The sequence below is a fragment of the Anomaloglossus baeobatrachus genome, chromosome 7 (genome assembly GCF_048569485.1).
Source record: "Anomaloglossus baeobatrachus isolate aAnoBae1 chromosome 7, aAnoBae1.hap1, whole genome shotgun sequence".
NCBI classification, from domain to species: domain Eukaryota; kingdom Metazoa; phylum Chordata; class Amphibia; order Anura; family Aromobatidae; genus Anomaloglossus; species Anomaloglossus baeobatrachus.
In genome coordinates, this window is record NC_134359.1 from 194,639,970 (window position 1) to 194,784,148 (window position 144,179).

Below are 144,179 nucleotides of genomic sequence, written 5' to 3' on the forward strand. Positions count from 1 at the left end.
CACCTTTTGGACACCTTTGAGGGTGTTTTCTAGGTGTTTTTATGTGTTTGTGATTGCCTCCTTCTTTAGAGGTGGGATGAGTCACCCACATCAATTCATGTGCCATGGCATCATGAGCGGTTTCCATGAGCTCCTCTCTCCTCTATCTGTGCACTGAAAATGACGATGGCTGGTGACTACTTCCTGCCCCCTTGACCTCGCCTCTTCCAGGGTTGGTCTGCTGAGGTGTCGCCATCTATTCTCTCTAGCTCCGCCTTCAGCCATGCCCCTTTGATTCATCAGTCCTCACTCACTCTACCGTACTTTATCTTAAACCACGCCCTCCTCTGGAGAGCACCTCCCACCTTGCGCCAGATCCTAGCTGCAGAGCACACCCAAATCCAGGCTGACACTACAGTGGGCTCTGCACATGTTCACTCTCTTGGGCACTGTTCAATCCCATGAAGCGCAGTCCTTCTTCGCATTAGTCCATGAGCCATTGCCTCTTAGTGTCCATGCTTCTATCTGCCATCTTCGGGTGCCCAACTTCAGGCACTGTTACATCTGCACCACTTTTCACTATCTTAGGTCACCCAACCTCAAGCATTTTTTCATCTGCACCACGGGAGTTCACCTACGCATTTCCTTTACTACACCAAATATAGAGTGGCCCAAAGTGGTAGACATGGGAGAGTGCTTCATCTTTCACGTCCGGGCACACTATAGAAAATTGTTATTTACGTGTGTATGTGATAGTACTTCAGAGTCTGAGATCTCCAATTTCCACTGTGTTGTAAGTTGTGCGGTACCATCGTGCTTGGATCTTACAATGAAGAAACCAAACTGGCTTTTACAAAGAGAGTCCTTTTTTAACAGCCATACTTTTAAGCAGTGTTTAGCTGATAACAAATTCACCATCTTGATGTTCAGAATACACTGTCTCCTTTCCCAGAGTTACAGATAACAGTTATATTAGTTAGAACAGTTGGTTTTCTGCCACACTGAGAGAAAAGGAAAAGGGATACAGTTGGATTCCCTGCATCTTCCCAGATATAGAGCCATACCGGTCATGTGTGTTGCCATGGCTGCTATACCCCAACACTAATTTTACTACTACCTTAGGGCCAGAGCTGATACCCCTTTCTCTAAGGTCACGTTACAGCTGGCCAACATGAATTCCTTACATGGAGGAGTCCCCAACTCGCCTTAAGTACTCTCATGCCTCTGTACCAGTTATATCTTCATGCTTTTACCTTTTTCCTTTCACTTTCTCTCACACTCGCTACATTGCTACCAGGAACTAGCCTTTTGTTGGTGACCTGATTCTCCACCCACTCCCTGGCTGGCTATTTCCCTGTTTTCCTTGAACACATGTTGCCACGACCCTCAAGGTGATCTGGGGGGGATACAACAGCTAACACGAGGCAATAACATTATGGAAAGTATAATAAGAATGCGGCAGTCTGTCTACCCTCTTACATATGCATAGTGAACGGCAACTGTAACCATGCCCTGGCACTGACTGACAGCCAGCTGTGTGCTAATGCAATGCTGAACCTACTATCAATCAGTGCCGGGGTTGTGGTTACAGCTATGGCTCAATATGCACAGATCAGTGACTGAAACCACACTGGCTTCACCCCTATGATTGAAAGCCCAACACTGCCAGGAGGAATAAAGTTTGGTTCCTCTTGGCAGCAGGATTGCGCTGCATCAGAATGCTATTTACCTGCAGATTTACCATATATCCGCAAGTAAATAGCATTTTTTACATGACAGGTTCCCTTTAACATGCTGCACTAAGTAATTGATTGTAAGAAGAAAATGCCAGGATACAATACTTGGGATATGCAGCTTCTTACCAGGAAACATCCCGCTCTGTGAATCATACATTGTAATTGAAATACTGCAGAATGTAGATATAGAAAACATCTTAAATTCAGCTTGCAAATCTTTTGTCAAATACATACATAGAGACAGATGTGACTATATATAGAGAAGACAATCAACAGACAAATAATGGAATAGCAGAAGTACAATAGAATGTAATAATAGATTAGCAATCTGTTCTATATTGAGTCTCGGGCAATATTTGCAAGGGTAAAAAATAACTGCACACAATGAACTGTCGATTTAATAATGTGCTTGCGCCTGGAGAAGTCATAAAATGTCCCAAAATGAATGTTGCGTCATTTATTATATATACTGCATCTAAGAAACAAATGCTTCAAACAGAATAATGCACTGAGCCCAGCTCGTCTCTTTACATTTTCACCACATTCTAGTGTAAGAAAAAGTAGAAAATTATGATGCACACCATAAGTACAGCATTATTTGCTACTTTTTAAACTTTCACTCTTGCTCAGGCTTTTTTTGTAAAGAAATATGGGTAGAGTTTTGAGAAAAGGTATGAGGCCATTTGCAGCCCGACATATTTTGTATAAAATTCCCCAGGCTGTAACATAAATTATAGTGCAAATATACTCTTTGAGCTAATCAGACACGTCCCTGATGGTATTGCATGATGGATAATTATCTGTTTGTATTTCTCAACATTGAGGATGCCATTAATCCTGACCAAATCCATAACTTCATTTGCTGAAATGTAGCCTCAAACCTGCAAGTACCCTTCACCTCCTTCATTGTTGTCTGCAGGCCTTCATTTTTTGCACGACTCGCCAACCATTCATCAAACTGACTTATTTTGTAGCCAAATATTTCACATTTTGACTCATCAGTCTACAGCATTTGCTGCCATTTTTCTGCACCACAGTTCTTATTTTTCATGCGTAGTTGAATCTTTTGGGTTTGTTTCCATGTTGAAAGTATGAATTTTGGCCTTAATTTCTCCATGAAGACTACTTTTTGACAGATTTCTGTGTCCCTCTGTTTGCTGCCTTTTCTGAGTTGGTGGTACCACTGGGCATCTTCCGATTTTGAAGTAAAATGATCATGATGTTACATTCATCATGTTTTCATGTTAACCATATTTTCATTTATTGCACTCTTTCCTTGGACGACCACTGCGTCTACGGTTCACAGCATTACCTATTTATTGGTGTCCTTCTTTATGCTTAAAACTACACTCAGATACTTATACATCATGTAGTAATGTCATACAGGCATCTGATAGGTTACAAATTTATTCTGCAGCAGGACATGACCCCAAACATACAATCAAACTGACAGCCGACTGGCCAGAGGCAATGATGAGCCGGCTGTCAGTCAGTGCCGGGAGTGTGGTTACAGCCCCTGCTCACTATGTACTGAACAGTCACATAAACCGGACTACCCACTCCCCTATAACTGAAAGCTCGACATTGCCAAAAGGAATAAAGTTAATTTTCTCCTGGCAGAGGGGCTCTCGGTGCACCGGCCACCCAGCATCTGAACGCTACTAGTATTTAGTATTTAGTTCATAGTGGTCTTCTTTACATGACAGTTTCCCTTTAAGAACTATCTTTTCCACATCAACATCATCAAGTCTGTCTGATATTACATGAAGAGGAGATCTGTGGTTAGCTGTCCAAGATGTTTGGAGCAACCTTCCTGCTGAGTTCCTTCAAAAACAATATATATATCTAGATATTATTAAAATATTGATTTAGATTTATTTTTGTCCATTCACTTTGCACTTTACTATATTCATTAATAAACGATTAAAACTTTTATTTTTATAACATTCTTATTAGCATTTTTTTTACACATGCCTAAACTTTTTGCTGTACTGTTAGATGATGGATATAGTACTTCATGTCTAATTTCATCATTTATACAACTTGAATAAGAATCTTTATTTTGCAAACCACAGCCCTTTATCTTAAAAACAAACTCTGAAATTAATCCACAGAAAAAATAGATATTCATTAAATATAATTGACACCTAGGTTATGAAAATATGTAAAGGTTACAATACTGAGGAGTATGTATGAGATTAGTGATCTCGTGATGAAATGCTAAATGCTCCTCACTATATGAATATTACACTCCCTTGTGTTGGAGTGTTTAAATGTTAATCAAAATGGGTACCAAGGCTAATTATCAGCGATTTCACCTATGCTAAACTGTTTAGAGGCTACTAATCCTAATCCTCAAAATGCTTTGCATAAATAAATAAGTAAACCACACACTACTAGGATTTGTAGATGCACTTTTTTATTTGTCATTGTCCATTGCTAGATGCCAAATATAACTAAAATGTCACTCCTTCATGTATCTAATAGCTCTCTTACTGTACACCGTGTGCAGAATTATTAGGCAAATTGTATTTCAGAGGATTTTTTTATTATTGATCAACAACTATGTTCTCAATCAACCCAAAAGACTCAAAAACATAAAAGCTTAATATTTTTGGAGGTTGGAGTGGGTTTTTTTAGATTTGGCTATCTTAGGAGGATATCTATTTGTGCAGGTAATTATTACTGTGCAGAATTATTAGGCAACTTAATAAAAACAAATATATTTCCATCTCACTTGTTTATTTTCACCAGGTAAACCAATATAACTGCACAAAATTTAGAAATAATTTCTGACATGCAAAAACAAAACCTCAAAAAATTAGTGACCAATATAGCCACCTTTCTTTATGATGACACTCAACAGCCTACCATCCATAGATTCTGTCAGTTGCTTGATCTGTTTACAATCAACATTGCGTGCAGCAGCCACCACAGCCTCCCAGACACTGTTCTGAGAGGTGTACTGTTTTCCCTCCCTGTAGATCTCACATTTTATGAGAGACCACAGGTTCTCTATGGGGTTCAGATCAGGTAAACAAGGGGGCCATGTCATTATTTTTTCATCTTTTAGACCTTTACTGGCCAGCCACTCTGTGGAGTAGTTAGATGTACAGTACAGACCAAAAGTTTGGACACACCTTCTCATCTCTAGAACAACTATTAAGAGGAGACTTTGTGCAGCAGGCCTTCATGGTAAAATAGCTGCTAGGAAACCACTGCTAAGGACAGGCAACAAGCAGAAGAGACTTGTTTGGGCTAAAGAACACAAGAAATGGACATTAGACCAGTGGAAATCTGTGCTTTGGTCTGATCAGTCCAAATTTGAGATCTTTGGATCCAACCACCATGTCTTTGTAGAAAAGGTGAACGGATGGACTCTACATGCCTGGTTCCCCCCGTGAAGCATGGAGGAGGAGGTGTGATGGTGTGGAGGTGCTTTGCTGGTGACACTGTTGGAGATTTATTCAAAATTGAAGTCATACAGAACCAGCATGGCTACCACAGCATCTTGCAGCGGCATGCTATTCCATCTGGTTTGCGTTTAGTTGGACTATCATTTATTTTTTAACAGGACAATGACCCCAAACACACCTTCATGCTGTGTAAGGGCTATTTGACTAAGAATGAGAGTGATACGATGCTACGCCAGATAACCTGGTCTCCACAGTCACCAGACCTGAACCCAATCAAGATGGTTTGGGGTGAGCTGGACCGCAGAGTGAAGGCAAAAGGGCTAATAAGTGCTAAGCATCTCTGGGAACTTCTTCAAGACTGCTGGAAGACCACTTCCGGTGACTACCTCTTGAAGCTCATCAAGAGAATGCCAAGAGTGTGCAAAGCAGTAATCAAAGCAAAAGAAGAACTTTGAAGAACCTAGAATATAAGACATATTTTCAGTTGTTTCACACTTTAAGTATTTCATTCCACATGTTTTCATTCATAGTTTTGATGTGTTCAATGTGAAGCTACAATTTTTAGAGTCATAAAAATAAAGAAAACGCTTTGAATGAGAAGGTGTGTCCAGACTTTTGGTCTGTACTGTATGTGATGGAGCATTGTCCTGCATGAAAATCATGTTTTTCTTGAATGATACTCACTTCTTCCTGTAGCAGGAACAATAGAAATGAACCCTGCACCACTCACATCATCTGCGTTACCTGGTAAGGTGAGTCCACGTGTCAGGGAAGCAGCTCCCAGCTCAGAGTCCGTCCGGTCAGAGTGTGCTGGTCGGAAAAGGAAAAAGATCCAGGTATATCCACAAGGTAAAGAAGAATGCCGACCGCAGCAGCTTCAAGTGCCGGAAAAAACTTTATTGAAGTTGCAGGTGCATTAAGAAAGCAGCATGACGGGACCGAGATGCAGGATCCCTGGGATCCTGCATCTCGGTCCCGTCATGCTGCTTTCTTAATGCACCTGCAACTTCAATAAAGTTTTTTCCGGCACTTGAAGCTGCTGCGGTCGGCATTCTTCTTTACCTTGTGGATATACCTGACTTCTTCCTGCACCACTGCTTGAAGAAGTTGTCTTCCAGAAACTGGCAGTAGGTTTAGGAGTTGAGCTTCACTCCATCCTCAACCCGAAAAGGTCCCACAAGTTCATCTTTGATTATACCAGCCCATACCAATACCCCACCTCCACCTTGCTGGCGTCTGAGTCAGAGTGGAGCTCTCTGCCCTTTACTGATCCAGACTCTTGCCCATCCATGTGGCCCATCAAGAGTCACTCTCATTTCATCAGTCCATAAAACCTTTGAAAAATCAGTCATAAGATATTTCTTGGCCCAGTTTTGACATTTTATCTTATGTTTCTTGTTCAAAGGTGGTCGTTTTTCAGCCTTCCTTACCTTGGCCATGTCCCTGAGTATGGCACACCTTGTGCTTTTTGATACTTGCAGTTCTGAAATATGGCCAAACGGGTGGCAAATGGCATCTTAGGAGCTTCACGCTTGATTTTCCTCAATTCATGGGCAGTTATTTTGCGCCTTTTTTGCCCAACACGCTTCTTGCGATCCTGTTGGCTATTTGCCATGAAACGCTTGATTGTTCGGTGATCACACTTCAAAGGTTTGGCAATTTCAAGACTGCTGCATCCCTCAGCAAGACATCTCACAATTTTGGACTTTCCAGAGCCCGTCAAATCTCTCTTCTGATGCATTTTGTCAAAGGAAAGGAAGTTGCCTAATAATTAAGCCCACCTTTTATAGGGTGTTGATGTCATTATACCACACTCCTCCTCATTACAGAGATGCACATCACCTGATTTACTTAATTGGTAGTTTGCTTTCAAGCCTATACAGCTTGGAGTAGGACAACATGTATAAAAATTATCATGTGATCAAAAAACTCATTTGCCTAATAATTCTGCACACAGTGTATATTCAAGACTACTGGAATTTGGATGAGAAATATTACCTTATATTTAACCGCAAATTTCACATGTCAGTATTTATCCTGAATATGCCGTGGATTTTACCCAATGCATTGCACATAGTGAATGCCAGGGTCAAAAACTCATAGAAAAAGTCACCTACAGAGGATATAAAATTATTATTATTTATTATTATAGTGACATTTATTCCATGGTGCTTTACATGTGAAAAGAGGTATACATAATAGGGACAAGTATAATTGTAAACAAAACAAAGCTCAGACTGGTACAGGAGGAGAGAGAACCCTGCCTGCGAGGGCTCATAGTCTACAAGGGATGGGTGGGGATACAGTAGGTGAGGGTAAATAGGCAGCGCACGTCAATTTCCACAATGAATTTTCTACAGAGTGTAGATGAGCTTTGGAAAGACCTCACTCACTTTGCTACCACTATAATACACTGCAGATTTCCTGCCTAGAAATCCAGATGGAAAAGCCATAGCCACATGTGAGGCTCAGGCTACATTCACACATCCATAAGACACATCGTAGTGCTGTCTGTTTTTATCTGGGGTAGCACACAGACCCATAAGGTTTCATTAATGCATACATCAGTTGAAAGCCACATTCACACGTTCAGTATTTGGTCAGTATTTCACCTCAGTATTTGTAATCCAAAAACAGGAGTGGGTGAGAAATGCAGCAGTGGTCATAGCGATAAGCAAGCACTAAAATGCTCTAGTGCTCAGTACTTGAATCGAGCAAATCGGAATGCTCAGGTGCTCGCCTCGAGTAACGAGTATAATGGAAGTCAATGGAAACAAGAGCATTTTTCCAGTAGACCACCCTAGAAAATTGCTGAAATGGGTGGAAACAGCATGGGGAAGATGCCTTGATTGATCTTTAACTCCCAAGTCACCGCTGGGAACAATGTTGTCAGAGTATTATGACACTTTTACGGACTGACAATAAAACATGCAAAACCAAAGATACAATGGCTTTTACAGGAACAAAAATCATAGGAAACAATATTTCCTGTATAATGACTTGTATATAATCAATTGCAAGAAAAAAGAACGTCCACCTCACCACCATATCCATCCATCCTCAGTATGGAGTCCTGGTTCCAGCCCCACCATGGCTTCCAAAAGAATAAAGATAATCTGAGAATCCAGTTCAAAACATACAAGATTTCTTTATTTCTTGTTTATATAACGTGCATAATAACAGCAAACGTCACGCCAATGCGTTTCAAGTGCAAGGCGCACTCTTAGTCAGGACCTAAAAGTGTGTCTTGCACTTGAAACAAGTTGATTAATATTTGCTGTTATTATGAGCTTTAGATGAACAAGAAATAAAAAAAACCTTGTATGTTTTGAGCTGAATTCTCAGATTATCTTTACTTGTGAATAATACAAATTAAAATAAGAGGAAAAATGTAAAAAAATATCTCCTTTACCGATTATGCTATGTTCACACATAGCGTTTTTGCTGCGTTTGGACTTTCTCATTGCTTTCAATGATGAAAAAAACATTAACTTGTCGATGTAATTTTAACATTTTACTAGCTTATAGCTTTTTTGGGGTCTGTAATATCAGTTTTTAATTGCATCAAACTCATTAAAAGAACGGTCAAAAACAGCAAAAATGCATCATGAGAACATAGGTTTAATGGCCGGGCAATCTCTCAGCATATTTCCCCATTGCCCATAGCTACAGTAGATGACCTAGTATAGAGGGAAATAAACAACACCACCAGCTGTAGTCAAGGGTAAATGTAATTTTAACAATTTACAACCTTATCTGGCCCTGTGGTGTGTGTGACATCATCAGACACATGTTGTTTTTTTTATGAAGGAGGGACTCTGAAACCCACAAGGTCTATGTGGACAATACAATAACTGGCAAAAATATAGCAGGAAGAGGGACTTTGAGACATACACCATGTGGCCTCATATATATTCTGTTAAAATTCTTAGATAGTGGGACTCCAATACTTATAAAGCCTATGCACTAAGTGCAAGGGCCGCCAAAAATTAGAAGGTGGGACTAAAATACCCCCTGAAAGACAAGTATAGGAGGGCCTCAGACAACATTTTTTTTACAATTTTTAAGGAATGGGACTCCTAGAATGGCAAAGCCTATGCACTCATTGCAATACATTTAGCAAGAGACGCACAGGAGGGCATCATCTAGATTTTGGGTCAATTTTTAAAAGATTCTGACTCCTACCCTGTTAAAGAATATGCACTCAGTGCATGGCCTAGCTTAAATCCCAAGGAGGGGTTGCAATACACGCAACAAGAGAAATAGAGTAGGGTCTCCGATTACATTTTTGAACAATTTTAAAAACGTTCAAACTCATACCCTGGTGGAGAATGAGAAGGAATGGGTTCATGAACTGTTGTAGCAGATAGAAGAGAACCTGATGGAATTAGGGCTTGCAATTCTAGTTGTCGGTAGCACAAATGACATCCCAAGGTCCGACACCATTCTGGCCTCCACAAGATTCTCCCAGTGTGCCATCAGGGAAATGTAGCATCCCTGGCCACAAGTACTTGTCCACTTTTCGGTGGTTAAGTGGACCTTCCCAGTAACTGCGTTGGTCAAGGCACGAGTGATGTTATGGAACACATGTAATGCGGGGATAGCACACTAGGAGAAATAGTGGTGGCATGGCACTGAGCACCAAGGAGGGACACCGCAATCAAGTTGCGGAAAGCCTCAGTGTTCACGAGACTAAAAGGCAACATTGTGAGGGCCAGCAGTCAGGAAATGTGCCCATTAGTGTTTGGGCATGTGGGTGAGTGGCTGGGTATTTCTGCATTTCAAGGTGGGAGACAGCTAAGACAAAAATATGGACGTGGTTGCTGATGGCGGATTCAAGTGTGTAACGATAGGTGCACGGCTGGAGGTATCCACGCCTGCGTCCTGCATAGGGGATTGCCCAGTACATAGCTCAGGGGAAAAGGCAGCATTGTTACCTGCAGATACTTCGGCCCACCTATTCGGGTGTTTGAAAAACATATGTGCCTGAGCATGCTGGTAGTGGTTTGGTTTGGTCCCTGCTGAGTATGGTATGACACAGGTTTCAAATGACTGTTTTCTTGTCTTATGTACTTTCTGTAAAATGCGCCAGGATGGAAAACACCTAACCCTTGCTGCATCACCAAAAATACTACAAAAATGCACATGTACGTTAAGTTATAAGGTCATTAGTATAGCAGAGCAGGTTGTGTATCCTGTCTTATTTGGCCATTATCTATTATGAGAAAGAGGAGGCTGAAGTGAACATGAGCACATATATTCTTTTAGCAAACAACATACCCATAACAGTCTGCCGCTCAAATATACCTGAGATAAGAGGAGTGAAGAGTAAAGAGAGACAAGGAGAAAATAGGCCCCGATTCATCAAAACCTTATGTATTTCTGCCTTGATGAGGAGGTCTGCTGTTGTCAGAAACGCCTGATTCATTAGGTCTGTCTGAAAATTGCCATGTGCTTCTCAATAAATCTTAAATGGAGTAACATTTGTAGTGTAAGGCACGCCACAGCTCGCAATGAATGTGATGAACCCCATCATGCTCCCATCCAGCCTATTTTGGTTGAGCTGGCTGAAACTGTTTGTGCAACTCTGCATTATGTAAAATTGTGTAACTTTAAATAAAATAATCACTGATCAATCGGGGCCAAATACTGCTTCCTTTCTATCAGTATCCTATTTTTACTCATAGATAACTAGCAGGCAGGGAAAACAGAAGACTACACTGTTCTGCTATGTTTAAAACTGATTTTGTGTACATTTATATGAGCACAGTCAAGCAACGTATAAATAATTAATAGTATTTATTAATTTGTCTATAGTAATGTATTTTTTCATTGATCAATTTTTCTAATTTTCTGGAGAACCCCCTTAAGCATGATCTAGCCTTATACACTCCTCAAAATTAAACTCAGGAAATGTTATAGAGTTTTGGAAATCGCAGGATGGATAGACATGTTAATGGTATGCAAAGGAGGAAAAATGGAAGAAAAATTTTCAAAACATTTCGATTTATTCAGCTTAAGTATGAGCGCCATGTTTAGAAATATGTGCATTTAAATGTCTCCGCTGCTATCAATGAGGTTATTAATAGTTGTCCGAAGAGGATTCTGTCTCGTTGAATGAACAAATCATCAAGATCCACTGCTTTTAGCTCCTTTTCCAATTGCCTATCAATATTTCATGGGTGTATCACGGTTGACAGACCACCCTGTGGTGTCTGTCTGCAGAAAATCGCTACTTTTGACTGCAGAAACTGGTCCTTGATATTCCTTACTTTCTTGGTATGAATGGAGTTTTATGTATCTTCCCTGTTAGGGTTAATTCTTTTCCTTTTGGACCATGCGAATATCTTGGCAGTTCAGCTGCAAATTCTTACGTCCACTCTCCTGTTAAAACACGTTGTATTTTGCTATAATTCTCCCTAAGTCATCTTGCAGATAAGTTGGCCACTTGCATTCTCCTGTTTGTTTTCCCTGTGTGTTTTTTAAGTCTTAGTAGGAATAACTAGTGTTCATCCTATACGGTCACTACCTAGGGCCTACTTCAGGGTCAGCGAGGACCTAGGTATTCTGATCAGTGTATAGGTGCTGAAGCTATCTAGGGAGGTCAGTGGTGCCAGGGACCAGTGGTAGGTTTTACCAGGGGTCGCCATCTTCCCCATTCCCAGGAGACAGGGTTTCAATCGCCACCCTCCTTTTCATCATTCGTTTGGTATTCCCCCATGCCAAGCATTACACAATGCTGTCCTAGATGTGCTAAATGGGAGACAAGTCCGGACACATTGTAGGCCACAGTAGAATGTGTAGGCCACGCAGGCTGCTCATTGTAGCATGAGCAACATGGCACTGTTGTGTTGGAAAATGGCTCCTGGGACATTTTAGAGTAATGGCCATATTGCCGCCTCCATGACCAAATCAATGTAGCTCTTAGTGTATCTTGAATGAAGATAAGAGGTGTATAGCTACCAAACATTATGCCACCCCACATCATAATCCGAACAGTAGGACTAATGTGATGCTTCCCTTTGAAAGGCCTCTTCATGATATTGCCTATATGATCTGCAGAACAATATCCAACTATCATTGCCTCCACATCAAAATCAGGACAAACCACTGAGGATAGACCTCCAGTCCAGCCTCCATTGCATTATTCTAGCCCCTAGCCTTTATCTGAAGTCATCATGGGAAATGTCATGAAATGTCTTTTTCAGGGAACAACACACCATTCCTACTATTGGATTTATGGTGTGCGGTGGCATAATGTATGGTAGCTGGATTCCTATTGTCTTCATTCCAGGTACACTAACAGCTAAGCATTGATTAGGTCATGGACCAAGTGGTATGGCTATTTCTCCAAAGCATACCAGATGCAATTGTTCAAAATACCAAAAAAAAACACAGCCCTCTCCACAATATGTGATGCAGGTTCTTTATTGTGATTAAGTTCAAAAAGTTCAAATATGTGACATAAGGTTTTAGTGACAACTTTTTTTGACGTTTCACCTCTATCAGGAACAGAAAGTAATGTAGAAGGGAAGATGTAGGAGGAACAAGCAGCAATAACTTTTTTAAATTCTATATTTGGACTCTGTTCACATCATGATTGCGGTATTTTTTGTGGGTCTTGTGGGAACAACAGCTGTTGCCCCTTAGGGGTTAATATATCGATCATTCCGATGTTATATTGTGTCTATATGTATGGACTATTGGTCACATGTGAGCTTTGGTTAAACTAGATGTCACCACTTATATATTAAGGGATAATGGTGCTTGATAAAATATTGCTGTATGTATAATAACACTGCTTGATCCTGGATTGGATGACAGCTATGCAAATGTTTCTAAGACAGCACCTGTGGAGTAGGGGGCTGCCGCACCTTTGCATTTTCACGATATTCCCTATACATGTGGTGAGGCAGGACTCTGGTGCAGGCCCAGTTGATGTGCTGTGTGAAAGGACCTTCTGGACATATGATCACACAGCCTCATGTGATAGGCTGATGGTTCCCCTGACAACATTGAAATCATGTCACACAATGAATATGGACTTACCCCTACTAATATATTTGAATGAGGGAAGGGATTGTAACACATACATTGGTAAGAATGCGATGGAAATAAGATTATATGGTATTTGAGATATACTATGCATTGGTCAATATGATTGGAGTTGTGCCTTTCTGGGGGTGGATACACTTTAAATTGGTCTTTTGATAATTGCTTATACTATTTAAACCTGGCCATTTATATGTTGTATTTGCTGATAAAGAATATATCAGGTTGAAATGTTCCTGCTATGACAGCAAAAAAAAAAAATGGACTGAACTTGTCACCGGTGGGGAGGCGGTCTGGACTTTCTGATTAGCGCATACGCAATTGTCTATGGTAAGGATAACACGTCACTGAGATCCTATCTGTTTATAGGCGTTAGTATGGAGACAAAAAGACATTCTCAATGCATGGGGGAAGCAGAGTAAGGAATAATAAAGAAAATATAGAAAGTTCACTGGGTTTAATACAACAGATGAAAAGCAGTGGACAGTACAGTGGAAACTTGGTTAACGAGAACAATCCATTCTGGGAGTGTGCTTGTTAACCAAGTTACTCATTCAGCAAGCAAGATTTCCCATAGGAAATCATTGCAATGCAGACAATTCGTTCCACAACTTGTTAAATGTCCCATCCTGGTCCCCTATTTTTCCATTCCACACATGCACAAACACACACAAACACGTACAAACACACACAAACTCACACAAACACACACAAGCACACTCAAGCACGCACACACACGCACATATTATGCTCACTTTACCTTCCGCTCCATCGCCGGCCTCCTGGGACTTGCTGTTCGCTAGTACGGGCTGTGTATCGAGTAACCATCACGATGAGGGAGGAACTTCTGCACCCAGAGCGCTGACGTCAAATGCAGGAGCCGCTTGCCTCTGATTGGTCAGCGAGGTGCCTTTGAGTAGTGGTTGACATGGGAAGTTCCTGCCTCGTCGCGATTCCTGCCGATACACATCCTGGAGCAGCGAACTACAAGACCCAGGAAGCCGGCGATGGAACGGAAGGCATACATATTATGCTCACCTTACCTTCCGTTCCATCGCCGGCCCCCTGGGTCTTGTAGTTCGCCGCGAGGATTCCTCCCTCGTCGTGATGTACCGGCAAACTACAAGAACCATGAGGCCGTCGATGGAACGCAGGGTAAGGTGAGCATAATATGTGTGTGCGTGCGTGTTTGTTTGTGTGTGTTTTGTGTGTGCTTGTGTGTGTTTGTGTGGACTGCAAGAGCGGGTTAGAGCGCGGTGGATGTACAGAATCGGAAGTGTGTGCAGTGAGTATTTTGCTCATACAGCAAAGCTTTCTCGTAAACCGAGTTACAAATTTACAGAAAGCTTTGCTTGTTAAGCAAAATTCTTGTAGCAGGGAAGTAAATTGTGAAATAATATATAATAATATAATTTCTCTTGTGCTGGATGGGGGAGGGTAACACACACAGAAGATCATGTCTTTTACCCTCAGCCAGGTTGGGAGGCGTTCTCCAACACCTGGCTATACACACGCCCCCATGACATCACAGGTTACAGCCAATCATAGGGCTAAATGAATCTTGGTCACAAGCCCTATATTAAGCTGCCCTCTCACCCCTCTCTCTCTTCTTCTCTCTTGCTTCCTGGATGGTCACACAAAAGGATGGCTGAGTACTCCTCATATAGGGATAGATAGTATCATATTGTTGGGTGGGCTGTAACTGTGTGAGTGCCATAGTGGGTGGTATCTAACTGTGGGTTTTATAGTAAAGTATTTACTGGTGTTTTATTGTATTGTATGTGTATATATTAGTACATGTGCTTGAATTATATACTGTATTCTTGTAGTCTTGTTAGTTAATAATAAACGTGTTATATTTTATTATTACAACAAAGTGACTCAGTATATGCTTGATTGGGATGCATCAGGTATTAAGGGCAAAGCAGAATAAGGCAATAGGAACAGAGAAATTATTACTCTTGGGAATATATACAGTATATTTGTGATATTGGGAATAGATCCTTTGTGATAGTAAAGAGACGAAGGTCTTTTACACTTTTTGCACAACAACAGTTGAGGTGTTGGTGCTTTTATTCCCCTTTTAACAATGTTCCCTTTTACAATGGCGAGCCAAGGCCCAGACTGTTTTTAATTTGCTTTTTTGTGTTTATGTGATTAATTGTGAACTAAGATAGGGAGAGAGGATTGCAGATAGATAACATTGAATACGGTGAAGTGTTGTTATTCTGTGCACCTAGGCCTTGAAGTTCAGGCAATTATACTTAACATAGAATTAAATTAAAATCAGAGAACTTAAGAATCAGTGTGTTTTGTGTCCTCAGGGTATCCACATTTTTTCTGTTTACTTTGCATACGGTGTTTGGGTAGATCTCTACACAGGCAGTTACTGTTCTCCAGGAACAAAGAGGACAAATCCAAGATTCATTGTTGATTTTTTTTTTTTTTCGTGTTTTGCTCTATTGAAATCGAGGGGGTCATCCTCTGTGTAGTGACCAGGCCGGAGGAACGTGCAACAGATAATATAGATGTGGTGTAGCGTTATATTGATCTGTGCGTTCGGTGCGCTGGTAGCCCAGACAAGTGACGAAGATATTCAGCCTGAGCTATACACGAAACAAAATTCAACAGAGAACTTAATCTTTTGGTTTTGTCATATTTTTAATTTTTGACTGATTCCTTTGCATGCTCTTTGCCACGTACGGTCTACGGTGAAGAAGATCATCACGTCACGTTGTTGGCAGGCCATCAAGGGTCGGGTCATCGAAGGAGTCCAGCTGGTCGGAAAACAAGGCGATGGGTTACTCGTTAAGCGAGGTTCCACTGTATAGTGTTATGTGTAGTGTATTATTATATTAACCCCTTCACCCCTGGCCACTAAAACACCCTAATGACCGAGCCATTTTTTGGAATTCTGACCAGTGTCACTTTGAACGCTTCAATGGATCACGGCGATTCTGACATTATTTTTGTGACAAATTGTACTTCTTGATAGTGGTAAATTTAGACCGATATTTTTTGCATTTATTTGTGAAAATTTCGGAAATTTTGCGAAAATTTTGCAATTTTAAAACTTTGAAATTTTATGCCCATAAATCCGAGAATTACGTCACACAAAATAGTTACTAAATAACATTTCCCACTTGTCTACTTTACACCAGCGCAATTTTCGAAACAATTTTTTTTTCGTTAGGAAGTTAGAAGGGGTCAAAGTTCATCAGCAATTTCTCATTTTCTCAAACAAAATTTACAAAATCATTTTTTTAGGGACCACATCACATTTAGAGTGTCTTTGAGAGGCCTAGGTGAAAGGAAATACCCAAAAGTGATCCCATTCTAAAAACTGTACCCCTCATACTGCTCAAGACCACATCCAAGAAGTGTATTAACCCTTCAGGTGCTTCACAGGAACCAAAGCAATGTGGAAGGAAAAAAATGAAAATTTTACTTTTTAACACAAAAATTTTACTTTAGTTATAAAATTTTGCATTTTCACAAGGAAAAAAAGAGAAAATGCACCACACAATTTATTGTGGAATTTCTCCTGAGTATGCTGATACCTCATCTGTGGTAAAAATCAATTGCTTGGGCGCACAGCAGGACTCTGAAGGGAAGGAGCACCATTCGAATTTTTGAGCGCAAAATTAGCTGGACTCATTAGCGGACGCCATGTCGAGTTTGGAGACCCCTTGAGGCTCCTAAACAATGGGGCTCCTCCACAAGTGACCCCATTTTGGAAACTAGAGCCCTCAATAAATGTATCTAGATGTTTGGTGAGCCTTTTGAACCCCCGGGGGCTTCACAGAAGTTGATAACGTTGAGCCATGAAAATACATATTTTTTTTTTTAGCACAAAACTGTTACTTGAACCAGGTAGCTTTTTTTTCACAAGGGGTATCAGGAAAAAATGCAGGTTGGTAGCTAGGTAATGTTAAAATATAACCTTTAATATAATGATTAGAAGCAAGGGATGTGAGACAAACAAAACATATAAAACAGGTAAAACCCTTAAAAAAGGTCAGAAAACCAATGTCAGTGTGGATAGTGAAATCCACTAACAATGACAGAATGGATGCCTCTGTATGAAAAAAACCCACCTATAATAAGGTACGTAATGGTAGAAATGGAACAATCTCACCGGTATCAGGTCCTGGTTCGGTGTAGATATTCCTGAGAGGATGCTGGATCTTCAAGGGGGAGCTAATATATATAGCTACGCCATACCCTTAATTTCTGACCCGCAAGTGGCGTGCTCGAGAGTCTCCCTACACGTTTCGTTTACAGACTCATCAGGGAAGCTTCATTTAGAACAGAGTACAATAGAAAAATGCCTCCTGAACAGAGGTAGATGCCAGACCAGAATGACGATAATGAAACATATAAATAGAGGCTAGATAAATCTTATTGGACATTCATGGTCACATGATCAATTGTCAAAAATGACTGCACATGCGCCCTCTGTGTTACCAACGTTACTATGGCAATGCAAACGTCATAGATAAAAACAGATTCAATAAAGTGCATGTAAATGAAAGAACATCACAGCCGGACCGGTGGTGTTAGAGTGGTTGAAAGCGCAAACATAATTAACTGTGAATGAGGATTGTAAAGAAAGCGCCATTATAGATAAGATAAGGTGTCTGTCGCGCATGCGCCCCACCCCGTCGGGGAGGGGGAGGTAAACAGACAAGGTAAACAAATATTCCCAATATTAACAATTTTTATTACAGTAAAAAATTCCACACCACAGTGTAAAACAAACATATGACCAAAAGGTCATGTACATATAATTCATGTCAAATGACAATTCAATATGAAAAGTAGTAGTGGTTCACAATCAAATTAGAGCATAGGACTTATCTTGTAGGCTGTAATAGAATATTTGTTCAACACCAAAGATTTGGGGCATGGCAGTCCATAAAGTCCAAGCAGTTATATGCTGTTGCTCTTCAGAAGTCCTTATATTATAAGTGAACCATCAGCCTTCATGTCATAAAGAAATTCCACCTCAGTAACTCCACCTCGACGCATTTCCCCACACAGAGAGTGTGGTTCATCAGGAGGCTATGAGGTAAATACATTATATCAACATGGAGATACGTATAAAGTGCACAGTTTGAAAACATTATCACAATGGCATGACAAAATGAGGAGACAATAATGATTAGTACTTGCCCAGAATGATATGGAGATTAGGTGTGCAGGTCCATGGCATCAGGTAACAGGATCAGCGGTGGTACAGTTAATACTGTGCAGATGATCACCACAGTCCAAGTGATCGCCATGGAGCTGCACCACCATGTGTGGTATATATATACCACACATCATTCAATACACCTGAGGGCACAACAGGGCGGATGCTATCAGAATATCCGGTGCGCACCCCCGGCACGGCGCGCGCCTCATGCACGCGCCAAACGGGGGCTCATAAGGACCAAAATACCCGCCGACCAGCTCAGCTAACACGCTCCGGGATCAAGCCGCGCATGCCCAGTATCGTGCGCGCTCTGCGCCCGCGCCAGACGGAAACCCACAGGGGTCAGAACTACTGGCAGGGAGTAAAGAGCTACCGCGCATGCGCGCGGTCTCCATAGATGCGGCGCCAGCGTCCTTAGGAAACCACATCTCATGACCCAATAGAAAGAATGTAGGCACGCATGCACAGTGCCATAAAGTTTGGACTTAGATAGATTTTGCAACCGCTGATGAGAATCACTAAAACAGCGGTGTAAGATACATTATTAGGCACCGCATCCATGGAAGCTACCACCCCAAGCCTCCAGGTATTAGAAAAATAATATACATAATACAGAAACTTAAATTAGATAAGATATCATAGAGTGTTAAAACATACATGTAGCTTATGGCGCCACATAGATAAACATTACATGTTCTCCACAGCAACCCTAGGGGCAAGCACACTACAAAGATAATAGTAATAATATCCATCAATATAGATAAAACCCCTTACAAAATAAGTGAGTATTCTTCCAGAATAAGGCATAATGGAATTTTTAAAACCAGTATGTGCCCTGTCTATACTAAGTGGGGAGAAAGCAACTGAAAGAAAGCTGCTCATTAAGCCCCCCTGGTGTAAGGGAGCCCAATTTAAATATCCATGCTGACTCCTTCTGCAGAAGAAGCCTGTCCAAGTCTCCACCCCTAGGGTTAGGTTTTACCAGCTCTAATACAGAAAAACGAATATGAGTTGCATCGCCACGATGAATCGTATTAATGTGGCGAGAGATTGGTGTATCTCGTCTATTCCGAATATCGGAAAGATGTTCTCCCACTCTCCTCCGGAGCTCTCTTAGGGTCTTGCCAACGTAGTCCATAGGACACGTGCAAGATGCCCTATAGACAACTCCGGAGGTCCTACAATTGCTGAAATCACGCAGATAGAATGTTTTGCCAGTGGCCGCACTCTTTATTCCCTTACATTGTTCCATTGATCCGCAATACTTGCAATTACCACAACGGAACATACCGACAATTTTTCTATCCAGCCAAGTTCCTTCTGGTCCAGGTGCCTGGTACATGCTGTGAGTAAGCCTATCGCCCAAGGAACGTCCTCGCCTATATGTGATGCATGGTGATTTTGAAATATGTTTAGAGAGGTCGGGGTCAGCCCTTAAAATCCCCCAGTGTTTTTTAATTACCGAAAACACTCTATCAGATTGGGTATCAAAAATACCAATTATACGTGTGATGTTAGAGTTATTATCACGTATCCTCGGAGTCATAAGCGAGTGTCTATTGGTACTTTGGGCATAGGCATAAGACTGTTGTAAAATACGCCTAGGGTAACCACGCTCCAGAAAGCGATCGAAGAGATCTGCTGCCTGTTTTTCAAAATCATCCTCTCTGGAACAATTCCTGCGTATACGCAGGAATTGCCCCTTTGGTATACCTCTTCTAAGAGGAAGAGGATGGTGGCTGTCCCATTTTAATAGAGAATTAGTCGCCGTGGGCTTGCGATGTGTAAGAGTCTGGATCTTACCCTTTCCGTCTTTCACTATTACCAAATCCAAAAAGGTGATTGAATTATGGTCACATGTATAGGTGAATCTAAGCCCTAAGGAATTATTGTTGAGACCCCCAACAAATTGCTCAAACTCAAAAATGGACCCTGTCCAGAGGATGAGGATGTCATCAATGTATCGGACCCAAAGTCCGATACATTGATGAGATTCCCCATCCTCACCCCCAAAAACTACCGTTTCCTCCCACCAACCCAGGAATAAATTAGCATAACTGGGGGCACATGGGCTCCCCATAGCTGTACCCCTGAGTTGGTGGAAGTACTTGGTATCAAATAAAAAATAATTATGATATAATGTGAAGGACAGCAATTCTTCAATGAAATTACTGTGCCTTGCACACTCGACGGCTCTAGTCCTCAGAAAAAAATTAACCGCCTGTATACCTAACTCATGGGGGATCAAGCTATAGAGTGCCTCAACATCGATGGAGGCCAAGATGGTCTCTGGGCTCACACTCACATCCTCAAGAATTTGTAATAGATGGGGGGTATCCCGGACGTATGACGGGAGGGCGGTAACAAATGGGCGTAGAACTTTATCCACATAAATCCCGACATTTTGGGATAAGGAACTAATCCCTGCCACAATAGGCCTGCCCTTAAAGGGCTCTAGGCCCTTGTGCACTTTAGGAAGTGCATAAAAAACGGGGATCACTGGACACTGTGGTAATAGAAACTCATATTCGTTATCTGAAATCAAGCCAGAACCCTTAGCTCGATCAAGTATGGGGAGAAGAATATCAACATAGGTCTTTGTTGGGTCACTAAGTAACCTTTCATATGTCCTCCTATCCTTCAGAAGAGAGTAACACATGTCAAGATATTTAGAATGACTTAGGACCACAAGATTGGACTTTTTTATAATAAGACCATCATTTTTTGATAGCCGATCAAGTGCCAGGGATTCCCCTTCCGTAAGATTAGAATGAAGACCGAGGGATGATTGAGAAATTTTCAACAGGTCATCCTGCACAAGCTTAAGAAAAATGTCAACACTTGTGCAGTTGTTGGCTGGTGGAGATTTCTTGCTCGGCCTCTTCAAACAAATGTATTTACCTCATAGCCTCCTGATGAACCACACTCTCTGTGTGGGGAAACGCGTCGAGGTGGAGTTACTGAGGTGGAATTTCTTTATGACATGAAGGCTGATGGTTCACTTATAATATAAGGACTTCTGAAGAGCAACAGCATATAACTGCTTGGACTTTATGGACTGCCATGCCCCAAATCTTTGGTGTTGAACAAATATTCTATTACAGCCTACAAGATAAGTCCTATGCTCTAATTTGATTGTGAACCACTACTACTTTTCATATTGAATTGTCATTTGACATGAATTATATGTACATGACCTTTTGGTCATATGTTTGTTTTACACTGTGGTGTGGAATTTTTTACTGTAATAAAAATTGTTAATATTGGGAATATTTGTTTACCTTGTTAAATTGTAATATTCCCGGGACTTTTTTGTTGATCCAATCTTATATACTACTGGAGGTAAACAGACAGCAAGATGAACAGCAAGATAGAGTGTCCGGGCAAAGTCACATGTGCAACAAAGTTTGGTTGACAGCGCGTGTGTCCCAGAACAGACATCACTGTGGAAAATGTCAGCAGGATAGGTAATTCCAGTGTGATCACATATACAACCAGGCTTGGTTGAGGGCGCACCAATTACAAAATATTATAAAAACTTGTTGGATGAAAAGGGGGAACAATACAGCGAGGCCTGGTTGTTTTTCAATTTATATGATGGTATATTTATCATCATGATAATTTTCTCCTATCCTGAAAAATATACCCATAGGTATAAATATTTAATGCAACAGAGATTATAAAAATTCTTAGATAATATATACCTTCTTCTCATTCACACCCGATCAAAAAGGGAATATGATACAAATTTGAGACAATAATCAATGTTAACTAGTTAATATAGAACCCCACTATAGAAGAAACATAACCAAAATCCAATAGAATGATCAGCATAATATGGATCTTATAGTGTCATGGCTTCAAAAAGGAACCAAACAAAATCGGAACCAAGTGTGATTCAAGGTATTTATGGCAAGAATCATACAACAGGTAAGAAACAGACATGGGGATTGGGACAAAAGAGGATCTCCGAGAATATTAAGAAATTAATAATGAACAATGACATCACAGCACCATAGGGCGTCCAGATTAAATACAAAGGGGTACAGAAAACTATATTCACCCTAAAAAAAGCCTATCTGAACCCTACCTAACAATGGTGTAAAACATCCTGATGTTTACAATGCCCCCGTTCCGCGGCGGCTTGCCCTGCTGCATCTGATGCTCACCCTAACTCAAAGGAAGCAGCCGAAAGTGAGAGTCTCATTGAGATCAAAAGGAACCTGTGTCTTGAGTGTGTAGATCCATTTACTCTCTTTTTGTAACACTCTCTGGTTCCAGTTGCCTCCACGTACAGGGCGCTTCACGAGGTCTATCCCCATAAAGCTGAGACCTGAGACGTAACCATTATTTATGTAATTCATATGTGTCGCTAATGGAGTGTCTCTTTTGTTGATGATGTCTCTCAAATGTTCGCCTACTCTTCTCCTCAACACCCTGATAGTTTTGCCCACTTATTCCAGTTTACAAGGACATCTTGCCTGGTAAATAACTCCCTGAGAACGACAATTGATGAATGAACGTATGTCATAATATCATCCTGTGGTGGTGTTGTAGAAAGATTTACCAACTGAAATCTGTGGGTATGCAACACAGTCAGAACATCTGAAGCAACCCTTAGGGCTTGAAGGGAGCCATGTCACAGGGGAAGGCGCTGTGAAATGGCTATCCATGAGACGATCACCAATCGATCTCCCTTTTCTGAAGGTACAGAAGGGTCGGGGACCAATGGTGCTGCTGATGTCATCATCCATTCGAAATATAGACAAATGTCTATTGAGTATCTCTTGAATATGTGGGGAGCTGTTGGAAGAAGTTTTTATAAAATGAGTAAACAGTTGTTCAGTTATAGGTGGAGAGGGCACTAACAGGCTGGATCTATCTCTCAAGGTGGCTTCTCTATAGGCTTCCTTCAAAATTGAATCTGGGTAACCACGATCTCTGAAACGCGTTCTTAGATCCTTCGCCTGGACATTATAGTCAGCAAGATTGGAACAGTTGCGTCTAATGCGCAGATATTGGCCTTTTGGAATGCCAATCCTCAGTGGTTTAAGATGGTTACTGGTTGGATCATTTTTTGCAGCCTTTAGTTAGAGAATTGCCAGGTTTTCTCAGAGACACTAAATCCCTTATCAATAATTTGAATTCTATATCCTGGCAGGGTAACTACATGTGGCTGACATGTGATATTGTCAGTCTTTATCCTTCCATTCCACATCATGTAGCTTCTGATTGTTTGCAGTTGTTTCTCAGAAAACACAGTTCATATCCCATTCACATACAAAATTTCATCATTACTGCAATTAACTTTTTATTAACGCACAATTATTTTTCTTTTGATGAAAAGTTTTTTCTGCAGAAATGTGGCGTTAGCATGGGAGGGAAATTCTCTCCCTCCCTTGCTAATATTGTTGTAGCCATCTTTGAGGAATTTTACATTTTCAATGAAGATAATGAATTTTCAGATCATATAGTTTTTTACACACGTTACATAGACGATGTATTAATTATATGGAGAGGGGATGAGGTCACTGCACATTCTTTCATTAACCATCTCAACCAAAATTCTTTTAATCTCAAATTCACATTTCAAACAAATTCCACCAGCATTAACTATCTAGATGTCACTTTGATAGGGAAGGGCAGTGTAGTGGAGATCCTTCCTTACCATAAGGACACGGACTCCAACTCCATTTTAATGGCCAGTTCATGTCATTCTCCGCATGTCATTAAAAATATTCCGCTTGGTGAACTTATCAGGTTAAAGCGCAACTGTTCCTGTCCAGAGGCTCTACAAGTGGAAAATGGACTGTGCTGTTACCAAGCTCAAACACAGGGGCTACCCGAAATGGTGTCTAGATCGGGCAAAAATTATAGTTAATCAAATAGATAGATCGGATTTATTTAGAGATAATAATAAAAATAAGAACAATTTTAGTAGGAATAATGGTGTGACGTTCACAACGAATTTTTCTCCCAAATTCCATGATATAGTAAAAATAGTACAAAAACATCTGCCTATTTTACTTAGTGATGATTTATTAAATCGGATTTTCACTAAAAATAAAATTAATTTTGTGGCCAGAAGAGCCCCTAATCTTGCCAATATTCTATTCCCCAGTTTGGTTGTAAGCAAAAAGGACAATGCCATCTCTAAAAATTGGTTATCCTGCACAGGTTTTTTTGGCTGTGGGCACAATTTTTGCATCTCGTGCAAACATGCAAAAAAATGCAAATCATTTACATCTAATTATACAGGACTTTCCTATAACATTAACGGCTTTATAGACTGCAATACCCCAAATGTGGTTTATTTGATTGAGTGTATTTCCTGTCACGTTCAATATGTTGGCTGCACGAGTTGTCCCCTCAAACAAAGAATACGCAGACACATGTCAGACACATTAAATACATCTGCGGTAAATGTGTCTGCTGTTTCTAGACACTTTGCCTCTGTTCACAATAGATGTCTTGACAATCTTGTTTTCACAGGCATTGAAAAAGCATCCAGACCTAAAAGAGGTGGGGATCTTAGAAGAAAGATTCTTAATAGAGAATCTTTCTGGATCTTTAAATTGGGCACGAGAATGCCGCATGGTCTGAATATGAGGAGAGATCTTGTTATGCAGTATACTTGAATTCCTGAATTATTTGTTCTTTATAGGACATACCTTTTTCAGTACCAATAACTATATCATATTATACTGTAGTAATTATTGGATATTTGATGGTTTAAGGTTATTCCTTTAGCATTTGAATTTAAATTTTCACTATATAGCAATTTGGACATTAAAAAATGTTTGGTTTTTTTTTTTTTTCCCTTTTTTTGTCCCTGTCAGGAGAAGAAAATCTTTCTTGTCTCTAAAGAGCCCCTTCTCTATAGATTATACCGGGCATATATATATTTCTTATCATGTGATCTCTCTGGTTGCTTCTGTTTTTAATCAGTTTATGTATATATATTTTTTGGTGTTTTTTCCTTTACTTTCTGTTGTTGTGCTGACTTTTTGGTGCAGTGTCTCAGTTTCTATTCTTTCTCTTTTTTTTTCTCTTCTCTGTGCTCTCCACATTAAATGGGCTGGGTCGTAACACATCCAATCAATTCAACCTGTTCTTGTTGTGCACAGACTTTAAATACTGTCTTAGAGATTTCCTCTGCGCATTCCATGATTAAGACCTATTCAGGTTGAAACGCGTAGGAAACAGCTCCTCTGTCTTGCCTCTCCATTTTTTGTCTTGCTTGGATGGAATATTAATATTTTTATTACCAATAAAGAAACTGTTTTTTAAGAAAATTCTACTTTCTCCTGAAGTTGCTGGAATTTCTTCCTTTCTTTAGGATGGTTACTGTCCCACCTGAGGAGTGCGTTTGTTGCTGTCGGCTTTCTGAAAGTTTTAGTGGACAAAGTACTATCCCTGTTTTTGCTCCCGAGAATGTCCAAGAAAGAAAGCTCGTACTGACTGCATTGAGAAGTGAATCCCAGGCCCAAATTGTTGTTATTTAGTGAACAAACAAAGTTAGTGAAGCCTACAGGGTCCCCTCTCCAGACCACAAAAACATCATCGATAAATCTCAACCAAAATACCGCCTTGCCAATGTTAAATGGTGAATCATCACAAAACACCACAGTCTCCTCCCACCAGCCCAGGAGCAAATTTACGTACACAAGAACTGCCCATCGCGGTGCCCCTGAGCTGGTGGTAATAGCAGCCGTCAAAAAGAAAGAAATTGCTGGACAAACAAAAATTCAAGAGGCCAGGCATTATGACTTGTCGAATTGGCAGCTTCTACCCTTGAAGAAGTATTTGACCGCTTTGAGGCCGTCTTTATGTGAGATGGAGGAATACAAAGCCTCAACATCAATGCTGCCCATGATCATGTCGTCCTCGAGAGAAATGCCTTCGAACTTCCTCAAGAAGTCCATAAAGTCACGAGTGTAGGATCCCAGAGCCAGAACAAAGGGCTGTAAAATATGATCAATATATACCCCTACATTCTGGCAAAGGCTCCCCACCCCCGACACTATGGGCCTACCCTTCAAAGGCCTAAGGCCCTTGTGTATTATGGGGAGGCAATAGAAGGTAGTCAAGGTCGGATGCAGGGGAAACAGAAAGGCAAATTCAGGAAAAAATGCAGCATAAAACGTATTGTGCAATTTTTCCTGAGTATGCAGATACTTCATATGTGGTGGAAAGTAATTGTTTGGGCGCATGGCGGGGCTCAGAAGGGAAGGAGCGCCATTTGTAAGCAAAATTGGTTGGAATCATTAGCGTTTGAAGACCCCCTATGGTGCCTAAACAGTGGAGCTCCCCCACAAGTGACCCCATTTTGGAACTAGACCCCTCAAGGAATTTATCTAGATGTTTGGTCAGCCCCTTAAGCCCCAAGGGGCTCTACAGAAGTTGATAACGTTGAGCTGTGAAAATAATTTATTTTTTTTACCAGAAAATTTTTGCTTCAACCAGATAGCTTTTTTTACAAGGGTATCAGGAAAAATTACACCATAAAATGTATTGTGCAATTTCTCCTGAGTACGCAGATACCTCATATATGGTGGAAATCAGTTGTTTGGGCTCACAGCAGGGCTTGGAAGAGAAGTAGCGCCATTTAACTTTTCAAACGCACAGACGCCGTGCACTGATTGGCCTCTGCAAGACGCACGAACGGATGAGATACAAAAAGCAACCGGGGATATGGAAAAAAAAAGTCACCCCGAAAATTGAGCAGGGATGCTGATCCGTTATGTGCATCCCTGATCAGTACTCAGCCGCTGCAGGATGCACACAGAGATAAGGTGCAAAAAATTGACGCAAGATAAGGACAAAAAAAAAAAAGTCCCGCCGAAAATTGACCACGGATGCAGATAGTTATATACATTACTCATCAGCGCTCGGCGGGACGCACGGACAAATGAGGTGTAAAAATGGACAGGGGATACAGAAAAAAAAAGTTATTCTCACAGTACCCAGAGGATTAGGAGAAGGATCACTGACCAGAGCAACTGCAGGAGGAATAGAAGGCAGCAGTGGACAGCTTATTACATGAGCAGCAGGCAGGAAGTTGGGCAGCTTATGTCTGAAGACCCAGAAAGGACCCAGGAAGGACCCAGCGATGGAGGCAGATGTGATCGCGCCAGTGAAGACCTCCGACGACCCGGTAAAGGCAGGTAGGGGACGTCGGAGGAACAGCAGATAGAGAGGGAGGAGAGGGAGACCGGAGAAGCAGAGGCAGAAGCAAGGGGAAGCAGAATAGAGATCGTGTGGGGGGGGGCAGATCGGCAGGGGGACACATCAGCAGAGGGCAGGGCCATCACGGAAGTGCGCAGGGGCCATCACGGGAGCACACAATACTCACGGGAGCAGGAGCAGCGGTGGCAGCAGCAGCAGCGGCGGTATGGTATTACAAGTACCAGCTGGTGCACACAGCAGACATGCTGGGGGAGGGCTCCCGAGGCTAACACAAGCCTGGGGGGGGCGGTCACCTCCAGATCAGACCGCCCCACTGCACGCTGATTGTAGCGATTGCGCTTTATAGCACGATCGCTTCAATCAGTGCTGCAGGGGATGGGGGGCACCATGTTTGAGCTCCAGCTATTATCTGCTGCAGCCGCTGAAGCACCTCATGGCAGGATCTCAAAGCATCGCACTGATTCAGGCATTGTTTAAGCCAAAACTAGTGCGATAGATGTGGTTGGCGGTTCAGATTTGAACAGCCAATCACAACGATCGTTGATGGGGGGTGATGATGCCACCACCCCTGGGGTCAAGCAAAGGTCCCCTGCTGCAAGAAACAGCAGGGGACATCATTTGAAAGCCGTTGCTATTGCCACGGCAATCAAATGAACTAAAGGCAGTAAAGTTACGTTACTTTACTGCCGCGGTCGTGAAGGGGTTAAGGATATGAATAGTAATGGGATATGACTAATGTATTGGTTATGAATAGTGATGAGCGAGCATGCTTGTAACTACTCGGTACTCGCACGAGTATCACTGTACTCGGGCTGCTCGGCGGGTACCGAGTAATTTTGCAATACTCGTGCTTTACTCGTGGTCTTCATCCCTGCATGTTGGCGCTCTTTTGAGAGCCAGCCCTCATGCAGGGATTGGCTGGCAGACCACTGCAATGCCACAGCCCTGTTAGTTGTGGAATTGCAGTGATTGGCCGGCCTGCACAGCGTGACCGAGCCTTTATACCGGCCGGCGCGCTGTGCTCTGTACACAGCCATCTCATATTCCCTGCTTTCCACGCCCACAGGCGCCTATGATTGGTTGCAGTGAGACACGCCCCCACGCTGAGTGACAGGTGTCACACTGCACCCAATCACAGCAGCCGGTGGGCGTGTCTATACTGTGCAGTAAAATAAATAAATAAATAATTAAAAAACCGGCGTGCGGTTCCCCCCAATTTTAATACCAGCCAGATAAAGCCATACAGCTGAAGGCTGGTATTCTCAGGATGGGGAGCCCCACGTTATGGGGAGCCCCCCACCCTAACAATATCAGTCAGCAGCTGGCCAGAATTGCCGCATACATTATATGCGACAGTTCTGGGGCTGTACCCGGCTCTTCCCGATTTACCCTGGTGCGTTGGCAAATCGGGGTAATAAGGAGTTATTGGAAGCCCATAGCTGCCAATAAGTCCTAGATTAATCATGTCATGCGTCTATGAGACACCCTCCATGATTAATCTGTAAGTTACAGTAAATAAACACACACACCCGAAAAATCCTTTATTAGAAATAAAAAACACACACATATACCCTGGTTCACCACTTTAATCAGCCCGAAAAAGCCCTCCTTGTCCGGCGTAATCCAGGATGGTCCAGCGTCGCATCCAGCGCTGCTGCATGGAGGTGACCAGAGCCGCAGCACACACAGCCGCTCCGGTCACCTCCACACAGCAAATGAACACAGCCGCGCGATCAGCTGCTGTCACTGAGGTTACCCGCTGTCACCGCTGCATCCACCGGTGGCCGCGGGTAACCTCAGTGACAGCAGCTGATCGCGCGGCTGTGTTCATTTGCTGTGTGGAGGTGACCGGAGCGGCTGTGTGTGCTGCAGCTCCGGTCACCTCCATGCAGCAGCGCTGGATGCGACGCTGGATCATCCTGGATTACGCCGGACATGGAGGGCTTTTTCGGGCTGATTAAAGTGGTGAACCAGGGTATATGTGTGTGTTTTTATTTCTAATAAAGGATTTTTTCTGGTGTGTGTGTGTTTATTTACTGTAACTTACAGATTAATCATGGAGGGTGTCTCATAGACGCCTGACATGATTAATCTAGGACTTATTGGCAGCTATGGGCTGCCAATAACTCCTTATTACCCCGATTTGCCAACGCACCAGGGCAAATCGGGAAGAGCCGGGTACAGTCCCAGAACTGTCGCATATAATGTATGCGGCAATTCTGGGCGGCTGTTGGCTGATATTGTTAGGGTGGGGGGCTCCCCATAACGTGGAGCTCCCCATCCTGAGAATACCAGCCTTCAGCCGTATGGCTTTATCTGGCTGGTTTTAAAAATGGGGGGAACCGCACGCCGTTTTTTTTAATTATTTATTAATTTTAATTATTAATTTTAATTATTTATTAAATAATTAAAAAAAACGGCGTGCGGTTCCCCCCATTTTTAAAACCAGCCAGATAAAGCCATACGGCTGAAGGCTGGTATTCTCAGGATGGGGAGCTCCACGTTATGGGGAGCCCCCCACCCTAACAATATCAGCCAACAGCTGCCCAGAATTGCCGCATACATTATATGCGACAGTTCTGGGACTGTACCCGGCTCTTCCCGATTTACCCTGGTGCGTTGGCAAATCGGGGTAATAAGGAGTTATTGGAAGCCCATAGCTGCCAATAAGTCCTAGATTAATCATGTCATGCGTCTATGAGACACCCTCCATGATTAATCTGTAAGTTACAGTAAATAAACACACACACCCGAAAAATCCTTTATTAGAAATAAAAAACACACACATATACCCTGGTTCACCACTTTAATCAGCCCGAAAAAGCCCTCCTTGTCCGGCGTAATCCAGGATGGTCCAGCGTCGCATCCAGCGCTGCTGCATGGAGGTGACCAGAGCCGCAGCACACACAGCCGCTCCGGTCACCTCCACACAGCAAATGAACACAGCCGCGCGATCAGCTGCTGTCACTGAGGTTACCCGCTGTCACCGCTGCATCCACCGGTGGCCGCGGGTAACCTCAGTGACAGCAGCTGATCGCGCGGCTGTGTTCATTTGCTGTGTGGAGGTGACCGGAGCGGCTGTGTGTGCTGCGGCTCCGGTCACCTCCATGCAGCAGCGCTGGATGCGACGCTGGAGCATCCTGGATTACGCCGGACATGGAGGGCTTTTTCGGGCTGATTAAAGTGGTGAACCAGGGTATATGTGTGTGTTTTTATTTCTAATAAAGGATTTTTTCTGGTGTGTGTGTGTTTATTTACTGTAACTTACAGATTAATCATGGAGGGTGTCTCATAGACGCCTGACATGATTAATCTAGGACTTATTGGCAGCTATGGGCTGCCAATAACTCCTTATTACCCCGATTTGCCAACGCACCAGGGCAAATCGGGAAGAGCCGGGTACAGTCCCAGAACTGTCGCATATAATGTATGCGGCAATTCTGGGCGGCTGTTGGCTGATATTGTTAGGGTGGGGGGCTCCCCATAACGTGGAGCTCCCCATCCTGAGAATACCAGCCTTCAGCCGTATGGCTTTATCTGGCTGGTTTTAAAAATGGGGGGAACCGCACGCCGTTTTTTTTAATTATTTATTAATTTTAATTATTAATTTTAATTATTTATTAAATAATTAAAAAAAACGGCGTGCGGTTCCCCCCATTTTTAAAACCAGCCAGATAAAGCCATACGGCTGAAGGCTGGTATTCTCAGGATGGGGAGCTCCACGTTATGGGGAGCCCCCCACCCTAACAATATCAGCCAACAGCTGCCCAGAATTGCCGCATACATTATATGCGACAGTTCTGGGACTGTACCCGGCTCTTCCCGATTTACCCTGGTGCGTTGGCAAATCGGGGTAATAAGGAGTTAATGGCAGCCCATAGCTGCCACTAAATCCTAGATTAATCATGTCAGGCGTCTCCCCGAGATTCCTTCCATGATTAATCTGTAAATTACAGTTAAAAAACACACACATCCGAAAAATCCTTTATTAGAAATAAAAAACACTAACAAAGTCCCTCATTACCAATTTATTAACCCCGACAAACCCTCCATGTCCGGCGTACTCCACGGACTCCGGCGTCGCGTCCAGCTCTGCTGCATGGAAGTGACAGGAGCTGCAGAAGACACCGCCGCTCCGGTCACCTCCACGCAGCTAATGAAGACAGCCGTGCGATCAGCTGAGCTGTCACTGAGGTTACCCGCTGTCACTGGATCCAGTGACGGCGGGTAACCTCAGTGACAGCTCAGCTGATCGCGCTACTCACCTCATTTGCTGCGTGGAAGTGACCGGAGCGGCGGTGTCTTCTGCAGCTCCGGTCACCTCTATGCAGCAGCGCAGGATGCGACGCTGGAACATCCTGGATGACGCCGGACATGGAGGGCTTTTTGGGGCTGATTAAAGTGGTGAACCAGGGTATATGTGTGTGTTTTTTATTTCTAATAAAGGATTTTTCGGGTGTGTGTGTTTATTTACTATAACTTACAGATTAATCATGGAGGGTGTCTCATAGACGCATGACATGATTAATCTAGGATTTAGTGGCAGCTATGGGCTGCCATTAACTCCTTATTACCCCGATTTGCCAAAGCACCAGGGCAAATCGGGAAGAGCCGGGTACAGCCCCAGAACTGTCGCATATAATGTATGCGGCAATTCTGGGCGGCTGCTGACTGATATTGTTAGGCTGGGGGGCTCCCCATAACGTGGAGCTCCCCATCCTGAGAATACCAGCCTTCAGCCGTATGGCTTTATCTGGCTGTCATTAAAATGGGGGGGACCGCACGCCGTTTTTTTTTTAATTATTTATTAATTTATTTTACTGCACAGTATAGACACGCCCACCGGCTGCTGTGATTGGGTGCAGTGTGACACCTGTCACTCAGCGTGGGGGCGTGTCTCACTGCAACCAATCATAGGCACCGGTGGGCGGGGAAAGCAGGGAATAGGAGATTGTTTAATGAGCGGCCGGCTTTTTCAAAATAGTAAAAGCCGCCGGTCACCTCCACGCAGCTAATGAAGGGAATAGCGCGATCAGCTGCTGTCAGTCAGGTAACTCCCGGCCACCGCTGGATCCAGCGGTGCCGCGATTAACCTCAGTGACAGCAGCTGATCGCTCTACTCACCTCAGTTGGTGCATGGAGCTGACTGGAGCGGCGGTGAGTAGCGCGATCAGCTGAGCTGTCACTGAGGTTACCCGCGGCCACCGCTGCATCCACCGCTGGATCCAGGTAACCTCAGTGACAGCTCAGCTGATCGCTATACTCATCTCATTAGCTGCGTGGAGGTGACCGGAGCGGCGGTGTCTTCTGCAGCTCCTGTCACTTCCATGGAGCAGAGCTGGACGCGACGCTGGAGGACTGTGGAGTACGCCGGACATGGAGGGTTTGTCGGGGTTAATAAATTGGTAATGAGGGAATTTGTTAGTGTTTTTTATTTCTAATAAAGGATTTTTCGGGTGTGTGTGTTTTTTAACTGTAATTTACAGATTAATCATGGAAGGAATCTCGGGGAGACGCCTGACATGATTAATCTAGGATTTAGTGGCAGCTATGGGCTGCCATTAACTCCTTATTACCCCGATTTGCCAACGCACCAGGGTAAATCGGGAAGAGCCGGGTACAGCCCCAGAACTGTCGCATCTAATGTATGCGGCAATTCTGGGCGGCTGCTGACTGATATTGTTAGGGTGGGGGGCTCCCCATAACGTGGAGCTCCCCATCCTGAGAATACCAGCCTTCAGCCGTATGGCTTTATCTGGCTGGTATTAAAATTGGGGGGACCGCATGCCGTTTTTTTTAATTATTTAATTATTTATTTCACTGCACAGTATACACACACCGGCTGCTGTGATTGGTTGCAGTGAGACAGCTGTCACTCAGTGTGGGAGCGTGTCTCACTGCAACCAATCATAGGCGCCGAAAAGCAGGACAGCAGGGAATAGGAGATTGATTAATGAGCGGCCGGCTTTTTCAAAAGAGGAAAAGCCACCGGAGTTTGAACAGCTGTGCAGCGCCGCGGCAGTGATCGGGGAACGGTAAGTAAGAGAGAGGGGGGGGAACTGACCGACAGACTGTGAGAGGGGGACAGACAAGACAGAGAGAGACAGACCGACGGACTGAGGGAGATAGAATAAAAAAAAAAAAATGACCGACATCGCTAGTAAAAAGCACAAAACGTGCGTTTTGGACATCGGAGTGCCACACAAGGTTTTCATGTAAAATCTTTCATGTATTAATCTCAAAAAGTAACATACACCAGCTCTATCTCACTATTGGGTATGTGCCCTTAACATTTCCGCCATGAAAATTCATTTTGGTGTCATTTTGGAAGGTTTTCTGGTGAGTCCGTAAAAATGGCGTAAAACTCGGACAAAATTGTTCACATCTGTGACTTTTGAGTGATAAATGCTTCAAGGGGTCTTCCCCATGCTGATGCCATGTCATTTGAGCACTCTTCTGAGACTTTTGTGACATTTTTAGGGTTTCTCCATGCTGCCGGGGGGTCATTTCACAAAAATACTCGGGTCTCCCATAGGATAACATTGGGCTCGGTGCTCGGGCCGAGTACACGAGTATCTTGGGAGGCTCGGCCCGAGCTTCGAGCACCCGAGCTTTTTAGTACTCGCTCATCACTAGTTATGAACAATTGTAAGATATAACTTATATTAGTGGATATCGATATAGTACAGCTATGTACGTTCAGGAAAATGTATGTTCAGGAATATTCTATTTTTGAACACACAACGCCAGGCTGCATATTGCTAATGTTACTATCAGCCACCTACATGGCTTAAATGTGCCAGCATGACCTGCGGCTTCTATGAGCACAATTGGGACGTCATTGATCGGCAATTGCTAAATGAGGTGTAACGATTGGATCTTGAATGATTTCTGTGCCCAAATGCACAGTGTGCCAGAACATTCCTCGGACAACCATTAATAACCTCTTTGATGGTTGTAAATGTGGTTCAGTTGTACGTTAAAGTCTATATATTGCGCTCCTACTTGATGCGATCCTGTATGAATTGTGATATTTTGAAATATTTTATTCCATTTTTTTATCATTTACAGAACATTAACTTGTCTATCCGTCCTGCGATTTTCAGAATTCCATGTTTTCTTTTTCGGTTTTGCAATTACCATGTTGAGAAGTATAGTTATAATATATACAATATTACATTCTAGAAACTATTCCACATTTATATATTGAAAGCTGCTGTGATATTTCATGCTATATTAAGGATAAAGTATTCGTCATTCCTATATCCAGTCACATCTCACATCTTCCCACACAATGAAGTTCCAAGTTACTGAGCTGTTAAGTTGGTCTTTATAAGTAGACTTTGCCGTCAAGTCAGACTGCCGCTTGTGAATTGAGAATATTCTGTCCTCCGCAGTCTCCCAGATCCCTGGTAGCAGAACTCAGTAAAGATTTTAAGAGGGAATCTTAAATGTTCAGTTCTGGGGTAAACATAATGATAGCAAATTTGTTAGAGCTTGTCTAGAATTTGCAGAAACCGCCTAGCTACCTTTTCACTAATACTAATGAAACATTGACAGGGGAGACTGCAAAAGTGTTTTACTGAATAGTCGTACATTATTGTATGATTATTGCTTTTAAACAGAAAATATACCATTATATATAGAGTAATCAGTCATCAATAGAAGTTGTGGTGTAAAATATATCATAAATATGTTTGGAATTTTATTGTCAAAATTTTGTTTCTTGTATTTAAATACAAATCTTTCTAGAGCATTTAGTGTTGTAATTTTAGGAATTTACATATCTATACTAAGCCCAGTAAATCCAGCAGTTTCTTTTACAAGTGAAAATTATTTGAGAAGACTACACAAAAAATTAATGCTCTTTTATAAATATAGCAAAATCATGTCATCAAAGACATAGTCCCCATATAGTAGACATAATGGTATTATGATTAGGGATTAGCGAATCCGAAGGTGTTTGAGTTTGGGTACTGTTCGCATGCTAATAAAATTTGTTGAGCGGATGTAGCGCAGCCAATCAACCAGCTTTATTGCATGCGGAAGATGACTGTACACTGCTGTTAGAAATGAATAAAAATGATGTAGGGTTCCACCTATTTTTGATGACTATCCAAGGTAAAGCTGACAGCTGGAGGCTGGTATTATCAGGTTGAGAAGGTCCATGGTAATTTAGCCCCTCCCAGCCTAAAAGTAGCAGCCAAAAGCTGACATCAACCACAAGTGCAAACAAAGGAGTGTGGGGGAGTCTTTATTCAAATAAACTTTTTCTTTTTGTAGCAGGGAAGTTAATTGTGAAATAATATATAATAATATAATTTCTCTTGTGCTGGATGGGCAGAGAAATACACGAAGAAGACCATGTCTTTGAACCCTCAGCCACGTTGGGAGGAGTCTCCAACACCTGGCTATACACACGCCCCCATGACATCACAGGTTACAGCCAATCATATGGCTAAATGAATCTTGGTCACAAGCCCTATATTAAACAGCCCTCTTACCCCCCCGCTCTCTCTCTCTCTTCCTCCCTGGATGGACACACAGAAGGATGGCTGAGTACCCCTCATATAGGGATAGATAGTATCATATTGTTGGGTGGGCTGTAACTGTGTGAGTGCCATAGTGGGTAGTATGTAACTGTGGGTTTTATAGTAAAGTATTTACTGGTGCTTTATTGTATTGAATGTGTATATAATTTAGTATATGCTTTTCATAGTGATTACATTGCTAGAATTACAGTATATAGTGTATTAAGTGTAGTCTCGTTATTTAATAATGAACTTGTTATATTTTATTATTACAACAAAGTGACTCTGAGTATATGCTTGTTTGGGATGCACCAGGTATATAAGGGAAAGCAGAGTAAAGCAATAGGAACAGATAAATTATTACCGTTGGGAATATATATACAGTATATATGTGATATTGGGAATACATCATTTGTGCAGGAAGGCAGGAATAAGTATGTTTCCCGCCCTTTTTCTCAATTCCACAAAGGCAGCAGGGCCTTTGGCACATGCGGGCGGATTATTCACACTCTTAGTATAGTAAAGAGACAAAGGTCTTTTACACCATTTGCACAATAATTAGGTTGTGCTCTACTCCCCCTTCAACAATAGTAATGAAGTACTTTTTACTATTTTACTTTTACATTCGTTAATGGGACCATGTATCCCCTCTTTTTGCCCGATATATATGGCAAAACTTTGGAATCAGGCCTATTTTTTTAGACAACAAGGCCGGCAACTTGCTTGAAAAATCATTGATGATATTCTGCATACTAGTTATCTTTTTAGAACTATGCTAAAACTATGATAAAAACAGGAGGAAAGAAGAACGGAAACCAAAAAATATAAAAACGCGAAAGTGATGCCAGAGATGGGAGCGCCGCCAGCAACATGGCGATCGGTGAGTAGGGGTATAAAAACTCTGGGTATATGCTACTAAGACACTCCCTGGAAGAAGCAAACGTGAAACGCACGTAGGGATACTTTCTTTCACCTTCAGGTTGTCTCTCAATTGGTTGTGTGTTCTTTATTCCTTTGTGTGCCCTGATCTTCTCCCTATGGCTCCTCTGAGTCAATCCTAGCTCTGGGAGGTTTTTTCTGTGTACATAACCTCTGTGGATTTCATATTTCCCCTTTCTGTGACTTTCACCACTATATGGATTTCCCCTTTATATTTTTGCAGAGATCTGTGGCTTATTGTATTTGCTTTTGAATGGGTCCTTTATTACGCTAGCCCCGTTTTGGTGCAGTTTATTTGTCTTGTACCATTCATAGCTTTGTTTGTTCCACCCTTGCTGCTTGAAATCTAGCCTAAATTTTGCCTTAGGAGGTTGCTATTTCTATCCTTGATGGATATTTGTATGCTTATTTCCTCCTCTTTTTTGCTTATATAGGGACAATCTGCTTATACACTATACCGTATTTCTTTTTTCTGAGTAGCTATCACCATCTGGTCTACATTCATCCATTATTTGTTCCTATTTATTTGGATTTTCTTCACTCCCTGTTTTCAGGCACCCTATCAAATGGAGCATACTTATACATACCATTCTTCATATTTTTTTTCTACTTTCTTATGTTATTTAACTAAACTTTTCTTGACAACCTGAGGCTACCTGCTAGTGACCTCGTTTTTATATGTATGTCTTTTAATGATTTGTTTGAATAAAAATATATTTTTAATCAAATGGCTTATACACTCATTTGTTTTGTAGGTTTTTGTCATTTATGAGTGGAGCCACTCACTTAAAATTTTTTGGTCTAGTATAGGATTTTTTCTCTGAGGCTTCCAATCACAGACGCTGGTGGGAGGGTCAATATTGTGCAGTAAAATAAATAAATAAGTTTAAAAAATTGGCGTAGGATCCCCCCGTATTATGGTACCAGCACAGTTAAAGCCCGACAGCTGGGGGCTGGTAATCTCAAGCTGGGGATACTTATGCTTACAAATATCAGCTTGCAGCCCCCAGAATTGCCGCATTCATTAGGTGCGACAGTCCCAGCACTTTACCTGGCTCTTCCCGATTTCCCTGGTGAGGTGCAATAAGGGTGCTACTAAGTCCTAGATGAAGTCCTAGATTAGTGATGCCAGGCGCCTATGAGACACCCCCATCACTAACCTGTAAGTTAAAGTAAATAAACACAAACACCCAAAAAATCCTTTATTTGAAATAAAAGACAAAAAAGCCACCCTCCTTCACCCATTTATTAACCCCCAAAAGACAGGTCCGATGTAATTCACATGAGTTCCCACAGTGATTTAGCTCTGCTACATCTCAGTCACAGCAAGCGGCCATAGAGCATGACTGCCCACTGTGAGCTCCACGCAGCAACTGAAGTGAGCCACGAGGTGACATCACTCAAGTTAGCCAGGGCCACAGCTGGAGTCCTCCACCTGTGACCGCACATCATCTGAGTGGCATACCTTTGATTCTGAGGCTTATTTCAGTCACTCAGGTGATTTGCTGTCATAGGTGGAGGACTCCAGCTGTGGCTGTGGCTAACCTGAGTGACACCCCAGCTTATCGTACAGCTAACTTCAGTTGCTGCGTGGAGCTCACAGCAGGCAGTCATGTTCTATGGCACTCGCTGTGAGCTTCAGATGTAGCAGTGCTGGAATCATTGTGTGGTAACTCGTGTGGATTATGTCGGACCTGCAGGGTGTTTTTTTTGCTTTAATAAAGTGGTGAAAAAGGGTGCATTTTTGTCTTTCATTTCAAATAAATGATTTTGGGGGTGTTTGGATTTATTTACTTTAACTTACAAATTAGTGATGGGGGAGTCTCATAGACACCTGCCATCACAAATCTTGGATTTAGTAGCAGTTGTGGGCTGCCATTAACTCCTTATTACCCTCATTGTCAACGCACCAGGGCAACAAGAAGAGCCAGGTCCAGCACCAGAATTGGCGCATGAAATGGATGCGCCACTTCTGGGGCGGCTGTAGGCTGTATTTTTAGGCTGGAAAGGGCCAAATAACCATGGCCCTTCCCACCCTAATAATATTAGATGTCTGCTGTACCTTGGCTGGTTTTAGAAAAATGGCAGGATTCCACATCAGTTTTTTAAAAAATGAATCAAACAATTTTTTACAAAAAGCTTGGGATCCCCTCTATTTTTCATAACCAGCCAAGGTACAGCAGACAGATAAGGGTTGCAGCCCACAGCTGCTGCTGTTCTTGTGCTGAAAAAGAAAAATTGGGGGACCCCACATCATTTTTTTTACCAAAAAATAATTTAAAAAACAGCTGGCCAAGCTAGCTATTTCTCTGTTTATCAAGCTATTCTGTTATTTCTTTCTAACTATTCTATCTGTTCTTTATTATTATCTATTCTATATGTTATGTCCTTTCTATCTTTTCTTTCTATCAATAGATTTGACTTAAAAAAAACATTGGGCAAAATTGTGTTAAAAACGCAGCAAAACACATGCATTTTTTTATACATTTTTGCACATCTTCGTGGGCCAAAAACGCTGCATCTTTGTGGTCAAAAAAAGATGCAACGTGCGCACATAGCCTACTAATGCAACCCATACGCTGCTAATAATATTGGATTGTTTTACTCTTAATGAAATCCAGTTATCTGTCACCCTTTATAGGGACACACACAGGATAAGTTGGTCTACATGTGAAACATATATCAGGACTTTTTTACTTGGCACTCACTGATAGGAATGAATGACTGAGGTAAAGTGTGGATTGATTGCCAGTATACAATGTTAGAACAGCTCTAGCAGTGCACACTCACAAACATATCCATCCAAGGAAGAAATGTGCTGTATATCATTAACAACAGAAAGGAGGAGCACTCTCACAATGACACTATGTGGATCAATTAGAAACATTGTGAGTATGAGCATCGGCCCACCAAAATAGTGGATCCCAACATATGCACAGATTTCTTGATACTCGCTGTGTATATAGTAGCAGACAGTATTAGGATTCAAAGAAACAGGGACCCTTATTATGTCACATGCTATATTTGGTAGCCATGGAGTAACTAGAGTCCGATGAGCTCCAATGCAAGGTTTGGGGCTGCCTCCCCTACCCCTGCATGTTGGTCAAATGTATGGGCCCTTGCTGCATTCTAAATCCAATAAAGACATATGAATTCCTACCCCCCTTAATTATGTGGAAATATCCCCCATCCTGTACCAATGTCCCCCATCCTGGGCGACTTCTGGGTAAATATGTGCCCTGCCGTGGTTTATATGTTTTCTATCCTGGTATATATGTCATCCATCCTGATATGTATGTCCCTTATCCTGGTATACACTGGGGATAAAAATTAGAGAACAATGTATGATCTCTTGCTTTTTTCAGAAATAAAGTAATGTACATTGATCAACGTTTGACGTTTTTTTGTAAGGGGTACACCATGCCACTAGAACAGGGTTTTACAAAAGATCCAAAGCTTATCACCATAAAACCTCTATTTTGCCTAAAACGTGATGATAATAATTAGAGAACAACAATGACTGTGGCACAGAAAAAGATTATAACAAAATTTTCTGAAGGTAACAAATTTTCTGAAAGGAATGCCTGCACACTTCCTTTCAGTAAGAAGTGTACAGGCCATTGACTTGAATTAATTCAGCATATCTGCAGCCACAGGACATTGCTAGTCTCTCATACTGCTCTGGTGTGATTTTGGTCCACTCTTCTTCCAGTCTCTTAGACAGTTCTTTAACTATTGTGGGTTTCTTGGCCATACTGTAACTTTGTCACCAAGGATTTTCCAGAGGTTTTCTGTTGGGTTTAGATCAGGACTCTGGGCTGGCCATTTCATTGTTTCAATGTTTTCTGTTTCAAGGAACTGCTTTACCCATTTTGTTGTGTGACAGGGGGAATTGTCCTGTATAAAAATTGCTGCCTGACTGAGTGATGAACGCAAGTAAGGAACCACATGTTGTTGAAGAAGGTTCTGATACACACTTGCATTCACTCTGCAGTGTTGAAATGCTTACTCATGGAGATTCTCGGCATTATTATTATTTATTATTATAGTGCCATTTATTCCATGGCGCTTTACATGTAAAAGGGGTATACATAATAGGGGCAAGTACAATAATCAGAAACAATACAAAACATAGACTGGTACAGGAGGAGAGAGGTCCCTGCCCGCGAGGGCTCACAGTCTACAAGGGATGGGTGAGGATACAATAGCTGAGGGTAGGGCTGGTCGTGCAGCGCTGTATCAGACTGACGGTTACGGCAGGTTGTAGGCTTGTCGGAAGAGGTGAGTCTTCAGGTTCCTTTTGAAACTTTATCCTGTCCTCTCTTGCGTTTGTCTTTCGAGGGCGACCAGCCTTCTTGGGGGACTTCAAAGAGTTTGTGATGTTGTAAAGATGCAATATTCTAAAAATCACTGAGTTGGAGCGACCAACTTCTCTTGCTATGGCTGATAGGGTCACCCCTTTTGCCTTCATCTGGACAACCTGCTGCTAGAGGCTTTCAGTAACTTTGGAATGGCACACCATTTTTGCAAAGTCAGTGCAAACAGGAAAGTTAGGCTGCCAGATAAATAGGGTTTGTCAGATAATTAAGGAAATTAGCACCTGGTGCAGATTGCCACCAATAACTTGCAGGTATCTGAAAGTGTTGTCTAATTTTGATCAGTGTTTTTTTTTTTCGTTTATTTCATTTACATTTTTATTATGTGCTTTGAAATAAATTCAATTTATGGAATAAGCTTAAAATACTGCTAGTTTACTAATGTTAGGATATAATCACATATGACTACACAATGACCTTAAAATTTAGGAAATTGTGTGTTGTTTTATAATTTTGATCTCCAATGTATATGTCCCCATCCTGGTATATAAGTCTCCTATCCTGGTATATTTGTCCCCATGCTGGTATTTATGTTCCCCATCCTGGTATATATGATCTCCATCTTGGGCACATCCTAGTCTACATGTTCCAAATCCTGGTATATCTGATCACCATCTTGGTATATACAGTTAGGTCCAGAAATATTTGGACAGTGACACAATTTTCGCGAGTTGGGCTCTGCATGCCACCACATTGGATTTGAAATGAAACCTCTACAACAAAATTCAAGTGCAGATTGTAACGTTTAATTTGAAGGTTTGAACAAAAATATCTGATAGAAATTGTAGGAATTGTCACATTTCTTTCCAAACACTCCACATTTTAGGAGGTCAAAAGTAATTGGACAAATAAACCAAACCCAAACAAAATATTTTTATTTTCAATATTTTTTTGCGAATCCTTTGGAGGCAATCACTGCCTTAAGTCTGGAACCCATGGACATCACCAAACGCTGGGTTTCCTCCTTCTTAATGCTTTGCCAGGCCTTTACCGCCGCAGCCTTCAGGTCTTGCTTGTTTGTGGGTCTTTCCGTCTTAAGTCTGGATTTTAGCAAGTGAAATGCATGCTCAATTGGGTTAAGATCTGGTGATTGACTTGGCCATTGCAGAATGTTCCACTTTTTTGCACTCATGAACTCCTGGGTAGCTTTGGCGGTATGCCTGGGGTCATTGTCCATCTGTACTATGAAGCGCCGTCCGATCAACTTTGCGGCATTTGGCTGAATCTGGGCTGAAAGTATATCCCGGTACACTTCAGAATTCATCCGGCTACTCTTGTCTGCTGTTATGTCATCAATAAACACAAGTGACCCAGTGCCATTGAAAGCCATGCATGCCCATGCCATCACGTTGCCTCCACCATGTTTTACAGAGGATGTGGTGTGCCTTGGATCATGTGCCGTTCCCTTTCTTCTCCAAACTTTTTTCTTCCCATCATTCTGGTACAGGTTGATCTTTGTCTCATCTATCCATAGAATACTTTTCCAGAACTGAGCTGGCTTCATGAGGTGTTTTTCAGCAAATTTAACTCTGGCCTGTCTATTTTTGGAATTGATGAATGGTTTGCATCTAGATGTGAACCCTTTGTATTTACTTTCATGGAGTCTTCTCTTTACTGTTGACTTAGAGACAGATACACCTACTTCACTGAGAGTGTTCTGGACTTCAGTTGATGTTGTGAACGGGTTCTTCTTCACCAAAGAAAGTATGCAGCGATCATCCACCACTGTTGTCATCCGTGGACGCCCAGGCCTTTTTGAGTTCCCAAGCTCACCAGTCAATTCCTTTTTTCTCAGAATGTACCCGACTGTTGATTTTGCTACTCCAAGCATGTCTGCTATCTCTCTGATGGATTTTTTCTTTTTTTTCAGCCTCAGGATGTTCTGCTTCACCTCAATTGAGAGTTCCTTAGACCGCATGTTGTCTGGTCACAGCAACAGCTTCCAAATGCAAAACCACACACCTGTAATCAACCCCAGACCTTTTAACTACTTCAATGATTACAGGTTAACGAGGGAGACGCCTTCAGAGTTAATTGCAGCCCTTAGATTCCCTTGTCCAATTACTTTTGGTCCCTTGAAAAAGAGGAGGCTATGCATTACAGAGCTATGATTCCTAAACCCTTTCTCCGATTTGGATGTGAAAACTCTCGTATTGCAGCTGGGAGTGTGCACTTTCAGCCCATATTATATATATAATTGTATTTCTGAACATGTTTTTGTAAACAGCTATAATAACAAAACTTGTGTCACTGTCCAAATATTTCTGGACCTAACTGTATATGTCCCTATCCTGGGTCCCTTCCTGCTATGTACAGTCCCTGTTCTGTCTCTAACGCATAAAAAAAATCTACTCACCTTCCTCCGCTTACAGACAGCGCAGCATCCTCCTCTGTAACCAGCAGCAGTGACTGGCAGCTGACATCAGTGTGTGCCAAGTGATGGAAGATGTCACTGTCATGCTCCCAAAATCATCTGCAAGCAACTGTTTGGCCAGTAGCTTGTAGCAGTGCAGGGACGCGACGGGTCTCTGTGCTGCAATTCATTTAAAATCCTAGGACACATATCCAGTTGAAGCAGGTGCTGGGGTTGGCGGGTCCTTTATAACCTCTGGTCCTGTCATGGTCGCGTCTAAAGGCCCAGTCACACACAACGACTTACCAGCGATCCCGAAAACGATGCGAGCTGATAGGGATCTCAGGTAAGTCACTGGGAGGTCGCTGGTGAGATGTCACACAGTCAGACCTTACCAATGATGCAGGAACAATACAGGTCACAGTAGCGACCTGTATAACGATCTCAGCAGTCACTGTGACCCTGTCACACAATGTCAAACATAGCGATGTGTCCTGCCCAGCAGGACATCACCTTTGAAGAAAATTACCTGGACCATTCGGCAACGACTAGCAATCTCACAGCAGGGGCCTGATCGCTGGTAAGTGTCACACATAACGAGATCGCTAACGGGATCGCTACTGCGTCACAGAAACCGTGACTCAGCTGCGATCTCGCTAGCGATCTTGTTATGTGTGACGGTACCTTTTTGTGACAGGGATCATTACGCCGCAGTTTGCTCAGTTAATATCTGAAGGGTTCAAAGCTACTAAACAAAATCTGCCTTTGTAAATTGAGTCGAGACAGTTCTAAAGTATTTCAAGGTCGTTATGTCAAAGGACAATTGTTCTAAACTGCAGCAACTAAAAGCAGGTCCGGCCTTAACCTGAATGGCGCCCTGTGCAAAACTGCCCTTTGGTGCCCCCCCCTACTGATTTTTTACCGAGTTTCCCAGGAAACAAACGAGTACAGGAGGCCATCTTTTTTTTATATCCTAAGAAAATTGATCTTCAAATGTACAATAAATTACAAATTTGTGCTGGAGAATCTGCACCTCAAATCCACAATAATGTCACCACGTCTGTCACTCGTTTTTTTAGAGGTCTTCCGATTTCAACCATTTATGCCGAATCCATGGATATTACACCCCACCCCAGCTCCGACTCCACCCCTCAAGCCCTCCACACTCACCACCATTCTTTGAAAAACGTGTGTGTGTATATTTTTTATATATATATATATATATATATATATATATATATGTATATATATATATATATATATACACACACACACACACACACACACATACACAGTCATGGCCAGAAGTGTTAGCACCTTGGAGGTTGTTCCAGAAAATAAAGCATTTCCCTTAGAAAATTAATAATACACCCCCTACACCTCCTCTCTCCATAATATACTCTCTACACCACCCCTTTCCATAATCTCTCTCCCACACTGCCCCTATTTAAAATATTCCCCCACACACTGCCCCTCAGTGTACCCTGACACGATATCCCTGTGTATAATATCCCCACACACTGCCCCTCTGTAAAGTATCTCTCACACACACACACACACACACACACACTGCTCCTCTGTATAATATCTCTCCCACACACACTGCTCCTCTGTATATCTCTCCCACACACACTGCTCCTCTGTATATTATCTCTCCCACACACACTGCTCCTCTGTATAATATCTCTCACACACACACTGCTCCTCTGTATAATATCTCTCCCACACACACTGCTCCTCTGTATAATATCTCTCCCACACACACTGCTCCTCTGTATAATATCCCCCACACACTGCGCCTCTGTATAATATCCCCCCACACTGCTCCTCTGTATAATTTCCCCCTACACCTCAGTACACTATCTCCCACACACACACTGCACCTCAGTATTCTATCCCCCAACACACTGCTCCTCAGTATAATATCCCCCCACACACTGCTGCTCAGTATAATATCCCCCCACACACTGCTTCTCTGTATAATATCCCCCACACACAATGCCCCTCTGAATAATACCCCCCCACACACTGGTCTTCTGTATAATATCCCCCCACACACTGCTCCTCTGTTTAGTATCCCCCAAACACACTGTTTATTAATATAATATCCCACACACACACTGTTCCTGTGTATAATATCCTCACACCCACACTGCTCCTCTGTATAATATCCTCCCACACACTGCTCCTCTGTATAATATCCTCCCACACACTGCTCCTCTGTATAATATACTCCCACACACTGCTCCTCTGTATATCTCTCCCACACACACTGCTCCTCTGTATATTATCTCTCCCACACACACTGCTCCTCTGTATAATATCTCTCACACACACACTGCTCCTCTGTATAATATCTCTCCCACACACACTGCTCCTCTGTATAATATCTCTCCCACACACACTGCTCCTCTGTATATCTCTCCCACACACACTGCTCCTCTGTATATTATCTCTCCCACACACACTGCTCCTCTGTATAATATCTCTCACACACACACTGCTCCTCTGTATAATATCTCTCCCACACACACTGCTCCTCTGTATAATATCTCTCCCACACACACTGCTCCTCTGTATAATATCCCCCACACACTGCGCCTCTGTATAATATCCCCCCACACTGCTCCTCTGTATAATTTCCCCCTACACCTCAGTACACTATCTCCCACACACACACTGCACCTCAGTATTCTATCCCCCAACACACTGCTCCTCAGTATAATATCCCCCCACACACTGCTGCTCAGTATAATATCCCCCCACACACTGCTTCTCTGTATAATATCCCCCACACACAATGCCCCTCTGCATAATACCCCCCCACACACTGGTCTTCTGTATAATATCCCCCCACACACTGCTCCTCTGTTTAGTATCCCCCAAACACACTGTTTATTAATATAATATCACACACACTGTTCCTGTGTATAATATCCTCACACCCACACTGCTCCTCTGTATAATATCCTCCCACACACTGCTCCTCTGTATAATATCCTCCCACACACTGCTCCTCTGTATAATATACTCCCACACACTGCTCCTCTGTATAATATCTCCCCACAAACACTGCTCCTCAATATATCCCCTCCACACACTGCTCCTCCGTATAATGTCCCACACGTACACTGCTCCTCTGTAAATACCAACACACTGCCCATTTGTATAATATCCCACACACTGCTCATCTGTGTAGCATCCTCAACACACACACACACACACACACACTGCCCCTTTATATATCCCCCACACACTGCATCTCTGTATAATGTGCACACACACAATGACCCTCTGTGTAATATCCCTCAAGTACGCTGCCCCTTTGTACACTATCCCCCACACAAGCTGCCCCTCTTTATATATATCCTCACACACACACACACACACACACACACAATGCTCCTCTGTATATCACCCCACACACACTACCCCTCTGTATACTATCCCCCCACACACATTGTCTCTCTGTATAATATCCTCCTAGTATATATGTCCAAGTCCTGGTATATATGTCTGCATCCTGGGCCCTTCCTGGTATGCATGTCCCCATCCTGGTTTATTTCTCCCTATCCTGGTATATCTGTCCAATCCTGGGCACCTCCTGGTATGTATATCCCACTCCTGGGCACATTCTGGTATATATATCCCCATCCTTGTTTCTGTCCCCTTCTTGGTATATATGTCCTCCTCCAGGCATATATGTTCCCATCCTGGTTTATTTGTCCCTTCCCAGCAAATATATATATATATGTATATATATATATCCACATCCTAGGCTTCTCCTGATGTATATATATTCCCCTCCTGGGCACATTCTGGTATGTATGTCCCCATCCTTGTTTTTGTCCCCTTCCCGGTATATATCTCCACCTTCTTGTGTATATGTGCCTTTCCTGGATTTCTCCTCGTATATTTGGCTACTGCAAAAAGAAAAAAAACAAACATTTTACTTACCCTCCCATTCTCCCATATCCTGCAGCGTCCTCTCTGAGCAGTGATGCATTTCAGCTGGATGTGTGCCCTCCACACATCCAGCTAAAGCAAGGCAGGAGCTGCAGTCAGCGGGCACCCCCACAACCCGGGGCTGGAACAGCGCCCCCCCCCGCAGCTGGAGTCAGCGACTCCCCACCCCTGGAGTCAGCACCCCCCCCGCCCCTGGAGTCAGCGCCCCTCCCCTGCCCCCCCCCGGCTGGAGTCAGCACCCCCCACCCCGCCCCCCTGAGGTTGTAGTCAGTGCCCCCACCACCCGCGGCTGTAGTCAGCGGCCCCTCCCCGCCCCCTGCGGGTGTAGTCAGTGGCCCCTCCCCGCCCCTGAGGCTGTAGTCAGCGGCCCCCCACCACCACCCGCGGCTGTAGTCAGCGCTCCCCCCGCCCCCTGCGACTGTAGTCAGCGCCCCCCCCCCGCCCCTCGCGGCTGAAGTCAGCGGCTCCCCCCGCGGCTGTAGTCAGCGCCCCCCCCGCCCCCTGTGGCTGGAGTCAGCGGCCCCCCCTCCGCCTGGAGGCAGTGCCCCCTCCCCCCGCCCCCCGCAGCTGTGACCTCATCACATTGGGCTGCGGGATGACGCACTGCCTCCCTGCTCTGCTCCACTCACAGTGTCTCCCCCCACCACATGGCTAATTTGCATGCGATGCCCTAGAAGGACTTCGCATGCACCTTAGTCATGTGCAGACTGCAGTAGTGGCTGAAGCGACACCGCGCCCCTCCGCTGCAGCTGTGACTGGGGCTCGGTGAAGTTGGTGGGCCCGGCTGGCCAGCGCTACATAAAGCTAAAAACGCTGTGCTGGGACCAGAGGAGCCAGGAAATTTACAACTTCTTACCTCTCTGCTGCGCCCCCCCTGAAGCATGGCTGTCGGCGCCCTGTGCGACCGCACAAGTCGCACATGCCTAAAGCCGGCCATGACTAAAAGAGAGAACACAATCTAAATGTCTAATTGCTTCAGTGACAAAACCAAGTGGTGCCTGTATTTTACTAATAAATGCTAGCTCCTCTTACTCAATGATCTAATGTTGCTTTATAAGATGCACGGTGATTAGGCTGCTAGGCATCTTTCATATCTTTCCTAACGATCTGCAAAATGATAATGTCAAGAATTCACGCTTTGATGTTAGTCATTACATTAATTCAAGAGATAATTATTTAATCAGAAATAGTCTCTCATTGATTTAGTATAATTTAAGAAAAAGGAAAGCCGGCAAAGGAGATTTTTAAAGTCTAATTTTAATGCAGTCAACAACGTGATATTTTTCTTAACACTGAAGCTCATCAAGAACAAACTCATTAAAATTCAACAAAATAATCCCAAAACACTTTGACAATAGCTCGCTGCATGACCTATTTAGCACAAAATTCAGAGGAACAACAAAAGGGTTGGATTTTTCAAACTCATTTAAAAATTGCTGTGCAGTTTCATTGTAGTTTAGCAATTGGCTCAAAAATGAGGCTAGGTTCCCAGTGTTTTTCTCTGTCAAGACGTCTATTGTACTGTTACGGGGTAGCAATATATATGAATCCACAATGAAGGCTCCTGAAGAGAACTGGAAGCTGCTGCCAAACTGAGAATTCAACATGATCTGTGCAGAGGAATGCAGTATGCTGGAATGACAGTCTCACTGCGTGTTAGGATGACTTAACAGCAGTCGTGAATTAAACAAATAATGCACACACACACGGTATGTATATATATATATATATATATATATATATATATATATATATATATATATACACATGAGAAAAAAGGAACAGTCGCACACTGTGAAATAACAAAATAGATTCTATACCTAAAAAAATATTAATCTTAATTAATTAATGATCTCCCTAAGGTCAACCATCCTTGCTCACATAGTCTTTTACTAGGCAATGTCCCACTGGCCAGATTCCTACTCCACACTGATGAGGGGCAAATACCCCGAAACGGCTGTCTGTGGATGGATACCATGTTTGGCATAGGTGGTCTCCTTGACTGAAGACTGCCCTTCCCGTGGTTGTTCCTTCCCGGTGAAAGACCTGGCTATTTTTTTGCCAGCGTTGAGAAACATGTGATGGTGTCTCCGCAGGCCTTCTTGTTTTGAATATTTCCCAGGGGGCATTGCTCTAGAATCACTGCGTTGAGAAACACGTGATGGTGTCTCCGCAGTGGTGGATGTTGATCTCCCTAAGGTCAACCATCCTTGCTCACATAGTCTTTTACTAGGCAATGTCCCACTAGCCAGATTCCTACTCCACACTGATGAGGGGCAAATACCCCGAAACGGCTGTCTGTGGATGGATACCATGTTTGGCATAGGTGGTCTCCTTGACTGGAGACTGCCCTTCCCGTGGTTGTTCCTTCCCGGTGAAAGACCTGGCTAGTTTCCTGCCAGCGTTGAGAAACATGTGATGGTGTCTCTGACTCGCCCACCCCAGGGCTATGGGACACCCGGTGCCGGGCCGGACTAGTCCGGTGGTAGTCAGTGGTGGCTGGGCCCGGCTCCGTGGCCCTGGTGGGTGTCAGTTGAATATGCGGCTTGCTTGTTAATGGTTGCGTTCGTGACGCCACCTGTGGCATGCGGCTATTAAGCCGCCGCTGCTGTGTGAGGCCTCCGGGATGATGATATAGCAGCTATGGTAGTACTGCTCCCCACAGGTGGAGCAATGCCCGGGGCACAGTTGGTGCTTGTGAAAGTCTATGGTGCTGTGTGACTAACACGGTGCAGGGCCGACAGGCGAGGAAAGAACCAGGCACAAACAACAGTCTCTTTACCTTTTCCTCTTTTACTCTGGGAACAGTCCAGTCCTGGGAGACCGTTACAGGTGGTGATGGGGATCCGGTCGGCCTGGAAGTACTTGGGGTGATCTTTCTGGCCAGCTGAGTATGAGGCCTACTCCTGTACCTTTCTTGGTGATGATAGGACCCTGCTTCTCTGAATCCAGCAATGGCCCTCTTCGCTGCTGGGACCAATAGCACGTCCCTTCCCTCTGTAGGTGGCTGCGCAGGCCCACTCCCTGGTGCTTCTCCGCTGGGGTCCACACCGGGCCCTGATGCTGCAGCTGTACCTTGGATGTGTCTGGGCCAGGGGCTTGCAGCTCCCCTGCCCTTCGGATTCGGCTACCAGGGACGGATTTTATACCCTGGCAACCACAGACTCCGATGTCCGAGTCTCTCTGCTGCCTCTCAGCTACTCCTGCTTCTCTGGGCCAAACTGCTCCAGCTCTAGGCCCCAGATTCGCAGGACAGCTCACTCTGTGTCTGTTCACTTCTGCTGCTCCCTACAGACTAACTAACTCCTCCCCCAGGTCAGGCTTAAGGAAGCTCCCTGAAACTTCAGGTTCAGAGCTCCCCCTACTGGCCTGAGGGAGAAACTGCGGTGGATGTTAACTTACTGGCCAGTAGATTTCCCCATTACCTCCAGGCTCAGCATTAACCCTCAGGAGGGCAATGCCGTTGTGGCGACCAGGTCCTAGGGCGCCACACTCCCCCTTAGTTAAATTCAGTACTCCCGGACTGTAGAAACAAAACATAACATGTCATACATTTCATCCCAATATGGGAGGCACATTCTCTTTAACGTTACAATCTTAAACATTTCTATAAGAGTCCAGTGTGGCTCCCTGCCGGGTGTCCATTACACTGCTCCATGGGGGACCCGCCGCGATCAAACCCCCAACGTAGGCTCTGGGCGTGCGTCAGAGCATTGATGACCCCACTCTATGCACGCCGGACGGGTTTTTCTTCAGGGGTGTTTGAGCACACTGGTGCTAACTATGAACAATTTAGGTGTTGGCCACCCATAGTCCAGTGGCCCAATTGTCCATTTTCGCAATCAAAGAAAAAGAAAACATTTTGTGCACAACATGACAGACATTTTGCATAACTATTTACACTCTAATAAGTACTCCTTACTTTATACAGTAGACTCCCTATACCTTAGAGGGGGTTGTCCCCGAGTGCTGCGCTGGGACCTACGTAGCTCTGGTGTTTGCCCCTGACTACGTGGTGCGTCTTCTATCTCAGCACTACAGGTGGGCCTAACCCCAATAGGTAAGCGTGATGGTTGCCTTTGTGGTCTAGGAGTCGCCAAGGGTATGACAGGTTCACCACTGACAGGGGGTTGATCCTCCTGTTCCACTGCTGGCGTGTCATCTCGTGCTGGAGCGGACGATTCTTTAGGTGGATCCGGAACCTTTTCTGTTTCTGGCTCGACCAACTGCGGAAACGCCAAAACTGGTACCACTATGGCATTGTTGATTCGGGTCCAAGTTTTGGGGAACTTCCCAAGGATGGTTTGAATCATCTCCCCTTCTTTCTCTTGACTTTGGGGACTTCCTTGTACTCCTTCCATTTCTCTTTGGATTCGGCACCGTTCAGGGCACGCTTTCAGGCGGTCTCGGGAAATTGCTTGACAGGTCTTGCCTTCATCTTTGCTTATGAGGCATACCTTACTATTGTCAAAGTTGGAGGGGATAATGGTGTAGGGCTCGTTTTCCCACTGATCATCCAACTTATGCGTCTTCCGCTTCTTCTTGAGGACTTGTTCTCCAGGTGCTAAGGGAGTTGCTGGGGCTGTTTGATTGTAATGCTGTTCTTGTCTCGTTCTTGCTTGAGACAGGCTCCTTTCCACGCACTCCTGGACCTTACGGTACCGCTGCTGCCGTTCTGCATCCCAATCCTCTATTTCTTGAACCGCCTCAGGCGACACAGTCCCCATCTCAAAGTCTACAGGCAACTTGCCTGGTCTGGCTCGCATCAGGTAAGCGGGGCTGCAGTTGGTCGAATTCACTGGGATGTGGTTGTACAAGTCTACCAGATCTGGCAACTTTTCTGGCCATTGGTTCCTCTCTTCCAGCGGTAGGGTCTTCAGCATATCAATAACCACATGGTTCATTTTCTCGCACAGTCCATTGGTCTGGGGGTGGTACGGTGTGGTTCGAATTTTCTTACAACCGTACATGTTACAGAACTCTTGGAACACTTCAGCCTCGAATGCAGGACCCTGATCCGTCAGTACCCTTTCCGGATAGCCGTGCGGTCGACAAAAGGATGCCTGGAACGCTCTAGCTGCCGTCCTGGCTGTCTGGTCCTTCACAGGCACTACTACCAGGAAACGAGAGTAATGGTCCACAATGGTGAGGGCGTACACATAGCCTGACCGGCTTGGTGTTAACTTCACGTGGTCCAGGGCCACCAACTCCAGGGGCTGCTTCGTGACAATTGGCTGTAGGGGAGACCTTTGGCTGGCATCATCCTTCCGCCTCAAGTTACACGGGCCACAGTCTCGGCACCATTTCTCGATCATCTTTCTCATGTGCACCCAGTAGAACCGATCACGGAGTAAGGCCTCCAACTTCTTCCACCCGAAGTGCCCTGCGTTATCATGATACGCTGCTAGGACCATTGGAGCATCCCTCTGCGGAACCACTATCTGCCAGACAAGTTCATTTGTTCGATAGTTGACATATCTCTTGCAGAGCTTGCCCTGGTAGGTGAACAGTCGTCCCCTCTCCTTCCACAGCTGCTGGGCTTCCTCTGGAGCGTCTGGGCCAAGATGGGTCTCAGCTTGCGCTAGCTTCTCTTTGACCAATCGCACGGCCGGGTCACCATTCTGTGTTTCTTCCCAATTATGGTGGAGTAATGGATTGACCGAGACCTCGTGCTGGTTTAAGCGCTTCACTCCCACAGCATGCTCACACTGTGAAACACCCTGGTGATGGAAAGCCGGTAACTCTATCTCTTCGAGTTCATCCAGGTCTTCTCCAGACTCGGGTAAGTGAGGCATTCTGGACAGCGCATCAGCATTGTTATTCTTCTTGCCAGCCCGATACTTGATGGTAAAGTCAAAGTTAGACAGCCGGGCCATCCATCGCTGTTCCATCGCACCTAACTTGGCTGTTGCCAGGTGTGTCAACGGATTGTTGTCCGTGAAGATGGTAAACTTGGCCGATGCCAGATAGTGCTTGAAGCGTTCAGTCACTGCCCACACAATAGCGAGGAACTCCAGCTTGAAGGAACTGTAGTTTTCTGGATTCCTTTCCGTGGGCCGAAGCTTCCTACTGGCGTACGCTATTACCCTCTCTCTGCCTCCCTGTACCTGGGACAGAACTGCTCCCAGTCCCACGTTGCTGGCGTCTGTGTACAGTATAAACGGTTGGCTGTAGTCAGGGTAGGCCAGAATTTCTTCTCCCGTGAGAGCCCCTTTCAGCCGGACAAAGGATGTTTCCAGTTGGCTGCCCCATTCAAATGGAGGGCTCTGCTTCTTAGCCTGCTTCGGCTGGCCCACCAGGAGATCTTGAAAGGGCGCTGCTATCTTGGTGAACCCATCAATGAACCTTCGGTAGTAGCCCACCAGTCCAAGGAACTGCCGCACCTCCTTCACCGTGGTGGGTCTTGGCCAGTCCTTAATTACCGTGACTTTCTCCGGATCAGGTGCCACGCCTTCTGCGCTGACCACATGACCCAGGTACTGTACCTTTGGCTTCAAGAGGTGACATTTGGACGGCTTGATCTTCAGGCCATATTTCGACAAGGACTCAAACACTTCTGCTAAGTGCTTCAGGTGGTCCTCATAAGTCTTGGAGTAGACTATTACGTCATCCAGGTACAGCAGCACGGTTTCGAAGTTGTGGTGGCCCAAGCAGCACTCCATCAACCTTTGGAATGTCCCTGGGGCGTTGCAGAGCCCGAATAGCATACAATTGAACTCACAGAGACCCATTGGTGTCGTGAATGCAGTCTTCTCCTTGTCCGCCTCTGCCACGGGAACCTGCCAATACCCACTGGTGAGATCCAAGGTGGAGAAATAGTTAGCTGACTTTAAGGCTGTTAGTGACTCCTCTATTCTGGGTAGTGGATAGGCATCTTTATGTGTAATGCGGTTAATTTGCCTGTAATCTACACACATTCTCATTGTACCATCTTTTTTCTTTACGAGCACTAGTGGAGCTGCCCAGGGGCTACAACTATCTCTGATAACCCCAGCCTCCTTCATTTCCCGTAACATTTCCTTGGCACACTGATACTGTGCGGGGGGTACAGGGCGGTATCTTTCTTTAATGGGATGATGATCACCCGTGGGGATTTGATGTTGAACCCCTTTCACCTGCCCAAAATCTAGGGGGTGTTTGCTGAAGACCCGCTCGTACTCCTGTACCACCCGGTAAACCCCATGCTTTTGGTGTGAGGGGGTGGAGTCGGTGCCCACATGTAATTTTTGGCACCAGTCTTCCGGCTGCCCCTTGGAGCCATTGTCTTCCGCCTGGTCGGACGGGATCAAGGGTTCCACTGCTTTAATGGTATTGTTGCTGACAGTGTACAATTTTGCCACAGTGGCGTACCGGGGCAATTTGGCCTCCTCCTCCCCACAATTCAGGACACGGACGGGCACTCTCCCCTTGCGGACGTCCGCTACCCCTCTGGCTATCAGGACTCCAGGCCTACTGTCTGAATACATTGGTTCTACCAAGGCATGGTAATCCTGACCCTTGAGGCCTATTGCTGCCCGACACCATATCAACATTTCACTTCTTGGGGGTATTACAATGGGGAGGGGGTCACTTACCCTCACACTGCCAATTTCTCCTCCGGCCAGCTCTACCTGCTGCCTCCTCATCAGGGCTCTGATCTCCCTCTGTAGGACACGCTGCTGCCCGGAGCTGGCAGTTTCAGACGCCTGTTGTAACAAAATTATCACTTCGGCAATACAATTTTCTATCACATTTGTACCAAGAGTTAGCAGTGGGTCAGATTCTTTGCGATCAATATCTACAATTATCATCCCCTGACATGGCAATTCCACCCGCCCCACTTTAATGGTTACTTCTTTGTACCCAATCTGAGGTAAGGGCTGACCATTACTGGCCACAATTGTTAAATCATCATCTGGGCCATGGTAAATGTCTGAATCGGCCCAATATCTTTTGTACAGTTTGTGGGGGATGGTTGTTACCTGGGACCCCGTATCCAGGAGGGCATTCAAAGGGATCCCATCCAGCACAATAGGAAGGACCGGTCGTCCTCCCACATACTTGCTGCGGCTGGGGGTTGAGCCGGGCTTCCTTACACCTGGGGGTCGGCTCCTGGCCCCAGGCTCGGCCCATTTAAAGGACAGCGTCGTGCAATGTGGCCCGCCTGGTTGCAGTTGCGGCAGATCGGTTGTCCTGTTGAATCGTACCGGTCTGTGTCTCTGCCTCGGGTCGGCGGAATCCTTCTCTGTCGCATCCATGGGACGTCCTCTGGGCTGGAGGCCAACTCGATTTTCGCAGGCGAGGGGGTCATTTGTAGAGACTGCACGGTCTTGGCAAGGGCAGCCACAGTCTTGGTCAGCTCCTGGACCTGTTGTCTGAGCTCCGCAGTGGGATCCTTATCCAGGGACTGCGCCTCAGCCCCTGCAGTGGCTCGTGTTGCAGGCACCACCCCGGGGTACGTGATAGCAGGAGGCCGGAGGGGTACTGGGTCATTCGGCGTAGATTCTCTCAGTACCCTGATGGCCTGGTCCTTAAACTTGGCAAAGTCCAGAGCAGGGTTCTGCAGGACCAGGATACGCAGCTGGGTCCTGTGGGCATCTGACAGGAGCCCCTCTATGAACTGCTCAGTTAGGAGTTTGTCTTCTTCACGTACACTCTCTGGGTCCACCTGTTTAACTGCTTTCAGGGCCTCTTGCAGGTTTAGGGCATAGTCCCTTATGCTGTCTGTGGCCCGCTGCTTGCACCCAAAGAATCTCATCTTTATCTCTGCTGCGGTGCGAGTGTCAAACGTACTCTTTAGCTTGGCCAGTATCTGGGCTGCTGTCCCTTTATCTGTATCAGGCCATGACTTCGCTTCACGCTGGGCTGCGCCGGCTAGCTGTCCCATTACTATGCCCACCTTCTGGCTCTCAGTCAGCGGATACACCCGGAATAAGCTGTGCAGGCTTTCTCTGAAGTCACTCAAGGTATGGGACTCCCCGGAGTATTGCGGCAGCCATTCTGCTCCCGGTATGTATGGCATGGTGATCGGCATTACCGGCGCTACAGTGGGGGCCGGGGCGACGGCGACTGGGATTGCTTCTGCTGGTGCTGCGGCGTCTCGGGCTATGGCAGCCACCTGCCCTCCCTCTGAGTCGGACATCTTCCTCCCCCTTAGTGAACCTTACCAGGCTCCGTTCACTTTTCAAATTTTCTTCCGGGTCGCGCGGGGTTAACAGCGCTCTGCTCTGATGGCGCGCTCCCTTCGCGCTCTTTGTCAGGCACGCCCCCCTTCTTCCTGCGCTCGGCGAGGCTAATGGCGGCGGTGGTCTGCAGCCAGTACACAGTCTTTTAAGCACAATTCCGGCAGGCGCACAGTACCCGGTGGGACCGGGCACGAAATCCTGTTCGTGACGCCAAAATTGACTCGCCCACCCCAGGGCTATGGGACACCCGGTGCCGGGCCGGACTAGTCCGGTGGTAGTCAGTGGTGGCTGGGCCCGGCTCCGTGGCCCTGGTGGGTGTCAGTTGAATATGCGGCTTGCTTGTTAATGGTTGCGTTCGTGACGCCACCTGTGGCATGCGGCTATTAAGCCGCCGCTGCTGTGTGAGGCCTCCGGGATGATGATATAGCAGCTATGGTAGTACTGCTCCCCACAGGTGGAGCAATGCCCGGGGCACAGTTGGTGCTTGTGAAAGTCTATGGTGCTGTGTGACTAACACGGTGCAGGGCCGACAGGCGAGGAAAGAACCAGGCACAAACAACAGTCTCTTTACCTTTTCCTCTTTTACTCTGGGAACAGTCCAGTCCTGGGAGACCGTTACAGGTGGTGATGGGGATCCGGTCGGCCTGGAAGTACTTGGGGTGATCTTTCTGGCCAGCTGAGTATGAGGCCTACTCCTGTACCTTTCTTGGTGATGATAGGACCCTGCTTCTCTGAATCCAGCAATGGCCCTCTTCGCTGCTGGGACCAATAGCACGTCCCTTCCCTCTGTAGGTGGCTGCGCAGGCCCACTCCCTGGTGCTTCTCCGCTGGGGTCCACACCGGGCCCTGATGCTGCAGCTGTACCTTGGATGTGTCTGGGCCAGGGGCTTGCAGCTCCCCTGCCCTTCGGATTCGGCTACCAGGGACGGATTTTATACCCTGGCAACCACAGACTCCGATGTCCGAGTCTCTCTGCTGCCTCTCAGCTACTCCTGCTTCTCTGGGCCAAACTGCTCCAGCTCTAGGCCCCAGATTCGCAGGACAGCTCACTCTGTGTCTGTTCACTTCTGCTGCTCCCTACAGACTAACTAACTCCTCCCCCAGGTCAGGCTTAAGGAAGCTCCCTGAAACTTCAGGTTCAGAGCTCCCCCTACTGGCCTGAGGGAGAAACTGCGGTGGATGTTAACTTACTGGCCAGTAGATTTCCCCATTACCTCCAGGCTCAGCATTAACCCTCAGGAGGGCAATGCCGTTGTGGCGACCAGGTCCTAGGGCGCCACATCTCCGCAGGCCTTCTTGCTTTGAATATTTCCCAGGGGGCATTGCTCTAGAATCACTGCGTTGAGAAACACGTGATGGTGTCTCCGCAGTGGTGGATGTTGATCTCCCTAAGGTCAACCATCCTTGCTCACATAAAAAATATTAATGGAGGTATTTGGAATTATATAATGGCCATTGTAATACTAGCCCAGTGCCCCTTCACGGTACCCTCCTTTGCTGGGTCCTACTCTAAACTGCATCTTTTCTGGGTTTTACATGCACACACACAGACACTATTTTATGTACGTGTGTGTCTATGTGTGTGTGTCTGCTTGTGTGTCTGTGCCTGTGTATGTGTGCCTGTGTGTGTGACCCCTGGTCAAAATGACTCTTATTGTGAACTGTTAGGCAAGTTGGAAATGAAATGATCTCTAAAGAGCATGATACATTTCTGTAGTGTTTTAGGCAAAAAAAAAAAGAAATTATTTTCATCTTTTACATTTTAAAAATTACAAAAAGGAAAATTGGCCAATTCAAAAGTTTTGAAACCCTTGGAGATTTGTGTGCTTAGGTAACTTTGACCAAGGTTTCAGACATTAAAGGGAATCTATCAGGTCCCCTATGCCCTCAAACCCAGTAGCATTTATGCCTATATGCCCAGATTGCCTTCCTAAACAGCCCTGTATAATGCTATTCACTAATATAAATGCTTAAAAAAGACTCATAAACCTCACTGTTCCTATGCTAATTAGGCCTGTAACTAGTAACAGGGGCATCTTTTTCCATGTTATCACTCCCCTGTGGGCATGATAACATGATTAACATGAGCCAGCTTCACCACTAGTTCCTTAAAATCTTGCATATGCATGCGGCTCATTTCAACGGCATCAGTCTGCCTCAGAAGCACAGTGGACACTTGCCAGCTTCATTAGTCACACTGCGCATAACTGGAAGTTCAAAAGACTGCTCATGTACACATCTTCTGAACTTCCATTCATCAGCCTGTTAAGGTTATGACTAAAACACTATGATCGTTATTTATAAAAACTCAGACTTCTCTAACCTTGTACCAAAATCCAGCAGCCATGGGTTCTTCTAAGCAGCTGCCTAGCACTCTGAAAATGAAAATGGTGGAGGTTCACAAAGCAGTAGAAGGCTATGAGAAGATAGCAAAGCATTTACAAGTTGTCCTTTCCTCAGTGTGAAATGTAATTAAGAAATGGCAGTTAAAGCTGGGTTTACACACTGCAACATCTCAAACGACATTGCTGTAACGTCACCGGTTTTGTGACGCAATAGCGATGTTGTTTGCGATGTTGCAGTATGTGAAACCTATCAGCGACCTGGCCCCTGCTGTGAAGTTGTAATCGTTACAAATCGTTCAGGACCATTCCTAGGTCCTTTGTTTCCCGCTGTGCAGCATGAAGTTTCAGTGTGTGAAGACTTTGCAGCGACTTTGTTAGCAACTTCCCTTTCAAAAGGCTGCTTATCAACGTCCCAAACAACCAGCTAGGTCGCTCTGCAGGTCCGGATCGCTGTTGAGTTGTTGGCCAGGTTTGCCTGTTTGAACGCTCACCAGAGACTTAGCAGAGACTTAGGGAGGTCGCTATTGCGTCACCAAACCGGTGACGTTACAGCGATGTCCTTTGCGATGTTGCAGTGTGTAAACCCAGCTTAACAGGAGGATCAGTAGAGGCTAAGATAAGGTGTGGAAGATCAAGCAAATTTTTTAGGATTGCTAAAGAGACAAATCAGAACCCCTGCTTGACTGCAAAAGTCCTTTAGGAAAATTTAGTAGACTTTGGAGTTGTGGTACATTGTTCTATTGTTCATAGACACGTGCAAAAATATGACCTTTATTAAAAAGTCATAAGAAGAAAGCCTCTCATGCATCCCCACCATAAAATTCAGCTTCAAAAGTATACAAAAGAACATCTAAACAAGCCTAATGCATTTTGGAAACAAGTCCTGTGGACCGACGAGGTTAAAATAGAACTCTCTGGCCACAATGATGAAAGATATGTGTGAAGAAAAAAGGGCACAGAATTTCAGGAAAAGAACATCTCGCCAACTATTAAGCATGGGGATGGATCAATTATGCCTTAGGGTTGTGTTGCAGCCAATGACACGGGAAACATTTCACAGGTAGAGGGAAGAATGGATTCAATGAAATTTAATACTTGATGCAAACATACGGCTTCTACAAATGGATAATGATCCTGAACAGGGGCGTAACTACCGCGGTCGCAGAGGTCGCGACTGCGACCGGGCCCGGCAGCTTAGGGGCCCGCTCTGCAGATCAGCAAGCAGCTCCTTCTGTGAGAGGAGCTGCGCTGTTCTGGAGCAGACCACGCGGCCACTATATGACTCGGTGCTGCCGCAGTTGACATCAGGCCCTCCTGCCCTTTGTTAGCAGCGGCGGCAATGGGCCCCCGTCATTACGCACAGCAACAATGAAGCGTGGAGCGGCCCGTGCAACTTCACGCTCCATCATTCTTCCTCTGTGCCTGCGTGGTGATGTCTCTCCTGTGTGACTGCTGTGCTGAGAGCACAGAGTGCAGGGCGGGAGGATGCCGACTGCAGCAGTAGGGGAACAAGGAGAGGAGAGGGCGGATCAGTGGGGGAACGAGGAGAGAGCTAAGAACTTGTTTGTTTTTTGTTTTTTTTTGTTTGCTTTTTAAAAAATCAGTGAGTACTCGGTGGCCGAGGGCTGGGGGGGTGGTTTGGGGCTGCTAGCATTTTACATGGAGCATGGGGGGATGCCAGCATTATACATGGAGCATGGGGGGCTGCCAGCATTATATGTGGAGCATGGGGGGCTTGCATTATACATTGAGGATGGGGGGCTGGCTGCATTATACATGAAGGCATAGGGGGCTGCCAGTATTATACATGGAGCATGGGGGGCTGCATTATACATGGAGCATGGGGTGCTGGCATTATTGTACATGAAGCATGGGGGGGGGCTGCATTATACATGGAGCATGGGGGGCTGGCTGCATTACAAATGGAGCATGGGGGCTGCATTATACATGGAGCATGGGAGGGCTGCCAGCATTATACATGCAGCATGGGGAGCTAGCTGCATTATACATGGAGCATGGGGGCTGGCTGCATTATACATGGAGCACGGGGGGCTGCATTAAACATGGAGCATGGGGGGCTGCATTAAACATGGAGCATGGGGGGCTGGCTGCATTACATATGGAGCATGGGGGGCTGCATTAAACATGGAGCATAGGTGACTGGTTGCATTACATATGGAGCATGGGGGCTGCATTAAACATGGAGCATGGGGGGCTGGCTGCATTACATATGAAGCATGGGGGGATGAATTATATATAGAGCATGGGGGGCTGGCTGCATTATACGTGGAGCATGGGGGGGCTGGCTGCATTATACATGGAGCATGGGAGGGATGGCTGCATTCTACATGGAGCATGGGGGGCTGGCTGCATTATATATGGAGCATGGGGGGCTGGCTGCATTAAACATGGAGCATGGGGGGCTGGCTGCATTACATATGGAACATGGGGGGCTGCATTATACATGGAGCATGGGGGGCTGGCTGCATTATACATGGAGCATGGGGGTCTGCCAGCATTATACATGGAGCATGGGGGGCTGGCTGCATTATACATGGAGCATGGGGGGCTGGCTACATTATACATTTAGCATGGGGGGCTGGTTGCATTATATATGGAGCATGGGGGCTGCATTATACATGCAGCATGGGGGGCTGGCTGCATTATACATGGGGGGCTGGCTGCATCATACATGGAGGCCTGGGGTGAATTAAAATATATGGAGGACTATGGGGCGCAGTATAATATATGGAGTCCTATGGGGTGAATTATAATATAAGGAGAACTATGGGGTGCAGTATAATATATGGAGTACTATGGGGTGAATTATAATATATGGAGAACTATGGGAAATGCATTATAATACATGGAGGACTAGGGAGCTGTATTCTAATATATGAATGGTTATGTGGGACCCTTTATGCAATATGGAAGTCTATGTGGGGGCCATTATGGTATTTGGAGAACTATATACAAGAGGGTACAAAGATACAAGCAGGGGATGGGAACATCACAGCACAGCACCCAGCTTTCCCATGCTCTGATATGGGAAAGCTGGGTGCTAAGGGAAAGATATATAGCAGAGCATGGGGAAGCTGGGTGCCGAGGACAAGATGGATATCCTAACATAGGAAAGCTGGGTGCTGATAGAGGGATTTCCGATCATGGGAAATCTGGGTGCTGAGGGTAAGAGCCAAGTGTCAGCATCATTATCCCGTACCCCGAGTGTCGGTGTACATAGAGGGTGGGGCCCAGGTCCTAACTTTGCACCGGGGCCCATCAAACTCTAGTTACGCCACTAATCCAGAGCACACATCAAAATCCACAACAGAATACCTCAAAAGGCTGAAGGTTTTACATTGGCCCTCAACTCCGTTGATCTGAACATCATTGAAAATCTGTGGCTAGACCTCAAAACAGCAGTACATGCAAGAGGACCCAGGAATGTCACAGAATTTTCCAAGGAAGAATGGATGAAAATCCCTCAAACAAGAACAGGCAACAAGCAGAAGAGACTTGTTTGGGCTAAAGAACACGGGGAATGAACATTAGACCAGTGGAAATCTGTGCTTTGGTCTGATGAGTCCAAATTTGAGATCTTTGCACCCAACCACCGTGTCTTGGTAGAAAAGGTGAACGGATGGACTCTACATGCCTGGTTCCCACCATGAAGCATGGAGGAGGAGGTGTGATGGTGTGGGGGTGCTTTGCTAGTGACACTGTTGGGGATTTATTCAAAATTGAAGGCATACAAAACCAGCATGCCTACCACAGCATCTTGCAGCGGCGTACTATTCCATCCATTTTGCGTTTAGATGAACAATCATTTATTTTTCAACAGGACAATGACCCCAAACACATCTCCAGGCTGTCTAAGGGCTTTTGACTTAAGCCTGCTTTACACGTTGCAATTTGTTGTGCATTTGTGGCGCCCTGGACTAGCCAGGTCGTCACAAATAACACACAAACACCCCCACCCCCATTAGACAGGGACACCAGCCAAACACAAAATCCTTGTTGCCTCCCTCCAGTGTCTGATGTCCACACCAGGTGGGGCGGAGCCAAGCGGTTGGCCCCACCCACCGAGGAGTTCACAGGCCTGGAGGCGGGAAAAGTGACAGAACAGTTTAGGAGTTTGAAGTGAGAGGAGTGAGCACTTGGGTGTCTGGGTTGTGGCCCAGGCAAGGACAGCAAGGTTGGCAGACGGTGGTGGCCGTCTGCAGGAGTGGTGAAGCAACGCGGAACCGTAGGAATGGGGTCAGGCATTGGGGAGCGAAGCGAAGCCAGCACACACAGGCAGGGCCATCGGACCCTGACCAGGCTTGGAGCCGCCGACAATAGTCAAAACCCCAGGTGTTTCCTAACAGCAAAAGTTCCGATTGAAGGCAACCGCCCACACTGTAAGGGTATACAGCTACCGCCTAAGGCTAGAGACCCAAGGGCCAGCGCCTGCGGGCAAACGGGCTCCTCCGGTACCCATACACCGGGGAGCGGACTACCGTTGGGGATCCATAGTAGTCAACTGAGAACATCAAGGTGCAGGGAAAGACAGCCACCATCACCTGTCCGGGGAGAGACACAGCAGCCGGCCATACAGCCGTTTGGTTTACCGAGGACTTTGTACATTTCTTACTGAGTGAGTACACCCGTGCCATCCGGCACCGCGCCGCACTGTCCCTGCAACCCTGCACCTCACCAACCCAGCCTCCCCGTCATATCATCGGGCCCCGGGACCACCGACCCCTACCCACGGAGGGGGAAAACAACATCCCAGCTGTTCCCTACCATCGCTCCCAGGATCCCCGTCACCAGCAGCGGTGGTGCCCATCTTCACCACGACCCATGGGTGGCGTCACAGACTAAATCCCCCAAACCAACCACCCTTTTCACTCACGGGCGAGGAGCTCCGCTCGAGTCCCCGGATCAGGCTCACCGCTCGAGCCACCGAGCAGCAGCAGCCGCAGCAGTGCCGTACCCGAGCGTTAGCGAGTCAGTCAGTCAGTCAGCGAGTCAGTCTGCTATCGGATGTCATCAGAGTGCTTCACTCATTGCCAGCAGCGCCACCTGCCACGTATGAGCAGTGAATAAAGCTCTGGGGGTCTGTAGCCATGAGGGAGGCGTTCCATTCTACTGCTTTGCTTCTGACTGCGTTGACATTCTGCTTTGGGAACCCTAGCTGCAGATCTATATCACTCCATGACTCCAATGTGACTTTACGGCTGCATATGTGTATCCATGCTTTTACCTTATGTATACAAAAAAGGAGATTCCAAACCTGCTTATATGACAGCCATGCAGAATGAAGGCCTGTTAATGTTATAGAAAAATGTCTGGTACGGCACATGCACAATATTGTAATATGGCAACAAACAGTATATCACAAAAGTGAGTACACCCCTAACATTTTGGTAAATATTTTAATATATCATTTCGTGGGACAACAATGAAAATATGACACTGATATAAAATGCTTTAATTTAAAATGCATTAATGCTATATGACATACACTTAGAAAAATGAAGGTATTTTTTTTGTGTGTGTGTTTTGTGTAGTTATTATAGCAGCTGGCATCTGTTCACACTTGCTGTGTTCTATTTGGAGATGCAGTTTTTTGTTTCTTGCAGTATATATTGGAGGTATAGACAGTCTCCTATTCTGACTGTGTTCTCCTTCCATCAGCCCCAAGGTGGTTTTAATTAGTGTCAGATACTACCTGCCCATATATTTGTAGACTATTAGTCTGGGAGAGGCATGAAAATAGGACAGGGTCCCATCAAAGAAAGGTCACCTTGCATCGGTTATTGGGCAGACAAGAATTGGCCAATTTTTTTTCCATTTTACACATTATAATTAGACAGAGCCTCAGTTTACTAAATAGTGTTTTATCCATATTTTGCTCTGTTACTATAGTGCAAGTGAAGATAAAGGGCCTGTGCACACGTAGATTTGTCACATTTTTTTCTGTGCAGACTTGTCACAATCTCCAGATGCCAGCAAAGTCAATAAGAATCCTGAAGTCTCATGCACACATTGCTTATTTTCTCCTTGCAGATTTGGTGCAGATTTAACTTTACAGCATGTCAATTCTTTCAGCGTTTCTGTTACAGATTTCAGTCATAGTAATGAGTGATAAAAATTTGCACTAAAAACGGGGTTTAAAAAACACATCAAAAACTTACCGAAAACACGTCTCTCTTTATTCCACAAGATGCAGAAATGGTGCAGAAATTTCTGCACCAAATACTTAATGTGTGCATAGACTCATACTCTCCCTGCAGCAGTTTCCTCCAGTTATTACAGCTTATTCACTATGTACTGAACAGTGACTGTATGCTCCCAATTAGAGTTGAGCGCGGTTCGTGGTTCGTGGTTCTCCAGTTCTAGGCTCGAGTGATTTTTGGGCTGTTCGAGATCGAACTAGAACTCGAGCTTTTTGCTAAAAGCTCGATAGTTCTAGATACGTTCGAGAACGGTTCTAGCAGCAAAAAGCAGGGCTTTTTACAGCTACAGTGAGCAGGAGCCATCGCTGGCAGCCTGCCACAAGCTGGTAACCAAGATAAACATCGGGTATCCAAGCAAAGCGCTTTGGTTAGTAACCCGATGTTTATCTTAGTTACGTGCAGGAAGCCCACACTTTCCCGCTCAGCTCGCTCCACCCCCTCCTGCCCGCGGCATGTACACATACATACACATACACAAACACACACACACACACACACACATCCACCCCTGGATTTGTTTTTCAATCTAATAAATTGGTTAAAGAGGGAATGTTTTGGGGAGTGTTTTTTCAAATAAAAATGTGTTTGTCGTGTATTTTTTTTTTATTACTGACTGGGTTGGTGATGTCGGGTATCTGATAGACGCCTGACCTCACCAACCCCAGGGCTTGATGCCAGGTGACATTACACATCTGGTATTAACCCCAAATATTACCCCGTTTGCCACCGCACCAGGGCGCGGGATGAGCTGGGGCGAAGCACCAGGATTGGCGCATCTAATGGATGCGCCACTTCTGGGGCGGCTGCGGCCTGCTATTTTTAGGCTGGGGAGATTCCAATAACCATGGACCTCCCTAGTCTGAGAATATCAGGCCCCAGCTGTCTGCTTTACCTTGGCTGGTGATCCAATTTTGGGGGACCCCTACGTGTTTTTTTTTTTAATTATTTATTTAATTTAAAATAACAGCGTGGGGTGCCCTCAGTTTTGGATTACCAGCCAAGGTGAGGTTGCCAGCTGTGGTCTGCAGGCTGCAGCCGTCTGCTTTACCCTAGCTGGCTACAAAACTAGGGGGAACCCTATGTCATTTTTTTTTCTTTTTTTTTGGCTAAATACAAAGCTAAGCACCCCTTAGTGCCACATGAAAGGTACCAAAGGGTGTTCCACTTTTTCTCCATTTTTTTCTCCACTTTCTCTCCACTTTTTCTCCACTTTTTCTCCATTTTTTTCTCCACTTATTCTCCACTTTTTCTCCTCTTATTCTCCACTTTTTCTCCACTTTTTCTCCACTTTTTCTCCTCTTATTCTCCACTTTTTCTCCACTTTTTCTCCACTTTTTCTCCATTTTTTTCTCCACTTTCTCCACTTTTTCTCCACTTTTTTCTCCACTTTTTCTCCTCTTATGCTCCACTTTTTCTCCTCTTAATCTCCACTTTTTCTCCACTTTTTCTCCACTTTTTCTCCACTTTTTTCTCCACTTTTTCTCCTCTTATGCTCCACTTTTTCTCCACTTTTTCTCCACTTTTTCTCCACTTTTTCTCCACTTTTTCTCCTCTTAATCTCCACTTTTTCTCCTCTTATGCTCCACTTTTTCTCCACTTTTTCTCCACTTTTTCTCCACTTTTTTCTCCACTTTTTCTCCTCTTATGCTCCACTTTTTCTCCACTTTTTCTCCACTTTTTCTCCACTTTTTCTCCACGTTTTCTCCACGTTTTCTCCACTTTTTTCTCCACTTTTTCTCCTCTTATGCTCCACTTTTTCTCCACTTTTTCTCCACTTTTTCTCCTCTTAATCTCCACTTTTTCTCCACTTTTTCTCCACTTTTTCTCCACTTTTTTCTCCACTTTTTCTCCACTTTTTCTCCACTTTTTCTCCTCTTATGCTCCACTTTTTCTCCACTTTTTCTCCACTTTTTCTCCTCTTATGCTCCACTTTTTCTCCACTTTTTCTCCACTTTTTCTCGTCTTATGCTCCACTTTTTTCTCCACTTTTTCTCCTCTTATGCTCCACTTTTTCTCCACTTTTTCTCCACTTTTTCTCCACTTTTTCTCCTCTTATGCTCCACTTTTTCTCCACTTTTTCTCCACTTTTTCTCCATTTTTTTCTCCACTTACTCTCCACTTTTTCTACTCTTATTCTCCACTTTTTCTCCACTTTTTCTCCACTTTTTCTCCTCTAATTCTCCACTTTTTCTCCACTTTTTCTCCACTTTTTCTCCACTTTTTCTCCATTTTTTTCTCCACTTTCTCCACTTTTTCTCCACTTTTTTCTCCACTTTTTCTCCTCTTATGCTCCACTTTTTCTCCTCTTAATCTCCACTTTTTCACCACTTTTTCTCCACTTTTTCTCCACTTTTTCTCCATTTTTTTCTCCACTTTCTCCACTTTTTCTCCACTTTTTTCTCCACTTTTTCTCCTCTTATGCTCCACTTTTTCTCCTCTTAATCTCCACTTTTTCTCCACTTTTTCTCCACTTTTTCTCCACTTTTTTCTCCACTTTTTCTCCTCTTATGCTCCACTTTTTCTCCACTTTTTCTCCACTTTTTCTCCACTTTTTCTCCACTTTTTCTCCTCTTAATCTCCACTTTTTCTCCTCTTATGCTCCACTTTTTCTCCACTTTTTCTCCACTTTTTCTCCACGTTTTCTCCACTTTTTTCTCCACTTTTTTCTCCACTTTTTCTCCTCTTATGCTCCACTTTTTCTCCACTTTTTCTCCTCTTAATCTCCACTTTTTCTCCACTTTTTCTCCACTTTTTCTCCTCTTAATCTACACTTTTTCTCCTCTTATGCTCCACTTTTTCTCCACTTTTTCTCCACGTTTTCTCCACGTTTTCTCCACTTTTTTCTCCACTTTTTCTCCTCTTATGCTCCACTTTTTCTCCACTTTTTCTCCACTTTTTCTCCTCTTAATCTCCACTTTTTCTCCACTTTTTCTCCACTTTTTCTCCACTTTTTTCTCCACTTTTTCTCCACTTTTTCTTCTCTTATGCTCCACTTTTTCTCCACTTTTTCTCCACTTTTTCTCCTCTTATGCTCCACTTTTTCTCCACTTTTTCTCCACTTTTTCTCCTCTTATGCTCCACTTTTTTCTCCACTTTTTCTCCTCTTATGCTCCACTTTTTCTCCACTTTTTCTCCACTTTTTCTCCACTTTTTCTCCTCTTATGCTCCACTTTTTCTCCACTTTTTCTCCACTTTTTCTCCATTTTTTTCTCCACTTATTCTCCACTTTTTCTCCTCTTATTCTCCACTTTTTCTCCACTTTTTCTCCACTTTTTCTCCTCTTATTCTCCACTTTTTCTCCACTTTTTCTCCACTTTTTCTCCATTTTTTTCTCCACTTTCTCCACTTTTTCTCCACTTTTTTCTCCACTTTTTCTCCTCTTATGCTCCACTTTTTCTCCTCTTAATCTCCACTTTTTCTCCACTTTTTCTCCACTTTTTTCTCCACTTTTTTCTCCACTTTTTCTCCTCTTATGCTCCACTTTTTCTCCACTTTTTCTCCACTTTTTCTCCACTTTTTCTCCTCTTAATCTCCACTTTTTCTCCTCTTATGCTCCACTTTTTCTCCACTTTTTCTCCACTTTTTCTCCACGTTTTCTCCACTTTTTCTCCTCTTATGCTCCACTTTTTCTCCACTTTTTCTCCACTTTTTCTCCACGTTTTCTCCACGTTTTCTCCACTTTTTTCTCCACTTTTTCTCCTCTTATGCTCCACTTTTTCTCCACTTTTTCTCCACTTTTTCTCCTCTTAATCTCCACTTTTTCTCCACTTTTTCTCCACTTTTTCTCCTCTTATGCTCCACTTTTTCTCCACTTTTTCTCCTCTTATGCTCCACTTTTTCTCCACTTTTTCTCCACTTTTTTCTCCACTTTTTCTCCTCTTATGCTCCACTTTTTCTCCACTTTTTCTCCACTTTTTCTCCACTTTTTCTCCTCTTATGCTCCACGTTTTCTCCACTTTTTCTCCACTTTTTCTCCATTTTTTTTTCCACTTATTCTCCACTTTTTCTCCTCTTATTCTCCACTTTTTCTCCACTTTTTCTCCACTTTTTCTCCTCTTATTCTCCACTTTTTCTCCACTTTTTCTCCACTTTTTCTCCATTTTTTTCTCCACTTTCTCCACTTTTTCTCCACTTTTTTCTCCACTTTTTCTCCTCTTATGCTCCACTTTTTCTCCTCTTAATCTCCACTTTTTCTCCACTTTTTCTCCACTTTTTCTCCACTTTTTTCTCCACTTTTTCTCCTCTCATGCTCCACTTTTTCTCCACTTTTTCTCCACTTTTTCTCCACTTTTTCTCCACTTTTTCACCTCTTAATCTCCACTTTTTCTCCTCTTATGCTCCACTTTTTCTCCACTTTTTCTCCACTTTTTCTCCACTTTTTCTCCTCTTATGCTCCACTTTTTCTCCACTTTTTCTCCACTTTTTCTCCTCTTATGCTCCACTTTTTCTCCACTTTTTCTCCACTTTTTCTCCACTTTTTCTCCTCTTAATCTCCACTTTTTCTCCTCTTATGCTCCACTTTTTCTCCACTTTTTCTCCACTTTTTCTCCACTTTTTCTCCACTTTTTCTCCTCTTATGCTCCACTTTTTCTCCACTTTTTCTCCTCTTAATCTCCACTTTTTCTCCTCTTATGCTCCACTTTTTCTCCACTTTTTCTCCTCTTATGCTCCACTTTTTCTCCACTTTTTCTCCACTTTTTCTCCTCTTATGCTCCACTTTTTCTCCACTTTTTCTCCACTTTTTTCTCCACTTTTTCTCCTCTTATGCTCCACTTTTTCTCCACTTTTTCTCCACTTATGCTCCACTTTTTCTCCACTTTTTCTCCACTTTTTTCTCCACTTTTTCTCCTCTTAATCTCCACTTTTTCTCCACTTTTTCTCCACTTTTTCTCCACTTTTTCTCCACTTTTTTCTCCACTTTTTCTCCACTTTTTCTCCTCTTATGTTCCACTTATTCTCCACTTTTTCTCCACTTTTTCTCTACTTTTTCTATGGTCGGTCTACCCATTAGCTCTGCCATGCATAGTGTAGCTCTACACCTACTGCACATGTTACTTTATGATTGACATCTCTTTCGTACCAGAGCTGTCTAAGTCTACTCTGACCCCATATTTGTCATTACTATATTGTCCTTGTACTGTATTATGACATTTGTATCATGTGTTTCATTTCTTGCTGTGTTGCAATTTTTTTGCTGCATCCCAATTGTACCTCTACATTGTTCGAGTTTATGTTATTGTTCTCTCACTCTTATGTGATACTGATTATTGTCATTTTTCATGATTACATGCAGATAAGTCCAATCTGACGAAGGCTCAGGCCGAAACGTCATTTGTAACTTGTTTTGGACAAAAACATATATGCTTATGAAAAAAATTTTTTCTTAATACGGACCAATAAAGAGTGATTTTGCATTACTATCCGTTGTGACTTACTGACTTAGTCTGGGAGATATAGAGTGCCGAGGTTACTCACTAATTTTATCTATTATTACCTCTGAGCACCTATATACCAGTGAGCAGAGCTTCCTCTACAGTAGTTCTCCTGATTAGGCATGCCCTTACCTCATGAGCAGGGCATTGCAGCTTTGGTAGCAACCATTACGACATGGACTCTGCTGCTGTGGACCCGGGGAGAGTGAGTGCAGATTCATTGCACCCACACTCCTCACATGAAGGGTCCGCACTCCTAGAAAATGGGGGATACGTTCCCTGAGTGTCTCCCCCCCATATTCTAGATGGTCCAGAGTCGTCGTGGGACCCCTTTATTTTTTTTCTTACAATAAATTGGTGAAAGAGGAAATGTTTTGGGGACTGTTTTTTCAAATAAATTTCTTTTGTCGATTTTTTGTTTTTGTTAGTACTGACAGTTTATGATGTTGGGTATCTAATAGACGCCATGACATCACAAACTGCTGGGCTTGATCTCAGGTGACTTTACAGCTAGTATCAACCCGATTTATTACCCCGTTTGCCACTGCACCAGGGCACGGGATGAGCTGGGGTGAAGCGCCAGGATTGGCGCATCTAGTGGATGCGCCACGTCTGGGGTGCCTGCGGCCTGCTATTTTTAGGCTGTGAAGGCCCAATAACTATGGACCTTCCCACCCTGAGAATACTAGACCACAGCTGTCCGCTTTACCTTGGCTGGTGATCCAATTTGGGGGGTCCCCTACTTTTATTGTGTAATTATTAATATTTATAAAATAATTATAAAAAAGAGCCTGAGGGGACCTCCACATTGGATCCCCAACCACGGTAAAGCTGCCAGCTGTGGTTTTCAGGCTACAGCCGTCTGCTTTACCCTAGCTGGCTATCAAAAATGGGGGGACCCAACGTAATTTTTTTTTTTTAACTATTTTTTAAATAGAAAAAATTAATGGGCTTCCCTGTATTGTGATTGCCAACCAAGGTAACGGCAGGCAGATGGGGGTGGCAACCCATAGCTGTCTGCTTTATCTGCGCTGAGAATCAAAAATACCGCGGAGCGCTACGTCATTTTTTTAAAGATTTATTTTTACAGCACTGTGATGTCCAGCAATCAAAATACAGGGAAGCCCATTTTATTTTTAGTTATTTAAATAAATAATTAAAAAAAATATATGTTAGCTCCCACTGCATTTTTTGTATTGCTAGCTAAGGGTAATCCAAGCAGCTACTGGCTGCTAACCCCCACTGCTTGGTGTTACCTTCACTGGCAATGGAAAATCCAGGGAAGCATTTTTTTTTTTTTTGCCAAAAAGCTACAAAAAAAGGACGTGAGCTTCGCCATATTTTTGTATGCTAGCCAGGTATAGCAGGCAGGTGCTGGAAGAGTTGGATACAGCGCCAGAAGATGGCGCTTCTATGAAAATGCCATTTTCTGAGGTGGCTGCAGACTGCAATTCGCAGCAGTGGGGCCCAGAAAGCTCAGGCCAACCGGTGGTGCGGATTCCAATCCCAGCTGCCTAGTTGTACCTGGCTGGACACAAAAATGGGGCAAAGCCTACGTCATTTGTTTTCTAATTATTTCATAAAATTCATGAAATAATAAAAAAAGGGCTTCCCTTTATTTTTGGTTCCCAGCCGGGTACAAATAGGCAACTGGGGGTTGGGGGCAGCCGTACCTGCCTGCTGTACCTGGCTAGCATACAAAAATATGGCGAAGCCACATAATTTTTTCAGGGGGCAAAAAACTTCTGCATACAGTCCTGGATGGAGTATGCTGAGCCTTGTAGTTCTGCAGCTGCTGTCTGTCTGTATGGAGAAGAGCAGACAGCAGCTGCAGAACTACAAGGCTCAGCATACTCCATCCAGGACTGTATGCAGAAGTTTTTTGCCCACCAAAAAAATGACGTGGGCTTCGCCATATTTTTGTATGCTAGCCAGGTACAGCTGGCAGCCACGGGCTGCCTCCAACCCCCAGTTGCCTATTTGTACCCGGCTGGGAACCAAAAATATAGGGAAGCCCGTTTTTTTTAATTATTTCACTTATTTCATGAAATAATTAAAAAACAAATGACGTGGGCTTCGCCCTATTTTTGTGTCCAGCCGGGTACAACTAGGCAGCTGGGGATTGGAATCCGCAGCACAGGTTAGCCCGAGGTTTGTGGGCGCCTCTGCTGCGGATTTCAGTCCACAGCCGTCCCAGAAAATGGCGCTCTCATAGAAGCGCCATCATCTGGCGCTGTATCCAACTCTTCCAACAGCCCTGGAGCCGGGTGGCTTGTTGGGTAATCATGAGTTAATACTGGCTTTGTTTTACCAGCCAGTATTAAGCCAGAGATTCTTAATGTCAGGCACGTTTGACCCGGCCATTAAGAATCTCCAATAAAGGGTTAAAAAAAGACACCACACAGAGAAAAAATACTTTAATAGAAATAAATACACAGACACATTAGAGACTCCATCTTTATTACCCCTGTCAGCCCTCCACGATCCTGCTCTTCTGTCTTCTTTCTTTCTAGTGTAGTAGTAGTGACGATTGTAGTGAGGGGCATCACTTGGGGCTGGGGAACCTCCATCCTAACTACAATGCTCACTACAATCGGGAAGCAGCGTGAAGCCTTCACTCCGTGAGTGATCACTGCTGGCTGCTAGCGGTAACGCTGACAGACGCGTTACCATAGCAACGGTGCTCCCGGAGCCGCGGTTAGCGGTGACGTCACCGCTAACTGCGTTGCTATGGCAACGGTGATCTCCGTTAATGACCGGCTGTGTCAGCCGGTCCCTAACGGAACGGGGAGTCGACCGTGTGCTAGAGCATGTCGCCGGTACACGGCGATACACATATGTGCACCGTGTACCGGAGAGATGCACTCGCAGGTCCTACATGACGTGTCATAGTCATGTGACCAGTCTGTAGCCAATGAGATAATAGCCACGTGACTGGTCACATGGCTATTTTGACGTCACGATAGGTCCTGCTTCTCTGCTGGCAGTGCAGGTCACCGGGAGGATTCAGCGATCATCGGATGGAATAGCGGCAGGAGACAGAGTGCAGAAGGGATCGCGAGGACCGGTAAGTGTTATGGCAATGTTTATTAACTGTTTGTGTACATTTATAATGCATTTTTATGTGTTTGTGATTGCCTCCCATTATAGCCTATACGTTCGAGTTCGGTTCGTCGAACGTTCGACGAACCGAACTCGAACGGGACCCCCGTTCGGCGAACCGGCCTCGAGCCGAACCGGGACCGGTTCGCTCATCTCTACTCCCAATACCGCTCTGATGAGTGTAAGCAATAACCAACAGGTTAAATAAAAGATCATTTTCTCCCTGCATTTCCAGTAGCAAAACAAAACATAGTTAAAGGGAAGCGGTCAGTGTCGCGGGCGGAGGAGGGGACGCCGCCCTCTCCCTCTGCTCGGGTCCGGCTGGCACCGTGGCTGCTGCGGCCTGCCGCTGCTCGGTGGCTCGAGTGATGGGCCGGATCCCGGGGACTCGAGCGGTGCTCCTCGCCCGTGAGTGAAAGGGGATTGGTTTTGGGGATTGTTTATTGTCCGTGACGCCACCCACGGTTGTGGTGATTGTATGGACACCACCGCTGCTCTGTATGGGGATCCTGGGAGCGGTGACAGGGAGCAGCAAAGTTGTTAGTTCTTCCCTCCGTGGGTAGGGGGTGGTTGTCCCGGGGCCCAGTGATGAGGTGGGTGATGAGGGATGGTGGGGCCGGTGCAGGGCTTGGTGGGGTGCAGGGACGCGGGGGGAGCAGCGCTGTGCCTCACGGCACTGTGGTGCTAACTCAGCCTGAGACGGTGACACAGTTCTCGGTAAAACACACGGCTGGAAAGACGGTTCCCACGGACGGCTGCACTTGCTTTTCCCCAGTAGTTGACGGTGACGGTCCCTTTTCCTGCACCTGAGATGATGATGGTAGCGATGGGTTCCCACCGGAAACCCGCTCCCCGACTTGGTTATGGGCCGGAGGAGCCCTACTTTGCCCGCAGGCGCTGGCCCTGAGAAACTGGTGCCCTGGCGGTGGCGGTGTCTCTCTCTAACGGTCGGACTGTTGCCTTCAATTGGGACTTGGTTGTTGGGAGACCCAGAGGTCCCCTTCACTGACGGATTTGGCAAATTCACGGCGACTCCTAGCCTTGCCGGGATCCGAAAGGTCCCTGCCAATGGTGCTGACTGCTCTTCGTATACCGCTCCGGTACCGCCGGGCCACCACCCGTCCACGGTTCTTCCGGCAACCTCCAAGCAGCCTCTCCTGCAGACAGTCACCGCCGTCTGCTGACCTTGCTGTTCTCAGTCCGGTGCACACACCCGGACCAACTTCAGGCTTTCTAACTGTCACTTTTTCTGTCACTACTCTCACTGTCCTCCTTTACCACTTCCTTCTACTTCATTCCCCTGGCTTGAACTGCCTGGTTTCCCGCCTCCAGGGCTGTGAACTCCTCGGTGGGCGGAGCCAACCGCCTGGCCCACCCCCTGGTGTGGACATCAGCCCCTGGAGGAAGGCAACAAGGATTTTTGTGTAGCTTTGGTGTTCCTATCTGGGGTGTAGGGTGTGGTGGTGTTATGACCTGTGACCCCTGGCTTGCCCAGGGCGTCACATTCCCCCTTAGCAAAATGCAGACCATCCGCGGGCTGCCCGTCCAACACCGGTTTTATTTTCTGAAAAAGGTAAAAGGTAAACATAATACAATTTATAACATCATCCCACATCGGGAGGTTCATCACTTAAACGTTGCAAAACGGTTTTAACGGTTGCTGCTGCCGCTCTCTCCCACCCAAGTAACCTGGCCCTGATGCTGCCCCTAAAACCCAGGCAGCACCCCTTGACGCCAGTCCTGAACCAGTTACCCGAGCGGGATCTGTCCTTCCCCTCCAGAGGGTAGCCACCGGTTCCTGTGGTGGCTGGGCCCCAGCCTGCTCCACTGCGGGCCCTCCCTTCAACCTGCCTCTCCGAAGGCGGTAACGGTAGCTGCAACAAAAGATTTTTATTTACAAGCCACTTAACGTTTGTGGTTGCCCTGCAAGTTCACGGGCTTATCCATAGGAGTTCCTATGCAGGTAGATGGTTCCCACGGGGACAACGGTGCCGGCAACGGCCGGTTTCCAAATCATGGTTGCAGATAATCAGGTTACTTTCACGGTAATCATTTTCTCATTTTTATTCTTTGGCAAACTTTTTAAAACTTTCAAACGCACTCAGACTTCCTCCCCCTTTTAAAGGACGGTTTCCTTGTACCTAAGTGGGAGTCTACCTAGGTTGGGACGAGTGGACCTCCGGGGTCCGGTGTAAGTGGGGCTAGGCAGTGGGGCAGAGGGAACAATCAGTTCCTCCTCCCTGCTATCGTGTGGGGCAGGTGGAGGCATAGGGGAGCTGGGTACAGGTTCATCCCTGGGCACTGGCACTGGTTCTGGCTCACGGTTGACCGCCTCCATCACTTCTTCATCCACAGGTTGTGAGAACAGTATCACTGGAAGAATCACCGCGCCGTTCTGTGTAGGCCAATCTGCTGGGAAGTCACCCATCACAGTGTGGATCACCTCTTTTGCCTTCTCTGCTGGTGGAGGAACCGGTACTTCAGGCGTTGCCCTCAATGCTGGTGGGCACGTTTTCAGATGGTCTCGAGAAACCGTGGCCAAAGTGCCCCCTTGGTCACGACTGATCTGGTAGGCCTTCCCATCCTCCCATCCTGTGGGCTGTATGACGTATGGGGTTTGTTCCCATTGATCATTCAGCTTGTGGGTCTTCCTCTTCCACTTTAACACCACATCTCCAGGCTGGAAAGGGCCTGCAGACGCTTTCTGATTGAAGCGTCGCTCCTGTTGTTCTCGACTCCAACTTAGATTCTTCTCCACATACTCCTGAATCTGTCGGTACTGCACCCTCCGCCGGGTGTCCCATTCAGCCGTCGAGGGGAGTGTCTCTGGGGCTTCCAGTCCCATTTCCAGGTCCACTGGCATTTGGCCGGGCCGAGCCCTCATCAGATACGCTGGGGTGCACTTCGTTGAGCTAGACGGGATATTGTTGTACATATCGACCAAGTCAGGCAGCTTCTCCGGCCACAGGTTCCGCTCTTCCAACGGCAATGTTTTGAGGAGGCCAAGGACCAAATGGTTCATCTTCTCACACATACCGTTGGTCTGGGCATGGTAAGGTGTGGTCCGGATCTTCTTGCAGCCGTACAGCTGACAGAACTCATGGAACACCTCCGCCTCAAAGGCTGGGCCTTGGTCGGTAAGCACCTTCTCAGGGTATCCATGGGGTCGACAGAAGTAAGCTTGGAACGCTCTAGCGGCGGTACGGCTGGTTAGGTCTTTGACCGGGACAACCACCATGAACCGGGAGTAATGATCTACTATGGTCAGAGCGTAAGTGTACCCACTTCGGCTGGGGGTGAGCTTTACATGGTCCAAGGCGACCAGCTCCAGCGGTTGATGTGTAATGATCGGGCGTAGGGGAGCCTTCTGGCTAGCTTCATCCTTCCTCCTCAACGTACAAGGACCGCACTCTCAACACCAGGCCTCCACAGACTCCCGCATCCCACTCCAATAGAACCGCTCCCTCAACAGCATCTCCAGCTTCTTCCATCCGAAGTGTCCGGCACCATCATGGTACGCCTGCAGAACAGTGGGTACATCAGCTTGGGGAATAACCAACTGGCGGATCTTCTCATGAGTCTTCGGGTTGATCAGCTCACGGTACAACTTCCCTTGATGTAGATACAGCCGGGTCCGTTCCTTCCACAAGCGTTGGGCTTCAGCTGGGGCGGCAGGGTCCATCCCAGCAGCGCCTTGCTCCACCAGGGTCTTGACTAGGCGGACAGCGGGCGCCTGATTTTGAGCTTCCTGCCACTCCTGACTGGGCAGCGGATCCAGGTTCACCCGTTGTTGGTGGACATGTACCTTCTCAGTTGGTGGCTGGTGAAATGCAGGCAACTCGATCTCTTCAAGGTCATCATCCTCGCACCCTCCTTCTGACAAGTGGGGCATCCGAGAGAGTGCATCAGCATTAATGTTGACACGACCGGCCCTGTATTTGATTGTGAAATCATAGTTGGCTAGTCTGGCCACCCACCGCTGCTCCAACGCGCCCAACTTGGCCGTGTCCAGGTGAGTCAACGGATTGTTATCCGTGAAAGCGGTGAATTTTGCTGCGGCCAAGTAGTGGCGGAACCGCTCGGTGATAGCCCACACCAGTGCCAGGAGCTCGAGCTTGAAGGAGCTGTAGTTCTCAGGGTTCCTTTCAGTCAGCTGGAGTTTTCGGCTAGCATAGGCAATCACTTTCTCCTTTCCATCCTGGACCTGGGACAGGACTGCCCCCAAACCCACATTGCTGGCGTCTGTGTAGAGGATGAATGGGCAGCCGTAGTCAGGGTACGCTAGGACCTCTTCTCCAGTCAAGGCCGCTTTCAGCTGGCGGAAGGATTCCTCATGCCTGTCTTCCCACACCAGTGGGGCTCCGATGGGTCTACCACCTTTGGTCTGTCCCACGAGGAGGTCTTGCATTGGAGCAGCCATCTTTGTGTACCCCTTGATGAAGCGTCGGTAGTACCCCACCAGACCCAAAAACTGCCTTACTTCCCTCACGGTGGTTGGTCTTGGCCAGTCCTGGATGGCAGTGATCTTCTCAGGGTCGGGGGCGACACCTTCCGCACTCACCACATGCCCCAGGTACTGCACTCTGGGTTTCAGCAGGTGACACTTAGAGGGCTTCAACTTCATCCCGTATTTGGCAAGGGACGCGAACACCTCGGCTAGGTGCTCCAGATGGGCTTCATACGTCTGAGAGTACACAATCACATCATCCAGGTATAACAGGACGGTCTCGAAGTTTAGATGTCCCAGACAGCACTCCATCAGCCGTTGGAAGGTTCCAGGGGCATTGCACAGCCCAAACGGCATACTATTGAATTCACAGAGCCCCATTGGGGTGGTGAAGGCAGTTTTCTCCCGGTCCTCTGGGGCCACTGCCACTTGCCAGTACCCACTGGTGAGGTCAAGGGTAGAGAAGTAATTTGCGGTTCTCAGTGCGGCCAAAGACTCTTCAATATGGGGCAGTGGGTAGGCATCTTTATGCGTTATCTGATTAATCTTCCGGTAGTCCACACACATCCGCATGGTGCCATCCTTCTTCTTGACCAGTACCAACGGAGCGGCCCAGGGACTACAGCTATCCCGAATAACCCCTGCCTCCTTCATGTTCCTCAACATATCTTTGGCACACTGGTAATGTGCAGGGGGAATAGGCTTGTACCTCTCTTTGATAGGGGGGTGCTCACCGGTGGGGATATGGTGTTGGACCCCTTTGATCTGCCCAAAGTCTAGTGGATGTTTGCTGAAAACTTGCTCATACTCCCGCACCACCCTGTATACCCCTGCTTTGTGATGTGTAGGTGTGTCGTCAGTGTCCACGTGTAGCTGTTGGTGCCACTCATTCACCTCCCCTTGGGGCGGGGGAGTGCTGGTAGTAGGTGGGGAAACTGAGGGAGTGGCCTCGTGGATAGTGTGGGGATCTAGGGTGAGCAGCTTGGCAAGGTGGCATACCGGGGAAGCCTGACTTCTTCCTCCCCACAGTTCAGTACCCTCACGGGCACTCTCCCCTTCTTTACGTCTACCACCCCTCGGGCGGCCATTACAGTGGGCCAGTGCTCGGAGGGCATGGGCTCCATCATGGCAGGGTAGTCACGCCCCTGAGGCCCTACTGCTGCCCTACACCAAATCATCATCTCACTCCTAGGGGGCACAATCAACGGAGCAACATCCATCACTCTCACTCCACCAATCTCTCCTCCTGTTGAGTTTACATGCTGGCGGTACATCAAGGCTCGGATCTCACGCTGCAAAGCTCTCTGTCGGCTCTCCACCGCCGTGGCGGCCAGCTGTTGCAGTAGGGCCAACACATCACCCATACAGTGCTCCATCACATTGGTTCCTAGCACTCTCTTCGGGTTATGATCACTGGGTTCATTCATGATCACAATCATACCCTGGTGTTGCAGTTCAGCTTGCCCCACTGTCATAGCCACCTGCTTATACCCCACTTGGGTCAATGGGAGTCCATTAGCAGCAATCAGTGTTATACTAGTATCTGGGGGTGCCAGCTCGTCTATCCCCCAATATCGCTGGTACAATGTGTATGGTATGGTGGTTACCTGTGATCCAGTGTCCAAGAGAGCCATCACCGGTATGCCGTCCACAGCCACGGGGATAATGGGCCGGGCCCCGATATACCGGTCCCGTCATTCTGGGGGGCCACGGGGTTCTACTCCTGAGGATTGGCCTGGGGCCCCAGGGGTTGCTCGTTTAACGGGCACTGTCGGAAGTAATGGCCAGGCTTACTGCACTTGTAACAGCTTGGAGGTCTGTTCCACGAGTTGTTAGCACTCCTCCGCTGCATCCAGGGAACATCCTCAGGGCTGTCGGCAAGCTGGATCTTTGCTGGAGGCTGGGATCTGGTCAAAGGTTGGAGTGCAGCAAGGATCTTGGCGAGGTCTCCATCCATGCGGCGGACCTGAGCTGCCAGTTCTTCCATCGTGCTGCTTGGGGCTGTACGTATTGAAGAGGTTGGCAGGGCAGGGGCCACCACGACAGGGGCCATCTCAATGGGCCACGGGGCTGGCTCCAAGATTTCTGAAGCTGGGGGTTGCAGTGCCTTGATGGCCCATTCCTTTAACACGGCAAAGTCCACATCAGGGTGTTCCAGGGCCCACAGCCGGAGCTGTTTGCGATCCTCAGAGGACCTCATCCCCTGCACAAATTGCTCTACTAACATCTTGTTGCTGTCCGCCTCATTGATAGTGTCCACCCGCTTTAGCGTGCGGAGGGCGGTTTGCAGACGTAAAGCATAGTCCCGAATGCTATCCACAGTCCGTTGCCGGCACTGGTAAAACCTGCATCCTCAGCTCAGCTTCAGTACGGGTCTCAAAGGCAGTCTGTAGCTTCTCAAAGATGGTGGCTACAGAGAACCGGTCCCCTTCGGCCCAGGTCTCCGCCTCCTGCTCAGCCGCGCCGGTTAGCTGGCCCAGCACTACCGCTGCACGTTGCTTATCAGTCAGGGGGTACAGTTCTAGCAACGGATTAAGCTTTTTCCGGAAGACCTTTAAAGCATCCGGTTTCCCGTCATACTGCGGTAGCCAGGTAGCTCCGGGCGCATAGGGCAAGGAGAACGGCATCACCTGAGCGAGAGCGGGGGCCGCGGCACCTCCTGCCAGCACGGCCGGGACCTGGGCAGGCCCATTCCCATCCACGGGTGCCACTGCGGCTGCGACCACCGCTCCTCCAGCGGCTCCGTCGGGCGCAGACATCTTGTTTCCATTCCCCTTAGCCTCTTTCCGGCCCCTCCTCTATCGGGGCGTGGTCTTGGCCTTCGCGCCTCCACTACTCGAGAAGACGCTCGAGCGGGAACGTTTCGCGCCAAAGATGGCGGCTTCTGAAATTTTCTGGGCGGACACCTCCGGCGGTAACAAGGCGCACCTCTACCCAACGGCAGAGCGGTAAGATCCTGTTCGTGACGCCAAGTTGTCGCGGGCGGAGGAGGGGACGCCGCACTCTCCCTCTGCTCGGGTCCGGCTGGCACCACGGCTGCTGCGGCCTGCCGCTGCTCGGTGGCTCGAGCGATGGGCCGGATCCCGGGGACTCGAGCGGTGCTCCTCGCCCGTGAGTGAAAGGGGATTGGTTTTGGGGATTGTTTATTGTCCGTGACGCCACCCACGGTTGTGGTGATTGTATGGACACCACCGCTGCTCTGTATGGGGATCCCGGGAGCGGTGACAGGGAGCAGCAAAGTTGTTAGTTCTCCCCTCCGTGGGTAGGGGGTGGTTGTCCCGGGGCCCAGTGATGAGGTGGGTGATGAGGGATGGTGGGGCCGGTGCAGGGCTTGGTGGGGTGCAGGGACGCGGGGGGGGCAGCGCTGTGCCTCACGGCACTGTGGTGCTCACTCAGCCTGAGACGGTGACACAGTTCTCGGTAAAACACACGGCTGGAAAGACGGTTCCCACGGACGGCTGCACTTGCTTTTCCCCAGTAGTTGACGGTGACGGTCCCTTTTCCTGCACCTGAGATGATGATGGTAGCGATGGGTTCCCACCGGAAACCCGCTCCCCGACTTGGTTATGGGCCGGAGGAGCCCTACTTTGCCCGCAGGCGCTGGCCCTGAGAAACTGGTGCCCTGGCGGTGGCGGTGTCTCTCTCTAACGGTCGGACTGTTGCCTTCAATCGGGACTTGGTTGTTGGGAGACCCAGAGGTCCCCTTCACTGACGGATTTGGCAAATTCACGGCGACTCCTAGCCTTGCCGGGATCCAAAAGGCCCCTGCCAATGGTGCTGACTGCTCTTCGTATACCGCTCCGGTACCGCCGGGCCACCACCCGTCCACGGTCCTTCCGGCAACCTCCAAGCAGCCTCTCCTGCAGACAGTCACCGCCGTCTGCTGACCTTGCTGTTCTCAGTCCGGGGCACACACCCGGACCAACTTCAGGCTTTCTAACTGTCACTTTTTCTGTCACTACTCTCACTGTCCTCCTTTACCACTTCCTTCTACTTCACTCCCCTGGCTTGAACTGCCTGGTTTCCCGCCTCCAGGGCTGTGAACTCCTCGGTGGGCGGAGCCAACCGCCTGGCCCACCTCCTGGTGTGGACATCAGCCCCTGGAGGAAGGCAACAAGGATTTTTGTGTAGCTTTGGTGTTCCTATCTGGGGTGTAGGGTGTGGTGGTGTTATGACCTGTGACCCCTGGCTTGCCCAGGGCGTCACATCAGTATTATCAACCCTCCTAAGCTGTCTATAAGGTCATATAATTTGAATAGATTGAAGTCTGCAATGTGATGTCTTATTCCAGGGTAATTTATATTTTTCTTAATATGTAAATTAGCTGTTAAGATCTATGGGATGGACACAGGTCTTCTTGAGAATCTGATCTGCCTCCAGAGCTTAATTTAAATGAAAGCGGGAGTTACCACTGTGAGACATGTAGTGACTGACAGTCTGCTCTCCTGATGTACATGTCTCTCACTGGTAATGCCTCTTTTCATTTAAAATAATCTCTGGGGGAGATCCTCTGGGAGATCTGTGTTTGGCCCATTGAAATTAACAGCTCATTTACATATTAAGAAAAATGTTTCATACTACTGGCAGATGCCTTTTAAATCACTATTTACCTACATATTCCTGCATATTACTGCTATGTCTACTGTTAAATAGCATTTTTGAAAGTGACAGGTTCCATTTAAACAGTCTAGACAAAACTGATTAACCTTCTTAGGTCGATTGTAAATCCACCATCAGGCAATGCAATAGTATAACAGTTTTGCATGGAAGTGTAAATTTAAAGGTACTGCCTGGTTCAGCAATCTATTTTTTACAAAAATATAGGAAATTCTGATATAGAAATGTGAAGCCCCTCTCACCTTCAGGTCGCCTCAGGGTCTTCACGTGCTGTAACTCTTCTAGCCACAGGTAGGTCAGGTTAACTTCAATAGGAATCGTGACGCCACTCTCGGTGATTGCGGTCAGGGATGACCGCCACTGCAGTTTAGGGAGCTTCTGGGGCTGATGGTAAATGTAGTCTGATGTTATGGCCTCCCGAGAATGAGGCTGGCCCCAGGGGCTCAGTGTAAGAGTGTTGTACCGTAGGGCGCAGAAGAACTCACACACAGGTAGCAATGTATTTCAGGGTTTTTACTCACTTTTCTGATGGTAACGAGAAACAACCCGGGCGATGCTATGATGAACCAGGTGGAACCAGGTATCCTTCAGGCTGATCCAGGGGTGACTGCTGACTCGCCTTCCTAGCCCTTCTTGTTTGGGATGACTCCTTACTTGTAGTACTGTGGGAATCACCCAGGGAAGGTGCAACTGCTGTTCTCCCCTTTCTGGCCCGTTTGCTGGCAGCGTGGACCAAGGTTAAGATGGCTCCAGGCTCAATCCTCCTTATGGGCCCCCTCATTGCTGCTGATGCTGTGGACTCTGTGTTGTTCGGTGAGGTACATCCAGTACCCTCACCAGCAGGTTTAGCAGGCCAAATAAATGGGTTCCTGCTCTAGGGACCTGTTTCCCCGTGCGGGCCTAGCCTACCGGTAGTCTCCTTTCTCAGCCACCTCTTCACTAGGTGGATTTCAGGCAGCACTACTGGGTAGCCGCTCTCCCCCGCCAGCAGCCACTACAGGTGCAGGGTCTGATGGTGTCCTGCTCCTCTGCTCTACACCTGAGACGCGGCTCCTCCACTCCTACTCCTCTGGCTGCCACTGCACACTCTCCGTCTTCAGTCCCACTCTACACCACTAGCTGGGATGCAAGGGCTATGCCCCCTTTCTGTGTCTGCCCAGAGGTCCCTTCTAAGCTGTGTGTGTGTCCTGGTCACTACATGTCTGTGTGTCCACACCCTAGTCAGCCTTTGGGATTACCTGTTTGTACTGACTCAGCCTGAGTGCAGTACTCAGTGGTGCCTGACCAGGTCAGGGGCACCACAGAAAGGTTCCCTGTTCATCATGCTCATCTTCAAAGATCGATAATGTTGGTGCACTACATAGACAACCATTTGATTTAATTGGCAACTTTAAAAAGTCGTTGCACTGCTAGGAAATGAAACATTACAGGTAATCACAGGTGCCCCATACTGTCCAATTCCGTACTAGCAGCCCCGCCATTATGCTAAAAAGTTAATGTTTGGGGGAATAGTGTTAACGGCTGTTTGAAGGATAGTCTCTGTCTTTTCTTGGATGATGGCCTCAATATCCAAATCTTTGGATTATAGATGTTAGATGTAAGCAATTATATGCAATTATGAAGTATGCAATGACATTGAGTTTAAGTCCCTTAGCCCCACTCGCCAAAATTTTACAGCTCACAGCAAAATTAACAATAACACGGACTGCAATGTAAGGGAGCCTATAACATATTTTGTATTCTTACTGGACACTTGATGCTGTATATTCTGCAGCAGGTATAATATGATTTATTAATGTTTGCTCTTGTTAATTTGCTTTACTACTTTATAAACCGCAAGGATCATTACACATACAACAGCTGGATATACATAGAGAGCTGTAAAACACATCAGTCTCTTCTCCATAGAACGTCAGGCTAATTACTCAAGCGCATGTTGAAACACATAAAAGAAAACATATAAAAAGGTTATATTTTTAACACTAATTTGTATTTAAAGTTAAGTATTATCTTTGTCAATCTTATATTTTTAAGCCAAGAAATAAGTTAATTAGCTATATAATAATTTATTTTTTCCATGCTTGAGTATTTATAATTGATTTTTATGACTGTTGTGGGTAAGATATTCAAGACAGTATTACCTTAAACTATGTCATTCTCCCCTCTTCTTCTGCTAATTAAATGGAATCTGTCAACAAGATCAACTTTCCCATGGCAGGTCATAGAACACTGAATAAAATGACACCTTGATGTCTGCAAACCAATATCTCATTGTTGAGAAATCCATGGTTTTTTTTTACTATATAAGTGACCTCGTAATATCTAGGGACTGAACATAGATCTCCTTGAGAATCTGCCTCCAAAGCTTATTTTAATTGAAAAAGGACCTTACTAGAGTGAGACATGTAATGACTGACAGTCTGCTCTCCTAATCTACATGTATCATACCCTAATCTGAATCTTTGTCTTTCTAAACCCCAAACCTGATCACAAGGGTTGTGTTCCCAGGTATGTTCACTCCTAAGATTCCATAGAGCTGACAGTCTCACTGTAGGAAAATTAGGCCAGACTAAGAACACCCTGCATTCACTCACATAGTCCCACCTTGGTCTTGAATCTCTAGGGCTGTAACAATACTACAGTTCACATTGTCTATTCCACCCAATCCAGTTTAGCCCAGTTCACATCTTAGATTTACAAGGCAACCAGACTTTACTGGCCAAAAAGAATCTTTCAAAAAGGGGTATTTCAGAACCTTGCACAAGGAACCAATTTCAGCCTCCCCCAGGTTTGAGCATGTTAACATCAATCTATTTTCCACAGCAAGAACACTCTTTAGAGACTACTGAGGCCAGTAGCACACTTCAGCTTCAGTGGTAGGCTACACAGTACACATATAGGCAAAGGCAGATTACAATGAGGACCCTGGCCAGATTGCCCTCATTATAATGTCTTCTTTGCCACCATCAGAAGTGCAGATCTCCTAGTAGGGAGCTTACTTAAAGTTCTTGTCCCAGCAATACAGAATGTGCTCTCTTGCCAGCTCTGATCAGAAGTGACAAGCCAGCAACAATACGCACCGTCATTGAACAGTGTAAGTAAAAAACGATAAGAGAGACCATTGCCGCCCTCACAAATTACATCAATTGCAGGGGTGGGGTTGATCTCTGCTTATGCGCTCCTCCCTTACAATGACTGTGCGCTCTGTTGAAGGCTCGTCACATCTGACCAGAGTTGTTTGGACACATTGTCACAGAGTGCACTGTTTCTGTACACTGAGAAGAAAAAGGAACAATGACAGGAATGAACTGAGCATCCATTGAATTGAAAACTGACACATGCTCAGTAGAACAAGCACTAGCCAAGTATCTGAAATGGAGGTCAATGATGATGCTTAGTTTCAGGGAGGGGGAAGAAGCTGCAGCAGTGACCACAGCCTTTTTCACCTGATGACACTTCATACACTGGGATTCTCAAAGAGTCATCAAAAAGGAAGTAGTAGAAAAAATATATAGTTAGAGTAGTTAGGGAAGGATAGAAAATATTGAATTAATGTATATTAAAAAACTGATTATGACATTAACTAGATACAGTTCAAGATGAAAATAAAATTTAGTTTCAGACCACACCTTTAAACAATGTGCATAGAGCGATCTGTCCCATATTATATAGCATACCCTCTTGGTATATATAGCTCTGTCTCTTATTACATAGCGTTGTACATCAGGGAAAAAAAATTGCACAGTGCGGTCTGTGTCATTTTACATATGCACATGTGTTCCCCAGAACACGGGTGTCTCTATCATGTGACCTATCACATGATCTCTCAAAGGGAATCATGTGACATGTTATGTGATATGTGGCATGTGAGGGGGTGGGGGCGCTAAACTGCACATGGCCAAGGTTACTCTTAATCCGCTCCTGCCTGTAGGCGAATAACCAATATGGCTAGAATCAGATTCTGATGAGTTACAATGTAGGCACAACCTAGGCCTCTCAACAAAGCAATAATGTACTTTTCCTCTCCTACAGCAGCTACAACACCTCCAGAGCAACAGATTTTGATTCATTCCACTTCACTGCCCCTTGCTCTACACAGGTGATCACATACCAGCCTAACATTGCAGCGCCTAGGTCTACCAACCCATGCAGTAAGTCCCCAGAATAATGCCAACCCTCCTTACATAAGCACAGCAAATTTGTGCCACCCTGCTTTGCCCCAACTTAAAAGCAAGCTCCTCCTTCTCATATGGTTAATCTTCCTTAAAGGGTACTCTTTCTCAAGTTTTTGTTACATAGCCATTTGTGCAAGTTACAAATCCCCAATATAAAGAGAAGGCAAACCAACATGGGGCCCCTTTGTTTCCAATAGTCTCCGATCGGCCAACTTGACTCTATTTTGGGATGGTGAACCAATTATCTGCTGTAAAGGCAGTAATTGCTGCGTGGGCCTTGATTGCGTGAAGGAGCTATCATAATCTCTCATTCAGCATTGCTCTATTATCGTAACTTTCTTGAGTGGTATTGCCAGTTTACTTATTGAATTACTTGTTCTCCAATCTGCTTACAACCTAAAATAATTGCAAACATTTAGCAATTGGCTTGTACTTGCAAATAACAGATAATGTAAGAATTCATGTGAGAAAAGAACTTGGGCTTTGTCTAGAAGTTGTTTCAGGGACACTTTTTTTCCTCAAGCTGTCTTTTTCAATAAGAATTCTTTGTGATATGAAAAGCACTATGTTTCCAGCATAAAGAAACTTATAAAATTTACACGGTTGACAAGAAGTTTCCCTGAAGGCGGCAAGAACACAGAGCAGATTGAAACAGACAGTTAATTTGTAGCCGAACAAAAAAAATAATGATGCCATAAAGCTGCTTCAGGATTTGATTCTGTGTTAACAGTGAGCTTTATTCTGATACTGTACACATATACAATGTGGAAATGCAGAAAGGAAAAATGGCTAATCCCGTCACTGGGCTCCCGCAGTGCATGAGCTTCACCTGCTGGACAGAGCTGGCATACAACGCTTATTATTAAGCCTCAAATTTCAAGATTCATGTCATAGATTTTATTCAGAATTATTTATACTTGAACTTGTAAGTCTTTTAAATAATTAATGAAAAAAATGTAGATCTAACTGTTGTTCTGCTTTATTCATTTTATAACGATGTTACAGTTCATAACCATTTAACTAAATGACTACATTCACATCAGAAGCTGTAATGCTATCTAATGGAGCTAATTAGGTATAACTGTACAGCAAAATAAACGACATTTCTACATCATACAAACAGATAGATAGATAGACAGATAGAGATAGATAGATAGATAGATGGATGGAGATAGATAGATAGATAGATAGATAGATACATGGATAGATAGATAGATAGATACATGGATAGATAGATAGAGGGACAGATAGATAGATAGACAGAGGGATAGATAGACAGAGGGATAGATAGATAGATAGATAGAGGGATAGATAGATAGATAGACAGAGGGATAGATAGATAGAGAGAGAGAGAGATAGATAGATAGATAGATAGATAGATAGATAGATAGATAGATAGATAGAGGGATAGATAGATAGATAGATAGATAGATAGATAGATAGAGGGATAGATAGATAGATAGATAGATAGATAGATAGATAGATAGATAGATAGATAGATAGATAGATAGATAGATAGATAGATAGAGGGATAGATAGATGGATAGATAGATGGATAGATAGATGATAGATAGAAGAGAAATAGATAGAAGAGAAATAGATAGATAGATAGATAGATAGACAGAAAGTCACTCGATGACGTTATATGAAGGTTTTCAGGAGCCCAGACAGATACAGTATAGAGTACAACCCTGCAATCGAGGTTGCCGTGACATAGCTACTGGACAGGTATTACAGTGGCCATTCTAATATGTCAAACACCTCTAAATGCTTTTCTAATTGTTTTTTATTAGTTTCCATTACAGTGTGCAACTGTTTTTCTCTTAGTTACTGTATATTATGCATTATGAACAGATACGCACCTGTTCACATTATTGGGAGTGCTGTTAGTCATCTCTTTTTTGTGATAGATAGATCGATAGATAGATAGATCAATAGATAGATAGATAGATAGATAAATAGATAGATAGATAGATAGATAGATAGATAATATGTAAGAGGTGGTACAATCCCTGCAGTATAGAGTATTGATACAATGTATAATGTGATGGAATGTAAAGTGTAATACACTGGGTGCAGAATTATTAGGCAAGTTGTATTTTAGCTGATTTTTTTTATTATTGATCGACAACTATGTTCTCAATCAACCCAAAAGATTCATAAATATCAAAGCTTAATATTTTTGGAAGTTGGAGTGGGTTTTTTTAGATTTGGCTATCTTAGGAGGATATCTGTCTGTGCAGGTAACTATTAATGTACAGAATTATTAGGCAACTTAATAAAAACCAAATATATTCCCATCTCACTTATTTTTTTTCACCAGGTAAACCAACATAACTGCAGAAAATTTAGAAATAAACATTTCTGACATGCAAAAACAAAACCCCAAAAAATGTGTGACCAATATAGCCATCTTTCTTTATGATGACACTCAACAGCCTACCATCCATAGAGTCTGTCAGTTGCTTGATCTGTTTACGATCAACATTTCGTGCAGCAGCCACCACAGCCTCCCAGACACTGTTCTGAGAGGTGTACTGTTTTACCTCCCTGTAGATCTCACATTTTATGAGGGACCACAGGTTCTCTATGGGGATCAGATCAGATGAACAAGGGGGCCATGTCATTTTTTCATCTTTTAGAACTTTACTGGCCAGCCACGCTGTGGAGTAGTTGGTGCATGTGATGGAGCATTGTCCTGCATGAAAATCATGTTTTTTCTTGAATGATACTGACTTCTTCCTGGACCACTACTTGAAGACGTTGTCTTCCAGAAACTGGCAGTAGGTCTGGGAGTTGAGCTTCACTTCATCCTCAACCCGAAAAGGTCCCACAAGTTCATCTTTGATGATACCAGCCCATACCAGTACCCCACCTCCACCTTCCTGGCGTCTGAGTTGGAGTGGAGCTCTCTGCCCTTTACTGATCCAGCCTCTGGCCCATCCATCTGGCCCATCAAGAGTCACTCTCATTTCATCAGTCCATAAAACCTTTGAAAAATCATTCTTAAGATATTTCTTGGCCTAGTTGACATTTTATCATATGTTTCTTGTTCTAAGGTGGTTCTTTTTTCAGCCTTCCTTACATTGGCCATGTCCCTGAGTATGGCACACCTTGTGCTTTTTGATACTCCAGTAATGTTGCAGCTCTGAAATATTGCCAAATTGATGGCAAATGGCATCTTGGCAGCTTCACGCTTGATTTTCCTCAATTCATGGGCAGTTATTGTGCCCCTTTTTTGCCCAACACGCTTCTTTCAACCCTGTTGGCTATTTGCCATGAAATGCTTAATCGTTCGGGGATCACGCTTCAAAAGTTTGGCAATTTCAACACTGCTGTATCCCTCTGCAAGACATTTCCCAATTGTGGACTTTTCAGAGCCCGTCAAGTCTCTCTTCTGACCCATTTTGCCAAAGGAAAGGAAATTGCCTAATAAGTATGCACCCCTTATATAGGGTGTTGATGTCATTACACCACAACCCTCCTCATTACAGAGATGCACACCACCTGATTTACTTAATTGGTAGTTGACTCTCAAGCCTATACAGCTTGGAGTAGGACAACATGTATAAAAATTATCATGTGATCAAAATACTCATTTGCCTAATAAGTCTGCACACAGTGTATGTTTCTGCATAGTAATGTATAGTAATATGGTATAATGCATAAGGTAATATATATGCATTAGGGTATGGTATAAGATATGTTGCCTGGCAACCAACTGCAGGGCATGTGACAGTTGGCAGTTAGGATTAGGCCTTGGGGGAGGAGCCGGTGCGGAGGGAGAGGATAGTCTACATCTTGTTATTCAGATAGGGTTTTCTGACCAAGAACAGAGTGGAGTGCTGGCTTAGGTTACCAGATATCTCATTGTTAACTTATGAATGTCTGGAGCCAATGGCTCTTATTTGGTGCCAAGGTGAGCATCCATGTTTTCTCTAATGGGGATTTGATACGGAAGACAGAGACACAGTGAGCTGTGGCTGCATGGTGGGATCCTGGGACCTGGGAAACTCTGGTATTGCTCCCTGTGCTTCAGATCTGCAGTTGCGCTCGGGACCTATGTGTCCTTGCAGGTTGAGCTATACTAGTGAGTGAGAGTGGTAACAAACATTCTTTATATAAGTTTACTGATGTGGACCACGATGAACCCATCATCTCTTGTGGACTGGCCCCTGAAACACCACTACATTATAGAAGGGGTATCTAAAAACGTGGCTTTTCCATAGGCCATAAGAATCTTCTGATCCAATTGGCTATTTATGCACTGGCATAACTTTTTTACTTGTGTAATCTTTGTATATCCCCTGATGATCCCCTTTTCATTGCGTTAGGAAGGGGGGGAAATACATCGGGAGAGTTGGGGTACCCATTTGCCTAATTGGGCCCGTTGACTCCATTCCTAAAAATATTTAATTACTCTAACTAGGATTTTTGCACTAGTTAGAAAACCATATTATATTTAACGCAATTGTTGTATTGTGTGTATGTGGTTTGTCCTTCAGCTTTTCTTTACACCTGTTTTGGTGGTGTTTATTGTGCTAGGTAGTTATAGGGAGAGTAAGGGTCAGCCACCTGGAACGGGGGATGCCAAAAAAATTATAACATCCTCCGTCGGTAGGAAGGGTAATGTAGGGTGTGTCTTAGCATCTTTAAGCCCACTTCAGAACTATTGATATCTAATTCCTTACTACGTTGATCCTATACCTGTCTAGCACTCACCGACACAATTCGTGTTTTGTGTTGTTTGAAAGGACACTCTATGTGTCTATTTTAACTAGATTAATAATAAAGTAACTTTTAGAGGTAATTATATATAGTGGTTTTCTAGTGGTATACCTCTGGTGATATCAACTGTGGTTGAATTAATGGGGGATATGGACATAGAGTTTGGCTGTGGGAAGAAGTAGCAAGCTTGTTAAGAACTGCAACCTAAGTCGGGTGGGTCAGAGTATAAAGGACAGACAAACAGAGATAGATCAGATGGGAGCCAAAAGAAAGTTCTGAAGTGAGATGTAACCTAGGAAGGAAGGAAGGCAAGAAAGTGTCTTAGCGCATGTGTGGCGCCCCTGAGGCTTCAGTTGCCAGAGAGGTACTGCACCTCATCCAGAGGTGTGGTATTCCATCCTGGGTATGGAGGAGGTCACAACCGGTTTACACAAAAGCACAACACCCTCACTCAGCAACACCTCATCAAACATGGCAAGGGCGTGATTATACCCAAAGCCAGGCCAGGGGGTGGAGTCTTTAAAGTGGGAACATTCAGACATTGTGGAGTGTGGAGAAAGAAGGAAAGGAGAAGAGCAGTGGAGGAGTGAAGATCCCAGGCCTGGAGCTGTTACCGCTCGACCCAGGCACAGATGGAAGGGGTCCTAGAGACCACGGGAGTGCCATTACCTCTCATGGCCTTGTTCCACATATACTCTACGGGTGGAAGGACATGGCTGCAACACGGGGACTGGTCCCAAGGCTAGAGGAGAAGAACGTACGCACTCCACTAGTAAAACCAGCGGCTGAGGTGACTGCAAGCACCAAAGCCATAACCGCACACAAATTCGCTGGAAGGTGACCAAAAAGGACCAAGGGATAGAGCTTCACAACACCCAACAGCGTCCACGGGCACTGACACAGGGTTCAGTGAGTGAAAGCACAAGACAGGAAGGTGAAGCAAGCGCAGAAAGACGGCCAGGGAATATACACATTAGAAGGGTGCACCGGTCTCGACCTCCGAACTACCCAGAATTGGCTGGAGCCCAGCACGGTAGAACACCAGCACTCCAAAGGTGGTCACTGGCATGTTGTGTTACCTTGGAACCTGCTACAGTGAGTAAAAACGTTGAGACTGCATCCCTATGTCGCTCTGTTTTTGTCCTGGGCCCACCATCATAGACTACTACCACCTCCATCTGCTTTGGTACCCAGCTCTACCTGTGGAGAGCTACACCATCTAAGCTGCGTCACAATCTTTCCCAGAGGTCCCCATCCCACAGCGGCGGCACCTAACTTTCTTTATACCACAGGTGCCGTCACGAATAAACTGTCTTCATCGCCTTCCTATTCCTTAAATGACACCGCTGGTGTCACATAGCCGGGCCACACCACCGCGGTGCCCCAGGAGCGGAACCGCTGCCTGCTAACGATTCACCCCAGGCCCCGATGCAGGCATGTCAACTTGTCACGAACAGGAATGTCGTGCCTGTTGCTACTGTGCGCCTTAACAGACTGTGTGAAAAGACTATGCGCTGGCGGCCATTGAAAAAGAACAGGCACCATGGGCAACCATATAGCTTGGGTTTATCCGCCCTTTGTGTTCTGGGTAGTGGCATGGCATGAAAAGCTGTGCCCGCCCCCTGCAGCACCACACAAGAAACGAAACTTACCCAAGGGGCCAGAAGTCCCGCGTCCCCAGGGAATGGTGAAGAATGGGACAACTGTGCAGAAAGATTTGGCGTGTGCCATGACAAGCCACAAGCAGGATAACCTGGAGTGCAGGGTGACAGCTACCAGCTCCCCTGGCTGTCCGGATAATGCACCGGTGCCGCGACCAGTCCTAGAGGAGGAGGTGAAGAGGCTGGGATACTGGCTGCTGGAGCTCCAAGCGGATGCGGCCCAGCAATGGCAAGTATCTATGATGGAAGTGGTAGTGGAGGGACATGCTCTGATGGAACGCGCATCACCAGCCCAGAAGGAGGAAAAGACCAGCACTGGAGAGGTAAGAAAGACGACAACCCCTTTTGCTCCTGTCACTGAGGACACCCTGTTGGGACCCCTTTCATCTCCCCCTGCCTTTGTACCCGATCAGGTGCAGCGACCCTTGGCCTGGGACGTCATGGCCAGCAGTGGGAAAGGACTTTGCGGCCCCTTTAACTCCCACCCAGTCTGCCAGTGCCATCGTAGTGGCCTGCCAACAGCAGTTGCTGAAACTGCAAGCGGAGCGGGAACAGCACCATGCAAGACGGGAGGAGATGGAGGCCCGCAATATGGCCACAAAGAAGCAGCTACGCAAAGTCCGACCATAAGAGAGGGGACCGCTGAGTTACAGGACAGTCAAACGGTTTAACCTGGAGAGGGGATGGGGCTTTGTTAGCGAGACCAGTCTCGCGAAAGACGTCTTCATTTCCCGGTAGGACGTAGAAGCCCACCTCCAAAAAGGCCATCCAAAACATGACCTATACCCGGGTGACGTAGTCGCATATACTGTAAAGTCAAAAGGGGGTGATACGCCCTAAATGTGCAGAGCCCTGAAATTGAACCAGAGTGTGCGCCTGACCGGGAGGCTGCCAACTAATTTGATTATGTTTTCTGATAATGTATAGTATTTGAGTTAAATGGACAGCTGGGTCACCAGGACTTCCTTTGTAAATAGTTGCGCTAATTTCAGCACCCTCTAGCAGAATTTGCAGATCATAGGAGATAAATCCCGTCTAGTGTGGCAGAAGTAATGGAACGTGATCAGGAACGCACTGTCACCCACCCAGAGTCTACATTAGCGGTTTTCTTGTAGTGGGTCCTCCACTTTACTCTCTTTGTGGTTGCTGATTTGCACAGATCAGGAGCAGTGCAAGGAACTCTGGCATCATGGCTCCTCAACCAAGTTTATAGTGAAAATAATGTTTTATATTGTCAAAGTTTTGCAATGTTAGTAATGGTAATGCAAAAGTTTATCTTGTTGTTAACATTCAAGATAATGCCTCTCATAAAGGGAAGAAAAATGTTTATAATGTTTACTTCACACCACTGTATTTTTGTTTTGTTCCAGCCCGAGGATGTGCTGGGATTTGCTGTGGGGGAGTGTGGCACCCCTGAGGCTTCAGTCACCACAGAAGTACTGCACCTCATCCAGAGGTGTGGTATTCCATCCTGGGTATGGAGGAGGTCACCACAGGTTCACACAAAAGCACAACACACTCACTTAGCAACACCTCATCAAACATGGCAAGGGCGTGATTATACCCAAAGCCAGGAGTGGAGTCTTTAGAGAGGGAACCATTCAGACATTGTGGAGTGTGGAGAAAGAAGGAAAGGAGAGGAGCAGTGGAGGAGCGAAGACCCTAGGCCTGGAGCTGGTACCACTGGGCCCGGGCACAGACAGAAAGGGTCCTAGAGACCACGGGAGTGCCATAACCTCTCATGGCCTTGTTCCACATATAGTCTACGGGTGGAAGGACTTGGCCGCAACACAGGGACTGGTCCCTAGGCTAGAGGAGAAGAACCTACGTACTCCACTAGTAAAACCAGCGGCTGAGGTGACTGCAAGCACCAAAGACACAACCGCACACAAATTTGCTGGAAGGTGATCCAAAAGGACCAAGGGATAAAGCTTCACGCCACCCAACAGGGTCCATGATGGGCACTGGCACAGGGTTCAATAAGCGAGGCCAAAGCAAGCGCAGGAAGATGGCCAGGGAAGGTACACATAAGAAAGGTGCCCCGGACTTGACCTCCGAACTACCTGGGATCGGCTGGAGCCCAGCACGGTAGAACCCCAGCACTCCAAAGGCGGTCACTGGCATGTCGTGTTACCTTGTAACCTGCTACAGTGAGTAAAAACCTTGAGACTGTATCTCTGTGTCGCTCCATTATTTGCCTGTGCCCGCCATCATAGACTACTACCACCCCCATCCGCTCTGGGGCCCAGCTCTACCTGTGGAGAGCTACATCATTTAAGCTGCGTCACCATCTACCCCAAAGGTCCCCATCCCGCAGCGGCGGCAACTAACTTCCTGCATACCACAGGTGGCGTCACAAATAAATTGTCATCATCCCCTTCCTATTCCCTAAACGAAACTGCCGGGGTCATGGAGCCGGGCCACACCAATGCAGCGCGAGTCACCCCAGGCCCCGGTGCGGGCATGTCATATGCATTGTACCACCATTTGTTGGAAAAAACTATTCAGTAAAGTAAGTTTTGACAAAGCACTTTGGGTGTCCCGTGATTAATGTGTGGCCGACCCTGAGTACCGACACTTGGACACTTTTCAATGTGAGGTGCAAGGGTGCAATAATATGGCCCACTATCACCTTCTGGCACCTGATAGATAGATTGATAGATAGATAGATAGATAGATAGATACAGTGCTCAGCATAAATGAGTACATCCCAATAGATTTGTCAGAAAACCTATAGTTTACTTACAGAATCAACATTTTCAATAGGATACTATACAATTAAATTACTCCCGCAAACGAGCGCCATTGATTGCATATGCATATTATATGCAGAAAGCTAGAAATCAGTGGTGTGGGCAAGGGTTGTACAGAGTTCAGCATTCAAGGGTGATATAAGCGCTGCTGAGTGTGACAGAGAGGCAGGTAATATCTACATAAGAATTTATCATTGAATACAGGGCTATGCGTTTTAACATGGGACAGATGTCTTCCTCAGGCAAGGAATGTATGTTAGCAGCAAAACAGTCAGAATTTAAATGGATCAATGAGACATGGCTCATGAGTTCATGGGCTAAGCCTAGTTTCACACATCCGGCTTTTCGCCAGTTTGCCGGATTTGGCGCACACCAGTACAGTGTATACAGTACAATGGCAGTGCCAAGATACACTATGCTGGAGGAACTTGTTTGCAACATTGAAACGGTGCTTGTTAATTTGTTTATGCAACTATTGAACTGTACCGCCAATACAGTTGTGCTCAAATGTTTTTGGTTGCCATTATGATTTGAAAAGATTAATCACAGTAGTTTGACAATAAATGGCTTCACCCAATCACTAACCATGAGTGGAAAAAAAGGTTTTGTGTTATCATTCATATTCTCTGAAAAAAGGCCAAGAAAGCAAAAAATCTAACGGGGTATGTAAACTTTGAGCACAACTGTATACTGGAGAGAGCAGAGGCACAAAGTAAGTATTTTTCCAGGGATTTGTGAACCTAATCAACAAGCTTTTCAGTTGTAGGCACTTCCACAGCCATCACAGCCATGCTGATTGGTACAGCTGTGATTGGCCAGCCCAAAAAGTGACCCAGTCTTTATAACCACAGGATCATGGGTGGTGTTGTCATTGTGCTCTGACTAGCGTAGGAACAGGTTGCTGCCTTAGTGAGGGACAGTGTTAGGTTACTTTTCTTACTGTGCCGCCGCAGCAGCGGATCGAACTGCTCAGACCCGGGATGGTGTCAGTTTTGTGGCTCGAGAGTCTCTGGACCCGGGGGCTTAGGGGCCACACTCTAAAGTAAAAGGGGATATTTAGAGGGGAGGTATAGTTCGTGACGCCACCCATGGTGTGCGGTAACTGGGAGTACCGCCGCTGCCGTTTCGAGTACCCGGGGTGATGAAATGGGGCAGCAAGGTGTCGTTACCCTCCACAGGTAGGGGTATGCCCCGGGACTCTGGATAGTGATAGTCAATGCCGTGAAAGGGGAAAAGTCACTCATGTACTCACTCAGCCAATAAGCAGATGCTGACAACCGGGTAAACCAAGTCTCTGGGTGCCGCTGCCACTCAAGGGGAACTCGTCCAGGTCCCGTCCCCTGCAGTGCTGCCTGATGGTCTGTGACCTGCCTCCTGGCGCAAAGTTTAAATTCACCATAGTGGCCTGGTAGTCTGGAACTTGCCGGGCCCCAATCCCCACTCTGACTATGTGTGGGAGCCTGCTCTCAGGGCTCACGCTTGGGATTTTAGTGGGCTGCGTATATGGAAGGCCCTATCCCCCTCGTTGCGCTAGTGCCCTGATTCTGGAGCTAGTGGGAACAGTCCATGAAGGCTCTGTTCTCCGCAGGTTAATTGCCGGGTTGCCTGAAGCTTCTCCCCGACCTAGGGTCCGTGTACTCCCACCGTGCCTTTGTGCCCGGACCGGTGATAGGGCCAGGCTGCTGACCGTTCTCTTTAACAGGTCCAGGCACCTTGCCTCAATCCCCTGCAACCGGGGATCCAAGTCCGATAGGTCCAGATCACCGTCTGTAACCTAGGTAGCTTCTCCTGGGAGCCACTACTCCCAACCTCCTCCACTTCACTCTACTCCTCTACACTCCTCTCTACACTCTTCTCTACACTCCTCACCTTCCCTCCCTGACCCCTTGGTGGCGACCCTATGCCGCTTAAGCCGCCCACTTGTGTGTCTGGTGGATGTGGTGCAGGGTATCGCTAGGATTTGCTGTTGGAGGCAGCACTATAAGATGGGGACCCAGAACCATGAGGGATTTGAATACTGCACTAGAGAGAAAGAGCGTGCAGTACCCTGCGACGACCTGATAGTCCAGGGGCGCCACATTACTCTGTCTGCATACTCATAAAACAGGCTCTGTGTGGCCTCTCTACACCAGGTTTTTTGGCGGTACTCTTAAAAAGGGTCTGTGGAGGTACTTTTAATAAACGCACTGTGGGGGAACTCCTAAAAAAGGCTCCGTGTGACCGCTGTGCTCCTGGCCCCGTGGGGATACTCTTAAAAATGGTCTGTGCGGTTACTTTTATTAAAGGCTCTGTGGGGGTAGTTTTAAAAACAGGTCTATGGCGCCACTCTTCACCGGGCTCTGTGGGTGTACTCTTAAAAAACAATCTACGAGGGTACTCTTAAAAAGGGTCTGTGGGGGTACTTTTAATAAATGCTCTATGGGGAAAATCTTAAGGCTATGTGCCCATGGGACTATGTACCTGCGGATATATCCACAGGTATGTCCGCAGGTTTCCCGCAGCAGCTCCCCGGAATCCACAGCTATCCACAGCTGTGGGATTCCAGCAAAATATCTGCGGAAAACCTGCGGAAATTCATGCGACTTACCTGCGGAAGTCCCAGCCTCTATCTCCCTAGTAGAGGCCTGGGAATTCCGCAGATATTTCCGTAGGAATAATTGACATGCAGTTACGTGTGGCTGCGAGACATCTGCAGCATATTCTGCAGCCGCACATATCGCAGCATGGACAAAGCAGTCCTTATGTCCCATAGGATAACATGGGGAGTGTCTGTACTTGCTAAAACCTGCGAATTTATATAGAAAATCCAGATAAATCTGCAGGTTTTCCGCGGCAAAATCTGCGGATACATAGTCCCGTGGGCACATAGCCTAAAGAGTCTAAGGGGGTACTCTGCACCAGGCTCTGTGGGGATACTCTTGAAAAAGTCAGTTGGGGTACTCTTAAAAAAAGGGTCTGTGTAGACACTGCACCAGGCTCTGTGGGGGTATACTTAAAAAACTGTCTGTGGGGATACTCTTAAAAAAGGTCTGTGGGGTTACTTTTAATGAAGGCTCTGTGGGGGTACTCTTAAAAAAGGCTTTGTGTGGCCACTCTGCGCCAGGCTCTGTGAGGGTTCACTTAGAAAAAAGTCTGCTGAGTAAGTCTTAAGTCTACTGGAGTCTGGAGTGAAGGGCCATTTACACGCTGCGACATCGCTAACGATATATCATCGGGGTCACGGTGTCTGTGACGCACATCCGGCGTAGTTAGCGACGTCGTTGCATGTAACACCTATGAGCGACCTTAAACGATCGCAAAAGAGGTAAAAATCGTTGGTCTGTGACACGTCGTTCATTTACCAAAAATCGTTATCTGGTCAGTAGCGAGGTTGTTTGTTGTTCCTGCGGCAGCACACATCGCTGTGTGAGACACCACAGGAGAGATGAACATCTACTTACCTGTTTCCACCGGCAATGAGGAAGGAAGGAGGTGGGCGGCATGTTCCGGCCGCTCATCTCCGCCCCTTCTCTGCTATTGGACAGCCGTATTTGTGACGCCGAACGCACCTCCCCCTTGAAGGAGGGATTGTTTGGCATCAACAGCGACATCGCAGAACAGGTATGTGCGTGTGACGCTGCCGTAGCGATAATGTTTGCTACGGCAGCGATCACCACATATCGCACCAATGACGGGGGCGGGTGCTAGCACTCATGACATCGCTAGCAATCACTAGCGATGTCGCAGCGTGTAAAGCACCCTTAACTCTGCTGCCCCATTATAGTAAATTTTCAGTTTTCACCTGAATCATGTATTTCAGAGATGAAGATGGAAACCCTGAAGTAAGTGCTCAGCATAAAGCACAGGATAAATATGAATTGATCCAAAATGTTCTGTACCCCAAATTGCCACCAAATAGCATTCAATTAAACGCACAAAAACACAAGTCCCTGCTCAGGTCTGTCAGCCACTAACGGAAATATAGGGGGCTGCCACATTACTGGTAACACAAAGGCTCTAGAAAAGTGTTATGACTCCCTCCCACTCCCCCCCAAAAATCAAACCAACATAACCTGCGCACCCAAATCCAAATGCCGTCTTCACTTCTGTGCCCCACAATGTGCCTAAATCACCATTAACATCCACATGTTTGACATTTCTGAAGTGAGGACAACCCACTTAATTTATAGGGTGTGTCTGCAGAAGCACATGCTGGACACAATGTATGGGCACTACAATGTACTGGACACGACAAGGGCTTATTTGCAATGTTTAATTTTGCAACATTCTCTATGTTTGATATCCTGAGTGTTTCCCAGAGACTAAATCATCACTACATCTATAATTCAATTCCCAGAGGGGTGTAATTTCCAAAATTCAGTCACGTGCTGGGGTTTCTGCTGTTCAGGCACTTAGGGGCTCTGCAAATGGAGTTTGCAAACTATTTTAATTTAATAAAATCTGTGCTCCAAAAATCAAATGTTGCTTCTTTCCTCCCGAGCCCTGCCATGTGGTCAAACAGTACTGTACTGCCACAGGTAGGGTGTTGCCATGTTCAGAAGAAATTGCATGTCACACTATGGGGTACTTTTACCTATTCTCTTTGCGGAAACTAGAAATCTGGGGTTAAAACAACATTTTAGTGGGAAAAATGTAATTATTTTTTCTTCACCACCTAATAGTATAACATTTTGATACACATGTGCAGTGCCAATATGCTCACTGCACCCCTAGATTAATTATTTTAGGAGTCTAGTTTCAAAAATGGGGTCACTTGTGGGGGGTTTCTATTGTTTATGCACCTCAGGGGATTTGCCAATGTGATAAGGCACCCGTAAACTATTGCAACTAAATCTAAACTCAAATATGGCACTCTTTCCCTTCTTTACTTTGTACTGTGTACTTTTTGACTACATATGGGGTATTGGCGAACTCAGAAGAAATTGCACAACAAAGATTTATGCATTATATAATGTTACCATAGTGAATTTGAAAAATCTGGGGTTAAAGCAACATTTTGGTGGTAATAATGTATTTTTTTATTTTCATAGTTCAACGGTATAAAATTCTGTGAAGCCCCTGGGGGTTAAAGGTACTCACCAAACAATTTGACAAATTCATTGAGGGGTCTTGTATCCAAAATTGTGTCGCTTGTGTAGGTTTCCATTGTTTAGGAACATCAAGGGCTCTCCAAATGCGACAAGCCGTCCGCTATCTATTCCTCACAATATTGTGCTCTAAAATCAAATGGTGCTCCTTCCCTTTCGAGCACCGCTGTGCACTCAAACAGTAGATATTAGCCACACATTGGTAGTGTACTCAGGAGAAATTGCACAATAAACTGTATGGTGAATTTTCTGTTGTTACATTTGTGAAAATGCAAAATTTGGGGCTAAAGTAACATTTTTGTTTAATGTAAAATATTCATTTTTTTTCCTTCCATATTGCTTTAGTCACTGGGAAGCACCCAAAGGGTTAATAAACTTTCCAAAAGGGGTTTTGAGCAGTCTGAGAGGTGCACTTTTTAGAACGTTGTCACTTTTTGGTATTTTCTGTCACATAGGCCTCTCAAAGTCACTTCAAATGTTATGTGGTCCCTAAAAATGAATTTGTGAATTTTGTTTGAAAAATTAAAAATTGCTGATAAACTTTGAACCTTTCTAACTCAATTGGAAAATGGCAGAATACAAGCTCATGCTAGTAGACACACTACTTAATTCATTCCCATCTGACTAGAGAGTCTCAGTGGAAGCACAAGGCAGAAGAGGAGGAAGTCTTCAAAGCAGCTGAGGCACTGGCAAGACATCGGAAAAGAAGTGCAGTCTGTCCGAAATGTGGAAAAACTTCCTCAGCATACAATAACATCCAGAACCACCAACTGATACAGTCCGTAGGCAACGTTTCCACAACGTGGAAGGGTATGTGCCCACATGTCTCCACGTACTTATTGATGGGGTCTCTAAATTAGACATATGTCCTGAGCTTGCCCTTTATGCCTTGGAGTTTCTGGCCTACCCAGTAAGCGTTCTGTCAGAACGTGTGTTTACCATGGCTTAGGGTGTGATCACAGACAAGTACATCTGCCTATCCACAGCCAACATGTGCTAGCTCACATTCATTAAAATGAACCAGGTGTGGATCCAACAGGACATCTCCGTACCTTTGGCTAACTAGAGAAGTATAGCAATCGCATCCAGCTCAGGGCCGAATTATAGGTGGGGCAGGCGGGGCTCCAGCCCCGGGGCCCCCACCACAAGAGCTTCTGAGGGGGCCCCCACCACCATCTGTGTGGCCGCCATTATATTAACGCTGCAGTGTTCAGGACCGCACTGTACCTTTAAAGATTTTCAATCCCGGCCGTCACTGTGCTGCAGACACGTCCACTGCACGCTGTGTGGGCTGTGTCTGCAAGGATGACGTCACCGTGCACCTGCTGCTGCTTCTTCGTGCCATAGTGGAGCTTGTGGGAGGACCGGAGCAGAGCCCTCCGTGGATGACGGTGAGTGTGACGTCATCCATCATGGTGCCGACGGGATTCCATAGTGTCAGCGGCGGCTCTGCCGGGAATCAGTATGAGTTATTGCAGGAGTGTGAACTGCTGCAGATCAGGTCAGGCTGTCAGTGCCGGGTCATCAGGTCGGGCTGTCAGTGCCGGGTCATCAGGTCGGGCTGTCAGTGCCGGGTTATCGGTTCCAGCCTCATCCCTCCCCTGCAATAACTCACACTGAGCTCTAGCAGAGAGAACAGACATCACTACACAGATCCTGCACTGATCACATCTGAGCCTGCAGCACACATTACACTATATGACCCATATTACATATAGAATATGTGAGGTGCTGTAGGTCCAGATGTGATCGGTACAAGGCATTGTATATCTGTGTACATGATATACCACATCCAGTGTACAGAGCAGTGTGATATACTGTGTACATGGTATACCACATCCAGTGTACAGAGCAGTGTGATATACTGTGTACATGGTATACCACATCCAGTGTACAGAGCAGTGTGATATACTGTGTACATGGTATACCACATCCAGTGTACAGAGCAGTGTGATATATTGTGTACATGGTATACCACATCCAGTGTACAGAGCAGTGTGATATACTGTGTACATGGTATACCACATCCAGTGTATAGAGCAGTATGATATACTATGTACATGGTATACCACATCCATTGTACAGAGCAGTGTGATATACTGTGTACACGGTATACCACATCCAGTGTACAGAGCAGTGTGATATACTGTGTACATGGTATACCACATCCAGTGTACAGAGCAGTGTGATATACTGTGTACATGGTATACTACATCCAGTGTACAGAGTAGTGTGATATACTGTGTACACACATCAGATGGTATATAATAATGTGTATATTGTATAACATCTGGTGTCTATATCACAATAAACCCGGTACTATGTGTGGATGCCTAACACTATCTGGGTCTGTACTGTGCTATATACTGGCTGTATACTACATGAGAATGCCTAATACTATCTGGCTCTGCACTGTGCTATATAGGGGCTGTGTACTACGTGAGGATGCCTAACACTATGAGGGTCTGCACTGTGCTATATACTGGCTGTATACTATATGAGGGTGACTAATGCTATCTGGCTCTGCACTGTGCTATATAGGGTCTGTATACTACATGAGGATGCCTAATACTATCTGTCTCTGCACTGTGCTATATAGGGGCTGTGTACTACGTGAAGGTGCTTAATATTATCTGGTCTGCTCTGTGCTATATAGAGGCTGTGTACTATGTGAGGATGCCTAATGCTTTCTGGCTCTCCACTGTGCTATATAGGGGCTGTGTACTATGTGAGGATGCCTAATGGTATCTGGCTCTCCACTGTGCTATATAGGGGCTGTGTACTATGTGAGGATGCCTAATGCTATCTGGCTCTCCACTGTGCTATATAGGGGCTGTGTACTATGTGAGGATGCCTAATGCAATCTGGCTCTGCACTGTGCTATATAGGGGCTGTGTACTACATGAGAATACCTAATGCTCTCTGGGTCTGCACTGTGCTATATAGGAGCTGTGTACTATGTGAAGATGCCTAATGCTATCTGGGTCTGCACTGTGCTATATAGGGGCTGTGTACTACATGAGGGTGCTTAATGCTATATGGGTCTGCATTGTGCTATATGGGGGCTGTATACGACATGAGGGTTCCTACTGCTATATGGGTCTGCATTGTACTATATGGGGGCTGCTTAATGTAATATGGGGGTTGCATACTGCCATAAGGGGGCTGAATAATGCCATATGGGGGCTGAATAGTGCCATATGGGGGCTGAATAGTGCCATATGGGGGCTGAATATTGCCATATGGGGGCTGAATAGTGCAAATGGGGGCTGCATAGTGCCATATGGGGGCTGCATAGTGTCATATGTGGGCTGCATAATGCAATATGGGGGCTGCATAATGCTACATGGGGCTACATAATACCATATGGAGGACTATGGGAGCTTCATAACACTATATGGAGGAATATGGGGGCTACATACTACTATTCCCCCAGAGTTGTATGTCCCCTCCACCTCAGAGCTGTATACCCCCAAACCTGCATACCCCCAGAGCTGCATGTCAACCCCCCACCTCAGAGCTGTTTGTCCCCCCACCTCAGAGCCACTGCCCCCCTCTAGAGCTGTATGCCCCCCATTGATATATACCCCTTTCCTCAGTAATATGTATGCCCCCCAGTAATGTGTATGTCCCCAGCCTCTCTTGTGATGTATATACAGCCGTGTTAGTGTGCTCTATGTGCGGCCATGTCTGTTAGTGACTGCCACCAATCGGCGTGGCAAAGAAACATGCCCAGGAGGAGCTGGATGGAGACAAGTGGGGAGGTGAATGTGACTGTTGCCGGCTTCCCAATATTAAAAATATATATAAAAATTTAAAAATGTGTCTGTGTGTGCATTAATGATGTGTATCTATGTATGTCAGTGTATATGACTGTGTATAGATTTATGTCTGTTTATATGTGTTTTTGTGAATGTCTCTTTAAATATATATGTGTACGTATGCCTGTATGTGTATGTATCTGTGCATGTCTATGTGTGGATGGGGCCACTGAGACTCTTTTGCCCAGGGCCTACAAAAACCTGGAGCCGGCCCTGCATGTAGCAGTGATGTATTCTCTTGTACACTGTACAGGGGTGTACCTTTGGGGGTATGCGGCATATTTTCCCCTGCACAGCAATCAGGGGGGCACCATTGGAAAGTGTGAGGCAGTAAGAAAATTGTAAGTGGACAGTATTGGAAAAGAAAAGTGTGAGGTGCATAGTATAGAGACAGGGTAGTGGGGGGGATAAGCAGTATAGAGAAGCGGCAGCATGGTGGCCAGTGTGAGGGCACAGTATGGAGGGCACAGTATGGAGGGCACAGTATGCTGAGGAGGGGGAATGTGAGACAGAGGTAAAGTGTAGTGACTGGATAGCATGGTGGCCAGTGTGAGGGCACAGTATGCTGAGCTGGGGGAATGTGAGATGGAGGTACAGTACAGTGACTGGATAGTGAAGGAGGTAGGCAGTATAGAGAAGGGGCAGCATGGTGGCCAGTGTCAGGGTACAGTATGCTGAGGAGGGGGAATGTGAGATGGAGGTACAGTACAGTGACTGGATAGTGAAGGAGATAGGCAGTATAGAGAAGGGACAGCATGGTGGCCAGTGTGAGGGCACAGTATGGAGGGCACAGTATGCTGAAGAGGGGGAATGAGAGACTGAGGGGCATTGCACAGAAAAGGCAGTATGGTGGCCAGTGTGAGGGCACAGTATGGAGGGCACAGTATGCTGAAGAGGGGAATGTGAGACTGAGGTGCAGTATAGTGACTGGATAGTGAAGGAGGTAGGCAGTATAGAGAAGGGGCAGCATGGTGGCCAGTGTGAGGGCACAGTATGGAGGGCACAGTATGCTGAGGAGGGGGAATGTGAGACTGAGGTGCTGTATTTATATCTAAATGCTACAGTTCGTGCTCTACTGTTATGGCTAAAAATGTTAACGTTATTGGGCCCTTACCAGATTTTCTGCTCAGGGGCCCCCACCAACCTTAATCTCACCCTGATCCAGCTATTGTTATACTCCCCCGCAGTTTGTTCATTCTATTCACCATTGCCAATGTTTGGGGCTGTGCCAAATAAAAGAGAAAAAAAAAAACAATCATAGATGCCTCCTCCTCCGCCTCTTCCACCTACATCGCCACATCCACTTTTACCTCCTCCTCAACCCCCTTATCCACTTGTACCTCCGCCTCTTGGTTTAAATTTATTATTATTATTTTGTATTCTGTTATTTTAACGGAGTTATGTGAGCCCTGTGGGAGAACTCTGAAAACAGTCTCTGTGGGGGCACTTTTAAAAATTTTTTTTACTTCATATTTAGCTAATATTAATATAGTGACAGAACCCCCTTAAAGTAATTTCCCTGTCCACATTTTTTGTCCTCTCTTGATGGAGAACCAGTGTGTGTTCACAAATTATTTGACTCTGTGTCCCAAGTTGATACAGCATTCACATTTACTACTACATTTGAATGAACTATTTATGGACGGAAACAGGCCAATGGATTTCACATTGACATCCCTTTTATTGGGGAGGTGAAATGGGGCAAGAATGATCCGCAATGTTAGTGACCGTCTGTATGTAACTTTAGGCCTTATAGGTAATGGATCCCTCAGTAAGAGATCAATATGCAAAATATGCCAAATGATTGGACAAGATATTTTTTGAATAAAGCATAGGCAGTGTTGAATGTAGTAAAAAAAATTGTGTTGGGAAGATGTTGCATCACTAGTACTTGCCCTAGAGGTCAGGCATTAGTGGACTGTTGGCCTTCTTAAGAGCAATTAATCTAGAGGGGTATCTTTAAATCAAAGTTGTAATATTTCTGCCAGGGCCAATGTTAGGACAGGTAACTTGGGAAGCTGCTTGGGGCCCCCACACTCTTGGGGTCCACCCTCAAGTGTACAGCAAGAGCTATACTAAGGACTTTTGGTGACATAACAATCATGTGACTGATCATGTGGTCACCATTGGAAAGCCTGAACAGGAGATGGAATGGTAGTTAGAGTGTGTGTGTGTGTGTGTTCGCGTGTGTGTGTGTATGACTATAATGTACTTGCCCCTGCTGGTGTGTGTGCGTGTGTGTGTATGTATATATATATATATATATATATATATATATATATATATATACAGTGCCTTGGAAAGTATTCAACCACCTTGAATTTTTCAACCTTTTCCCATATTTCAGGCTTCAAACATAAAGATAAAAATTTTACATTTTATGGTGAAGAATGAACAACAAGTGAGACACGATTGTGAAGGTGAACAATATTTGTTGCTTATTTTAAATTTTTGCAAAAAATAAAAAACTGAAAATTGAGGCGTGCAATATTATAAGTAGAGTTGAGCGCGGTTCGCGGTTCGAGGTTCTCCAGTTCTAGGCTCGAGTGATTTTGGGGCCTGTTCTAGATCGAACTAGAACTCGAGCTTTTTGCAAAAGCTCGATAGTTCTAGAAACGTTCAAGAACGGTTCTAGCAGCAAAAAAACAGCTAATTCCTAGCTTGGTTTCCGCTGTAATAGTGTAAGTCACTCTGTGAATCACACTATTATGACATTTCAGTGTATAGTGTGCATGAACAGCGCCTTCAGATCACTGCTGTTTCTATAATGGCCGCCATTTATTTTTTTTTCCTTGTCTTCCTTCCCTAAGCGCGCGCGTCTTGTGGGGCGGGCCAGCATGTCAGCCAATCCCAGACACACACACAGCTAAGTGGACTTTTAGCCAGAGAAGCAACGGCATGTGTGATAGGATGTCCATGTCACATGTGCCTGCATTATAAAACCGGACATTTTCCTCCAGGACGCCATTATCTCTTCTGCGTCTTTGGTGTCAGACATCACTGTCGCAGCTCCGTCCTTTGTCCTATCGCCGATACAGCTGTATGCGCTCCATACACAGCGCTGGCCAGCATAGGGATAGCACTTTCTATCAGTCCTTTTAAGGGCTCAAACCGGCAGGGTCAGAGCCATAGGTGACAGGTCCTGAAAAAAGCGACAGCGTCTGTGTAGCCAAGGTCAGGGATTTCCTCCCTGCATTTCCCTATTAGGAGGGAATAGAAAGGCAGGCTTCCTTTCCTCTACCCAGAGCCCCACAATCCTGGCACTGTACCCTCCTGTCCTCTGCACACTCCAACTCATGATAACTAAGCCATTATACTAGCAAACACTCAGTGTACCTAGTGGCATCCTAAACGTGGCTATTGGACTTTGCTATAGTCCCACTAGTGCAAAGACATTTGTAGCACCTCTGCCTGCATTGCACACTCCAACTCATTATAACTAAGCCATTATACTAGCAAACACTCAGTGTACCTAGTGGCATCCTAAACGTGGCTATTGGACTTTGCTATAGTCCCACTAGTGCAAAGACATTTGCAGCACCTCTGCCTGCATTGCACACTCCAACTCATTATAACTAAGCCATTATACTAGCAAACACTCAGTGTACCTAGTGGCATCCTAAACGTGGCTATTGGACTTTGCTATAGTCCCACTAGTGCAAAGACATTTGCAGCACCTCTGCCTGCATTGCACACTCCAACTCATTATAACTAAGCCATTATACTAGCAAACACTCAGTGTACCTAGTGGCATCCTAAACGTGGCTATTGGACTTTGCTATAGTCCCACTAGTGCAAAGACATTTGCAGCACCTCTGCCTGCATTGCACACTCCAACTCATTATAACTAAGCCATTATACTAGCAAACACTCAGTGTACCTAGTGGCATCCTAAACGTGGCTATTGGACTTTGCTATAGTCCCACTAGTGCAAAGACATTTGCAGCACCTCTGCCTGCATTGCACACTCCAACTCATTATAACTAAGCCATTATACTAGCAAACACTCAGTGTACCTAGTGGCATCCTAAACGTGGCTATTGGACTTTGCTATAGTCCCACTAGTGCAAAGACATTTGCAGCACCTCTGCCTGCATTGCACACTCCAACTCATTATAACTAAGCCATTATACTAGCAAACACTCAGTGTACCTAGTGGCATCCTAAACGTGGCTATTGGACTTTGCTATAGTCCCACTAGTGCAAAAACATTTGCAGCACCTCTGCCTGCATTGCACACTCCAACTCATGATAACTAAGCCATTATACTAGCAAACACTCAGTGTACCTAGTGGCATCCTAAATGTGGCTATTGGACTTTGCTATAGTCCCACTAGTGCAAAGACATTTGCAGCACCTCTGCCTGCATTGCACACTCCAACTCATTATAACTAAGCCATTATACTAGCAATTTCTGCTGCCAGTTTAAGGGCCGTAGTTGCATTGTCAGGGATATTTATTCTTTATTATTCTGCTGTTAATAAAGCTAGACCACCACTGCAATCTACACCACTTCTCAATTTTTACTACCACATTTTCAGTCCACAATCTTGTCGCAATCAACATGAGTGGCAAAATGACAGATGCTGGTGGAAAGGGGAAGAGGCGTGGTGGAAAAGGCAAAAAAGGTTTTGTCCGTGGGGAAGGTGGCAAAGCTCCATTATCATCTACTGAAGATAGACCATCTACCAGCAAAAGTAAGATGTCTACTACTTACCGTGGACAATCCGATGTGCTCCCTTTTTTACGGACACGAACAACAGGAACAAAGGTAGATGATGGGCAAAAAAGGAAAATGCTTGAATGGATCTCAAGTGGTCCAACAAGTGCCCTGTCAGCCTCTTCAAGTACCGCATCCAAAAAACACCAGTCCTCTGAGTTGTCATCCCAATCAATCTTGATTTCTCCCAGCTCTGAAGTCTCCATCAGCCCTGCACAGTATGGTGGAACTGAGATGGCTGAGTCTGCAGAGCTGTTCAGTCACACTATAGCCTGGGAATCAGAGCTCTGCTCCCAAGCTACAGTGAGTACAGAACAGGAAATGGTCTGCAGTGATGCCCAGAACCTTTGTGACTCTGATTCAGGCCGTGAGGACCAAGTTTCTGAGCATAATGTTGACCCTTTGTAACAAACTGTAACACCTGTGGTTATAGACAATGAGGAACATACTGATGAAGATGAGACTCAGATACCCGATTGGGATGACAACTTAAATATTCGGTCAGGGCAAGAAGAGGCTCGGTCTGAGGGGGAGGGGAGTGCAAACACAACAATTGATGATGAAGTTCTAGATCCCACCTACTGTCAACCCACAGTCAGGCACTCGAGGAGGTCAACAGAGGTGGTGGAGGAGGATGCAACTGATGACGAAGTTACCTTGCGCCTTCCTGGACAGAGTCGCAGTACTGGTAGCACGTCTACAACTGCATCCTCAGCCACCACTCTGCCTCTGAGCATTATTCGGGGTGGATCAACAGGTTGCATGGCCTCTAAGCCTTGCCTAGCCTGGTCCTTTTTTGACATAGAAAAAGATCGCCCAAATTATGTGATCTGTAAAATTTGTCATGGTTCTCTTAGTAGAGGTCAAAACCTCAGCAGTTTGACAACTTCTTCCATGAATCGTCACATGAATAAATATCATATGGCCCGGTGGGAAGCTCACCGTGCTGCAATGCGGCCTAGCAGAGCGAACCATCCACCGCCTGCCCCTTCCAGTGCATCCGCGCGCTCGTCATCTTCTAGGACTGTGGGGACAGCTGTCACACCTGTTTTTCCACCCACAACTTCCACCACTGTAACCGCAACAGGCAGTTTGCTTGGTAGGTCGTCAGTTGTTTTGGAAGGGGAAACAAGTGAGTGTGTACAGCTCTCTCAGACATCGATAGCACCAACTTTGGATGAAGGCAACATCATGTCTCCGCCTGCACTTTCCTCACAAACCTGCATTTTTCCAGGGACACCCTACTCAACACCGTCTACACACAGCAGCCAGATCTCTGTCCCTCAGATGTGGACAAATAAAAGGCCATTTCCTGCGACCCATGACAAAGCTAAGAGATTGACTCTATCCCTCTGTAAGCTGTTGGCTACAGAAATGCTGCCTTTCCGCCTAGTGGACACACAGGATTTTAGAGACCTTATGTCTGTCGCTGTGCCCCAGTACCAGATGCCTAGTCACCACTACTTCTCTAAGAAAGGTGTGCCCGCGCTACACCAGCATGTCGCACACAACATCACCGCTTCCTTGAGAAACTCTGTGTGTGAACGGGTGCATTTCACCACCGATACTTGGACCAGTAAGCATGGACAGCGACGTTACATGTCGCTGACTGGGCACTGGGTAACTATGGTGATAGATGGTGAAGGGTCTGCTGCACAAGTCTTGCCGTCCCCACGACTTGTGTGTCAATCCTCTGTCTGTCCAAGTTCCGCCACTGCTTCTGCATCCTCCACCTCATCTGGGTCCTCCACCTCCGCCCCAAGCCTGCCTGGTCAGCCCACCAGCGTTCTCACTGCGCAGAAGGAATCACGCACCCCTCATTACTATGCTGGCAGCAGAGCGCAACGGCATCAGGCGGTCTTTAGCTTGACATGTCTTGGGAATAAGAGTCACACAGCTGAGGAGTTGTGGTCAGCTCTGCGGTCCGAGTTTAATAAATGGTTGTCTCCACTCAAACTGCAGCCTGGTAAGGCCGTGTGCGACAATGCTGCAAACCTGGGTGCGGCCCTTCGCCTGGGCAAGGTGACACACGTACCTTGTATGGCTCACGTGTTGAACCTTGTCGTGCAGCAATTTTTAACACAGTATCCCGGGCTAGATGGCCTTCTGAACAGGGCACGAAAACTGTCTGCTCACTTCCGCCGTTCAAGCACCGCAGCTGAGCGACTTGCATCGCTCCAGAAGTCTTTCGGCCTGCCGGTTCATCGCCTGAAATGCGATGTGGCGACACGCTGGAATTCAACTCTCCACATGTTACAGCGACTGTGGCAGCACCGCCGTGCCCTGGTGCAATACGTCATGACGTATAGCCTGGGCCAACGAGATGCAGAGGTGGGGCAGATCACCCTGATGGAGTGGTCTCAGATCAAGGACCTATGCACCCTTCTGCACAGTTTCGACATGGCGACGAATATGTTTAGCGCTGACAATGCCATTATCAGCATGACGATTCCAGTCATTTACATGCTGGAACACACGCTAAACACTATTCGGAGTCAGGGGGTGGGACAACAGGAAGGGGATGAACTACAGGAGGATTCATATGCGCAAGACACAACAACATCACCAAGGTCCAGACGTTCATCATCACCAAGGCGCCAGGCATGGGAGCATGGGGGACAGGGATCAACAAGGGCGCATGGTAGCAGGCGAGATGTTGAGGAAGGTGCAGGAGGACATGAAGAAATGGAGGACGAACTGTCCATGGACATGGAAGACTCAGCAGATGAGGGAGACCTTGGTCAAATTTCAGTTGAAAGAGGTTGGGGGGAGATGTCAGAGGAAGAAAGAACGGTTAGCACCTCTATGCCACAAACACAGCGTGGACTTGGTCCGCATGGCTGCGCAAGACACATGAGTGCCTTCTTGTTGCACTACCTCCAACATGACCCTCGTATTGTCAAAATTAGAAGTAATGATGACTACTGGCTTGCCACACTATTAGATCCCCGGTACAAGTCCAAATTTTGTGACATAATTCCAGCCATAGAAAGGGACGCACGTATGCAGGAGTATCAGCAGAAGCTGTTACTCGATCTTAGATCCGCTTTTCCACCAAACAACCGTGCAGGTGCAGGGAGTGAATCTCCCAGTTGTAACTTGACAAACATGGGACGGTCTCGTCATCTTCAACAGTCTACATGTACCAGTAGGACCGTATCTGGTGCTGGTAACAGCAATTTTATGGAATCTTTTCATAATTTTTTTAGACCCTCCTTTGCAAGGCCACCAGAGACAACAAGTCTGACACATAGTCAACGGCTGGAGAGGATGATACAGGAGTATCTACAAATGAACATCGATGCCATGACTTTGCAAATGGAGCCTTGCTCATTTTGGGCTTCAAATCTAGAAAAATGGCCAGAGCTATCCAGTTACGCCTTGGAGATTTTGTCGTGTCCAGCTGCCAGCGTTGTCTCTGAACGTGTCTTCAGTGCTGCTGGGTGTGTGCTGACAGATAAGTGCACGCGTCTGTCCAGTGACAATGTGGACAGACTGACGTTCATCAAAATGAACAAGTCATGGATCCAGAAGGAATTTACAACCCCTGTGTCATCCTGGGGAGAGTAAATGCTTGTGGATTTGGAATGTGCTTGATGCAAATCTAGCTGTGAAGTGTACAACTAGGGCACAAGTGCTGCCACTGAATGGGTGGGTGTGTGTGGGGCACAATTTTTGGAAAAAAGGGAGACTTCGCTTGGAGTAACCCTTGCTTGATGTGTTTTTAAAAGAAGCCAAGATGAACAGAGCTGGGATCAGGAAAGACTTTGCTACCTACCCCGGTGTCATCCTGGGGACGGTTAAGAATAGCGTATTTTTGAATGTGCTTGATGCAAATCTATCTGTGAAGTGTACAACTAGGGCACAAGTGCTGCCACTGAATGGGTGGGTGTGTGTGGGGCACAATTTTTGGAAAAAAGGGAGACTTCGCTTGGAGTAACCCTTGCTTGATGTGTTTTTAAAAGAAGCCAAGATGAACAGAGCTGGGATCAGGAAAGACTTTGCTACCTACCCCGGTGTCATCCTGGGGACGGTTAAGAATAGCGTATTTTTGAATGTGCTTGATGCAAATCTATCTGTGAAGTGTACAACTAGGGCACAAGTGCTGCCACTGAATGGGTGGGTGTGTGTGAGGCACAATTTTTGGAAAAAAGGGAGACTTCGCTTGGAGTAACCCTTGCTTGATGTGTTTTTAAAAGAAGCCAAGATGAACAAGTCATGGTTCAGCAAAGACTTTGCTACCTACCCCGGTGTCATCCTGGGGACGGTTAAGAATAGCGTATTTTTGAATGTGCTTGATGCAAATCTATCTGTGAAGTGTACAACTAGGGCACAAGTGCTGCCACTGAATGGGTGGGTGTGTGTGGGGCACAATTTTTGGAAAAAAGGGAGACTTCGCTTGGAGTAACCCTTGCTTGATGTGTTTTTAAAAGAAGCCAAGATGAACAGAGCTGGGATCAGGAAAGACTTTGCTACCTACCCCGGTGTCATCCTGGGGACGGATAAGAATGGCGTATTTTTGAATGTGCTTGATGCAAATCTAGCTGTGAATTGTACAACTGGGGCACAACTGCTGCCACTGAAGGGGTGGGTTTGTGGGGCACAATTTTTGGAAAAAAGGGAGGCTCCGCTTGGAGTAATCTTGCGGTGCTTTACATGATTTTAGAAGGGCGTGCCATGCCTATATCTGTGTGTCCTCCACTTTTTCCTTGTCCTGCTCTTTTGTTTTCGCATGAGTATATGTCCTTGTCACTTTCCCATGTGTTTGTGTTGTGTTGTGAGTTGTTTGTCACCTTTTGGACACCTTTGAGGGTGTTTTCAAGGTGTTTTTCTGTGTTTGTGATTGCCTGCCATTGTTTCCTATGCAGTTCGAGTTCGGTTCGTCGAACGTTCGACGAGCCGAACTCGAACGGGACCTCCGTTCGGCGAACCGACCTCGAGCCGAACCGGGACCGGTTCGCTCATCTCTAATTATAAGTCCCCTTTGCAAACAGCTGGAGGTGAGTGAGCTTGGATAGAGAGCATTTGTGAACAGCGTTTTTCAGCTCTTTCCACAGATTCTCGATTGGATTCAGGTCTGGACTGTGACTTGGCCATTCTAACACCTGGATATGTTTATTTGTGAACCATTCCATTGTAGATTTTTCTTTATGTTTTGGATCATTGTCTTGTTGAAAGACAAATCTCCGTCCCAGTCTCAGGTCTTTTGCAGACTCCAACAGGTTTTCTTCAAGAATGGTCCTGTATTTGGCTACATCCATCTTCCCATCAATTTTAACCATCTTCCCTGTCCCTGCTGAAGAAAAGCAGGCTCAAACTATGATGCTGCCACCACCATGTTTGACAGTGGGGATGGTGTGTTCAGGGTGATGAGCTGTGTTACTTTTACGCCAAACATATCGTTTGGCATTGTGCCCACATACAGTTAGGTCCAGAAATATTTGGACAGTGACACAATTTTCGCGAGTTGGGCTCTGCATGCCACCACATTGGATTTGAAATGAAACCTCTACAACAGAATTAAAGTGCAGATTGTAACGTTTAATTTGAAGGTTTGAACAAAAATATCTGATAGAAATTGTAGGAATTGTACACATTTCTTTACAAACACTCCACATTTTAGGAGGTCAAAAGTAATTGGACAAATAAACCAAACCCAAAAAAAAATTTTTAGTCTCAATATTTTGTTGCGAATCCTTTGGAGGCAATCACTGCCTTAAGTCTGGAACCCATGGACATCACCAAACGCTGGGTTTCCTCCTTCTTAATGCTTTCCCAGGCCTTTACAGCCGCAGCCTTCAGGTCTTGCTTGTTTGTGGGTCTTTCCGTCTTAAGTCTGGATTTGAGCAACTGAAATGCATGCTCAATTGGGTTAAGATCCGGTGATTGACTTGGCCATTGCAGAATGTTCCACTTTTTTGCACTCATGAACTCCTCGGTAGCTTTGGCTGTATGCTTGGGGTCATTGTCCATCTGTACTATGAAGCGCCGTCCGATCAACTTTGCGGCATTTGGCTGAATCTGGGCTGAAAGTATATCCCGGTACACTTCAGAATTCATCCAGCTACTCTTGTCTGCTGTTATGTCATCAATAAACACAAGTGACCCAGTGCCATTGAAAGCCATGCATGCCCATGCCATCACGTTGCCTCCACCATGTTTTACAGAGGATGTGGTGTGCCTTGGATCATGTGCCGTTCCCTTTCTTCTCCAAACTTTTTTCTTCCCATCATTCTGGTACAGGTTGATCTTTGTCTCACCTGTCCAGAGAATACTTTTCCAGAACTGAGCTGGCTTCATGAGGTGTTTTTCAGCAAATTTAACTCTGGCCTGTCTATTTTTGGAATTGATGAATGGTTTGCATCTAGATGTGAACCCTTTGTATTTACTTTTATGGAGTCTTCTCTTTACTGTTGACTTAGAGACAGATACACCTACTTCACTGAGAGTGTTCTGGACTTCAGTTGATGTTGTGAACGGGTTCTTCTTCACCAAAGAAAGTATGCGGCGATCATCCACCACTGTTGTCATCCGTGGACGCCCAGGCCTTTTTGAGTTCCCAAGCTCACCAGTCAATTCCTTTTTCCTCAGAATGTACCCGACTGTTGATTTTGCTACTCCAAGCATGTCTGCTATCTCTCTGATGGATTTTTTCTTTTTTTTCAGCCTCAGGATGTTCTGCTTCACCTCAATTGAGAGTTCCTTAGACCGCATGTTGTCTGGTCACAGCAACAGCTTCCAAATGCAAAACCACACACCTGTAATCAATCCCAGACCTTTTAACTACTTTATTGATTACAGGTTAACGAGGGAGACACCTTCAGAGTTAATTGCAGCCCTTAGAGTCCCTTGTCCAATTACTTTTGGTCCCTTGAAAAAGAGGAGGCTATGCATTACAGAGCTATGATTCCTAAACCCTTTCTCCGATTTGGATGTGAAAACTCTCATATTGCAGCAGGGAGTGTGCACTTGCAGCCCATATTATATATATAATTGTATTTCTGAACATGTTTTTGTAAACAGCTAAAATAAGAAAACTTGTGTCACTGTCCAAATATTTCTGGACCTAACTGTAGTTCGATTTTGGTTTCATCTGACCATAGCACCTTCTTCCACGTTTGGTGTGTCTCCCAGGTGGCTTGCGGCAAACTATAAACAACACTTTTTATGGATATCTTTGAGAAATGGCTTTATCCTTGCCACTCTTCCATAAAGGCCAGATTTGTGCAGTGTACAACTGATTGTTGTTCTATGGGCAGACTCTCCCACCTCAGCTGTAGATCTCTGCAGTTCATCCACAGTGATCATGGGCCTCTTGGCTGCATCTCTGACCAGTCTTCTACTTGTTTGACATGAAATTTTTGAGTTAAAGCTGCGTCTTGGTAGATTTGCAGTGGTATGATACTCCTTCCATTACAATATGATCGCTTGCACAGTGCTTCTTGGGATGTTTAAAGTTTTGGAAATCTTTTTGCAATCAAATCCGGTTTTAAACTTCTCCACAACAGTATCACGAACCTGCTTGTTGTGTTCCTTGGTCTTCATGATGATCTCTGTGCTTTAATCAGAACACTGAGACTATCACAGAGCAGGTGCATTTATACGGAGACTTCATTACACAGAGTTGGATTATAGTTATCATCATCAGTCATTTAGGACAACATTAAAAAAGTTATCGTATTTTCCGCATCATAAGATGCACCGGATTATAAGACACACCCCAAATTTAGACATAAAAAGGGTAAAAAATAAAAATGGGCCGTCTTATACTCCGGTGTTCTCTTACCGGAGGGGGGCAACAGTGGTGGTGAAGCGGGGTCACTGGAGACAGAGGTTGTGCTGGCAGGCACGGCGGGTCAGTGGCGGCGGGGTTCGTGGTGGCATGTGCGGCGGGCTCCGTGGTGGCAGGTGCGGCGTTGTCCGTGGTGGCAGGTGCGGCGGGGTCCGTGGTGGCAGGTGCAGTGGCTTCCGTGGTGGCAGGATCCACAGGGTCCGTGGTGGCAGGAGCCGCGGGGTCCGTGGTGGCAAGAGCGGCGGGGTCCGTGGTGGCAGGAGCCGGGCGGTCTATGGTGGCAAGAGCGGCGGGTCCGTGGTGGCAGGAGCCGCGGGGTCCATGGTGGCAGGCGCAGCGGCGTCCATGGTGGCGGCAGCAGTGGCAGCGGGTGAGTCGTGCAGCAGGCTGGTGCTGTGAGTGTCCCAGTGTCCGCGGTCCCGGTTCAAATGATGGCGCCTGGAGCGGCGCATGCGCAGATGGAGCTCTCATCCAAGGGCTCCATCTGAGCACGCGCCCGCTCCTGGCGCCATCATTTGAAACTGGGACCGCGGACAAACTGGGTAACCTGCTGCACAGCCGCCCGCACGTACAGAGTGGCAACCAGCAGGCGGCCCATACACCCTGTGCTTGCGTGCGGGTGGCAGCCGGGTACCTGTGGCTGCGTGCGGGCCGCAGTCGGGTGCCTTTGCCTGCTTGCGGCACAGGCACCCGGCTGCCGCCCGCACGCAGGCACCCGACTGCTACCCGCATGCAAGCACAGGTACCCGGCCGCTCGCACGCAGTCACAGGTACCCGACCACCTGATCGCCGCACAGACAGGACCCCCAGGTAAAGCTATATTCGGATTTTAAGACGCACCTCTCATTTTCCTCCCAAATTTTTGGGAGGAAAAGTGTGTCTTATAATCTGAAAAATACGGTAATTTATTTCCTCATTAATGTACACTCTGCACCCCATCTTGACAGAAAATAAACAAAAGTGTAGAGATGTTTGCAAATGTATTAAACAAGAAAAACTGAGGAGTGTCTGCCTCTGCTGTGTGAACAGCATCAGAAGTAGTCCTGATACTTGGCGAGTTCTGAGCCAGACACTGTGTGACAGTACCACTCCGAGGGGCCTCTGAAACCTCACAACCAGGTCGCTCTTCTGAATGACGGCGATGGAATGCTTAAACCAGACACTCTGCATTGATACCAATGGCAAGCAGTCAAGTCCATTCCTCAGGAAATAACCTTGATAATAAACCAGGTATTGTAGAGAGCGACTGAAAATCCGAGAATCAAAAATTCTCGATACCTGGAACTCCAAAGAACCAAGAAGCAAGACTGGAGGTGGAGGAATGAGAATTGGAGTTGCCAAACCCACAAATTTCTTTAACACAGACTTGTGGAATATATTGAACCGAAAAAAGCACCATGAGCAAAGATTGCTGAACAATAATAAATATTTTTATTTGATGTAATAATCAAAGTGCACAGTGTATGAAGTAATTAGAATAAAGTACACAAGACATAATAAAAAAAGACGAAGGAAATCAGGCAACTAGACACAACCTGCAATTGAAGTGCAAGACAGCTACAAAATGATATTTTAACATGTGCATATTCTTATCCCACACAGGTAGAAGAGAAGACCGGGTTTATGCCGCACCAAAAACCACTGATGCGTGTAAATTAAAAGATTTCTTTTTTATTGGACAGTTCCTACGCGTTTCAGAGACATCCGTCTCCTTCCTCAGGAAAAGAAATCATATTACAGCAAGGCCGCTTGGACCTATATATAAGGAGCAAACAGCCATGTATGCATTAAGGACTGCCTGTATGACTCAGAGCTGATGACTCAGAGCCACATGGTAAAGGAAAAAAAAAAAGGACGGAAGAGAAGAAAAAGAAGAAAAAAAAGGAATGATGAACAATCGTGAATAACAGAAAAAAGTGTCTGAGACAGCATGATCCCAAGTAACATGGATAATTCCAACAAAGGGAATACTGAACAAACAAAAAATAAATAAATGAATGGATAAAGACATGAAAACACTTGTTCCTCGTGTTATTTAATAAAGCCAGGGGGCTAGAGATGTGAGGGATGTGTTTAAGATGGTGTGCAAACCTATGGAGTATAGGTGAATTCATTGGTGTTTAGTCCTCTACTCTACATGGGGATACAGAGATTGTGAGTGAAAATTCAAAACAATGTGTAAAAAAGTATATATATATATATATATATATATATATATAACTATATATGGGGATACAGCGATCGTGAGTGAATATCCAGAGGGACGTGAAAAAAATCTTTTTATGTTTATTAATTTATGTATATATAAAACTATAAAGAATGAGACAATGACAAAAAAAAGCGGGCTCAGTGAGGAAACTTTCTAATGCTTAGTATGCATTCTAATTTTGTAAAGGAGACAGGCTCCGATAATAAGTGAGTGCAGAAAAAAAAAAAAATAGGGCACCTGCACGATAGAGGTGATACAAGTGCAATTTGTTTTACCATTTATTATTTATTTCTATTGCGTTTCTGTATTCGTCCCCTATGTTCCTCCATCTCTCGTTAATACTCTTATTCTTCATGCAAATGACTGCTATATGTATCTGGTACACCTTTTTTTTTTTGCTGTCTTTCTGCACTGTTTGCACTCATTGCCACTAGATTGACAAAACCTCCTTTTCTGATTGTCTAGCGCAAGCGCATTGTGTCTGGTTCGCACGGTAGTGAACTCTGGTCACCCCTCGTTTCCTTGAACTTGTATCACCTCTATCGTGCAGGTGCCCTAGTTTTTTTTTTTTTTCCTGCACTCACTTATTATCGGAGCCTGTCTCCTTTACAAAATTAGAATGCATACTAAGCATTGGAAAGTAAAAATCCCTGGACGTCATTTTTATATATAAACTAGAAGGTGGCCTGATTCTACACATCGGGTATTCTAGAATTTACGTATTGTGTAGTTCATGTATGATTTTTGTTATATATATATATATATATATATATATATATATATATATATATATATATATATATATATATCTATATATATAGATGTTGTTGTGTGTAGTTACCAAGTGTTTGTGTAGGGCGCTGTACATGTTCTGGGTGTTGTCTGGGTGTGGCGGGGGGTGAGAGCGGTGTTGTTTGTGTGTTGCGTTGTTTGTGGAGCGCTGTGTGTCTGTAGCGTTGTGTGTGTGTGTTGCGCGGTTTGTGTGTGTGTGGTGTGTTTTGGGGGGAGGTATGTTTTGTGCAATGTGTGTGTTGTGCGGTATGTGCGTATATTTGTGTGTGCAGCGTTGTCTGTGTGTGGGTGTCTGTGTAGGGCAGTTGTTTGTGGTTCCCAGTGTGTGTGTGTGTGTGGTGTATTGTGCAGTGCGCGCGCGCGTGTGTGTGTGTGTGTGTGTGTTGGGGGGAGGTGTGCACTCCCCATCGTGCTCCATCCCCTATGCTGCGCACCCCCCATCGTGCTACATCTCCCATCCTGCGCACTCCCAAACGTGCTCCATCCGCCATGCTGCGCACTCCCAAACGTGCTCCATCCGCCATGCTGCGCACTCCCAAACGTGCTCCATCCGCCATGCTGCGCACTCCCCATCGTGCTCCATCCCCCATACTGCGCACTCCCAAACGTGCTCCATCCGCCACGCTGCGCACTCCCCATCGTGCTCCATCTCCATGCTGCGCACTCCCAAACGTGCTCCATCCGCCATGCTGCGCACTCCCAAACGTGCTCCATCCACCATGCTGCGCACTCCCAAACGTTCTCCATCCGCCATACTCCGCACTCCCCATCGTGCTCCATCCCCCATGCAGCGCACTCCCCATCGTGCTCTATCCCCTATGCTGCGCACCCCCCCATCGTGCTCCATCTCCCATGCTGCGCACTCCCAAACGTGCTCCATCCGCCATGCTGCGCACTCCCAAACGTGGTCCATCCGCCATTCTGCGCACTCCCAAACGTGCTCCATCCGCCATACTCCGCACTCCCCATCGTGCTGCATCCCCCATGCTGCGCACTCCCCATCGTGCTCCATCTCCCATGCTGCGCACTCCCAAACGTGCTCCATCCGCCGTGCTGCGCACTCCCAAACGTGCTCCATCCGCCATGCTGCGCACTCCCAAACGTGCTCCATCCGCCATGCTGCGCACTCCCCATCGTGCTCCATCCCCCATGCTGCGCACTCCCAAACATGCTCCATCCGCCATGCTGCGCACTCCCCATCGTGCTCCATCTCCCATGCTGCGCACTCCCAAACGTGCTCCATCCGCCATACTCCGCACTCCCCATCGTGCTCCATTCCCCATGCAGCGCACTCCCCATCGTGCTGCATCCCCCATGCTGCGCACTCCCCATCGTGCTCAATCTCCCATGCTGCGCACTCCCAAACATGCTCCATCCGCCGTGCTGCGCACTCCCAAACGTGCTCCATCCGCCATGCTGCGCACTCCCAAACGTGCTCCATCCGCCATGCTGCGCACTCCCCATCGTGCTCCATCCCCCATGCTGCGCACTCCCAAACGTGCTCCATCCGCCATGCTGCGCACTCCCAAACGTGCTCCATCCGCCATGCTGCGCACTCCCAAACGTGCTCCATCCGCCATACTCCGCACTCCCCATCGTGCTCTATCCCCCATGCAGCGCACTCCCCATCGTGCTCCATCCCCTATGCTGCGCACCCCCCATCGTGCTCCATCTCCCATGCTGCGCACTCCCAAACGTGCTCCATCCGCCATGCTGCGCACTCCCAAACGTGGTCCATCCGCCATGCTGCGCACTCCCAAACATGCTCCATCCGCCATACTCCGCACTCCCCATCGTGCTGCATCCCCCATGCTGCGCACTCCCAAACGTGCTCCATCCGCCATGCTGCGCACTCCCAAACGTGCTCCATCCGCCATGCTGCGCACTCCCAAACGTGCTCCATCCGCCATGCTGCACACTCCCAAACGTGCTCCATCCGCCATGCTGCGCACTCCCAAACGTGCTCCATCCGCCATGCTGCGCACTCCCAAACGTGCTCCATCCACCATGCTGCGCACTCCCAAACGTGCTCCATCCGCCATGCTGCGCCAGCATCAGCCTCTCTACCCGCAGCATCAGCCTCTCTGCCCACAGCATCAGCCTCTCTCCTCCCAGCATCAGCCTCTCTCCCCGCAGCATCAGCCTCTCTGTCCCCAGCATCAGCCTCTCTGTCCCCAGCATCAGCCTCTCTGTCCCCAGCATCAGCCTCTCTCATAACAGCATCAGCCTCTCTGTCCCCAGCATCAGCCTCTCTGTCCCCAGCATCAGCCTCTCTGTCCCCAGCATCAGCCTCTCTGTCCCCAGCATCAGCCTCTCTGTCCCCAGAATCAGCCTCTCTCATCCCAGCATCAGCCTCTCTGTCCCCAGCATCAGCCTCTCTGTCCCCAGCATCAGCCTCTCTGTCCCCAGCATCAGCCTCTCTCATCCCAGCATCAGCCTCTCTGTCCCCAGCATCAGCCTCTCTGTCCCCAGCATCAGCCAATCTGTCCCCAGCATCAGCCTCTCTCATCCCAGCATCAGCCTCTCTGTCCCCAGCATCAGCCTCTCCATCCCAGCCTTCCCCAGGATCAGCCTCTCTCCTCCCAGCCTCCTCCAGCACGCCATGCTCCTCTGCCGACACTCACACACCCGATCGCATACACTCACACACACCCACACACACCCGATCGCATACACTCACACACACCCGATCGCATACACTCACACACACACACACTGACGATATTGCACATACGCGCTCATACTCACAACATCCGGAGATACCACATGCTTCTGGCCATGTGATCCTCCGACAGGTCCTGGAAGGTCACAACAGCACAGTATCGAGGCCGAGAAGCAAGCGATATCGCCGGATGCTGTGAGTGTGTGGATGCGATGTGATGTATGTGTGAGGTGTGTGTGAGAGTGAGTGTGAGCCGGTGTACACTGTTAACTATGATACACATCGGGTAACCAAGGGACCTTAGTTACCCGATGTGTATAATGGTTAACAGCGTTCACGGGCTCCGTGAAGATCCCAGCATCGCAAGGTTATGTCTGGCGCTGCTGGGATCGTGACGGAGCCGGTGTAGAAGCAAGCGATATCCCAGGATGTTGTGAGTGTGTGGATGTGATGTGTGAGGTGTGTGTGAGAGTGAGTGTGATCTGATGTGTGTGTGTGTACTCACCTGGGAGTCGGAGCTACGTGTCAGTTGGGCAAGAGCGAGCGTGCATTGCGTGAGGGGGCGGGGCCTGCAGAGAGCCGGGGCGAGAGGCCAATCCGTGGGGGGGGGCGGGGCCATGGCGAGCCCAGCGGCCAATCAGCTTTGTGTCACCGTAAGGACACAATTTTGGAGCATGACAGACAGACAGACAGACAGAATAGGGCAATTATATATATAGATGTCCCCCCTCTTTTTAGTGGTTTCCTCACTGAGCCCGCTTTTTTTGTCATTGTCAGACATTATAAAATTTTTAATCAAAATAATTTTCAATCGCAGTGTCCTTGCAGTTCTATTCCTCATTCTTTATAGTTTTATATATATATAAATAAATAAATATAAAAAGATTTTTTTCACGTCCCTCTGGATATTCACTCACGATCGCTGTATCCCCATATATAGTTCTATATATATATATATATATATATACTTTTTTACACATTGTTTTGAATTTTCACTCACAATCTCTGTATCCCCATGTAGAGTAGAGGACTAAACACCAGTATATTCACCTACACTCCATAGGTTTGCACACCATCTTAAACACATCCCTCACATCTCTTCCCCCCTGGCTTTATTAAATAACACGAGGAACAAGTGTTTTCATGTCTTTATCATTCATTTATTTATTTTTTATTTTTTCAGTATTCCCTTTGTTGGAATTATCCATGTTTCTTGGGATCATGCTGTTTCAGACACTTTTTTCTGTTAATCACGATTGTTCATCTTTCCGTTTTTTTCTTCTTTTTCTTCTATTCCTTCCTTTTTTTTTTTTTTTCCTTTACCATGTGGCTCTGAGTCAACAGCTCTGAGTCATACAGGTAGTCCTTAATGCATACATGGCTGTTTGCTCCTTATATATAGGTCTAAGCGGCCTTGCTGTAATATGATTTCTTTTCCTGAGGAAGGAGACGGATGTCTCTGAAACGCGTAGGAACTGTCCAATAAAAAGGAAATCTTTTAATTTACACGCATCAGTGGTTTTTAGCGCGGCATAAACCCGGTCTTCTCTTCTATCTGTGTGATACAAAATCCCTCTCCTGGGGCTGCAGCTAAACCACCGGGCACTCACAGGCTATCATAAGGGGTTGTGACTGGCACAACCTCACCAGTTGAGTGCTTCTTTGTCTTGTCTGTCTACCCTCATACCGGGTAAGACCCTATTGCGCTTTTTTCCCCTTTACAGTTTTACATATTCTTATCCCAGAACAGAATGTATGCTCTTATCAAATAGAGGTAGTGGTAAAAGGTCAGTACAAATCGTATTAAAGGGGGTTATACCACAAGATGTCCGACCAGATTCAAACATATGGGGGGAGGGCACTATGCAAAAAAATATTACTGTAGTGTGGAGGTTGAAATTAATTGGATGTCAGAGATGTTCTAGCTGGGGAATCAGAAGACCATTGCTAAATGTATCACTAATCAACCTCAAAAAATGGAGGGGTAGAGAAAGACCTTTTAGCGCAATGTCCACAACCCATGTAACAGCAAGGTTGGACAAAGAATGTGACCTCTCAAAATACTAATACCCATTAGATCAACAATGTGGATACAAAAAAGAGGCTGTAACGAGGTGAGTCCACCAAAAGGGGAACTGATTACAATAAAGAAAAAATGTACAGTAAACTTGGTGTAAAACCCAGGAGCTGGAGAGCACAGGTTGAAAATAGTTAAGATAACATTACCGTTGTGTTGAGAAGTGGGGAAACCCACTGACATACATCGCACAGGTTGAGTTCTTGTCAAAGGGGCTCACCTTTTCTCCTGTTAACGCATATCATTATTTTACAGAACTGAAGGACTTGCACTTATTTTCGAGACAACTCACCTTAAAGAAGTTACACATAAGAAGGCAGTTTCTCAGGAGATTATGAGTGACCAAGAACAGGAGGCTCTTCCAGCATTGGAGTGTTTGCTTCTCGAGCAAACTACCGATTTGGGTAGGTCTCCCACATTCCTCCATCCCAGGTTATCAAGGTTCCCCCTTTTGTCTGTCTGCCCTGCAGTGAAAATCTTCACAAAACTTGTAATGGATGATTTCAAAAAGATATCCACACAATATGGATGTGACAATCTTACTGGTCCACAGAGGAAAGTTCTTAAACAATTGCAAAGTTTTGATGATGTAATTTTCAAGGTGGCAGACAAGGGGGGCAACATTGTGACCTGGCCTATCCATCTATATGAAAGAGAGGTGTTCAGACAACTGAGGGTTAGTGTTACGGGGGGCTGTCTGATAATAACCTAAAGGAGTATCAGACAGTCAGGGTCCACCGTGCAAAGACTCTGCTGCAGACTATGGCAGAGTGCAATACCTCTGTTAACTCACAGAAGGATATAATAAGTAAGTAAAGCAATTCCTCCCTTACTTGGAGGGTGTGTGGAATGATCTCTGTTAATAATCACAGACACAAAGGCAATGTGTGCGAAATGGCACCTACCTAGGTCCGCTCTTCTAGTGGTGCAAAAGAGACGAACATCAGCGTAAGCCGAACAAAGCTCCTACCTGCGTTCGCTCCACTAGTGTGCGAGGACACGAACCACTAGATATGGCACCTGCCTAGGTCCGCTCTTCTAGTGGTGCAAAAGAGACGAACAGCAGCGTAAGCCGCACAAAGCTCCTACCTCTGTTCGCTCCCCTAGTGTGCGAGGATACAAACAACTGCCAGACGCAGTATAAGGAACGTTACCCTAGCGGCAACGTCCACCTACGAGTCGAACCACAAGGCCCAGCCAGACCATGTGCCTCAGGCACCTGCCTGTGTCCGCTCCCCTAAGAGGTAAGGATACGGACAGCAGCCGAAGCTGTAAGGTATAAGAACGCTACCCTGCCGGTAGCGCTCACCTAGCATAGACAGAGGAATGCCTAGAGGAACGCGCACAGAGCGTCTACTCTTATGCATGAACCAAGAGGACTGAGCGCCATGCGGCGTGTGTCAGGGTCTTATATAGACTCTGTGCCTCATCCAAGAAGGAGGACACCAGAGCCAATCCGCTGCCAGAACGACAGGAGTGACGTCAAGCTGGCCTATCACCGAGCAAGGCGTCACAAGCACATGACCAGCGACCAATCAGCATAGAAGGTGTCAGAGACATGTGACCTCGTGTCAGCGATGATGTCACCCGCACATGTGCAAGGGCTCCAAGATAGGACTTAGTCTCCGGCGCTCGCACATGTGCAGTAGCAAGAAATCTGGACTTAGTTTCCAGCGCTCGCACATGTGCAGTAGCAAGAAATCTGGACTTGGTCTCCAGTGCTCGCAGCAACCGTAACAGTACCTCCCCCTCAAGGGCCCCCCTCCCGGTGACGCAGGTAATCGACAACTAAGTCGGGAGCATGGACAGCCTCCTCAGGCTCCCAAGAGCGATGTTCCGGGCCGTAACCCTCCCAATCTATCAAGAAGAACCTGCGCCCTCTAACCATCTTAGAACCAACTATGGCTCGTACCTCATAGCTAGAGCGAGAGGAATCAGAGGCAGGAGAGTGCACTTCACGAGCGTGAGGTAAAATAGCCGGCTTTAGCAGTGAGACATGGAATGTGTCATGAATCCTAAGATGGACGGGTAACTTCAATTGGTAGACTACAGGATTTACCTGTCGAAGAACCTCATAAGGACCCAGGAAGCGAGGAGCAAATTTGACAGAGCTCACTCTAAGTCTCACGTGTTTTGCAGAGAGCCACACAAAGTCCCCTGGAGAAAAGACAGGAGCCGGGCGACGAAACCGATCGGACACCGTCTTCATACGGTCCTTAGCTTCTTGGATCGACTCTTGAGTCCGATCCCAAACCTCTCTGGCATTAGTTGCCCAGTCGGCCACAAGAGGAGGAGGTGCAGCAGCGGGAAACGGTACCGGTACCCTAGGGTGTTGCCCATTATTGAGTACGAACGGTGTCTGCCCAGTGGCCTCAGCCAGCGAATTGTTAAGGGCAAATTCTGCCCAGGGTAGGAGGGAGGGCCAGTTATCGTGGTTCTCAGCAACAAAGTGTCGAAGGTATATAATCATAGATTGATTGGTACGCTCAACCAAACCATTGGTCTCCGGATGGTATGCCGAAGAGAGATTCAACTCAATTTGCAGAAGGCTACAAAGATCACGCCAGAAACGGGAAGCAAATTGCGGGCCTCTATCACAAATGATATGATCTGACATCCCGTGAAGCCTAAAGACATGCTTGAGGAATAGTTTGGCTAGTACCCTGGAAGATGGGATTCTCGATAACGGTACGAGATGAACCATCCGGGAGAAATGGTCCGTAATGACCCACACAAATCTATGTCCCTGTGAACATGGAAGATCACCTACAAAGTCCATGCCTACCACCTCCCATGGTCTATCTGGCACTGGTAAAGGATGCAAGAGCCCAGCCGGTCTCTGCCGTAATGGACGGTTGCGAGCACACGAGTAGCAGGAACCGACATATCTCTTGACATGGCTGGCTAAGTGTGGCCACCAATACCACCTCTCCAGTAACTCTCGTGTCCGCCTAATACCAAAATGCCCATCCACCTTTGAGGTGTGGGCCCATGACAGTATATCATTCTGTCGATCAGGCGGAACAAAGGTCTTGCCCGGTGGGATTTGGTCTAACGTCACAGGGCAGAGCGTATGAAAAACCCTGGAGGGAAGGATAAGACGAGGTTCGTCAATCTCTTCCTGGGTAGAAAGCATAGAGCGAGACAGGGCATCTGCCTTGTTATTCTTACTCCCAGACAGATAGTTGATGGAGAAGTGAAAGCGGGAGAAAAACAAGGACCAGCGGGCTTGGCGAGGATTCAGACGCTGAGCGGTTTGTAAGTACGTCAGATTCTTATGGTCTGTATAGACCTGGAAAGGATGTTTCGCTCCTTCCAGCAAGTGACGCCACTCCTCCAAGGCTAATCTCAAGGCGAGCAGTTCCCTATCCCCAATGGTATAGTTTCTCTCTGCCGGTGAAAAGGTTTTAGCAAAGAAGAAACACGGCCTTTTTCTACCTGCACCGTTCTTTTGATACAAGACCGCACCAGCACCCACTGAAGAGGCATCAACCTCTAAGAGGAAGGGCTTACTCTCATCGGGTCTTTGAAGAACGGGAGCAGTTGAAAAGTGTCTTTTTACTGCCTCAAAAGCCTGAGATGTCTCAGTAGACCAGGCTTTGGGATTAGCACCTTTCTTAGTCAAGGCCACCAAAGGGGCCACCACAGTAGAAAAATGGGGTATGAACTGCCTGTAATAATTTATGAATCCTAAGAAGCGTTGCACCGCCTTCAAGGAATGAGGTTTGGACCATTGCAGGACAGCAGAGAGCTTCGCAGGATCCATAGCCAGGCCCTCTTGTGAGATAATGTAACCCAAAAAAGGCAATGAGGACTGCTCGAATACACATTTCTCGAGTTTAGCAAACAATGAGTGCTCCCTTAAACGGGAAAGGACACGAACGACATCCTGACGATGAGTCTCCAGATCAGGAGAAAAAATCAGGATGTCGTCCAGATACACCACTACTGAGGATAACAGTAAATCCCTGAACACATCGTTTACGAAGTCCTGAAATACTGCGGGTGCATTACATAACCCAAAAGGCATGACGAGGTATTCATAGTGACCGTCTCGGGTGTTAAAAGCGGTCTTCCATTCGTCACCCTTTCGAATTCGTACCAAGTTATACGCACCCCGCAGATCCAACTTCGTAAAAACTTGAGCTCCTCTCAGTCTGTCAAAGAGCTCCGAAATTAAAGGTAATGGGTATTTGTTCTTTATTGTGATTGCGTTGAGACCCCTGTAATCTATGCAGGGACGCAAATCACCCTCTTTCTTCCGAACAAAGAAAAACCCAGCTCCCGCGGGAGAGACAGACTTACGAATGAACCCCTTCTCTAAACTCTCTCTTATATAGGTCGACATGGCCTCCGACTCAGGTATCGACAGGGGGTAAACCCTGCCTTTAGGTGGAACCGAACCTGGGATAAGGTCTATGGCACAGTCATACGGCCTATGGGGTGGAAGAACCTCAGCACCCTGTTTGGAGAACACGTCAGCGAAATCCAGATAGGGTGTAGGTATGGGAGAGAGATCGGTAGATGCAACCGCAATGACCTTAGGTGGTAAGGGAAGACATCGGGACTGACATTTCGAACCCCAACTAATAATGGTGTCAGACTCCCAGTCAATGTGAGGAGCATGAGTCCGAAGCCATGGGAGACCCAGAAGAACATCGTCTATACCCTCAGGCAAAACAAGAAAAGAAATCTCTTCTATGTGACCCTGAGACAGGGAAAGGCGCAAGGGAACTGTCCTCAATGTAATGGAGTCAGACAACATAGTTCCATTAACAACACGGACAGGAATAGGCGCCTCTAACATGATAGAGGGAATATTGTGTCCCTTTACAAATCCTGAGGACACAAAAGTCCCGTCAGCTCCGGAATCCACAAAAGCCATAATAGGCCATGTATTCTCAGATAACGAGAGCTGACCTGGGATACAACACTTAGAGGGTGCAGAAGACGTCTCTAGTAACCCCCCTCTAATGGTTACTAGGCCAAGGAGTTTCCCTGACGACTAGGACACTTGTTGGCATAGTGCCCAGCCTGACGACATACGTAACATATAGGAGGACCAGGCTTGCGTAGTCTGGAAGACGTATGACCTAACTCCATAGGATTGGGAGATGTGTCAGATGCTAAGGAAGATGGTAGTGGACCCTCAACAACTGGAATAGCCCGATGCTTAGGGCGTGAGGAAGAGACCTCGAGTCTACGTTCCTTATGGCGTACATCGATCCTCGTTGCTACTGTGATCAAGTCCTCCAGAGAAGCAGGGACCTCACGAGTAGCAAGAGCATCCTTGACATAGCCTGCCAACCCTCTCCAGAAGATAGGAATCAACACCCTCTCTGGCCAATCTAGTTCTGCCACCAGGGTTCTAAAAGCAATGGCATAAGAACTAGTGGATAACGAACCCTGAGATAGATCTAACAGTCTCAGGGCCGCATCATGGGTAACCTGCGGACCCATGAATACCGCCTTAAGAGCATCAAGAAAGTCTTGATGTCTCAGAGTAACCACATCAGAGCGCTCCCATAGGGGAGTCGCCCATTCTAAGGCTTTGTCCTGAAGTAAGGAGATGATAAAGCCTACTCTGGACCTCTCCGTAGAGAAGCGAGAAGAGTTGACCTCTAGGTGTATCTGACACTGACTAATGAAATCACGACATGATCTGGCATCGCCAGAATATCTGTTTGGCAGAGCAAGTCGAGGATCATGTGCAGATGTCACCATGGTCTGAGGTTTATCCTCTATACTCTTGAGCCGTGACTCAAGTACTTGTATGTAACAGTGTAACTGCTGATATTCTGCCATAACTGCCAGACCCTGGGCTCAGTCCTAATGTTACGGGGGGCTGTCTGATAATAACCTAAAGGAGTATCAGACAGTTAGGGTCCACCGTGCAAAGACTCTGCTGCAGACTATGGCAGAGTGCAATACCTCTGTTAACTCACAGAAGGATATAATAAGTAAGTAAAGCAATTCCTCCCTTACTTGGAGGGTGTGTGGAATGATCTCTGTTAATAATCACAGAGACAAAGGCAATGTGTGCGAAATGGCACCTACCTAGGGCCGCTCTTCTAGTGGTGCAAAAGAGACGAACAGCAGCGTAAGCCGCACAAAGCTCCTACCTGCGTTCACTCCACTAGTGTGCAAGGACACGAACCACTAGATATGGCACCTGCCTAGGTCCGCTCTTCTAGTGGTGCAAAAGAGACGAACAGCAGCGTAAGCCGCACAAAGCTCCTACCTCTGTTTGCTCCCCTAGTGTGCGAGGATACGAACAACTGCCAGACGCAGTATAAGGAACGTTACCCTAGCGGCAACGTCCACCTACGAGTCGAACCACAAGGCCCAGCCAGACCATGTGCCTCAGGCACCTGCCTATGTCCACTCCCCTAAGAGGTAAGGATACGGACAGCAGCCGAAGCTGTAAGGTATAAGAACGCTACCCTGCCGGTAGCGCTCACCTAGCATAGACAGAGGAATGCCTAGAGGAACGCGCACAGAGCGTCTACTCTTATGCATGAACCAAGAGGACTGAGCGCCATGCGGCGTGTGTCAGGGTCTTATATAGACTCTGTGCCTCATCCAAGATGGAGGACACCAGAGCCAATCCGCTGCCAGAACGACAGGAGTGACGTCATGCTGGCCTATCACCGAGCAAGGTGTCACAAGCACATGACCAGCGACCAATCGGCATAGAAGGTGTCAGAGACATGTGACCTCGTGTCAGCGATGATGTCACCCGCACATGTGCAATGGCTCCAAGATAGGACTTAGTCTCCGGCGCTCGCACATGTGCAGTAGCAAGAAATCTGGACTTAGTTTCCAGCGCTCGCACATGTGCAGTAGCAAGAAATCTGGACTTAGTCTCCAGCGCTCGCACATGTGCAGTAGCAAGAAATCTGGACTTAGTCTCCAGTGCTCGCAGCAACCGTAACAGTTAGGGAGACCTATCAAAGATTGGTTATAATTAGTGATGAGCGAGTACTAAAATGCTCGGGTGCTCGAAGCTCGGGCCGAGCATCCCAAGATACTCGTGTACTCGGGCCGAGCAACGAGCCCAATGTTATCCTATGGGAGACCCGAGTATTTTTGTGAAATGACCCCCCGGCAGCATGGAGAAACCCTAAAAATGTCACAAAAGTCTCAGAAGAGTGCTCAAATGACATGGCAACAGCATGGGGAAGACCCCTTGAAGCATTTATCACTGAAAAGTCACAGCTGTGAACAATTTTGTCCGCGTTTTACGCCATTTTTACGGACTCACCAGAAAACCTTCCAAAATGACCCCAAAATGATTTTTCATGGCGGAAATGTTAAGGGCACATACCCAATAGTGAGATAGAGCTGGTGTATGTTACTTTTTGAGATTAATACATGAAAGATTTTACGTGAAAACATTGTGTGGCACTCCGATGTCCCTGAGAAGAGACGTACATGAAGGCCTCTTGAGTCTAATGTGCCCATTTTGAGGAAGTGAGTCTTTGTAGTATTTTCCTTTGCCAGGGCAGTCCAAAATTGTGAGGTTCACCAATGCCCCTGCATACAGACGTGCATGAGGGCCTGTAAACCTGAAGTGCCCATTGGAAGGAAGTGGGTCTATTGTAGTATAGCCCTTAGGCAGGGCAGCCAAAAATTGGGAGGCTCCACGTTGTCCCTGGGTAGAGACGTGCATGAGGGCCTCAAAACATTAAGTGTCCATTTTAAGGAAGTGGGTGTATTATAGTATAGCCCTTAGGCAGGGCAGCCAAAAATTGGGAGGCTCCACGTTGTCCCTGGGTAGAGACGTGCATGATGGCCTGTAAACCTGAAGTGCCCATTGTAAGGAAGTGGGTCTATTTCAGTATAGCCCTTTGCCAGGGCAGCCAAAAATTGGGAGGCTCCACATTGTCCCTGGGTAGAGACGTGCATGAGGGCCTCAAAACATTAAGTGTCCATTTTAAGGAAGTGGGTGTATTATAGTATAGCCCTTAGGCAGGGCAGCCAAAAATTGGGAGGCTCCACGTTGTCCCTGGGTAGAGACGTGCATGAGGGCCACAAAACATTAAGTGTCCATTTTAAGGAAGTGGGTGTATTATAGTATAGCCCTTAGGCAGGGCAGCCAAAAATTGGGAGGCTCCACGTTGTCCCTGGGTAGAGACGTGCATGAGGGCCTCAAAACATTAAGTGTCCATTTTAAGGAAGTGGGTGTATTATAGTATAGCCCTTAGGCAGGGCAGCCAAAAATTTGGAGGCTCCACGTTGTCCCTGGGTAGAGACGTGCATGAGGGCCTCAAAACATTAAGTGTCCATTTTAAGGAAGTGGGTGTATTATAGTATAGCCCTTAGGCAGGGCAGCCAAAAATTGGGAGGCTCCACGTTGTCCCTGGGTAGAGACGTGCATGAGGGCCTCAAAACATTAAGTGTCCATTTTAAGGAAGTGGGTGTATTATAGTATAGCCCTTAGGCAGGGCAGCCAAAAATTGGGAGGCTCCACGTTGTCCCTGGGTAGAGACGTGCATGATGGCCTGTAAACCTAAAGTGCCCATTGTAAGGAAGTGGGTCTATTTCAGTATAGCCCTTTGCCAGGGCAGCCAAAAATTGGGAGGCTCCACATTGTCCCTGGGTAGAGACGTGCATGAGGGCCTCAAAACATTAAGTGTCCATTTTAAGGAAGTGGGTGTATTATAGTATAGCCCTTAGGCAGGGCAGCCAAAAATTGGGAGGCTCCACGTTGTCCCTGGGTAGAGACGTGCATGAGGGCCTCAAAACATTAAGTGTCCATTTTAAGGAAGTGGGTGTATTATAGTATAGCCCTTAGGCAGGGCAGCCAAAAATTGGGAGGCTCCACGTTGTCCCTGGGTAGAGACGTGCATGATGGCCTGTAAACCTGAAGTGCCCATTGTAAGGAAGTGGGTCTATTTCAGTATAGCCCTTTGCCAGGGCAGCCAAAAATTGGGAGGCTCCACATTGTCCCTGGGTAGAGACGTGCATGAGGGCCTCAAAACATTAAGTGTCCATTTTAAGGAAGTGGGTGTATTATAGTATAGCCCTTAGGCAGGGCAGCCAAAAATTGGGAGGCTCCACGTTGTCCCTGGGTAGAGACGTGCATGAGGGCCTCAAAACATTAAGTGTCCATTTTAAGGAAGTGGGTGTATTATAGTATAGCCCTTAGGCAGGGCAGCCAAAAATTGGGAGGCTCCACGTTGTCCCTGGGTAGAGACGTGCATGATGGCCTGTAAACCTGAAGTGCCCATTGTAAGGAAGTGGGTCTATTTCAGTATAGCCCTTTGCCAGGGCAGCCAAAAATTGGGAGGCTCCACATTGTCCCTGGGTAGAGACGTGCATGAGGGCCTCAAAACATTAAGTGTCCATTTTAAGGAAGTGGGTGTATTATAGTATAGCCCTTAGGCAGGGCAGCCAAAAATTGGAAGGCTCCACGTTGTCCCTGGGTAGAGACGTGCATGAGGGCCTCAAAACATTAAGTGTCCATTTTAAGGAAGTGGGTGTATTATAGTATAGCCCTTAGGCAGGGCAGCCAAAAATTGGGAGGCTCCACGTTGTCCCTGGGTAGAGACGTGCATGATGGCCTGTAAACCTGAAGTGCCCATTGTAAGGAAGTGGGTCTATTTCAGTATAGCCCTTTGCGAGGGCAGCCAAAAATTGGGAGGCTCCACATTGTCCCTGGGTAGAGACGTGCATGAGGGCCTCAAAACATTAAGTGTCCATTTTAAGGAAGTGGGTGTATTATAGTATAGCCCTTAGGCAGGGCAGCCAAAAATTGGGAGGCTCTACGTTGTCCCTGGGTAGAGACGTGCATGAGGGCCTCAAAACATTAAGTGTCCATTTTAAGGAAGTGGGTGTATTATAGTATAGCCCTTAGGCAGGGCAGCCAAAAATTGGGAGGCTCCACGTTGTCCCTGGGTAGAGACGTGCATGAGGGCCTCAGAACATTAAGTGTCCATTTTAAGGAAGTGGGTGTATTATAGTATAGCCCTTAGGCAGGGCAGCCAAAAATTGGGAGGCTCCACGTTGTCCCTGGGTAGAGACGTGCATGATGGCCTGTAAACCTGAAGTGCCCATTGTAAGGAAGTGGGTCTATTTCAGTATAGCCCTTTGCCAGGGCAGCCAAAAATTGGGAGGCTCCACATTGTCCCTGGGTAGAGACGTGCATGAGGGCCTCAAAACATTAAGTGTCCATTTTAAGGAAGTGGGTGTATTATAGTATAGCCCTTAGGCAGGGCAGCCAAAAATTGGGAGGCTCCACGTTGTCCCTGGGTAGAGACGTGCATGAGGGCCTCAAAACATTGTTCCCATTGCAAAGGAGCGGGTCTCCTGTCGTTGTAATGTCCATTCTGCAAAGAATGGGCGAAAAAATTTACCACTGGGGGTATACCTGAAACAAAGGCCTAAGTATTGCAATTTGTAACGGTCATCATCATGGTGGCGCATGAGGAGAAGGAGGAGGAGTCCAGCGATTATCCAAAGTCCAGAAGTGTGTACCCATGGGTGAGTGGAGGTACATGGCAAACTTTAAATTCCGCTCTCATTTGCTGGTGGTGTGGTGAAGTCTGGCCCAATCCAACCCTTGTTCATCTTGATCAGAGTCAGCCTGTAAGCATTTTCAGTTGACAGGCGGGTGCGTTTATCTGTAATGATTCAACCTGCGGCACTAAAAACACGCTCTGACAAAACGCTAGCAGCAGGGCAGGCCAGGACTTCCAAGGCGTAGAGAGCCAATTCATGCCACGTGTCCAGCTTGGATACCCAATAATTGTAAGGCACAGAGGAATGTCGGAGTACTGTTGTTCGATCTGCAAGGTACTCCTTCAGCATCTGGGCAAACTTAGGATTTCTTGTGGCACTACCCCGCACCTCAGGGGCTGTGGTACGTGAGGGGCTGAGAAAACTGTCCCACATCTTAAAGACTGTTCCCCTACCTCTGGCGGATTGGACTTGTGCCTCTCTCGGCTGTACGCCTCGGTTGTCCACTGATTCATGACCTATGCCGCTAGCGTTTTGTGAGGGGAATGCTTTGCCTACTTCCGTGAGTATGGCCTTCCGAAACTGCTGTATTTTGGTTGACCTCTCCTCCACGGGAATAAGAGACAAAAAGTTCTCCTTGTAGCGTGGGTCTAACAGTGTTACCAACCAGTAATGATTGTCGGCCAAGATGTTCTTAACGCGAGGGTCACGAGACAGGCAGCTTACCATAAAGTCAGCCATGTGCGCCAGACTCTTAACAGCCAGGACTTCAGTAGCCTGACCAACAAGATGACTGAACATGCTGTCCTCCTCCTCCTCCTCCTCCTCCTCCTCCTCCTCATCTACCCTGTCCTCTGGCCAGCCACGCTGAACCGAGGATATGACTGGTGTGCATGTCATATCCTCAATTTGGCCGGAGAGTTGCTCCATGTCTTCATCCTCCTCCTCGTCATAGTCCTCCACTGCACGTTGTGATGAGACGAGGCTGGGCTGTGTGTTATCACCCACACCCACTACTGTTTCTTGCTGCAACTCATCGCGCTCCGCCTGCAATGCATCATGTTTGTTTTTCAGCAGAGACCGTTTTAGAAGGCAGAGTAGCGGTATGGTGACGCTAATAATGGCGTCATCACCACTCACCATCTTGGTGGAGTCCTCAAAGTTTTGGAGGATGGTACATAGGTCTGACATCCATCTCCACTCCTCAGGTGTTATGTGTGGAGTTTGACCCATTTCCCGACGGCTTAGGTGATGCAGGTACTCAACAACTGCCCTCTTCTGCTCACATATCCTGACCAACATGTGCAGAGTTGAATTCCAACGCGTGGGGACATCACACACCAGTCTGTGAGCCGGAAGATGCAAACGGCGCTGAAAGCCGGCAAGGCCGGCTGAAGCAGTAGGTGACTTTCGAAAATGTGCAGACAGGCGGCGAACTTTTACCAGTAGATCAGACAGCTCTGGGTATGACTTTATAAACCGCTGAACCACGAGGTTGAGCACATGGGCCACGCATGGAACATGTGTCAGCTGGCCTCGCCTCAAAGCCGCCACTAGGTTCCGGCCATTGTCACACACGACCTTTCCTGGCTTTAGGTTCAGAGGTGTGAGCCAGTGATCTGCCTGCTGTTTCAGAGCTGTCCACAGCTCTTCTGCATTGTGGGGTTTGTCACCTATGCAGATTAGCTTCAGCACAGCCTGTTGCCGCTTCGCCGAGGCAGTGCTGCAGTGCTTCCAGCTTGTGACTGGTGTGGAGGGCACAGTGGATGAGGATGCGCAGGAGGAGGAGGAGGCTGAAGAGCATGACATTCCGGAGCTGTAGAGTGTGGGTGAAACACTGACTGAGGTAGGGCCTGCAAACCTTGGTGTGGGAAGGACGTGTTCCGTCCCTCGCTCAGACTGGGTCCCAGCTTCCACAATATTAACCCAGTGTGCCGTCAACGAGATGTAGCGGCCTTGCCCACAAGCACTTGTCCACGTGTCTGTGGTTAGGTGGACCTTGGGTGAAACAGCGTTGTTCAGGGCACGTGTGATGTTTTGTGACACGTGGTTATGCAACGCGGGGACGGCACACCGGGAGAAATAGTGGCGGCTGGGGACCGAGTAACGTGGGACAGCTGCCGCCATCAGGTCACGGAATGCTTCAGTCTCCACCAGCCTAAAAGGCAACATTTCCAGCGCAAGCAGTCGCGAAATGTTAGCATTTAGAACTGTGGCATGTGGGGTGTTGGCAGTGTATTTGCGCCTGCGTTCAAAGGTTTGCTGAATGGATAACTGAACGCTGCGCTGGGACAAGGACGTGCTTGATGATGGTGTTCTTTCTGCGTAGGCAACTGCAGGTGCAGGAGTGGAGGAGGCTTGTTCGCAGGCAGCATGGACAGAGGATTGGCTCGCATGCACAATCAGCGAAGACGTAGCAGTGACATCAGCAAGCACTGCTCCTCGACTCTGTTGTACTTCCCACAAAGTCGGGTGCTTGGCTGACATGTGTCTGATCATGCTGGTGGTGGTCAGGCTGCTAGTTTTGGTACTCCTGCTGATGCTGGCACGGCAGGTGTTGCAAATGGCCTTTTTTTAATCATCTGGATCCAACTTAAAAAACTGCCAGACTCGGGAAGACCTAACATTTGTACAGGCACCTTGTGTCGTCGTGTTGTTCCGGGGAACGGTTGCCTGACTTCTGCCTGGGGCCACCACCCTGCTTCTTACTGCCTGTTGTGATGCTACGCCTCCCTCCCCCTGTGCACTGCTGTCCTCGCTCTGCATATCCTCCTGCCAGGTTGGGTCAGTTACTGGATCATCCACCACGTCGTCTTCCTCTTCCGCACCCTGCTCCTCCTCCTGACTTGCTGACAATTGTGTCTCATCATCGTCCACCACTTGTTGAGACACGTTGCCAACTTCGTGAGAACGTGGCTGCTCAAATATTTGGCCATCTGTACAGACGATCTCCTCATGACCCACTTCAATATGAGCTGGCGAGAGGCCAGAATGTGTGAATGGAAACGTGAACAGCTCTTCCGAGTGTCCAAGTGTGGGATCATTAATGTCCGAGGAGGACGTGTACTCAGCCTGGTGGTAGGAAGGAGGATCAGGTTCAGAAATGTGCGGTGCAGTATCACGGCTACTGACACTTGACCGTGTGGAAGACAGAGTGTTTGTGGTGGTGCCAATCTGACTGGAAGCATTATCTGCTATCCAACTAACAACCTGTTGACACTGGTCTTGGTTCAAGAGCGGTGTACTGCTGCGGTCCCCAAGAATTTGGGACAGGACGTGCGAGCGACTAGATATGGCCCTTTGTTGTGGCGAAATTAGAGCTTGCCCACGACCTCGGCCTCTGCCTGCACCACCATCACGTCCACTTCCTTGTTCCTTGCCAATGCCCTTGCGCATTTTGCAATGCTGTGCACTGCTGACGTGTATATTCACTACTTGTGCGTTATATCAAAGTGTGTGGAAATTGCACACAAGTGCACCTGTACGCTGCCACCAACAGGCACACACGTGCGGTTTTAAAAACCAAGCACGGACGCAATAATAACCTAACAGGTTTTTTTGGGGAGCGACAATTACAGACAAGTCAGACACTATCTGGACTGTTTTACACTGTGTACACCAGCCCCAGATATGATGAAGGCTGGTATACGGTCACCACTACCCTGCCTGCCTGCCTGCCTGTATACTGGTACAATAATCCTGACAAGGACTCTTTTGGTCACTAGCCTGTATTCAGACCTGGCTATACCCTGCCTGTATATAGCAACAGTAGTCCTGAGAAGGACTCTGCTACTGTACTCCGACCTGGCTATACCCTGCCTGCCTGTATACAACTAGAATAGTCCTGAGAAGGACTTTTGGTCACACTGTTTGCAGCCCTGCAACTGAAAAAGCTATAAAGGGCCGCAAAGCTTTCCCTGAATCAGCGACACTCTCCCTACACTGACTGTCTGAATAGCTGTGAGCAGAGCACAGCGCGCCGGCCGATATAAAGGCTCGGTCACGCTGTGCAGGCCGGCCAATCACTGCAATTCCACAACTAACAGGGCTGTGGCATTGCAGTGGTCTGCCAGCCAATCCCTGCATGAGGGCTGGCTCTCAAAAGAGCGCCAACATGCAGAAATGAAGACCACGAGTACAGCACGAGTATCGCGAGATTACTCGGTCCCCGCCGAGCAGCCCGAGTACAGCGATACTCGTGCGAGTACCGAGTAGTGACAAGCATGCTCGCTCATCACTAGTTATAATCCCACCACCTCCTTTTTAACCCAATTGCACAAGATTTTTATGAAGGCCTTTGAAGTGGGTGTCAGCTCCAAGAAAATACTGGATAGCCTAATTGTTAAATTCCCCAGGGTGCAGACACTGTACCTCCTCCCCAAGATCCATAAGAATGCCGTCGACCTCCCTGGACATCCAATCGTATCAGGAATCGATGGATTCTGTGATCCCATATGCAGATTCATTGATTTGTACCTCAAACCTCTGGTTGAATTGTTACCTTCATTTGTAAAAGATACGACGGACGTCCTTACAAGGGTCCACGGTATTTCAATGGAGACTGACATGTCCATCGTCATGATGGACGTGGAGTCATTATACACATGCATACATCATGAAGATGGCATTAGAGTGTTTTGGTTTTTCCTCTAAATGTCCGGTCGGGACCCGGGCCTGAATGAACTTGTAGTTGCGCTGCTCCATTTTGCTCTGACACATAACTGTTTCACCTTCAAAGATGTATTCTACCTTCAGAAGCATGGCACTTAGATGTGCGCGGCTTGTGTACTCTCGTACGTCAACCTGTTTCTGAGGTACTGGGAGAGATAGGTGTTTGGCGACGAGGGCGTCCAGTCCGCTGCCCAGGTGCAGTGCTGGATCAGATACATCGATGATATTTTGATGTTTTGTCAATGCACAGTGAACAATCTCACCCAATTCCTGGTGTCTTGTTTGCCAGACGGTCAGTTTGTCCTCATATTCGGCGTAGTCCAAAAGACCCTCATCAAACAGGTCTAGGACCCCTTATGAATGGACTCACTGTCCTCTCCCAGAGTCTCCTTCTCCCTTCTCCCAAGGGAGAAGGGAGAAGGAGACTCTGGGAGAGGACAGTGAGTCCATTCGTAAGGGGTCCTAGACAACTTGTCTCAGTTTACGCGCATGCGCTTTGGCACATTGACTGCCGCAGTGATGTCATTGGGGTCGGCTGACGTGCTCGCGCATGCGCCATTACACCCTGACATCGGAATAATGTTCCATCATAGCCTATTGCGGTAGGCGGATTGATTTAAAAGGTGCGCTGCGGAAAGTGTGCACTACTCTTCACCTTCCCCTTTGATGAAGCAGCTGGCTTCTCCATAAGCCGCGAAACGTACGTCAGAGGTTTTTCCCGCTTCTCAACACAACAGAAATGTTATCTTAACTATTTGCAGCCTGTGTTCTCCAGCTCCTAGTTTTACGCCAAGTGTAATCAGTTCCCCTTTTGGGCGACTCACCTCGTTACAGATTTTTTTTTGCATCCACATTGTTGATCTACTGGGTATTAGTATTTTAAGAGGTCACATTTAAGAGGTCCTACCTTGCTGTTACATGGGTTGCAGACATTGCGCTAAAAAGATCTTTCTCTACCCCTCCTTTTTTTGAGGTTGATTAGTAATACATTTAGCAGCGGTCTTCTGATTCCCCAGCTAGAACATCTCTGACATCCAATTACTTACAACCTCCATACTACATTAATATTGTTTGCACAGTGTCCTCTCCCCATATGTTTGAATCTGGCTGGACATCTTGTGGTATAACCCCCTTTAATATGATTTGTACTGACCTCTTACCACTATCTCTATTTGATAGGAGGATACATTCTGTTCTGGGATAAGAATATGCACATGTTAACCCTATCATTTTGTAGCTGTCTCTCACTCCAATTGCAGGTAGTGTCTAGTTGCCTGATTTCCTTCGTCCTCTTTTATTATGTCTTGTGTACTTTATTATAAATACCTCATGCACTGTGCACTTTGATTATTGCATCAAATAAAAATATTTATTACTGTTCAGCAATTTTTGAAGATTGGGTGCTTTTTTCGGTTCAATATGTTATTATGAGCTGCTGTTGACCTGGTAGACTCCTCCCACCTTGGTCTTCAATTCTTGTTGTTTCCTTATGAAATTTAAGTTACTTATTGTGGAATATATTGTGGATCTTATATGATGATGGTAAGGCAAGACAGAAAGCCAGTGGGTTGATGACAACAGTAATTCTGAATGGACCAATGAAACAAGTGCCTAACTTAAGTGAGTGTACCTTAAGCTTAATGTTTTTTTATGGATAACCACACCAAATCACCCACACACAGATCAGGACCCGACACACGTCCTCAGTCAGCCACACACTTATACTTAGAGCCCATGTTAAGCAGGTGCTGCTGAACCTTTTAACATGTAGATGATAATGCAGAGTCAAATGATCCTCTTTGGGTACCCTGGAAGAGTACCTTTCAGAAACGTACAGAACTGGGGATGGTGACCATAAACACAAAAAAAGGGGACACACAAGAGGACTCATGGCAGCAATTATTGATAGCAAATTCAGCCAGAGGAAGTAACGAGGACCACTCCTCTTGATTATTCCATACAAAACAGCAGAAATACTGCTCCAAGTTCTGATTTATGTACTCTGTTTGCCCATTAGACTGTTGATGGAATGCCGATGAGTGAGACAATTTAATCTCTAAGTAAGAGCAGAATGTCCTCCAAAAATTGGTAATAAATTGAGCACCCCTATCATATACAATGTCGGACCGGACCCCATAGAGTCTGACAATTTCACAAATAAATACCTCCACTAAAGTCTTAGCATTGGGTAAAGATGGTAGAGCGATAAAATGTGTCATTTTGGAAAACCTGGCAACCACAACAAAAATAACAGTATTACCAGCAGAGGGAGAAAGATCTGTACTAAAATCCATGGAAATATCCATCCAAGGTTTGCTGGGAACACTCAATGGTAGCAAATAACCTTACGGACGAGAGTGTGATTATTTAGAACGCGCACAGGTGGCAAAGGCTGACACATAGTACGTAAGTTTGCCAATAGACAGACCCTGAAACAATACAGCTCCTACACACACCACTGATGCGTCAACTTACACTGTGAAAGGAAGAGATACATCAGGCTGTATAGACAATACGTGATCAGGAGGAAACTAAAGGAAGGAAAGAAATAATCAGATAAGTATTTCCACAACACACCAAACAGCTCACAGAAGTTCACCAGCTACTAATTATCAAAGCACAATCGGGATCACATAAACCTGTCATCAGCATGGGAGGCCAGGCTCCACCATCTTACACAGGGCAGAGGCGATTGTGATAGGTCTTCTGCAACATGTGACTCAAAACATAACACACAATGTCTGATTGGTATTTTCAGAACAATGAAGCTATAGAAACTTTGTAATAAAATATTAATTTGTATTCAAATATTATTAAAAATTGTTACAAATATAAAATGTCAATAAGAATTCCACATAAATACAACAGAGACATGAATATGAGTCAACAAGCAAAATAAAGGATTATTTTCACAGTAAGAAAGTGTCTCTTTTTTTTTTATAAAAGTACAGATATATATAAATATAGAAAAATATATCCCTTAACAGTGATTAATAAATATTAGCACTATTGCACATAATTATCCAAGGGCAAACTTCATATAAATAACATGGGGTAATTGTTATTATGAAAAAATATAAATTTATATATAATAATATCAAAATTTATTGCAAAATTCATTATCTTAATTATATATAAATGTTTTAAAAGACCAAATATACAAAAAAATAAACCATAAACCATATTTGAATAAAAAATAATATTTTATTACTCAGTTTCTATAGCTTAATTGTTCTGAAAATACCAATCAGACATTGTGTGTTATGTTCTAGTTAAAGCTTATCCTTATTGGGGAAATAGCATTTATATGGGCATTTTTTTAATGAAATTAACATATGACTCAAGCAGTAATCCACAGGTTAGCAGAAATTAACTCCTGCAAGTCTGAGTACCACCAACAAAAGCACAGCTGGTTGAAGCCCAAACTTGTCTGTGCAACTCAAAAGCAGCATCATGTGGAGTGTCTGCCTCTGCTGTGTAAACATCGTCCGAAGTAGTCCTGACACTC